At 45.7% G+C, this 144,179-nt stretch overlaps 2 protein-coding genes and 1 long non-coding RNA gene across 3 annotated transcripts; all 3 read left to right on the top strand.

Moving 5' to 3' along the window:
• The first annotated feature begins 29,536 nt into the window (after positions 1 to 29,536).
• LOC144683103 (uncharacterized) lies at positions 29,537 to 143,116 on the top strand. Its single transcript, XR_013577188.1, has 3 exons — positions 29,537 to 29,671; positions 118,120 to 118,203; positions 142,653 to 143,116. It is a non-coding gene; the product is annotated as an uncharacterized LOC144683103 (long non-coding RNA).
• LOC144679664 (interleukin-8-like) lies at positions 81,454 to 85,289 on the top strand. The gene is made up of 4 exons (XM_078540267.1): positions 81,454 to 81,589; positions 82,840 to 82,975; positions 83,106 to 83,189; positions 84,554 to 85,289. The coding sequence occupies exons 1-4, from the start codon at positions 81,526 to 81,528 to the stop codon at positions 84,576 to 84,578; spliced, it is 309 nt and encodes a 102-aa protein (XP_078396393.1). The 5' UTR covers positions 81,454 to 81,525; the 3' UTR covers positions 84,579 to 85,289.
• LOC144679672 (interleukin-8-like) lies at positions 96,224 to 99,915 on the top strand. Its single transcript, XM_078540277.1, has 4 exons — positions 96,224 to 96,399; positions 97,652 to 97,787; positions 97,918 to 98,001; positions 99,188 to 99,915. Exons 1-4 carry the CDS (start codon positions 96,336 to 96,338, stop codon positions 99,210 to 99,212), a joined length of 309 nt encoding a protein of 102 aa, XP_078396403.1. The 5' UTR covers positions 96,224 to 96,335; the 3' UTR covers positions 99,213 to 99,915.
• Positions 143,117 to 144,179: the final 1,063 nt, after the last annotated feature.

The following is a 144,179-nucleotide window of genomic DNA, read 5'->3' as shown; positions in this document are numbered from 1 at the left end:
CTTGTCCCACCCCCAAAACCTAACCAAATTGAACTAGGAGAGGTCAGGGATCATGCTCACCAACCAGGTTTCCTTGACAGTTCGAAATCCAGCCAGGTAAGCCGGTTGCAGTTTTGGGGTACGCTCTTTGTGTCCTCTGGGGCCTACCGTCCCCACGTGGTCCTGGTCTGTGGAATCTGCGAAGGTTCTTCAGTTGGGTGGAGGGCGCGGTTGTGGGTGGTTGATCTTCGTGGAGGGCTGTGGTTGCGGCCTTGTTGTCTTCGGTTGAGCCTGCCACCCCGTGCCCCTCGCCGTGATGTTGCCTGCGGGCCTGCAAACCTCCAGATCTCCTCCCTCCGCTTGGCTCAGCTACCTCTCCCTGCTTAAACTCTGCTTCAACCGCTCCAAAACTGCTCACCCTCCTCCCCTTCATAACTGGTGGCCCAGTTATACTGTTTTTCAAATTTCTTATCGGAATCCAAATCAAAGTTAGTTCTTTATCTGATTTTGGTGGGCTTCTTCCGTTGATTGTTGTCTCGTTGGTTTTAATGGGCTTGCATGATGTTTATCGTTGTCTTCCTGTCCCCGTAACAAGCCTTGAACTGAAAGCCATTGTATATGTGGAGTATTGATAGGTTTGCATAAGTGAATTGATTGCTGCCTTCCTGCCTTAGTAGTTAGTAACGATTATTTATGCAAGATTTTGATGGGCTTTAGTTTCGTGTAAGATGAAGTCTTTCTCTGGGTTGATTGTTTTAAAGGGAAGAATGCGTATTCTGTCTCCTCTTGTTGTCTGGTTTCAGGCAACAATCCACACTGCACTCAACAAGCCCGGGCATGTCCAGTCCTAAGCCTTCATGGGCCTAGCCTCCTGTTTGCAGGGTTCTACACTTAACTCAGCAGTTGGGTCCTTTGCCATAAAAGTCCAAAACTCATATCCTTGTTGATGATATGAAAAATGTGGGAATTTTGAGAACCCTTCAATGTCACATATGTCAGGAAAACCTCAGGCAGTGATTAAGCCTGCACCTTTAATTCCAATTCCAGCATTTGAGGAACCTTTTAACAGGGTCCTAATTGATTGTGTAGGACCCCTCCATAAGACTAAAAGTGGGAATCGGTATTTACTGACAATCATGGATGTGTCACCAAATTTCCAGAATCAATGCCTTTAAGGAAAATTATAGCAAAGGCGATTGTAAAGGGTTTCACAAAATTCTTTGCAAGGTATGGATTAGCAAAAGAAATAAAGTCAGATCAGGGATCGAATTTCATGTCACAGCTGTTTAAGGAAGTAATGAACAGCTTAGGAAAAGCAATTTAGGTCATCAGCCTTTCACCCTGAATCACAAGATTCCTTAGAATGGTGGCATCAGACTTTGAAGACTATGATTAAAGCATATAGTCAAGACTATCCACATGACTGGGTTCAGTCCTTCCTTTATGGTCATGAAGTAGGGGATCCACTCAAACTAATTTAGGAGGGTTTAGTGAGTCAAGATTCTGAAACAACTCTCCTGGAACCTGTGATGAAATTCAGTGAGAGATTAAGTAAGGCATGTGAACTATCTAGAAAACATTTAAAGATATCTCAAGTGATGAAGGCAAAGGTAGACGAAAGGGCAAAGGCTTGTAGTTCTGTGGCTGAGGAAAAGGTGTTAGTATTGTTGCCAGTGTCAGGCGAATCATTGAAGGCAAGGTTTAGTGGACCTTACCAGTTTGAAAAGAGATTGAGTGAAGTAAACCATGTAATAAATGTCCCAGATAAAAGGAAGAGTCAGCCATGTAAGTATGCTTAAAAAATACTTTGACAGAGAGAATAACAGGAAGAGATACTGGTAGTTGTAAGTAAGGAAATGGAAATAGAACTTAAGGATTCTGAAATAGACCTTCCTCTGATTAAATTGGTATTATGGAAGTGTTTAAGAATCTAAATGTAATATTGGATTACCTCCCAGAAAAGTGTCAGTGATTTAAAAGAGCTATTGCAGTCACACAAAGCAATTGCGGAAATAAACTGAGGAAAACGGATTCAGCTATACATGATGTTGATGTGAGGAATTCAGAGTCAATAAGGCAATACCAATATAGATTAAATCCAGTAAAATTAGCTCAAGTGTGGAAAGAAGTTGAATTTATGCTTCAAAATGACCTTATAGAGCCAAGTCACAGTAATTGGAGTTCACCCATTGTAATGGCGCTGAAACCGGATGGATCACAAAGGTGGGTGGGATTTTTCGCACCCGCCCGCCACCACGATCTTCCGGTTCCACCACAAGTCAATGGACTTCTTGCTGGGGTGCCGCCTTGCCTGCAGCGGGTCCCGCCCGCAACAGGGCCGGAAAATCCCGGCCTATGTATTGGTTACCGAAATGTGAGTGCAGCAACATAAGTAGATTCATATCCTATTCCACGATTGGAGAATTGTATCGAGAAAGTGGGACAGTCAATGCTCATCACAAAAATTGCTGCAAGGATATTGGCAAGTACCATTATTGGAAGGGGCAAAAGAGATATCAGCTTTGTGACGCCGGATGGTTTATATCAATGCAAAGTTTAGCCTTTTGATATGAAAAATGTACCAACGACATTTCAGAGGGCAGAATTTTTAGGTCGGCGTGCGGATCTACGCCTGACACATCCAACCAAGAAATTAAGGGCGTTGACGTCGGCCGAGTGTGCCCCGTCAACGCGCACCCTCGCGATATTTCGCTAGACAAGCACGTGATGAAGACGGAGGCGCACCCGCCATTAATTAACTTGCCATTTAAGGCCCTTGAGACACCAGTTGTCCCGGAGTTTATGTGGGCCATGCAGTTTTCAGGCCGTCATATGGGCTAAACGGGCAGGCCACAGTTTCAAAAACCTCATTCCCAGGCAGGATAAGAAGGGTGAGTGGGCTTGTTCATGTGAGTAGTCTCCACTTTAGCTTATAACTTGCTGCTGCTTGCTTGTGTGAACAGGGCATCTTCATTTCACCCCAGAGCTGCTTTGACAGAAATAACAGGCTTCGGTTCAGGACACAGTGTTGTTTTCCAGGCCCCCAGAGGATCCATATCACTTGGGGCCTTCCAGGTATCAGACAGCTTTCCCTTACCCTGAGAATGGGGATTGTGTTCTCCGCCGGAGGCACTTCCTCTGAGGAGGAAGAGAGGGCCAGAAGGTGGAGGAGGCCAGGTGTCCCTATGCAGACTCCAGGGGAGCGACAGGCACAGGCACAAGGGGCACAGGGCCAACAGGAAGTTCAAGGCGGAAGGGGCTGCAGAAAACGCCACTATCCTGCTGCCAGGGTTTACAGATGGCGATGCAGCTACCTCAATATGTCTGAGGTGCAATGCCGAAGGAGGCTCTGCCTCTCAAGGGAGACAGTGACCTCCAATTATCGGAGGATTGGGCCTGAGATCAGTTCTGACAGTGCCGGTGGACACCCCATGCCAGTGGCTCTGAAGGTCACAGCTGCCCTCAACATCTATGCCTCCGGCTCTTTCCAGGGGTCGGTGGGTGATCTTTGCGGTGTCTCCCAATCAGCTGTCCACAGTTGCGTCAAGCTGGTGATAGACGCTCTGTTCAGATGTGCATTGACTTTCATCCACTATCACTGGGACGAGGACAGCCAGGCTGAGCAAGCCAGAAGCTTCTCAGCGATTGCTGGGTTCCCTCACATCCAGGGTGCAATCAACTGCACACATGTGGCCATCAAGGCACCAGTGGTTAAGCCTGGTGCCTTCGTCAACAGGAAGGGCTTCCACTCCATGAACTCCATTCCATTCCACTCCATGATAGTGTGTGACCACAGGATGCAGATTCTGCAAGTCTGTGCAAGGTACCCAGGCAGCTCCCATGACTCTTACATCCTGAGACACTCCCAGGTGCCGAGGCTCTTCAGTGCTCCAGCCCGGCTGGATGGATGGCTGCTGGGTGACAAGGGCTATCCCCTCAAAAGGTGGCTCATGACACTCTCCGCCATCCAAGAACAGAGGCTGAGCAGCAGTACAATAGGAGCCATGCCTCCACAACGGCTGTGGTAGAGAGAGCCATCGGTCTTCTCAAGATGTGCTTCGGATGCCTGGACCATTCAGGAGGCACTGCAATACCCCCCATATCCTGTGTCACAGATAGTGGTTGCATGCTGCACTCTTCACAATCTGGCACTGGAAAGGGGGACACAGTGGAGGAAGAAGATCTTGAAGCAGCTGCTCAGGCAACAGACGGTGAGTCCAGTGGTGAGTCCGAGGACCAGCACAGTCAGGAGAGTGCTGAGGGGATAGACACTGACCTGAGCAACCTCCAGGGAGGCAGGGACACTTTGATCCAATGCTCCTTCAGCTAGCCTACCAAATAAGAACCACCACCACATGCCAGGGCTGCAGGCTCCATATTCAATACCTGACAGGGACATTTGCTTGGTGAACAACATGCACTATGTGCCATTTCAATAAAGTTCAATGACAAACAAGTCAATCATAACATCATGGGTTACCCTGCACCTGCAGAACTATTGAAATACCCAGAGGCTTGTTGTACAAAAACACATTTAATGATATAGTGCCTGCCATAAAGTTAACAAATGAAATTCTGAGGTGTTCTCCATCACACCAATTAAGATTTAAATTAAAAGTGGGGAAAACAAATATCACCCGTGCTCTGGCCATGTTGTGATTAAGGTGCTTTAGGTTTGCACTTGTGGATGCTATGTCTAGGTGCTCCCCCCTCGCATTGGAGACAGCCTGCTCAATCTGCTGTCTTATTGGCCTTGACGACCTTGGTGGGCATCCTCTGGCCTGTGGAGCCTGTGCTGGCCCCGCCTGGGTGGCATCTCCCCAGTCATTGCAGCCTCATTAGATGCCACGGTCACTGGCAGAGGGGCGGAGGAGCTGCTGCCGTCATCCGGAGCGCCCTGAGAGGAGTCCGCAGAGATGACAGGCAGCTCGTGCACCAACGAGAGGTCACTCTGGACCTCCCTGCTCGCCATTGATGGATGGGCACCCAGCTGGGATACCGGATGCCTAATCTATCTCCCACACTGACACTGACCAGCTGAGGTTATTGCTGGTGTGAGGGCTTACAGGTCCAAGCACATCCCCAGGAAGTCCTGATTCAGCTCCTGGAGGAGCCTCTCCATAAGAGTCACTACTGTCTCCATGGAGGAGGCATTGTGCTCGGCCATGAGGGTCATTGCATTGCTCACGCTTCGCAAGGACTCCTCCACAATGGAGACCATGGCACACATTCCCTGATGGATCTCTGGCAGATCTTCCCACACACCCTGCTGCATGTCCAGCATCTGCTGCCTCATGGATGACTCCAGAGGCTCATCATCAGCCACAAACTGAGCATGTTCCTGGTCCCCAGCAGTCCTCCGACTGCCGTCGCCCTGGGCACACTCTGCTTCTGCCTGCACCTCAAGGAAGTGTGAAATGCCCTACCAATGTGCTCTGAGATACTAGACAGTGATCTAATGCTCACCGAGGTGCTGGTATCTGCGCTGGTGCCTGATTGGCAAAGAGGGTGTGACGCAGGTGCATTCTGTTGGCTGCTGTCCTCTGGGGTCAGGGGTGGGCCTTCAGGCTCCTCACCCCGATGGGCTGCTGGTGAGCCTGAAAGGAAGGACAAGGACATATCATTAGTTGAAGTCATTACACTGTTACTGTGCATGCCTGGCGCCTGGATGAGACAGAGATATGCATCCGGGTGACCTCATCTTTCCATTATCAATGGGGGTTCCAGGTTTGAGGCTCACATCAATATAGAGACTACTGCGGAATGGTTACTATGACAGGCATTCTGACCTCAGCACACTGCACTCTTACCTCCCTGTGGCACCCCAACCTCACTGCGGCTGGTTGACCTCTGGTGTGGTGCCTCTCCAGCTCCAGGGCCTCCTGCTCATATCGGGTCAAGATGAATAGGTGGGGTGGTCCCCTGCCAGTCCGCAACCTCTCGACATTGTTATGGGATGTTTTCTCCTGAAAGGACAGGGAGCATTGATTAGTCCACCCTGTACCTGCATTACTATTGCAGCCAGGGCCAACCCCACCTGAGGAACACCTCGCAAGGCTCAGCCAATTCGTGACCCTGGAGTCGCAAGACCAAGATTCTCATTCCAAGCAGCCAGGGCTCACCCCCTTGGCCAGATCCTGCCTCATTGACATTTGCCTCTCACACTGTAAGACCTGTGGGGGGGGATGGGCAGCTCTTAACTGCTGTTCTAAGTGACCCATGCCAAAATGGTACTCACCATTCCCGATTGCAGGGAGATAATTGAAGCACTTCCGGCATTGCACCCATGTGCATCTTACCACATCAAGGCTGCTGACCCTGGATGCCACCTCTTCCCAGGCCCTTTTGGTGAGATTGGGTGGACCTCCTCCTCCCGTCCCTGGGGACAAGGATTTCTCACTGTGCTGCCACCTCCTCCAGGCACTCGTCAGAGAAATGCGGGGCCGAGTGCCCCGCCAATCTGCCCGCCATGCCCACCAGCAACTGGGTCCATCATGGCGACTTCGCGTCCCTTCGTGGCAACCTTCCGAAGACTGCCTGGGCCACTTTTGAATCGGCCGCTGGTTCGCCATTGAACCCGGCGGACATTGAGCTCCCGCCCCTGCCCACCCCTTCTCGCTGTTGCCGCTGCTGGGCCTTACAATGGGCCTTAATTAGCCCGCCTGCATAAAATCGCGGTGCAGAGGGCAGGATCCTGACCGTCCCCTCCTGTCCCCACTGAGCCTGCCCGACGAGCCAAAAAGTTCTGGCCAGAAACTAACAAACAAAGTGACTGAAGGACTGAGCAATTGTGCTGTTTATATTGATGACTTAATAGTATTCAGTCAAACATGGGAGGAGCATTTACAACACTTAAAGGAACTATTTGATCAACTGCAGGAAGCCAATTTGGTTGTGAATTTGGCTAAAAATGAATTTGCGAAAGCGCAAGTTCCATATTTAGACCACACTGTTGGACATGGTCAAGTGGTCCCATGAGATGCAAAAGTAAAAGCTATTGTGGAATTCCCAGTGCCTACAGCAAAATGGGAAGTTTTGAGATTTCTAGGCATGAGTGGATTTTATCGGAAATTCGTGCCAAACTTCAGCGGTGTAGTTGCTCCACTGTCTGGATTATAAAAAAAGAACGGAAATTTCCAATGGACACAAGAGCGTCAGAATGCATTTCACAGCTTGAAAGCTGTACTAACAACTACACCTGTCCTACCAACACCTGATTATACAAAGCAGTTTAAGTTGGTCATTGATGTTGGTGTTGGTGCCTTATTGCTACAAGATGAAATAGGAATTTAAAAGCTGGTAGGATACTTCTCATTGAATGTATATCTGAAGAAATATTCAACTATAGAGAAAGAGACTTTAAGTTTAGTGTTTGCATTGCAGCATTTTGAAGTATAAAGTCAGTTATATATACTGACCACTATCCTTTGAAGTTTCTGGAAAGTTTTGGAACAGATCGTTTTGGTGGAATTTATTATTACAACCATTCAATTTTCAAATTATACATGTGGCTGGATGAGAAAATTTAGAGCAGATACAAGAGTTTAAAATTCAGAAGAACTTGGATATTGGCAAATGGGAAATGAACTGGAATAAACTCTATTTATACAGAAGACTTGTGTATATATTTTCATGGTTAATGCATGTAAACTATAGTGTAATAGTTTGTTTGCATAGCTAAATGTAGTAAGAAATAAAAAAAGGGTTGAAATATGAAACCATTTTTTTGGAATTAAGATAGTTCTTTTTCTGTTAAGAAGAGAGATGTGGCTTTTAAAAAATATTTTGGGGAATATTGTGTTATTCGGTAAAGAAGGAAGTGTGTGTGTGTGAGATTTAATTAAGCTAAGCAGTGTTTGATAGGAGTCAGGTTGTCTGGGGGGTTGGAAACATGAAGCCAATAGAAGTATTAAGTTTGAAGTACAAGTAAATAGGCTAAATCTAACATTTGCATTTTAAGAGAAGTTGAGAGTTTGTCTGAATATCAAAGTCAGAGTTGCAAGAAACATGTCTGCATCTAGCAGGAGTTCCATTGGTAAACATTAGTGGGGATATTATACTGACCCAAAAGCAAAGACAAGATGGAAACATGAAAAATCTTACATTTGGAAGGGTTTGAGTTTCAAAGAGGTTTGAAAAGCCTGCAAATTTACGAGCACTTTAGTGGACTGCAGAGCAGTTGGACTGCACACGTTGTACAATCTCCTCGCTAAAGCAGTCCATGGAGCAGTCACTGATGGAGGTGCTCACAGCCCCTTGCAATGGCATCATTCCGGTTTGGACCTGTCTCTCTCATGGCTAACAGTGCAGCCTTGCAGCACGAATTAGGAGAATGCCTGTGCCTGAGCTGAGAGCACAGCATGCAGTCCAGTGGGCAAAGCTGCTGCCAATCGGTCAGGTGGGGTGGCGCGGAGGTGGGTAGGGGTTTCCGGCAGCCATGCAGTGCACTAGACTCTGGCCATCCAAGTGGTGGCCAGCACTCTCCAGAAAGCGTTAAGGGGCTGTCACACATAACCAGGATAGGTTCTTAGTACAAAAATAAAAACAAAAAACTGTGGATGCTGGAAACCCAAAACAAAAACAGAATTACCTGGAAAAACTCAGCAGGTCTGGCAGCGTCGGCGGAGAAGAAAAGAGTTGACGTTTCGAGTCCTCGTGACCCTTCAACAGAACTGAGTAATATTAGCAGAGGGGTGATGTATAAGCTGGTTTAAGGTGGGGGGGTGGGGGAGAGAAGTTGGGTGGGGGGGGTGGTGGTTGTAGGGACAAGCAAGCAGCGATAGGAGCAGATAATCAAAAGATGTCACGGACAAAGGAACAAAGAGGTGTTGAAGGTGGTGATATTATCTGAACGAATGTGTTAATTAAGAATGGATGGCAGGACACTCAAGGTACAGCTCTAGTGGGGGTGGGGTGGAAAGACTAACAGGGCTTTAAAGGTATAGATTTAAAAATAATGGAAATAGGTGGGAAAAGAAAAATCTATATAAATTATTGGAAAAAACAAAAGGGAGGAGGAAGAAACGGAAAGGGGGTGGGGATGGAGGAGGGAGTTCAAGATCTAAAGTTGTTGAATTCAATATTCAGTCCGGAAGGCTGTAAAGTGCCTAGTCGGAAGATGAGGTGCTGTTCCTCCAGTTTGCGTTGGGCTTCACTGGAACAATGCAGCAAGCCAAGGACAGACATGTGGGTAAGAGAGCAGGGTGGAGTGTTAAAATGGCAAGCGACAGGGAGGTTTGGGTCTTTCTTGCGGTCAGACCGCAGGTGTTCTGCAAAGCTGTCACCCAGTTTACGTTTGGTCTCTCCAATGTAGAGGAGACCGCATTGGGAGCAACGAATGCAGTAGACTAAATTGAGGGAAGTGCAAGTGAAATGCTGCTTCACTTGAAAGGAGTGTTTGGGCCCTTGGACGGTGAGGAGAGGGGAAGTAAAGGGGCAGGTGTTGCACCTCCTGCGGTTGCATGGGAAGGCACCGTGGGAGGGGGTTGAGGTGTAGGGGGTGATGGAGGAGTGGACCAGGGTGTCCCGGAGGGAACGATTCCTATGGAATGCCGCCGGGGGGGTGAAGGGAAGATGTGTTTGGTGGTGGCATCATGCTGGAGTTGGCTGAAATGGCTGAGGATGATCCTTTGAATGCGGAGGCTGGTGGGGTGATAAATGAGGACAAAGGGGACCCTATCATGTTTCTTGGAGGGAGGAGAAGGCGTGAGGGCGGATGCGTGGGAGATGGGCCGGATACGGTTGAGGGCCCTGTCAACGACCGTGGGTGGAAAACCTCGGTTAAGGAAGAAGGAGGACATGTCAGAGAAACTGTTTTTGAAGGTAGCTTCATCAATACAGATGCGACGGAGGCGAAGGAACTGAGAGAATGGGATGGAGTCCTTACAGGAAGTGGGGTGTGAGGAGCTGTAGTCGAGGTAGCTGTGGGAGTTGGTAGGCTTGTAATGGATATTGGTGGACAGTCTATCACCAGAAATTGAGACAGAGAGGTCAAGGAAGGGAAGGAAAGTGTCAGAGATGGACCATGTGAAAATGATGGAGGGGTGGAGATTGGAAGCAAAATTAATAAATTTTTCCAGGTCCCGACGAGAGCATGAAGCAGCACCGAAGTAATCATCGATGTACCGGAGAAAGAGTTGTGGGAGGGGGCCGGAGTAGGACTGGAACAAGGAATGTTCCACATACCCCATAAAGAGACAGGCATAGCTGGGGCCCATGTGGGTACCCATAGCCACACCTTTTATTTGGAGGAAGTGAGAGGAGTTAAAGGAGAAATTGGTCAGTGTGAGAACAAGTTCAGCCAGACGGAGGAGAGTAGTGGTGGATGGGGATTGTTCAGGCCTCTGTTCAAGGAAGAAGCTAAGGGCCCTCAGACCATCCTGGTGGGGGATGGAGGTGTGGAGGGATTGGACGTCCATGGTGAAGAGGAAGCGGTTGGGGCCAGGGAACTGGAAATTGTTGATGTGACGTAAGGTGTCAGAGGAATCACGGATGTAAGTGGGAAGGGACTGGACAAGGGGAGAGAGAAGGGAGTCAAGATAATGAGAAATGAGTTCCGTGGGGCAGGAACAGGCTGACATGATCGGTCTGCTGGGACAGTTCTGTTTGTGGATTTTGGGTAGGAGGTAGAAGCCGGCCGTCCGAGGTTGGGCAACTATCAGGTTGAAAGCTGTGGGAGGAAGATCTCCAGAGGAGATCAATCATTAAGGAGGTTATAGCTGGGCACTTAGAAGAGCTCAAGACAATTAGGAAGAGTCAGTATGGTTTTGTGAAAGGAAAAACATGTTTAACCAAATTATTGGAGTTTTTTTGAAGGAGTAACATATGCAGTGGATAAAGGGGAGCCTGTAGACATACTGTGCATGGATTTCCAGAAGGCATTTGATAAGGTGCCATATCAAAGATTATTACGGAAAATAAAAGCACATGGTGTAGGGGTAAAAATTAGCATGGATAGGAGATTGGCTGGCTGGCAGAACGCATGCATAAATGGGCCTTTTTCTGATTGGGAGGATGTGACGAGTAGAGTCTCACAGGGGTCTGTACTGGGGCTTCAACTCTTTATGATTCACATCAATGACTTCGATGAGGGGAGTGAAGACATGGTAGCTAAATTTTCAGATGACACAAAGATAGGTAGGAAAGTATGTTGTGAAGAGGACATGAGGAGGTTGCAGATGGATATAGATAGGTTGAGTGAGTGGGCAAAGGTCTGGCAAATGGAGTTTAATGTGGGAAAATATGAAGTTGTTCACCTTGGCAGGAAGAACAAAAAAGCAGAGTATTGCTTAAATGGAGAACAACTGCATAATTCTGAGGCGCAGAGAGATCTAGGTGTTCTAGTACATGAGTCACAAGAAGTTAGAATGCAGATACAGCAAGTAATTAAGAAGGCTAATGGAATGATATCCTTTATTACGAGAGGGATTGAACATAAAAGTAAGGATGTTATGCTTCAGTTATATTGGGCATTGGTGAGACTGCACCTCAAATACTGTGCGCCGTTTTGGTTTCCTTATTCAAGGAAGGATGTAAATGCATTGGAGGCATTTCAGAGGAGGTTCACTAGATTGATACCTGGAATGAGTGGGGTGTCTTACGAGGAAAGGTTGGACAGAATGGGCTTGTTTCCACTGGAGCTTAGAAGAGACCATAAGACCATAAGACATAGGAGCAGAAATTAGGCCCTTCGGCCCATCGAGTCTGCTCCGCCATTCAATCATGGCTGATAAGTTTCTCAACCCCATTCTCCCACCTTCTCCCTGTAACCTTTGATCCCCTTACCAATCAAGAACCTATCTATCTCGGTCTTAAATACACTCAATGACCTGGCCTCCACAGCCTTCTGTGGCAATGAATTCCATAGATTCACCACTCTCTGGCTAAAGAAGTTTCTCCTCATCTCTGTTCTAAAAGGTCTTCCCGTTACTCTCAGGCTGTGCCCTCAGGTCCTAGTCTCTCCTACTAATGGAAACATCTTCCCCACATCCACTCTATCCAGGCCTTTCAGTATTCTGTAAGTTTCAATCAGATCCGCCCTCATCCTTCTAAACTCCATCGAGTATAGACCCAGAGACCTCAAACGTTCTTCACATGTTAAGCCTTTCATTCCTGGGATCGTTCTCATGAACCTCCTCTGGACCCTCTCCAGGGCCAGAACATCCTTCCTGAGATACGGGGCCCAAAATTGTTCACAATATTCTAAATGCGGTCTGACCAGAGCCTTATAAAGCCTCAGCAGCACATCCCTGCTTTTATATTCTAGTCCTCTCGAAATAAATGCCAACATTGCATTTGCCTTCCTAACTACCGACTCAACCTGCAAGTTAACCTTAAGAGAATCCTGGACTAGGATTCCTAAGTCCCTTTGCACTCCAGATTTCTGAATTCTCTCCCCATTTAGAAAATAGTCTATGCCTCTATTCTTCCTACCAAAGTGCATGACCTCACACTTCCCCATGTTGTATTCCATCTGCCACTTCTTTGCCCATTCTCCTAACCTGTCCAAATCCTTCTGCAGCCTCCCCACATCCTCAATACTATCTGTCCCTCCACCTATCTTTGTATCATCTGCAAACTTAGCCAGGATGCTCTCAGTTCCTTCATCTATATCATTAACGTATAAAGTGAAAAGTTGTGTACCAACACTGACCCCTGCGAAACTCCACTAGTCACCGGCTGCCATCCTGAGTAGGACCCCTTATACCCACTCTCTGCCTCCTGCCAGACAGCCAATCTTCTATCCATGCAAGTACCTTGCCTCTAACACCATGGGCTCTTATCTTACTGAGCAGCCTCCTGTGCGGCACCTTGTCAAAGGCCTTCTGGAAGTTCAAGTAGATAACATCCATTGGCTCTCCTTTGTCTAACCTACTCGTTACCTCCTCAAAGAATTCTAACAGATTTGTCAGGCATGACCTCCCCTTGATGAAACCATGCTGACTTTGCTCTATTTTATCATGCACTTCCAAGTATTCTGAATTCTCATCCTTAATAATGGACTCTAAAAGCTTACCAACGACCGAGGTCAGGCTAATCGACCTGTAATTTCCTGTGTTTTGCCTCACTCCCTTCTTAAACAGGGGGGTTACATTAGCAATTTTCCAGTCCTCTGGGACCCTCCCCGACTCCAGTGATTCCTGAAAGATCACCACTAACACCTCCACTATCTCTTCAGCTATCTCCTTCAGAACTCTGGGGTGTAATCCATCTGGTCCAGGTGATTTATCCACCTTCAGACCTTCCAGTTTTCCTAGCACCTTCTCCTTGGTAATGACCACCATACTCACCTCTGCTCCCTGACTCTCTTGAACTTTGGGGATGTTACTCGTGTCTTCCACCGTGAAGGCTGATGCAAAGTACCTATTCAGTTCCTCCGCCATTTCTTTGTTCCCCACTACTACCTCTCCAGTGTCATTTTCCAGTGGCCCAATGTCCACTTTTGCCTCTCTCTTTCCCTTTATATACCTAAAAAAACTCTTGCAATCTTCTCTTATATTACTGGCTAGTTTACCCTCATATTTAATCTTCTCCCTCCTTATTTCTTTTTTAGTTGTCCTCTGTTGGTCTTTGTCGGCTTCCCAATCCCCTGGTTTCCCACTGCTCTTCACTGCATTGTATGCTTTCTCTTTAGCTTTTATGCTGTCCCTGACTTCCCTTGTCAGCCATGGTTGCCTCGTCTTCCCTTTAGTATGCTTCTTCTTCCTCGGGATGAATTTTTGCTGTGTCTCCCAAATTACTCCCAGAAACTCCTGCCATTGCTGTTCCACTGTCTTTCCTGCTAGGCTCATCTCCCAGTCAATTCTGGCCAGCTCCTCCCTCATGCCTCTGTAGTTGCCTTTATTCAACTGTAATACCGTTACATCTGATTCCAGCTTTTTCCTCTCAAATTGCAGGGTAAATTCTATCATATTATGGTCACTTCCTCCTAAGGGTTCCTTCACCTTAAGCTCCCTTATCAAATCTGCCTCATTACACATCACTAAATCTAGAATTGCCTGTTCCCCAGTGGGCTCCACCACAAGCTGTTCCAAAAAGCCATCTCGTAGACATTCCACAAATTCCTTTTCTTGGGATCCACTACCAACCTGATTTTCCCAGTCTACTTGCATATTGAAATCCCCCATGATCACTGTAACCTTGCCTTTCTTACACGCCTTTTCTATCTCCTGGTGTATCTTGTGCCCCACATCCTGACTACTGTTCGGAGGCCTGTACATAACTCCCATTATGGTTTTTTTACCTTTGCGGTTCCTCAACTCTACCCACACAGATTCTACATCATCTGACGCTACATCATTTCTTGCTATCGATTTAATTTCATTTTTTACTAACAAAGCAACCCCACCCCCTCTGTCAACATGCCTATCTTTTCGATGTATATGTATATCCTTGGATATTTCGCTCCCAGTCCTGATCCCCTTGCAGCCATGACTCCATGATGCCCACCACATCATACCTGCCAATTTCAATCTGTGCCACAAGCTCATTTACCTTATTTCATATACTGCGTGCATTCAGATACAACACCTTCAGTCCTGTATTTCCCATCGCCTTACTCATTGTCGTCCCTTTATCTGATGTGCTTGAAGTTAGACTCCTAGCCCTTTCTAAACACTCTGTCCTATTTTGTGTTCTGGGGATTTTAATAGCCTCTCCTGGGCTCTTCTTTCTTTTCAGTTTTTTCATAATTTTCCATGAAGTTGAATCCACCCCCCAACACGCTAACCTGCTGCTTTGTTTCCCATTAGTCACACTTCTTGGAGTTTTACCCTTCCCGCCCCCCCACTTTCTAGTTTAAAGTCCTGTTGACCACCCTATTTACCCTTTTCGCTAGAACATTGGTCCTAGATCGGTTCAGGTGGAGACTGTCCCAACGGTACAGATCCCTCCTGTACCAATACTGATGCCAGTGCCCCACGAAATGGAACCCCTCTTTCCCACACCACTCCTTTAGCCATGTGTTTACTTCCCTTATTCTCGAGTCCCTATGCCAATTTGCACGAGGCTCGGGTAGTAATCCGGAGATTATAACCCTTGAGGACCTGTTCTTTAATTTAGTTCCTAGTTCCTGATAATCCCTAAACAGGTCCTCTTTCCTAGTATTACCTATGTTATTTGTCCCAACATGGACCACACAATTGGATCCTCCCCCTCCCTCTCCAATATCGTTTCAAGCCGGTCAGAGATGTCCCTCACTCTGGCACCAGGCCGGCAACATACCATGCGGGACTCTCGATCCTGCTTACAAAGGATGCTATCAATTCCCCTAATTATAGAATCCCCTACAACTACCACTTGTCTTTTTGCTCCCCCCTCTTGAATGGCCTCCTGTGCCACGGTACCATGGTCAGCTGGCTCATCCTCCCTACAGCCCTGTTCCTCATCCACACAGGGAGCAAGTACCTCGTACCTGTTGGACAAGGTCAAGAGCTGAGGCTCCTCTGTTCCTGAACACATGATCCCTCTACCTGCCTCACTTGCAGTCACACCCTGCTGACCCTGACCACCGACCGAACTTGAGGTACTTAATCTACCGGGTGTGACCGCCTCCTGAAATAAAGTGTCCAGGTAACTCTTCCCCTCCTGGATGTGCCGCAGCTTCCGGAGCTCGGACTTCAGCTCATCAATTCTGAGCCAGAATTGCTCCAGCAACCAACACTTGCTGCAGATGTGGTCACTGCGGCTCGCAATGGGATCTGCCAGCTCCCACATCATACAGCTACAGCACATCACCTGCCCAGCCATCTCGACTTAGATAATTAATTTATTAATTAGCTTTGCAGTGTTTATTTTTCCAAATTTGGTGCAGATTTCCTACCAACCAATCAGGTCACAGCTTTCCTGTGGTGTCACTTTTTCAGTTTTGGCTTCAGTTACTCTGTGCCCCGAGGTCACTGCTCCGGTGCTCCTCCCTCTGAGTCTGCTCCCAGGATTTACTCACCAATCAGCTGCTTTTTCTTTAAAATCCACTTTCAGAAGAGTGTCCCTTGCAAGTCTAGTGCACTCCTGAAGGCACTGCCTCTTCCTCTCTCTCTTTTTTTTAAGTTTGAGGAGGAGGGAGGGATGGAAACACTACAGAAATGTAATGTTTGGGGCTATTCCATTCTTTGGCAGTGGGTCCTCCTCAATTCCCTCCTGAGTTGCGGTGTCTGCGGTGACTTCTCCCAGCATGCTTCAGTTACTTCTCACCAGCGCCCTCTGCTGGATGCTCTTCGTCCTGTTGAGTGCAAGAGTCCTTCTCCTCGATTCCCTCCTGAGTCACGGTGGCTGCGGTGACTTGTCCCAGAATGCTTCAGTCACTTCTCACCAGCGTCCTTTGTTGGATTACTGTTCTGGAAGCTTAATCTGTTGTCTTGGCATCTTACTACCAGATTCAATAATTAGCCCAACTCTGAATCTTGAACTGTCAAGATTCAAGGGCTTGAGATTTCGCCTTCAGCCCACAACAGCATGAAAGGAAGCTGACATTTTCGTATGAAAGCAAAATACTGTGAATGCTGGAAATCGCTCTCGATCTCATTGCCTTTTTTGGCTGTCGCAGTGTTTCCCATCCTTTGGAAGACACTGAGGGGACTCTGTAGTTGAGGCTTTGTCCTGTGTTGGCTGTGGCCTGGGCCTGACTTTTGAGCTGCTTTCTTGTCCCCTCACTCCTCCTCCTCCTCCTCCTCCTCCTCCTCCACCACCACCTCCACCCCCCTTCCTCCCTCTCTCCTCAGGCAGAGTCAAAAACACACACACACACGCACACACACTCCGGGAGGAGGCGCCGCTCCGGCTGACACAGAGAGACAGAGGGATTTATCTCTTCTTTCGCTCGTTAATTATTCAAATCCCTCTCGGCATTTGTTGGGTGTTATTTCTGAAGTACCCCCTACCTCCTCCACCTCCTCCTCCACTGTCTCTTGGTCTCTCTGGCGGCGGCAACGGCCACTTCAGCACCCGACAACTCAACTTAATAACGGAAATGACGAACAGACCAGTGCGCACACACACTTGCTGGCTGCTCTTGCAGGGAGAGTGTGCGTGCCCAGCAAGAGTGAAGGGTGATTTGATTGAAGTATACAAGATCCTGAACAGCCTTGACAAGGTGGATGTCGAAAGGATATTTCCTCTTGTGGGTGAGTCCAGAACTAGGGGACACTATTTTAAAATTAGGGGTCGCCCTTTTAGGACAGAAATTAGGAGAAATTTTTTCTCTCAGAGGGTTGTGCGATTTTGGAATTCTCTACCTCAGAAGGTGATGGAGGCGGGGTCATTGAATATTTTTAAGGCAGAGGTAGATAGATTCTTGTTGGGTAACGGAATCAAAGGTTATCGGGGTTAGATGAGAATGTGGAAATTGAAACACAAGAAGATCAGCCATGATCTTATTGAATGGCGGAGCAGGTTCGAGGGGCCGAATGGCCTACTCCTGTTCCTATTTCTTATGATCTTATGTGTTTCCCGGGAATGCATGATTAATGAAGCAGGATTGGGATGACACAGCATGAAAAGCCACCATGCGGCAGATGGATAAAACATCCTTTTTCCCGCCCTCTACCACACTTAGTGCAAACCTGGGGCAAATCTGCCCCATATCCTGTGAGTGTAAATTAGAAAAAGAGTTGAGAACATTACTGATGGTTTGCATGTGACCATCAGGGAGTTGCATCATGTCCTGAATACGCACATAAAGAGGAAAACTTGCCAAACTTCAATTGTTAAGATCTGTCTCAACACAAAGATATCATCTCACATGCCAATGCAGGCTTTCCACTGCTTTCAACAACTGCAGCAGTTCACACCCCTCTCGTTATTTGAAGGAGGCAGCATCATGTCTTCTTTGAAGAATGGAGCAATCACCTCCATGGCTCATTCCACCAATTTGGAACTCCCAGATTGCAGTGGAGAACAAAAACAGAATTACCTGGAAAAACTCAGCAGGTCTGGCAGCATCGGCGGAGAAGAAATCAGTTAACGTTTCTGATTTCTTCTCCACCGATGCTGCCAGACCTGCTGAGTTTTTCCAGGTAATTCTGTTTTTGTTTTGGATTTCCAGCATCCGCAGTAGCTTTTAGCTTTTTGTTTTTATTGCAGTGGAGAGATGATATAACGAAGCCAATATCACCACTTGAGTTACAGTGGAACAGATCACAGGAATGATAATACATGCTGTAAAAATATCACTGAGCTCTTGGAATATATTGTTATTAATTCATAAAAATAACAGCATTTTGTGGGAAAAGAGATGCTGAGAGTTGCGAATTGCCACAACTTGCTGCAAAAGTTCCATCATTGCTCACATGGACCAGAGCTCACTATCAACTTCTGCATGAGTATCAAGAAATTACTGCATATGCGCTGTAAAAATAAATTAAATATGCTGCTGGCAGAACATGACTTCACTCAATGGACCAAAGTTTTTTTTGAATGGACCTGCAGGCTGAGAACCCTTGACCCCTGTCCCCGAGCATGGGAAGGAAGATAAGCCACTTTCTTACCCCAGGGGTCCTACTGTGAAAAGATAGCTGCCAGCCGAACATCAGAGATGTGCCCCTTGCTTCCTCGCGGATGTGTGCAGTGGCTAGGATAGCTGTGAACTTTAATGCTTTTCTTTCTCATATAATCGGGGAAGGATTCTCATCAATGTGGTGAATCCAGAAGTGAGTTCCAGCTTCAGGAAAGTATACTTTGGATGATTGGGCAAATTGATGGCAATCAGTTTCTAAACTATCCAGGGCTAACAAGGTCTTGAATGTACTTGCTGGACTTTAAGGATATAAGTGCTGCCATCAAAGCACCCAGCGTTCCTGAGAAAAAAGCACCACACAAGGCTTATTCTAGTGTGCTGCAGTTATTCATATCTTAGCAGCATTATATATCATATTCATATCTTATCAGCTCTGCGACTGCCCCCACCCCCTCCCACCGAGCCTGCCGCCAACTGAAAAATTCTGCCCCTGGGATTCCACGTGGAAAAATCGTTGAAGGTGGCAAGACAAGTTAAGAAAGCGGTTAATTGGATATTATGAATAAAGGCATAGAATACAAAGCAAAGAAGTTATGCTGAACCTTTATAAGACTTTTCTTCAGCCCCATTTGGAATATTGATTGGGAGGAATCATCCTTGCACAAAGTGCGGTACCGGGCGGGAAAAAGAAAGTTTTACCTGCCGGCTGCAATAGCAGCTTTTCACGTCGTATCATCGCAATCCCACCCATTAATCATGCATTCCCAGGAAACATGCCGTTTCAATGGTGGGCAGGCTCTCATTCGCCCGCCACACCATCACCTTGCCGCTTCCTCATGTTGGGCGCCATATTTTAAGTGCAGCCGTGCACACACCACTCAGTGCTTCCAGTCCAGGACTGCTGCACAGAAGACATGGCCCCAAAAGGCAAAAAGACTTCAGCCCGTCCCCCCTCCCCCTCCCTGATTCAGTGATGCATCCCTGGAATGCCTTTGGATGCTGTGGAGACCTGCCATGATGTCCTTCATCCCCATTCTGGCTGCAGGAAGTCCAACAACCTTACTACTCTGGCTTGGTAGGCAATGGCAGTGGTGATCAGTGCCAATGCTACACAGAGAAGGTTGGCTATCCAATGCAGAAAGAGGATGAATGATTTAAGCAGTGCCACCAGGGTAAGGGAACCATCTCATCACTCTAAACTCACTCAATCCCATCACACATTCACTGGCATCTCAGTCACTGCCAGCTCAAGGGACATCACCACTCACTCTCTCACACACACACCCTCACATCTCCATCTGGCCTCATCTCTTCTGAAGACTGCCTCCTCAGTCCTCACCATCTTGAGGCCATTTGCACAGATCAACATGTGCTCCCACACACACCCTGGGATATCCTCCTTCCCCAGTACAGCCCTCGTCCTGCAGCCTCTTCCCTTGCCTGAGGCGACCTCTCCCCCTTCCCCAAGCAAGTCCTAGCCCTGCGGCCTTTGAAAAGCCACCCCCACCTTATGGCTGGTCTGGTAGGTAGAGACCTGCCCTTGAGCCTCCCTAAAAGTGATGTGGTGCTGCCTGCCAAAGCCTGGTGTTGCTGACCACGAGTGTTGCCCAAAGCAAGGTAGGCAAACAAACCTCAAAGTCCTGAACGAAGTGCAGCTCGCCAGGTGCATGTTGCTTATGTACAGTCATGAAACAGGCATGTTCGGATGATCCAGCATGGGGAGGATGATTCTGATGAGCTGGGCTTATAGTGATGTATAGATGTATTACCATGAAGTTCCCGATGTCTAACGGCCATTGATAGGCAGAGCAGACAATTCCAAACAGGTTTCACGATGTCGTGACACTGATGTTTGGCCTTCTCACCATATTGTCCACTCATGCTTCCAAACAGACCAGCTGCCAACGGGCATGGAAAATTCTGCCCATTGTGTCTAGTTCTGGATACCACTCTTTAGTAAAGATGTAAAGACTTTAGAGATGGTTCAAGATTTATGACAATGGTTCCGGGGATGAGGAACTTCAGTTACATGGATAGATTGGAGAAGCTGGTGTGGTTCTCCTTAGAGAAGAGAAAGTTGTGAGGAGATTTGATGGAAATGCTCAAAACAGAGTAGATATGAAGAAACTGTTCCCCATTGGTGGAAGGGTCGGAAAACATTAGGCAACTGATTTAATGTGTTTGGGAAAACCAACAGCAACGTAAAAAAAAAATTTACACAGCAAATGGTTAGGATCTGAAATGCACTGCCTGAGTGTGTGGTGGAGACAGACACAATTGGAACTTTGAAAAATAAACTGGATAAAGAACCGAAAAGAGAAGATTTGCAGGGCTGCGGCCAGGGAAAGGCCTGGGGAGTTGCTCTTGCTTGGACTCAACAGGTCAAATGAAGAGTCATACAGACTCGAAACGTTAACTCGGTCTCTCTCTCCACAGATGCTGCCAGATCTGCTGAGTGTTTCCCGCAATTTTTGTTTTTGTTTCAGATTTCCAGCATCCGCAGTATTTTGCTTTTATCTTAGACCTAATGGCTTTTTTCTGTGTTGCAACCATTCTATAATTGCATGTTGCAAAAGCAAAGCACTGCAGATCCTATTACATATTTTGAGATAGCATCTAATAGAGCTATAGTTGTGGTTTAGCTTTGGTTGAGATTTGTCATGATCTGTTGGATACAAAGATGAATTGTTGATGTAGGGGGATTGTCGTAATCAGGTTGTTGTAGTAGGGTGGAACAGTGATGTGAGGTAAAATGTGACAAAGGCTGAATCATTTAACAGAGCAGATGTTCCGAAATCGTTCTCTTGCAGATATTGCTTGTGAATCTATAAACTCCTTTTCTCAACCCTGATCTTGGTTATGTCCAATTTCCTTATTTGATTCTCCGTCCTCCTCAGGAACTTTGCACTCCAGGCCTTTCTGGGAAGCAAAATTGTGCAGGCACAGCAGGTGACCAGAGTATTAAAAACTGTGCTTGGTGCCTACTGCAGGCCATATCGCTAATGCTTCCAGGCATCTAAAACAATCGCTTCATCATCCCAATGCACATCCTATTCTTATTGAAACATCATTGTATCTCTCCTCTGCAGCGGTGGTGTTCATACAAAGTGAGGCCTTAAGTCATGGGAGGAACAGCTTGTCCTTGTCATCCAGGAGCTGTCCTGTGATTTCCCCTTGCAGTTGGAATAGAGCTAGGATACTCAAGTACTGCAGAATGAATGCTCTGTGGGAACTCCAAATGGCCAAGACTCAATGTTGAAGATTGTATATTAATGCTGTTATGCAATTGTAATTCCCTCCCATTCATGTAATTGGCATGTGGGGCATGGATTGCCACATGTGTGCAACCAATGCAAAATCCTGCAACTTTACAAAAGTTTATCACTTTTTCACCAATCACCTATCAAGATCCAGGCTCAAGCTGAATGAAATATGCAACCCTGAAAAAATTGGTAGTGGTAATTTACTCAATTAAAAACATGCAGGGTAAATTGTCTGATGCTGCAGAAATCTCAAGGGAGACAAGTACCTGGTGTATGTACACCCGCTCCAAAACTGAAATATTACAGAAAATCTGTGCAGGCACTGATCCCACTGAATTTCTAGAGTACATTTTAAAGTATCTGAGACATGCATTTGCATATATTAATCAGGGGCCTAACATTCTGAATGTGTGAAAATTAACTACACTGATGTAAATTATATCTTGCTTGCAACAAACAACTCAAAATAATTGATTTATCTTTGTGTGGCTACAGTGATCAGCAGTAAATGAACATTCTGTCAAAGACAAAGCTGTTTTTTTGTATATTCCTGACATATTTATATATTTATCAGGAATGGTAACATAGTGATTATCTTACTGACTACTGGCAACATGTCTGGTAAGATGAGTTCAAATCCCACTGTGGCAGCTAGGGAATTTAAAACCAGTTGATTAAATAATTTTTAGAATTTAAAATAAACAACTCGTATCAGTAATGTTGACCATTTAACTATTGGATTGTCATATTAAGCCATTTGATTCACCACTGTCCTTTAAGAAAGGAAATCTACAGTACTTGCCCAGCCTGGCCTACAGGTGACACTTGTAAAATGGCCCATCAAGCCATTCAGTTGTGTTCAAGAAGGTGGCTTACCATTACCTCCTCAAGTGCAGTTAGGGATAGGCAGTAAATGCTCACCTTGTCAGCAATAGCCAGGTTCTGTGAATGAATAAAAAAACTTCATTTCAGGATCTATTTGTGGTGTGGTCAACCTCCTAACTAATATTTAAGATTAGGAATTGGAATGGGTTTCAAATATGAACACAACAATGAGCAATTTGGTAGTGGGGAGGTCCAATCTACACAGTCGCTCAGGACACAGCTACATTTTCGTAGTTGCACCCCAGGACCCCTCCTTGCTATGCACCCCCCACCCCACCCCCCACCCCATTCGCTGCCACCCCACTCTGCAACTTACATTTGGGCAATTCTGGCCTGATCTCTAAGCTTCAAACAGGTGAGCCACATAACACAGGCAACAGGCCCCTTACAACTATGACTGAAGAACTTCATTCCTGTTTTAAATTGGTCGGTGATGAAACTGTGTAGAAACTGTGCCTGCTCTGCCCAGGATTCTTCAATTGAGCCTGCAGCTGCCAACAAAAAATAAGTTTAATTTTGCTTGAAAATGTTCAGGAATTGTTGCTGTGTTTGGGCCCCCTTAGTTGGGGAATGTGCTATCAGCACACTGTTGTTCTTTCACTTGAGATTTTTTTTCATTCATTCATGGGCATTACTAGCTAGGTCAGCATTTATTGCCCATCCCTAATTGCCCTTGAGAAGGTGGTGGTGAGCTGCCTTCTTGAACCGCTGCAGTCCATGTGGTGTAGATACATCCACAATGCTGTTAGGGAGGGAGTTCCAGGATTTTGATCCAGTGACAGTGAAGGAACGGCAATATATTTCCAAGTCAGGATGGTGAGTGGCTTGAAGTGGAACCTCCATAGTGATGGTGTTCCCATCTATTTGCTGCCCTTGTCCTTCTACATGGTAGTGGTCGTGGGTTTGGAAGGTACTGTTTAAGGAGGCTTGGTGAGTTCCTGCATACCAATAGATGGTACACACTGCTGCCAATGTGTGTTGGTGGTGAAGGGAGTGAATGTTTGTGGATGTGGTGCCAATCAAGCGGGCTGCTTTGTCCTGGATGGTGTCAAGCTTCTTGAGTGTTGTGGGAGCTGCACTCACCCAGGCAAGTGGGGAGTATTCCATCACACTCCTGACTTGTGCCTTGTAGATGGTGGACAGGCTTTGGGGAGTCAAGAGGTGAGTTAGTCATCACATGATTCCTAGCCCCTGACCTGCTCTTATAGCCACGCGTGATTTAATGGCCAGGGTTTTCCCCTCAGTGATTTGGGGGTGGGGCCCACACACCAATGGGAAAATGACGCGGGATGACATCCAAGCTTAAGGTTGGCGGGCAGGCCAGGAGCCCCAGCGGGCTCCAGAATATTCATGAAACTGGCGGGCTGAGTTCAGTTTCTGGTCAATGGTAACCCCCAGGATGTTGATAGTAAGGGATTCAACTATGGTAATGCCATTGAATGTGCTGGCAAAACCAGTTTCTACCTCTTAGCATTTAAATCAAAAACGAGATCAGTTTCTGCAGAAAGCTGTTATCACTGATCTTTAGTGATCCTTACCAGTTATAAGTTGCCTTTGCAATTTCAATGTATGAACTCTACCTAATTTGACTGCAAGTTAGAACATTTCACAACTAAAAGAGTTTTATGCAAGGATGCCAATGATCACATTCAATTGATGAGTAATCGTTCCACTAACTTACACATAATGTTTCCTAATATTTTTTTCAAAGTGAATGCTCAAATTGTGTGTGGTTTTTACAAGATGAAAGGGACAGATAACATTAATTAAACTTCTTGCCTATTCCATCAGGTAGTCTGCATCAGTTATTTCATTTCCTGTGTTGTAAGTCTTGATTGCACAGAGATTGGTTCGTATTCAAAATGATTAGGTGCGTCATCTGAGAAAAGAGACATGCAAGCAACAAAATAAAAGCAGGAAGTTACAAAACGCGTGATTTAATGGCCAGGGTTTTCCCCTCAGTGATTTGGGGGTGGGGCCCACACACCAATGGGAAAATGACGCGGGATGACATCCAAGCTTAAGGTTGGCGGGCAGGCCAGGAGCCCCAGCGGGCTCCAGAATATTCATGAAACTGGCGGGCTGAGTTTTCATGTCCGTTTTTTAAAAGTTTCATAAAGTTTATGTGTTTCTTATTATCATGTCCCATCTTGTGTGACATTGTCACATGAGGGGGATATGTTAATAATTTTAATATTTTTCTATTTTTGGAGTTTTTTTACCTGTCAGTGATCTCCCTGAGACAGCATTTGGTCTCATGGGAGCAGATGGGGAATCCCTACCCCCCCCGCACAGGAAGCGCATGGCGCTTCCTGTCGGGCAGGCCGCTGGGTGGGCCTTAATTGGCCCGCCCACTCAAAATGGCGGTGGGTCCCGTTTCAGCAGCTGAGTTCGGCTGCCTGGCCACCATCGAGCCGGTGGGGCCCGCCCACCAAAGGCAAAATTCTGCCCAATGTGTTTTTCCTCAGAAAGGTGATGGGTGGAAGAGGGATAAAGTCAGACACAACAAGTATTATATAGTGAACCATTGTACATCAATAAAGGCAGAAAGATAAAATAATACTTACATGATTAAGAGCTTGACTTTCATAGAGTAATTATGGCACATGTTGGCAACATCTTGCATCCGCTCAGCTGTGACTGGTAACAGTATGGTGGCATGTTTTGGTGTTCAATTGGCCTCGATGTTGCAGAAGGTTTCCTCTGGTCAGTCAGAGCCCTTCTAGCTGGAGGAAATAAAACAAGTAGAACCCCAAAATGGTGGACAATGACCCACCACCATATTGCTGCTGTCACCGTGACCATAGCAATGTTCACCAGGGTGTCCCCCAGAGCCAGGCACTTATAGACAAATTTACAATGTAAAACAGGGCGCTATGACATCAATAGAACCCCGATTTGTCACTTCAAAACTGAACTAGCATGTGCTTTGGTCATGGCCAGTTGGGGGGTGGTGGGGGAGGGGTCAGCTGAAGTGAATCCTAAAGGTGAGTTTATCTTCAGTATTGTGGGACTAGGAGGAACAGGAGTAGATCTTCCAGATTCACAAACCCAGCCTGGGCCCCTCAGTCCGTAATACAATGTTTGACTGAAGCCCACCTGAAAATGGATCTCCTAGTAGGAACAATATGCAGCGGGCACTAGTGGAATATTCAAACTGAATATAAGAACATAAGAACTAGGAGCAGGAGTAGGCAATTCAGCCCCTTGATTCCCGCCATTCAATACGAACATGGCTGATCTCATTTTGGCCTCAACTCCAATTTCCCGCCCTCTCCCCATAACCTTTCAACCCATTACTAATTAAAAATCTGTCTATTTCCTCCTTAAATTTATTCTGCGGCCCAGCATCCACTGCACTCTGAGGTAGTGAATTCCACAGATTCACGACCCTTTGAGAAAAGTAATTCCTCCTCATCTTTGATTTAAATCTACCACCCCTTAGCCTAAAACTATGGCCTCTCATTCTAGAATGCCCCACAAGGGGAAACATCCGCTCCACATCTACTTTGTCTATCCCCTTTAGCATCTTATATAGCTCAATTAGATCTCCTCTCATCCTTCTAAACTATAGCGAGTATAGGCCTAAACTGCTCAATCTCTCCTCATAAGACAAGCCCTGCATCTCTGGAATCAATCTAGTGAACCTCCTCTGAACCGCCTCCAGTGCAACTACATCCTTCCTCAAGTAAGGGGACCAAAACTGTGCACAGTACTCCAGGTGCAGTCTCACCAATGCCTTGTACAGTTGCAACAACACTTCCCTATTTTGTTCCCTATTTTCCCTGGTGTTACGCCAGCCATCACTCAGATACCACTCTGGGAAATATGTCTGATGTTTGCTATTTCCAGCACAGTTGGAAATGACACACTTAAACATTTTCCAAAAAGACAGATAATAGGTAAGGAATGCTCAAAGGAAATATTCTCCCAATGTGATTATTTGATCAGGCCTGGGCTGAACTGTGTAAATGCCAACCATTATGTTCATACAGCTTATGAGTATCCATTAGGATAAGCAGAGCAGCAACTTCACAACTGCTTAAAACAGTTAAGGAGGTTTAGAAATTTCTGGTGAACAATTTCCCTGAATCACAGAAACCAGTCATTACAATTATTTTCAAAAGTTCAATCAATTTCGAACCATTTTGGAAGTATTTTATTACTTGATTTTGTTCAAAGCACTATCTACTTTTCTAACTTAAGTAATATTTTTGACACTTAGTTTATATTATTATCCATAAGACAAATGATAATTATCTTCAGTACAACAGGTATAATGCATTTAAATTGTTTCACATTTTGCATGTAAAAAAATTCGAAAAAAAATCAGATTGCCATCTATTTTACATATAATATCATTCATATATTTTATATGGTGATTACTTGTATTAAATGTGCATCATTTCCTTCTCAGCAAGTTCCAACTCACAGGTTCACTCAAATGTCAGATTTTTAGCTGACACAGTAAAAAAAAGAAAGAAAACTTTTGCATTTGTATAGCGCCTTTCATATCTTCAGGAAGTCCCAAAGTGCTCCATAGCCAGTGGCGTGCTATTGAAATATTTTCACTAGGGCTGTGAAAAGATTAAATAATGAATCATGATTAATCTTTTAATTAAACAAAAATCTTTGTTTTGCTCGGTTTTAATTGCATATTTAATTGACATTGTTGCTGCAGCCATGGACAAAGTATTTTTACTCTTTGTCTAAGCCAAAACAACTGTTGCTGGGGGAGTGGACATGGTCTTGGCTGTTAAACTGATTAGCAGCCCACCTCTGGGTTTCCCAACCAATGAGGGGGAGCAGGCAGGATCACATGCCAGACCTGTCCATAAAGGTTCTCGATTTAAAGGGACCCTGGCAGGGGGCTAAATGGCTGCAGGAAGTTTTGTTGGTGAAGCATCTAGAAAGCTTCAGATTTGAAGGAAAACAGGGGAAGGCTGCCCCCCCTCCCTGCCCCCACCAGCCCCCACAGTCTCAGATGCTTCCCTGGAGGATATGATGGAGGTGGTGAGGGCTAAGGAGAAGTCCTCTTCCTTGATGATGGGAGGACAAGACCAACCAGCCTAACAAAGCAGGCATCGCTGGAGACAGCAGCAGGGGTAGGGTGACCTGGACCTGTATACACGATGTGTGGCAGATGTTGATTGGTGAAGGATGAAGGAGTCATGGCAGCTCCCTCAATATCTGGTGGTGATTGACTTGCTGTGGTCATACATTAGCTGGACATTAAGGGAATGGAAAGCTTGCCAATTCATAAGGATATCCGATTGATCAGAAGATTCCTTGATTGCTGCACAGATACAATCAAACAGGCCCTGCACCTATGGAAATATAGCTGACAGCCCCCAGAGTTTGAGTGGTCTCATCTAAGGCAAAGTCAGTATATTGGTGGCCTTGGCAAACATAGCATCAGTGACCTGGGTAATGGACTTGTGGGCAGCAGTCTGTAGATGTCCTGGAAATATCACTGGCAGACACCTGGAAGGAAGGGGAGGTTAACAAGGCTGTGTTAACCTTGATGGCCAAAGGCAAGGTATACCCACTTGGTCATCTTGGGAGGATGGCTGTTTCCAGGATCCTGCAGATAGATGTCTGCCATGCCTTGCCTCGAGAGCCTGAGCCAACTCAGGCACTGTTGCCCTATCGTGTTCAGGAAGCTCACCCGCTGCCTATATACCCTGTACTGGGGGTATTGCTGGAGTTCTTTCTCTATCCTCTCTGTCCTGTGGAGCAGGTATGTGGAGAAGGCAGCTGCATCTGGTGGTGCTCCTGATGCCGCTGCTGTGGGTAATCCTGTTGCTGCTCCTCAGGTCATCTAGTGATGCATATGTTGCTCTGATGCTACAGCGAAGACTAACAGCAAGAAAGTTGAGATGTAATGAGCATAAACCAAGGCACTGGGAAGTAATATCAAAAAGTTGTTATTGACTCCTAAAGTGGTGATTTCAGGTTGACAGAAGTAAACCTGTAAGTACAAGCTAAGTTACACTGTGGCTAACCACAAACTTGTCAATTTCAGTCTCTATAGCCTTCCCAGTTAGGCAATTTCAAAAAGCCAACCTGGTGAGATGCAGAGAGATTGTGGAACCTGCGCACAGGCTGTTGAAACCAGAATGCAGGGTTAAAATCACACTTAATGAGCTCTTTGAATATTTTTATTAGTTTCCTGACAGCTGCGTGAGTGTTCCCTGCTCACCTCAGAACAGGCCCCAGGTAAAATTCACAAATGAGTAGGATAATGTCAGCTTCCTAAACCAATGCCACCTTTTGGGGATTTCATCACAGCTGCACCCACGCCTGACTCCCCTTGACTGTTGATCTCCCCACACACATCTACCAAGCTTGTTTCATTGCTTTTGGTATTAATATTCCAGAGTTATACAGAGATACTCAAACTGAACTGTTTAATGTGAAGAGTGCTTCTGTGAAACTGGCTCTGCATTTGACAGTAGATAGAAGTAATCATCTTTCTATACATTGAACCATCCAGTTTAACAAAAACAAACTTAACACACACAAGTCTTTCATTCTTAGCGCTTCACCCCATAATGCTCTTCTTTACCTTTGCTTTTTTTCCTCTTTCTGTTGACAGTGTTACTTTCCAAATTTATTTTCAGTGATCTTCCCTTTATTTTAATAATGGTTTTACATAATATAAGGTTTTGGAAATCCGGCTCTCACTCCCACAAAAGGATACCGAGATCAATTGAAATTTTCAAGACTGAGGTTGATAGAGTTCTGTTGGGTAGTGGTATCAAGGGGATGTGGATCAAATGTGGAAAAATTGAGGTGCTATAGATCTGCCATGATCCAATTGAGCTGCAGAACAGGATTCTTGGGCTGAATGGCTTACTTCTGACTCTTCCCTGCTCTGTCATCCAACCTCTCTGCTCCAACCAAGACAACCTGATATCTTTCAGTCTAACCAATCAATTTGGGTGAATGACACCCCCAGATATCTAACATCAATTGTTAGCAATTAGCTCCTTACTGACAACCTTTTTTTATTTCTTATCAATTCCCAGCACTAAGGGCAAGATTGCTGGAAAGCAGCGAGAAGGGCAGGCACCAGAGAAATCATCGTCAGGTAAGCGAAAAGGATTTTATATCTTCATTTCAAAACTCAAGAGCAAGGCTGTAAAATAAGGCTGTAACTGGTGTGATTAATGCATTTTTTTTAAAGAACCTTTCCCTTTTGCCAATGAGTACAGTTTAAAAACAGAGATAGAACAAACAATCAGCCAGATTTTTAAACAGAAAGCTGCAATGGTAAGCTTTGACCAAACTCAGTGGGAGAATGTAGCTGGTTAGATGCTGTGACTTTGTTTAAGTCAAACAAGACAACTAAAAGGGGAAGTATAATTGTATCAGGCATGAAGATGAGTCATACTGATTGAATTAAGTGTGCCTGATTAGAATAATTTCTTGTATGTTTCCTTGCTGTGAAATAAAGCATCTTCATATCCATGATATATATTTAACCTCTTGTCTCACCTTTTCTTTTCCTAATCTGCACTTGAAAAGATTGAATTCACATGTGGTACATATGTTAAAAACACAAATATCTCATTCAGATGACAAAGCGGTCCTATTATTACACTTCTGTGTTACATTATCTTATATGGTAGATTTTAGCCAATATAAGTCTACTCCAGCAAATAAGGGATTTGAGATCCACTTTCAAGTGGCACTGATGTTACTGAATGAGAAAGGCACCCTGGTAGACCCAAAATTTGTAAAACTGACTTATAAAGTAGGATAGGTGTTTGTGTTTTTCAGATTTTTACTGCATGTGAATTCAATCTTTTCAAATGCAGATTAAGAAAACAAAAGCTAGGACAAGGTTAAGTATAAATCATGGATAAGTAGGATAGATGCTGGAACTCCCAGTACTAACAAAGCCTGGAAATTTCATTGGAGGTTGTGGCCACAAAGAAAGCAGCAATATTCAGGGCCAAGGGTCATTTAAGTAAAGGATTAAATAATATTATCACATGGCTACAAATTACTAATATCATAACTTATAACAAATTCCCAAACTAATCTCCATTATGGCAACAGCAACCCATAGACGTAACCAAACACCAGGCAAAGCATTTTCACCTTATGAATTAAAAATGAGATTCTTTCACTTTGGTTCCTGTGGAGACAGTTGGAGGGTTGCAGCTGCCTTTTGATCTTATATTGCCTCTGCTCTGCACACCCGAAAACTGCTAAAGTTAAACCTACCACCACTGATTGAATTCGAATTCTCCTTGTCTCATCAGTCTCTTTGAACTTCACCTTTTAACAATGAAACCCCTTTCATAGTATCAATTTTATTAGTAATATAAACATATTGCTCGGTATCTGCTAGATAGATGTCAAGTTTTCACCCCACTTCTTGAATACTCTATTCAAAAAATGCAAATGCACGCTATCTCTCTTAAATATCAAAACTAGTACACATCAAAGCACCCAGACTAGCTGTCTTTAACCCAATTAAAACACACCACAGACTAAAACCTCTATTTTAAAAGAAAAATATTTTCCAAAATATTATATACATTAATAGCTTCATGACATCCCCCTCCTTATCAGAAAATGAACTGTCATAATTCTAAAAGATGGCTTCATTTTAATAACCCATCTCACACTATCTGCTATACTCATTACACTATTACATTACCAGATGCATGCATTGACATAACAATATATATACACATGTCCTTGGTATCAACAGAAATCACTCCAGCTCAGTGTCCAGGTTTTTTTTTTAAATGTCCTATTTTCCTTTAAGCTTCAAACTCTTGATAATGCATCTGTGAACAGATTTTCTCTTCCTGCAATATGTCTAATATGTAGATTAAACAGTTGTAATTATAGACTCCATCTGAAAAGCCTTGCACTTTTGTCTCAAAATTTGTCCAAAAACTTCAAAGGATTATGGTCTGTGTAAACGATTGTTTCTGATGAATTGTTTGCAACATAAATTTCAATATGCTGCAATGCTAACACCAAACTCAAAGTCTCTTTTTCGATCATTGAATATTTTATCTGCTGTACATTCAGCTTCTATGAAAAATACACTATCGGTTTTTCAATTCCAGTGTCACCTTCTTGTAACAGTACAGCCCCAATGCTTATATTGCTTGCTTCTATGGCCAACTTGAATTGCTTGGCATAATTGGGGACAGCCAACACTGATGTTGTAGTTAATACAGTTTCCAAACTATCGAATGACTTTTGACACTCCAGTGTCCATTGAAACTTTTTGTTCTTTTTTAATAGTTCAGTCAGTGGAGCAACCACTTTGCTAAAATTTGGTACAAATTTCCAGTAAAATGCACTCATGCTCAGAAATCTCAAAACTTCTCGTTTATTTGTAGGCACTGGGAAATCCACGATAGCCTTGAATTTCGCTTCTCTCGGAGCCACCTTACCATGTCCAATGGTATGTAACTTGCAAATTCACTTTTAGCCAAGCTCATCACCAAATTAGCATCTTGTGGTTGAGTAAATAATTCTTCCAGATGCTGTAAATGCTCCTCCCACGTCTGACTGAAAACAATTAGATCATCAATATAAACAGCACAATTGCTTAAACCTGCAATTACTTTGTTTGCCAGTCTTTGAAATATTGCAGGTGCATTCTTCATATCAAATGGCATGACTTTAACTGATATAGTCCACTTGGCATTAGGAAAACTGATATCTCCTTTGCCCTCTCCGGCAATGATACCTGCCAATATCCTTTTAGCAAGTCAATCTTTGTGATAAATTTCGATTGTCCCACTTTCTCAATGCAATCCTTCAACCATGGTGTGGGATATGATTCCGCTTTTGTCACCGCATTCAGCTTTCGATAGTCCACACACAGTCTCTGTGTTCTATCTGGTTGCGGTACCAGTGCAACAGGCAAACTTCAGTTACTGCAACTAGACAATGATATCATTTTGAAGCATGAAATCAAATTATTTTTATATTTGTGATAACTTTGCTGGATTTAATCTATAAGGCTGTTGCCTTATTAAAGATGAATTTCTATACATACATCATGTAAAGCTGAATGTGTCTTTCCCAACTTATTTCCACAAAGAGATTTACGTCACTGCAATAGCATTTCCAAATCACTTTGACACTTGCTTGGAAGGTAACTCAATATTTCATTTAAATTTTCAAGCACCCCCGCATTGTAAGACCATAAGACATAGGAGCAGAAATTAGGCCCTTCGGCCCATCGAGTCTGCTCCGCCATTCAATCATGGCTGATAAGTTTCTCAACCCCATTCTCCCGCCTTCTCCCCGTAACCTTTGATCCCCTTACCAATCAAGAACCTATCTATCTCGGTCTTAAATACACTCAATGACCTGGCCTCCACAGCCTTCTGTGGCATTGAATTCCATAGATTCACCACTCTCTGGCTAAAGAAGTTTCTCCTCATCTCTGTTCTAAAAGGTCTTCCCTTTACTCTCAGGCTGTGCCCTCGGGTCCTAGTCTCTCCTACTAATAGAAACATCTTCCCCACGTCCACTCTATCCAGGCCTTTCAGTATTCTGTAAGTTTCAATCAGATCCCCCCTCATCCTTCTAAACTCCATCGAGTATAGACCCAGAATCCTCAAACGTTCCTCATATGTTAAGCCTTTCATTCCTGGGATCGTTCTCGTGAACCTCCTCTGGACCCTCTCCAGGGCCAGAACATCCTTCCTGAGATACGGGGCCCAAAATTGCTCACAATATTTTAAATGTGGTCTGACCAGAGCCTTATAAAGCCTCAGCAGCACATCCCTGCTTTTATATTCTAGTCCTCTCGAAATAAATGCCAACATTGCATTTGCCTTCCTAACTACTGACTCAACCTGCAAGTTAACCTTAAGAGAATCCTGGACTAGGACTCCCAAGTCCCTTTGCACTCCAGGTTTCTGAATTCTCTCCCCAATTAGAAAATAGTCTATGCCTCTATTCTTCCTACCAAAGTGCATGATCTCACACTTCCCCACGTTGTATTCCATCTGCCACTTCTTTGCCCATTCTCCTAACCTGTCCAAATCCTTCTGCAGCCTCCCCGCCTCCTCAATACTACCTGTCCCTCCACCTATCTTTGTATCATCTGCAAACTTAGCCAGGATGCCCTCAGTTCCTTCATCTAGATCTAATGTATAAAGTGAAAAGTTGTGGTCCCAACACTGACCCCTGCGGAACTCCACTAGTCACCGGCCGCCATCCTGAGAAGGACCCCCTTATCCCCACTCTCTGCCTCCTGCCAGACAGCCAATCTTCTATCCATGCTAGTACCTTGCCTCTAACACCATGGGCTCTTATCTATTATCCAATTAGATTAGAGGAAAATCAATTTCAGAGTCCTGCACTTTTACCTCTTTCTCATCATCCACAATCACTAATACCTCTTTCTGTTCCTCTTCCCTGTCAGAGTACTTTTTAAGCATATTTACATGACACACCCTCTGCTTCTTTCTTCTATCTGGAGTATTTATTAAATAATTTACTTCATTCAATTTTTTTCAGTCGTGTAAGGCCCACTAAATCCTGCATTTAATGAATCACCTAGTACTGGCAACAAAACTAGTACTTGTTCTCCAGAAACAAAACTGCAGATGTTAGCCTTCTTACCTGCTTTCACTTTCATCACTTGCTGTGAGATCTTTAAATGTTCCCTTGCCAACTCACATGCTCTGTTCAATCTTTCCAGGAGAGTAGTTTCTGAATTTTTACCCACCCAATTCTTCTGAATCAATTTCAGTGGTCCCGTTACCTCATGACCATAAACTAGTTCAAAAGGGCTAAAACCAGTTAATGCATTAAGAGCGTCTCTAATAGCAAATAACAAAAATGGAATTCCTGCATCCCAATCCTGTGCATAATCCTGACAGTATGCTCTTATCATAGTTTTTAAAGTTTGATGCCATCTTTTCAAAGCTCCTTGTGACTCCGGATGATAAGTTGTTGAATTAAACTGCTTTATCCCCAAACTGTTCATTACTTCCTTAAATAGCTTTGACATGAAATTTGACCCCTGACCTGATTGCATTTCTTTAGGTAAACCATATCTTGTAAAAAAAATTTAATTAGCTCCTCCACAATCTTCTTAGTTGCAATATTTCTTAAAGGCATTGCTTCAGGAAACTTGGTAGATACATCCATTGTTGTCAATAAATATTGGTTTCCACTTTTAGTCTTAGGGATGGGTCCTAACGCGATCAATCATGACCCTGGTAAAAGGTTCTTCAAATGATGTTATTGGGATTAAAGATACTGTCTTAATCACTGCTTGTGGTTTTCCTGTTACTTTACATATATGACAGATTCTACAGAATTTGGCTACATCCCTATGAAATCCTGGCCAAAAAAAACTTCTGTATCTTTTCCTGTGTTTTCCTAATTCCTAAATGTCATCCCATTGGAATTTCATGAGCAATCCTCAGAGTCACATTTCTGTACCCTTTTGGGATAACAATCTGATGTACCTCCAGCTTTCATTTGCTGAGACATGATCTGACTGCCACTTTCTCATTAAAATACCTTTCCAAAGATAATAATATACTGGAATACATTTTACTTTGGTTTTTGAATAAGGTTTCTGACATAAATGTTTTAATTGCAAATCATTTTTTGTAACTCCACCAACCTCTTTGAGTTAAACACTTCAACTGAACTATCCTGCATTCCTTCCTCCTGAACAATGTTATCAAACACAGTGCCAGCTAATTGGATTTTGACAACTTCTTCTTGCCTTTGAACTGCCTGCTCACCTTATTTATTTTGTTCTTCCCTATGGGCCTTTGATCTCATTATAACACAATCAGGAAACAATCCAGGATGTTCCTTCTGTAGCACTTCTGTTGAAAAGACTTTATAGGCTGCTCAACTACCACAGGCATCACCCACAATTGCAATCCAGCTATATCATTACCCAGAATAAATTGAACCCCTGCAATGGGCAATTTTTCCACCTCTCCAACTATAACTTCACCTGTCTTCCACCTGTTCTTTAAATCTACCTTCCACAATGGAATCGATTTAGCATCTCCATGAACCCCACTTATTATTACCACTCCCTCTGAACAACAAATATCACTATCCCACAACATTAAGAATTGACTAGCCCCTGTTTCTCTTAAAATTTTAACATCTTTACCTACTCCACCCTATACAGATGGAAAGACTTTCCCTTCACATACAAAGTCTTTAAATATTTCTGCAACCTGTTCTTCAGAATTCTCTTGAGTAAACTGTGAACACAAACCCACTTCTTTACCTTTCACTGATTCTCCCTGTTTCACCTGTACACAAACCACTGGTTTCTCCTGTGCCTGAACCTCAGAACCCACAGTACTTTTACTTCCAGAGCTTTTCTGTACCCCAATAATTCCAACAGATTTTTCCTGCAGACTCCAACACACTGACTTTGTGTGCCTCACTTTATTACAATGAAAACACCTCAATTTTTGAATGTCACTTCTACCTTCAGCACCTTCCTTTTTGTTCTGAGAAAAAAACTCCCTGGGAACTTCCAGCTACTCCTTCTCTTCCCTGACTACCTGCCTTCCTTTCACCTTCCCACTTTTTATCCTTTTCCAATTTGAAAGGGTGATGGAAAAAAGGTTTATCTCTATGAACTAACTCATAATCATCAGCTATCTCTGCTGCTTGTCTTACAGAATCAATCCTCTGTTCCTCCACATGAGTTCTCACTACCGAAGGGATTGAATCTTTAAATTCTTCCAAAAGAATGACTTCCCTAAGAGCTAAACAGGTTGTCTCTATTTTTAATGCCCATATCCACCAGTCAAAATTATTTTGTTTTACTCTTTCAAACTCAATATAAATTTGCCCAGGCTGTTTTCTCATCTTCCTAAATGTTTGCCTGTATTCTTCCAGAACCAACTCATATGCACTCAAAATAGCTTTCTTCACCACATCATAATTCACCAGCATTTCTTAGGAAAGCATAGCATATACCTCATGTGCCCTACCTAACAACTTAGACTGTAATAATAATATCCAGTTTTCCTGTGGCCATTTCATCTGTTTAGCTAGCTTTGCAAATGAAATATAGAATGCTTCAATATTTTTTCCCTCAAACTTTGGGAGAGCTTGTAAAAATTTAAACATCTCCCCACTGGGTTCTACTCTAGAGATAAATCCTTCCTCATCCACTGACATCTCTTTTCTAACTGACAACATTATCAGTTGGAATTCTCTTTCTCGCTCTCTTTCTCTTTCCTCCTTATCCATCCTGACAATTGCTAATTCCCTTGCTTATTCAAATTCAAGCTTCTTCAGTTCCTTTGCTTGTTCAAATTCAAGCTCCTTCATTTGTAACTGGATTCTCACTACCTCCAGCTGTGACTCATTAGTGTCAGGTTTCACTTGCAACTATAGATGCTGTGTTATATTTTTAACCAAATCTGATTTCCTAGCTCCTGCAGGTAACCCCAATTTTAACTTATCTGTCAACTCTGTTAACTTGCTTTTGGTTATTTTCTCCAACCCAATCAGAGTTATTTCTTCTACTCCCAGACAAGTCTTAGCAATTGCCAAAGCCAGCTTGCAGTCTCACCACTTCTAAAATACCTCAGCAACTCCTGAATTCAAAGTGCCTCTCATACTCGTAAGCTTTACGATTCACCAATTCCTAACCAATCGCGGAATTAGAAATATAGTTTATCCCGACACAGCCCCCAATTGTTATGACTGAAGCAGTTGGTAAGGAGGAGTCATTTAAAAATCCCAGAGGGAAACTTTAAACAACTGTCATAACCTATAATTTTAAGTGTTATGTTTGAGATGCAAATCTAAATTCAGGAATCAGACCAGAAGTTTTACATTAAACTAAATGAAACATTGTATTAATTTACAAAGGTTAAAGACATGGCTACAAATTACTATTATCATAAATTTTAACAAATTCCCAAGCTATTCTCCATTAAGGCAACAGCAACCCTAAGACTTAACCAAACACCAGGCAAAGCATTTCCACCTTATAAATTCAAAATGCGGCTCTTTCACTTTGGTTGCTGGTGAGACAGTTGGAGGCTTATAGCTGCCCTTTGATTTCACATTTCCTTTGCTCTGCACACCCAAAAACTGCTGAAGTTATACCAACCACCACTGATTGAATTCAAATTCTCATTGTCTAACCAGCCTCTTTGAACTTCACCTTTTAACAAGAAACCCCTTTCATTGTACCAATTTTATCAGTAATATAAACATACTGCTTGGTAGCTGCTAGACAGGCATCAAGTGTTCACCCCACTTCTTGAATGCTCTATTCAAAAAATGCAAATACACACTGTCTCTCTTACATATCAAAACTAGTACACATCAAAGCACCCAGACTTGCTGACTTTAATCCAATTCAGACACACCCACAGGCTAAACCTCTATTTTAAAATAAAAATATTTTCCAAAATACTATATACATTAATAGTTTCATGACACAGAAGCAGAGAGAGAGCGGGATCAGAGATAGCAGAAGCAGGAGCAGAGAGAGAGCAGGGGCAGAGAGAGAGAGAGAGAGCAGAGAGATAGAGCAGGAGCAGAAAGAATGAGAGCAGAGAGGGCAGGAGCAGAGATAGAGAGAGCAATAGCAGAGAGAGCAAGAACAGAGAGGGCAGGAGCAGAGAGAGAGAGCAGGAGCAGAGAGAGAGAGAGCGGGATCAGAGAGAATAAAAGCAGAGAGGACAGGAGCAGAGATAGAGAGAGCAGTAGCAGAGAGAGCAAGAACAGAGAGGGCAGGAGCAGAGAGAGAGAGAGCTGGAGCAGAGAGAAAGAGAGCAGGAGCATAGAGAGAGGGCAGGACCTCAGAGAGAGAACAGGAGCTCGGAGACAGCAAGAGCCCAGAGAGAGTGGGAGCGCAGAGCAAGAGCAGGAGCAGAGAGAGCTGAAGCAGAGAGAGAGAGAGAGAGAGCAGGAGCAGAGAGAGATGGAGCAGGAAAAGAGAGAGAGCAGGAATCCAGAGAGAGAGAAAAGGAGCCCAGAGAGGAAGCAGGATACAGAGAGATAGAGCAGGAGCAGAGAGGGTAGGACCCTGGAAAGTACTGAAGATCAAAGGGACCTTGGTGTGCATATCCACAGATCCCGGAAGGTAGCAGGGCAGGTAGATAAGGTAGTTAAGAAGGCAAAATCAAAAATACCTGGGAAAACTCAGCATTCTGACAATATCTGCGGAGAGGGATACAGTTGATGTTTTGAGTCCGTATGATCCTTCATCAGAACTAAATTTCTATATTTTTTAGTTCTGATGAAGCGTCACACAGACTCTAAACGTCAACTGTATCCCTCTCCGCAGATGCTGTCAGACCTGTTGAGTTTTTCCAGGTATTTTTGTTTTTGTTCTAGATTTCCAGCATCTGCAATATTTTGCTTCTATCTTAGTTAAGAAGGTATAAATGCCTTTATTAGCTGAGGCATTGATCAGAAGAGCAGGGAGGTTATGCTGGAACTATATAAAACGCTGGGTAGGCCGCAAATGGAGTACTGCGTGCAGTTCTGGTCACCACATTATGGAAAGGATGTGATTACACTGGAGAGGGTGCAGAGGAGATTTACCAGGTTGCTGCCTGGGCTGAAGGGTCTGATCCACAAGGAAAGAGTAGATAGGCTTGGATTGTTTTCCTTGGAGCAGCGAAGATTGAGAGTGGACCTGATAGAGATGTATAAGATTATATGGGGCATAAATAGGGTGGATAGGAAGGCACTTTTTCCATTAGAAGAGGGGTCAATAATTAGGGAGCATGGATTTAAGGCAAGAGGTAGAAGGCTAAGAGAGGCGTTGAGAAGAAATGTTTTCACCCAGAGGGTGGTGGGACTCTGGAACTCACTGCCTGAAGGGTTGGTTGAGTCAGAAACTCTCATAACATTAAAGTGCATTTAGATATTCATTTGCATAGCCATAGCCTCCAGGGTTATGGGTCAAGCGCTGGAAAATTGGATTTGTATAATCAAGTCTATGTTGGCCGGCGTGGACATGATGGGCTGAATGGCCACCTTCTGTGCTGTAAACGTCTATGAGTCTATGAGAGAGAGATAGAGCTGGAGCAAAGAGAGAGAGCCGGAACACAGACAGAGAGCAGGAGCAGAAAGGGAGAGAGCAGGAGCAGAGAGACAGAGCTGAAGCAGAGGGAGAGAGAGGCAGCAAGAGCACAGAGTAAGAGCAGGAGCAGAGAGAGAGAGAGAGCAGGATCAGAGAAAGAGCAGGAGCAGAGGGAGAGAGAGCAGAGGCAGAGAGAGAGAGAGGGCAGAAGCAGAGATAGAGAGCAGGAGCACAGAGTGAGTGGCAGGAGGGAGAGAAAGTAGGAGCAGAGAGAGCAGGACCACAGAGACAGAGCTGGAGCAGAGGGAGAGAGAGAGAGCAAGAGCATAGAGTGAGAGCAGTATGTTATGACCAATACAGAGAGAGAGAGAGCAGGACCACAGAGAGAGAGGGAGCAGGAGCACAGAGAGAAAGAGCAAGACATAAAAACATAAGAAATAGGAGCAGGAGTAAACCACTCAGCCCCTCAAGCCTGCCTCCCTCCCCCAGCATTCAATAAGATAATGGTGATCTGTCCCAGGCCTCAACTCCCCTTTCATGCCACCTCCTCATAGCCCTCAACTCCCCAATATTTTGGGGAGGAGGAGAGAGAGAGCGCAACTGCAGAGAGAGAGAGAGAGCAGGAGCCCAGAGAGAGAGAGCAGGGGCCAAGTGAGAGGGGGAACAGAGAGAGAGCAGGAGCACAGAGAGAGCAGGAGCCCGGAGAGAGAGCAAGATCCGAGAAGCACTAGGAGAGCAAAAGAAGATCAGGAGAACTGTGGAAGCACAGCACAGAGAAATTAGGAACATGGACAGAGCAATATTGAGAAAGCATGGTCATGGAGAGAACAGAAGCCCAGAAAGAGCAGAGCAAAGATAGAGAGGGGAAGGCTGGAGAGAACAGGAACATGCAGAGAAAAGGAACCTGGAGAGAGCACAAGAGGAGTAGAGGAGCAGCAAGGCCAATGTGGGAGTCAAGCAGAACAAGAACAGGAACATGGGGTGAATAGATTATGCAGAGAGCAGCAGCTTTTGAAAACAGCAATTTAAAAAGAGTAGAGGGAGAGAGAGCAAGGGCACAGAGAGAGCAGAACCACAACAGGAGCAAGAGCATGGAGGGAGTGGGAGGTCGGAGGCAGCTGGAAGCAGGAGACCCCAGAAGGGGGAAACAGTTCAGACCAGTTCAAGCCTGAACGAGCCTGAACTGACACGATCTGGCGTGGAACACATGGATTTTACTGGAAGCGACCGATGAACTGGCAAATCTACTGGGTTCATCTGAAATCCAGTGGGGGCTCCCAGTTCCTGAGCAGGCACCAGAACTTCTCAGTTGACTGAAGCTGGAACCATATGGCACCTGCTGTCAATTTTACTGAACCAAACACCAGTGAATGCCTTTCTCTCATCTCTCACTGATTATGTCATGATTTCAAATAATGGCTGTGTTATTCATTTTAAGTCCATTAATCTTCAGCTCTGGGTTTACCCTTGTGCCCACCAGCTGAATTTCCCCAAGTTGCACGCAGCCTTGCCAGCCAGACGCTGCAATTTCCTCACTCCCCCATGTACAAACTGGATGCTACCACAGCATCCGCCCCCATCCCCCCACAGAGTGGAAACTGGCACAGTTTCTCCCTCTCTGTCCCCTAGCTCCAACTCTCTCTCCGCAACCTGCCCACCTGCTATGTGTCTCTTCCTCAGTCACCCCCTTCCCAGTCTTTACACTCCAAACTCCCGCACCTCCCAAGCATTATGTAGCCTCGTGTATTTGGGTGTGTTGTCTTAATGAAGTTCTACCCAAGGAGTGTGTTGACACTCCTTTTTTTAGATTTTCATTGCAGAAGGAAAATTGCAAAAAATACCAAAGTGCCAATTTCAATGGAGCTTTTCATGTGTGAAAATATATTTGTACATTCACCCCTTATTTACCTTTGTACATAAAAATGCAGATTCGGTATTTATGTGAAGTGATGTACTCTTACTTTAATGGCATAATTCCATCACACGGACAGTAAACAGATTACTTCATGACTTCAATCACATACTTTGTTTTTATTCCATTACTATTTCTTGGGATTGAATTCACCCTTGCACCCACCAGGCACTTTGCGAATATAGGGTTGGAGAAATTGGCCATCCGATTAACACATTTCCCTCCCACTATTATAAATGTGAAATGCTGGCCCCAAAATGGCTGAACAACTAAGTCACAGTTCCAAAGTGTTCAAATGAGCAGGGGTCTAGTTCAGAGCCAGGTAATTTAGAAACTATGCAACATAGCATATATCACTGAACTCCATTTTAACACAGGTGCCACTGCTACTTCAGCTGGCTCTGCTTGGATGTCAGGAGAAATAACTGTGCAGATCTTCAGGTGTGTAATGCATCCTGTTTCCCAGTCCTGGAATAGGCCAGTGTTTTGGATTAATAGTTCTTCGATATTCATAAGGCAATGGCCTTAAAATGCCAAGATGATTTGTAGCTGTCCAATTTATTGATTGCCAAATAAAACAAAGAAGCTATTTCTTTGCATAGCTTCAGCTCTACACCGCGGTATACAAAAGAACACCCCATCCTTGCATATTCGATGCTATCCATGAGGCATTTCATCCCCAGCAATGGTACAGCCCTTTCTAGCTGTTACTTCTTGAAGATTGAAGGCCTGAATATCGCCTTTGCCAAAAAGGTCAATGCCTCCGAGGGTTTCATGGGCACTGTCCTCTCGCTCCTTTGTGCTTAGCATTGTACAACAGAATCTTCTAATTAATGGTGAGCTTGCAAAATCACCCATCATGAGTGGCAGATTTTGCATAAGGAGAAATTTAAGCTCCACTTGGGAGATACTTCCCCTCTCCACTTTCAGTTGTTGCTTCCCCCCGTAATTGCATGTCTCAAAGGGAAAGCATGAATGAGTCCACAAGGGGCCGGCCACATGACTCTACACTTTTTGGAAGATGTGACAGCAACTGCACATTGAAGGTCACAGCAGCATCACCGGACAGAATTAACACCCTGCCAACAAATGAATACATCAATGCATCACGTTTGCTGACCTCATTGAGAGAAATTGATTTTTGTAACAGGGGGGAAGAGACCTGCACGAGCACAGCTCAGCGATATAAATAAATACCTTGAAAGTATCCCGCTTAAACGTAGCAAGCTGCAGAACACTAGCCACATGTACCATTTGGAGGCCTTCCAGGATTTCCGTTCATCTAAATGTCTCAGGGACCATGCTAGAAAACTTGGCAGCCTAATGGAATACAGGCATTCATCCAGCACAGCTATACTTTGGGAACACTCATTGTAAAATTATTTGTTTGCTGGTGAGGAGAGCCACAATTCAGTTAACTGTTTGACAGCTCCCAGTAGAAGGAAATGCATAAAGCCTCGGTAAATTCCCAAGATAATGCAAAATGTGTCAAGTTCACAAAAGCATTAGGGCCCTTATCACCTCTAACTCCTTCCTTCGTCCTTGACATGTCATAAAGTATTTCATCATCCATCCCGTCTGCATACTCACAGACATTTATTGGGTATTTCACAACCCGGTCTACTGCCTTACCAGGAAGATAGAACAGGCCACTTCTATTAAAAATTTAAATACCGAGCCGATCTCCCTGAGGCAGCACTTAGCCTCAGGGAGATCTGTGCGCACTTCCATGCGCTTGCGCGAATGAGCGTACTCCCGTCTTAGGGAATCCTGCTCCGCCCCCACAGATGCGCATAGTGCTTCCTGGTGGATGTCACGCTGGGCGAGCCAATTAAGGCCCGCCCACAAAAAATGATGGCGCGCCCCAACCGGGGGTGACAATCAGAAGCGCGCCCACCTGCACCCGATACCGCACTTCCCCCCTCAACAGGGGGGGAGAAATTTTTACCACAGGCATAGATTCCTCTAAATTACTTATATCTGTGGCACCTTTAAAAAAATGTGTTAAGTCCGCTGGTGAATCATAGAGGGCAGGGCACATGAATTTCCTGTGATGCTCATTTGCATTCCCAAAGGTGTAACATTGATGTGAGGAGCTGATCTACTTTGTAACTTCTGTATAGGTTTTAAAAATGCAGCGGATGAATTTCCTCAACCTTTCGTGAATTCTATCTGGGTCAGGACCTTTGTTTAGTAATGAAATTTGGTTGGAAGCTGTTCCTGCTACTTGTATGCCTTTGCAACAACAACTTGCATTTATATAACACCTTTAATGTAGTAAAAGGTCCCAACGCACTTCACAACAGCAAAGAGTTGACATAGAGACACATAAGGAGATAGTAGGGAGATGGCCAAATGTTTTGTCACAAAGGTGCGTTTTAAGAAGAGAAAGATGGAGAAGTTGAGGTAAGCAGCTCCAGAGGTTAGGACCTATGGCCATCAATAATGGAGAGTCTAGAACAAGATCAGCCATTTAGTACTGAGAGGAGGAAATTTCTTCACTCAAAGGATTGTGAATTTTTGGAATTTCCTACCCCAGAAAGCTGTGGATGCTCAATCATTGACTGTCATATGAATATGAGCAAGACAAGAGGTTGACAGATTTTTTGGCCACTGAGGGGATTAAGAGGTAAGAGGATAATACAGGAAGGTGGAGTTGAGGCTGAAGGTATCTGGCATAAGTAGGGGAAGCAGTACAGTCATACATATGAAAAATAAAAATAAAAATACCTGGAAAATCTCAACAGGTCTGGCAGCATCTGCAGAGAGGAACACAGTTAACGTTTTGAGACTGAATGACTCTTCAATAGCACTAAGGAAAAATAGAAGAGAGGTGAAATATAAGCTGGTTTAAGGGGTGGGGGGTAGAGCTGGATAGAGGGCCAGTGATAGGTGGAGATATCCAAAAGATGTCACAGACCAAGGACAAAGAGGTGTTGAAGGTGGTGATATTATCTAAGAAATGTGCTAATTAAGGGTAGAAAGCAGGATGAGCAAGGTACAGATAGCCCTCGTGGGGGTGGAGTGGGGTGAAGGAATCCAAATAGGCTAAAAGGTGGAGATAAAACAATGGATGGAAATACATTTAAAAATAATGGAAATAGGTGGGAAAAGAAAAATCTATATAAAGTATTGGAAAAAAAAGGGGGGATCGGAAAGGGGGTGGGGATGGAGGAGAGAGTTCATGATCTAAAATTGTTGAACTCAATATTCAGTCCGGAAAGCTGTAAAGTGCCTAGTCGGAAGATGAGGTACTGTCGCTCCAGTTTGCATTGAACTTCACTGGAACAATGCAGCAGGCCAAGGACAGACATGTGGGCATGAGAGCAGGGTGAAGTGTTGAAATGGCAAGCGACAGGGAGGTCTGGGTAATGCTTGCGGACAGACCGAAGGTGTTCTGCAAAGCGGTCACCCAGTCTGCGTTTGGTCTCGCCAATGTAGAGGAAACCGCATTGGGAGCAACGAATGCAGTAGACTAAATTGAGGGGAGTGCAAGTGAAATGCTGCTTCACTTGAAAGGACTGTTTGGGCCCTTGGACGGTGAGGAGAGGGGAAGTAAAGGGGCAGGTGTTGCACCTCCTGCGGTTGCATGGGAAGGTGCCATGGGAGGGGGTTGAGGTGTAGGGGGTGATGGAGGAGTTGACCAGGGTGTCCCAGTGGGAACTATCCCTGCAGAATGCCATACATATGCCAGGTCATTGATTCCTTTTACAACGGACCAGTAGAGAAGCATTTTATGGGGTTTTCCACTTCCTCAAGCTCTAGGACACCATTGATAGCACACAAGTCACATTGAAGGCAACACACAGCACCATCTTATCTATGTGAACAGGAAGGGATTCCACTTCACGAATATGCAGATAGTTTTTGACTGCACTCAGGGGCTCCTACATGTCAACACTCGATATCCAAGGCACCTCCATCCTTTGGCATTTGTCTCTTCCTGATCTCTTCAAGGAAGTAGACCATGGCCTGTAACTTCAGAGTTCCAGGGGGTTGTAACTGGGGGTACTCCAAAGATGTGCTGGGGAATTCACGCCCGCACCCACCCCAAAAATTTCCCAGGTAGGGATTGCATGGCAATTTCCCGGGAAGTTCATAACTTCTGATGGGCAATTGCCCTGCAATGGGAACCATCCGATAATGCAATTTAAATCGCAAACTTCAGATGGTTCTGATTGTGTTACATCAATAGTTACCCAGGAGAAGCATAAAAACCAATTCTGGGTAACTATTATACTGACCTTCCCCAACCTCGCATGGGTCAGCCGGCTACCCCCATACCCCCACTACAACCCCTGAACCCACCCGACATCCCATGGCGTCCTGAGACCTCCACCCTATCTCCCCATGGGACCCTCAACCCAGTATGGGATACCCCCAACTGCACCCCACCCCTCCCCAAATAACCCCCTATCTCCCAATACCTCCCTGACTCACATGACCCTCCTGATTGGCATCCCCTCTACTGACCCGCCCAAGTGACCCCCCTGACCAACCCCACACTACTGAACTCCCCCCACTACCTAAAACCCCCCCCCACTTCGTCGACGTTGCCCCTCTGCACTGACCGGCCCCGAACTACTTATCTTCTACGCTTACCTTCTCCCGGGGTTGGACCTTTAAGTTTACCTGGTTTACAGCGGCTAGTGCCATAAAAAAGGGGGAATGGCTTATTTACCTTTGACTGAGCTGCTCTTGATGGTGGGTCCCCGGAGCCTGCTGCACTTTGCAGATTTCACCCAGCCTGAGTCGGAAGGTCTGGCAAGATAGGATCACCTGGATTTGAAGGTAAGGAATTACGAGCGGAGTGGCAATCCGACTCGATCGCCACAGCATCGGAAGTTATGGCCCCATACAAACAGATAGCTACAGCAGGACAAAGCCTAGCCTCTGCTGCCATGCTGATTATCCCAATTGAATTACCTAAATAGAAGCATAGGAGTGATACAACCTGGCCAATGAAGTTACCAGGCTGGTGGTTGAGAGGATCATCAGAATGATGAAAGCTTGCTTTTGCTGCCTGAGCAGGTTAAGCAAGGATCTGTAGTACGCTCCAGATAAGGGATCCAGAATTGTGAAGCTGTTGTGTTCTTCACAATTCTGCCATTCAAAAAGTTTAACATAGTGAAGACGAGGTGTTGTTTATGGAGCAACCTGACATCCAGAAAGCAGAACATCAGGACAACAATTACTCTGAGGAATCCTCACTGACTCCTGCAAGGGGCATTGGAGAGCAGACACTCTTAGAAGCCTCCTCTTCATAACTGAATCTTTGGGGCTGGTGATGGGGGTGGTGAGGGGGGGTGGTGGTGAGGGGGTGGTGAGAGGGTGGTGGTGAGAGGGTGGTGGTGAGGGGCGGTGGTGATGGGGGTAGTGAGGGGGGGTGGTGGTGAGGGGGGTGGTGAGGGGTTGTGGTGAGGGGTGGTGGTGAGAGGGTGGTGGTGAAGGGTGGTGGTGAGGGGGGTGGTGGTGGGGGCGTGGTGCTGAGGGGGGGTTGATGAGGGGTGGTGGTGAGGGGGATGGTGAGGGGTGTGATGGTGAGGGATGGTGGTGAGGGGGGTGGTGGTGGGGCGTGGTGGTGAGGGGGTGGTGGTGGGGGCATGGTGGTGAGGGGGGGTGGTGAGGGGTGGTGAGGGGGTGGTGGGGGGGGTTGGTGAGGGGTGGTGGTTAGGGGTGGTAAGGGGGTGGTGGTGATGGATGGTGGTGAGGGGGTGTGGTGAGGGGTGGTGGTGAGGGGGATGGTGAGGGGGGTGGTGGTGAGGGATGGTGATGAGCGATGGTGGTGGGGGGGTGATGGTGCGAGGTGGTGGTGAGGGGCGGTGGTGAGGGGTGGTGGTAGGGGCGTGGTGTTGAGGGGGGTGGTGGTGGGGCGTGGTGGTGCTGAGGGGTGGTGGTATGGGCGTGATGGTGGGGGGTGGTGGTGAGGGGAGGTGTTGAGGGGGATGGTGAGGGGTGGTGGTGAGCGGTGGTGGTGGGGGGGGGATCGTGAGGCGTGGTGGTGTGGTGGTGAGAGTGGTGGTGAGGGTGGTTGGTGAGGGGTGGTGGTGGGGGTGTGGTGGTGAGAGGGGTGGTGAGGGGGGTTGGTGAGGGGTGGAGTTGTACGGCCTCCCAGCCGGCATATTTATCACATACACCTTCACATATCCATCTGCCTCATATCCTCTGCAGTTTGCACCCTCATCCCGTCAATGACTGCACTCTGCACCCACAAAGGGCAGGTATCCTTATCATCTGCCCTGGCATACACCCTACTCACACTCTCCATCTGTCTTTATGCAGGACAAGCTCACACACAATCGAAGGGAGATGTCTCAGACTGGGGGGGCATGGAGTGTCCGAAATCAAAGTACGAAGGTCCTCATTCTCTATAAGAATCAAGCCATCGAGCTGGCCAGAGTGGATGTGGACTGTGCCTGCACTGACAGTGAGGTATGCGCCATACACCCAAGTGAAGATCCTGCAACAGCTCATCCCTCAGACAACCACACTGTGAGTGCTTTTTCTGCTTTAGAGTCACCTACCATGCACTCATTATCTCTCCTTTCTTTCAGGGGCACCTTGGGAAAGTCCCCAAGGATAGGCCCCACAACACAGGCCTCCAGCTCCAGCCCCATTGACACCTCGGATGAGGAACCAGAGGACAGCACCATAGACTACCCATCACTGCGCTCACCGACACCCTCCAGCATCGCAAAGACACACACCTCAGTGGGATCTCGTTCTAGAGTAGCCTCGGGGTCACAGTCTGGTGAGCACAGCGCACCATCTGGTCCACAGCAGGCGGAGGCAGGGACAGCTGAGATTGGCAGCATTCGGAGAACAGCTGGAGGCCACGATTCTGCTGACTCCAAGGCAGATAACAAGCCTCCCAGACTCAGTCCTAAATCAGTTGGTGGAGCTGCAAAGGCAAGCGCGGGAACATCAAGAAGGGGTGTCAGCTGCACTCCTCAGATTGTAAAGGACAATGGAGGTACCCATCTGCTTTCAGCCTGAGATGATAGCGCCAGCATGCCAACGCACTGAGGTCAGCACTGGCAGGATGGTGGCCGCCATGGAGGCCTTGGTCCAGGAAATTGGTCCTGCACTGCTGCATGAGCTGCACTCCATCGCTGTAGCCATTGGTGGCATCCATCAGTGTACATTTGCTGTACATTCAATATCAACATTGAGCATCTCCCAGCCTGTAATTGTCTGTATTGCAGCCCAAAGCTTTGGTCACAATGTTGGGATGCGGCGCTGTGCATCCCATCACCTAAACACTCAATGGGACGAGTGTTGCTAATTGAAAATGGTCATATTTGGTGGTCAATAGAGTCTTTGAGCATGCTCTGGAAGTGCACATCGTAGCTTTAAACAACGTTGAGGGGAGCAGTGGGATAGGAGTGAGGATGTACTGAAGCTGAAGTGTGCTCTTTATTAGCAAGGACTTGTGACCTTGAGGGCCTCATGGTGTCTGAGAATTTTGGAGTTCACAACGGCCAGGGCTGGCCGTGACTGCACAATTTGTTTCTCAAAGAGAAGGCATTTTAATGTCTGGCAAGCAAGTTGAACATAGTCATCTTCATGTGGTCCACATGCATAGTAAGGTGAGGATAAACGCAGGCCAGCATCTCTAACTGAGAACGCCGGATGTTAATGTAATAGAGAAGGTGGCACAGAGGATTGAGTCATCTCAGAATAGATGCACACCTGCAGAATGTCCTTGGCTAACTTGGCCCAAGCATCACCTATCAGCTTTACCATCAACGTTACATAGAATTCAATGTCCTGTTCCCAGAGATGGATCTCCTTGAGGAGCATTGTCAGATTGAAGGCATACAGCAATGATTCCACTGAGGATAGTGGAACAGCTCCTGGCTCTTGTAGACTGCCAATGTGACAGAGATGCTGGAGGTACACTCGAAGAGGCAGTACCTTCTGACGTCTGATGCCAGGGCATCCTCCTTCAGTAAGCACCTCATCTCAGCAAGGACACATGCTCCTGAGGAAAGGTTGGACAGGCTCAGCTGGTATCCGCTGGAGTTGAGAAGAGTAAGAGGTGACTTGATTGAAATGTATAAAATCCTGAGGGGTCTTGATAGGGTGGACATGGAAAGGATGTTTCCCCTTGTGGGAGAATCAAGAACTAGGGGTCAGTGAGTCAAAATAAGGGGTCACCCATTTAAGACAAAGATGAGAAGAAACGTTTTCTCTCAGAGGGCCGTGAGACTTTGGAACTCTCTCCCTCAGAAGGCAGCGGCGGAAGCAGAGTAGTTGAATATTTTTAAGGCTGAGCTAGATAGATTCTTGATAAGCAAGGGGTGAAAGGTTAATGGGGGTCGGTGGGAATATGGAGTTGAGGTTACAATCAGATCAGCCATGATCTTATGAAATGGTGGAGCAGGCTCAAGGGGCCGAGTGGCCTACCTCTTCTCCTAATTCGTATGTTCATATGCACTAAAATATAAGGTCTTAATTATATGTGAATTCTACCTATTATCTCTATTCCACCTAATCACATTTTACCTAATTGATCTATATTTCATCACAAGAGTGCTACCAACCAAGCCACAGCTGACACCAATTATACCACCCATTATATAGATAACTCAACTGGAGTATTATGGACAATTCCTTAGGAAGGATGTCAAAGCTTAGAGAGGGTGCACGAAGATGATTCATAGAACGGTTCCAGGCATGTGGGACTTCAGTTATATGGAGAGACTAGAGATGCCTTTGTTGTTCTTCCTTGAGCAGAGAAGGTTAAAGGGAGATTTGATAGAGGTGTTCAAAATCATGAAGGGTTTTGATACAGTAAATAAGGAAAAGATGTTTTCAGAGGCAGAAAGATCAGTAAACACAGGACACAGATTTTAAATTAATTGATCCAAGAAATGTTTTTATGTAGTAATTTGTAATGATCTGAAATGCACTGCCTGAAAGGATGGTGGGAGCAGATTCAATAATAACTTTCAAAAGAGAAATGGGTAAATACTTAAATATTGGTGAGACGTGACTGAAGCATTCTGGGAGAAGTCACCGCAGCCACCGTGACTCAGGAGGGAATCGAGGAAAAGGACTCTTGCATTCAACAGCAGGAAGAGCATCCAACATAGGGCGCTGGTGAGAAGTGACTGAAGCATTCTGGGAGTAGTCACCGCAGCCACCGCGACGCAGGAGGGAATCGAGGAGGACCCACTGTCAAAGAACAAAATAGCCCCAAACATTACATTGCTGTAGTGTTTCCATCCCTCCCTCCTCCTCAAACCTAAAAAGAGAGGAAGAGGCAGTGCCTTCAGGAGTGCACCAGACCTGTGAGGGACACTCTTCTGAAAGTGGATTTTAAAGAAAAAGCGACTGATTGGTGAGTAAATCCTGGTAGTAGGCTCAGAGGGAGGAGCACCGGAGCGGTCAGTATAAATCTACCTTACCTCGGGGACTCGCGGCCTTGCTCCAGGGAGCAGAATCGGAAGGAGGAGCACCAGAGCGGTGAGTATAAATGTAGCTTACCTCAGGGATTCGCGGCCTTGTCTCCAGGGAGCAGACTCAGAGGGAGGAGCACTGGAGCGGTGACCTCGGGGCACAGAGTAACTGAAGCCAAAACTGAAAAAGTGACATCACAGGAACGCTGTGACCTGATTGGTTGGTAGGAAGTCTGCACCAAATTTGGAAAAGAAAACACTGCAAAGCTAATTAATAAATTAATTATCTAAGTCGAGATGGCTGGGCAGGTGATGTGCTGTAGCTGTATGATGTGGGAGCTAGCAGATCCCATTGTGAGCCGCAGTGACCACATCTGCAGCAAGTGTTGGTTGCTGGAGGAACTCCAGCTCAGAATTGATGAGCTGGATTCCGAGCTCCGGACGCTGCGGCACATCCGGGAGGTGGAGAGTTACCTGGATGCTTTGTTTCAGGAGGCGGTCACACCCGGTAGATTAAGTACCTCAAGTTCGGTCGGTGGTCAGGGTCAGCAGAGTGTGACTGCAAGTGAGGCAGGTAGAGGGATCCCGTGTTCAGGAACAGAGGAGCCTCAGCTCTTGACCTTGTCCAACAGGTACGAGGTACTTGCTCCCTGTGTGGATGAGGAACAGGGCTGTAGGGAGGATGAGCCAGCTGACCACGGCACTGTGGCACAGGAGGCCATTCAAGAGGGGGGAGCAAAAAGACAAGTGGTAGTTGTAGGGGATTCTATAATTGGGGGAATTGATAGCATCCTTTGTAAGCAGGATCGAGAGTCCCGCATGGTATGCTGCCTGCCCGGTGCCAGGATGAGGGACATCTCTGACCGGCTTGAAACGATATTGGAGAGGGAGGGGGAGGATCCAGTTGTTGTGGTCCACGTCGGGACAAATAACATAGGTAATACTAGGAAAGAGGGCCTGTTTGGGGATTATCAGGAACTAGGAACTAAATTAAAGAACAGGTCCTCAAGGGTTATAATCTCCGGATTACTACCCGAGCCACGTGCAAATTGGCATAGGGACTCTAGAATAAGGGAAGTAAACACATGGCTAAAGGAGTGGTGCGGGAAAGAGGGGTTCCATTTCGTGGAGCACTGGCATCAGTATTGGAACAGGAGTGATCTCTACCGTTGGGACAGTCTCCACCTGAACCGATCTAGGACCAATGTTCTAGCGAAAAGGGTAAATAGGGTGGTCAGCAGGACTTTAAACTAGAAAGTGGGAGGGGAGGGAAGGGTAAAATTCCAAGAAGTATAACTAATGGGAAACAAAGCAGCAGGTTAGCGTGTGGGAGGGTGGATTCAACTCCATGGAAAATTATGAAAAAACTGAAAAGAAAGGAGAGCCCAGGAGAGACTATTAAAGTCCCCAGAACACAAAATAGGACAGAGTGCTTAGAAAGGGCTAGGAATCTAACTTCAAGCACATCAGATAAAGGGATGACAATGAGAAAGGGGACAGGAAATACAGGACTGAAGGTGTTGTATCTGAACGCACGCAGTATACGAAATAAGGTAAATGAGCTTGTGGCGCAGATTGAAATTGGCAGGTATGATGTGGGGGCATCACGGAGACATGGCTGCAAGGGGATCAGGACTGGGAGCTAAATATCCAAGGATATACATCCTATCGAAAAGATAGGCAGGCTGGCAGAGGGGGTGGGGTTGTTTGTTAGTAAGAAATTAAATTAAATCGATAGCAAGAAACGACGTAGGGTCAGATGATGTAGAATCTGTGTGGGTAGAGTTGAGGAACCGCAAAGGTCAAAAAACCAAAATGGGAGTTATGTACAGGCCTCCGAACAGTAGTCAGGATGTGGGGCACAAGATACACCAGGAGATAGAAAAGGCGTGTAAGAAAGGCAAGGTTACAGTGGTCATGGGGGATTTCAATATGCAGGTAGACTGGGAAAATCAGGTTGGTAGTGGATCCCAAGAAAAGGAATTTGTGGAATGTCTATGAGATGACTTTTTGGAGCAGCTTGTGTTGGAGCCCACTAGGGAACAGGCAATTCTAGATTTAGTGATGTGTAATGAGGCAGATTTGATAAGGGAGCTTAAGGTGAAGGAACTCTTAGGAGGAAGTGACCATAATATGATAGAATTTACCCTGCAATTTGAGAGGAAAAAGCTGGAATCAGATGTAACGGTATTACAGTTGAATAAAGGCAACTACAGAGGCATGAGGGAGGAGCTGGCCAGAATTGACTGGGAGATGAGCCTCGCAGGAAAGACAGTGGAACAGCAATGGCAGGAGTTTCTGGGAGTAATTTGGGAGACACAGCAAAAATTCATCCCGAGGAAGAAGAAGCATACTAAAGGGAAGACAAGGCAACCATGGCTGACAAGGGAAGTCAGGGACAGCATAAAAGCTAAAGAGAAAGCAAACAATGGGGCGAAGAGCTGTGGGAAACCAGGGGATTGGGAAGCCTATAAAGACCAACAGAGGACAACTAAGAAAGAAATAAGGAGGGAGAAGATTAAATATGAGGTTAAACTAGCCAGTAATATAAAAGAAGATTGCAAGAGTTTTTTTAGATATATAAAGGGTAAGAGAGAGGCAGAAGTGTACATTGGGCTGCTGGAAAATTATGCTGGAGAAGTAGTAGTGGGGAACAAAGAAATGGCGGAGGAACTGAATAGGTACTTTGCGTCAGTCTTCACGGTGGAAGACACGAGTAACATCCCCAAAGTTCAAGATAGTCGGGGGGCAGAGGTGAGTATGGTGGTCATTACCAAGGAGAAGGTGCTAGGAAAACTGAAAGGTCTGAAGGTGGATATATCACCTGGACCAGATGGATTACATCCCAGAGTTCTGAAGGAGATAGCTGAAGAGATAGTGGAGGTGTTAGTGGTGATCTTTCAGGAATCACTGGAGTCAGGGAGGGTCCCAGAGGACTGGAAAATCGCTAATGTAACCCCCCTGTTTAAGAAGGGAGTGAGGCAAAAGACGGGAAATTACAGGTCGATTAGCCTGACCTCGGTCGTTGGTAAGATTTTAGAATCCATTATGAAGAATGAGATTTAAGAATACTTGGAAGTGCATGGTAAAATAGGGCAAAGTCAGCATGGTTTCATCAAGGGGAGGTCATGCCTAACAAATCTGTTAGAATTCTTTGAGGAGGTAACGAGTAGGTTAGACAAAGGAGAGCCAATGAATGTTATCTACTTGGACTTCCAGAAGGCCTTTGACAAGATGCCGCACAGAAAGATGTCAGAGGCATGGTACTAGCATGGATAGAAGATTGGCTGTCTGGCAGGAGGCAGAGAGTGGGGATAAGGGGGTCCTACTCAGGATGGCGGCCAGTGACTAGTGGAGTTCCGCAGGGGTCAGTGTTGGAACCATAATTTTTTACTTTATACGTTAATGATCTAGATAAAGGAACTGAGGGCATCCTGGCTAAGTTTGCAGATGATACAAAGATAGGTGGAGGGACAGGTAGTATTGAGGAGGCAGGGAGGCTGCAGAAGGATTTGGACAGGTTAGGAGAATGAGCAAAGAAGTGGCAGATGGAATACAACATGGGGAAGTGTGAGGTCATGCACTTTGGTAGGAAGAATAGAGGCATGGACTATTTTCTAAATGGGGAGAGAATTCAGAAATCTGGAGTACAAAGGGACTTAGGAATCCTAGTCCAGGATTCTCTTAAGGTTAACTTGCAGGTTGAGTCGGTAGTTAGTCAGGCAAATGCAATGTTGGCATTTATTTCGAGAGGACTAGAATATAAAAGCAGGGATGTGCTGCTGAGGCTTTATAAGGCTCTGGTCAGACCGCATTTAGAATATTGTGAACAATTTTGGGCCCCGTATCTCAGGAAGGATGTTCTGGCCCTGGAGAGGGTCCAGAGGAGGTTCATGAGAACGATCCCAGGAATGAAAGGCTTAACATGTGAGGAACGTTTGAGGTCTCTGGGTCTATACTCGATGGAGTTTAGAAGGATGAGGGCGGATCTGATTGAAACTTACAGAATACTGAAAGGCCTGGATAGAGTGGACGTGGGGAAGATGTTTCCCTTAGTAGGAGAGACTAGGACCCGAGGGCACAGCCTCAGAGTAAAGGGAAGACTTTTTAGAACAGAGATGAGAAGAAACTTCTTCAGCCAGAGAGTGGTGAATCTATGATATTCATTGCCACAGAAGGCTATGGAGGCCAGGTCATTGAGTGTATTTAAGACCGAGATAGATAGGTTCTTGATTGGTAAGGGGATCAAAGGTTACGGAGAGAAGGCGGGAGAATGGGGTTGAGAAACTTAACAGCCATGATTGAATGGCGTAGCAGACTCGATGGGCTGAATGGCCTAATTTCTGCTCCTATGTCTTATGGTCTTATGGTCTTAAATGGAAATATTTACAGGGCAATGTGGAGGATTAGCACATGTTGGCCTGATTGTCCTTTTCTATCTCTCTATGATTCTATGATACATGGCTCAGTGCATGCACTCAGAAATCTGAAACCTATGTAGGCTACATCGGGCTGTCAAATGTATTCCTGGAAGTATCATCACATGACTTTCCCCCATGATGCAGCTATTCGTTGGTCAGCATATCCATCCTTGTGATGCACTGCCTTCCTCCGTCAACTGGAAAGCAAAACGACTCAATATGCAATTGGATGATACTTGACTGTCAGCCAAACAGCCTATTTTTTTCACCATTTTCAGCGCTTTTATATCTGGTGAAGAGAAATGTTCAAAGAAAATGATGAAAAAAAATATTTTTTTAATGCTCCAGGTTGTACACAGCAGTGTCCTGGAGATTGATCTTCAATTCCTGGGGACTCCAGGCCAATCCAGGCAGGTTGGCAACCCTAGGGCTTCATAAAATACAGTTCAGGGTTTGCATCCATGAAGTTCCTATCTATTGCTACTCTCTGTGTATTCCTTTTAGTGATGTCTGTCTCAGAATATAAGAATCAATCTGTTGTGGTGAGCTCAACGTTCATTCTATAGCATGCCTTAACGGGCATGGTCACCTGAATGTTGATTCACGAGCTACCACATTTGGTATTCTAAAAATTTATGGAGGCCATGCCTAGAGATTGCATCCGCCTCGTAAAAATCATTGCAATTAAGAATTGTAATGTAAATTGGTCACATGATAACTTCCATGATTTTTTTTTCCCTCACCCACCTAGCGCTTCTTGCTATGGTTAAATCTGCTGTTTTGTTTCTATTGTGGTTTTAAGAGTTTGGGGGTAGAAATTGACACGCAATGCTCTATTTGTCAAAGTGTAAAATAGGTGCATCAATGACAAATTTCATACAGGGGTGGCCTGCTGTGAGCTGTACATCCTAAGGCTAAATTTGCGGGCCCCTCTTCTTAGGCATCTTTGTCAAAACCGGCATGAAGTGTTTTCCATGATGAAGAATGCCAAATTATGCTGGCCTGAGCACATACCAGTTTTCTTGGCATGGGCACACATTTACATTTTCTCATCGCATTGCATCTCAAAGTCAGAAAATTAGCACTAGGGGAAAGGCAGAGTGGGGTTTTAAAACATGAGGTTTCAAAACATCATACAATGATGAAAAAGATTCCTGATACGTATCTTATATATATATTTAACAATATTACCTTTTGTCTTACTTCGTCACTTCCAAAAATGCATCATTGCTGGCAATACTCACAAGACAGGAAATGCTGCAAATAAATAGATGAGGAAATGCCCATGTACGTCTGTCTGTTTGGTTTAGTTGACAGTGCTGAGTCAGACGTTTGTGGGCTAGAGACCAACCACAGGCTTAAGAACGTGCTGCCAGAATTGTTGAGGTCCTCATCCTTCACTGTCACATTGTTAGGAGATTGCTGAAAGCCTTCTAGAAATGGTGTAAAATTCTGCAAATTGTTTCTTAAGCAATCCCAGGCATGGTTCCACGACTGTAAATAGTTGAAGGGAATAAACGTACAGGGCTATGGCCAACAAGCAGGGAAGTAGGATTGATTGGATTGCTCTGTGGGGAGCCAGCATAGACTCAATGGGCGAATGGCCTCCTTCAGTGCTGTAATGACTTTATGATTCTTTATTCCACGGGCTGAATTATATGAGGCACTGGATTCCCCGCCTCCCCCGACTTAACGTGGGCCTCTCACACTGCCGGTTACATCCCAGTGGTGATGGGCTCAGGACCTTAAGTGGGAAATAATTGCCCACTTACAGGCCTCAATTGGCCCATGAGTGGGTGGGCTGCCCAATGCCACCCCTGCCACTGGTGTAATTGTGGTGGGGGCAGACCACCCGTTGGATTTAACAAGGCTCCCACCTTCAAACCCGCCAGCTGCATAAAATCCAGCCCCATATGTTGATCAACCTTTGTGTGAAGAATTTCCTAATATCTGTCTTAAAACTGCCCTTCCTTAGCATAAATCAGTGTCCCTTAGTTACTCTTAGCAGTAATTTATTCCAGGCTAGGTTTCTTTATACACTAAACAATTTATATTAAACGTATGGATATCTCCTTTTTGCTTGAAAAGCTGAAGTTTCTTCAGTTAGCTTCATAACATAGACACCTGACACTGGGTAATAACCTAGTGCGCTGCCTTCTGTGCTTGAATGTCTCTCTTGTAGCTAAGCAACCAGAACTGTCTTCAGTATTTACAGTATAGCCTGACGAAATGGGTATGAAATGTGATCTCTGGAGGATTGGGCTGCAGAGAGGGGCAGGTGGGGGGAAGCAAAAGGGTGAATTATGGGGGGTGTATGTGCCTGCTGATGTGCAAGAGGTCCTGCCATGGAGAGATGAGGTAAATTGCTTCTTTCATCATTTCTTGCGGGTCAGGAGAAGCAGGAGTGCTCCCTCAATGCTTCAAAGGTCAACAGGACAACCATGTCCTCAGCTTTGCCGGATTCTTTGGCCTTTCTTGGCCTCCCCTGTTCACTTGCTCACCTTGTTCAACATGTTCTTTTGTTTCTGAGTTTCCTTTTCTAATTCCACTAATTTAGTATCATTTTCTGCTCACCAGTTTCTGGCTGCATTCCACTACCTGCCACAGGCAACTGAGGTCCTAATTAAAAGGCCAGATTCCAAAGACGTCAATAATGCCTCCCCCTACACCACTGCATTTGCATTTAAATTTGTGGATGCTCTTCCCAATCTCGGACCTGCCAGCAAAACGAAATGGGATTGATTCAGAGCTTCTAAGGCTACATAAAATGGGGCTGTCAGCTACAGCTCACAGGATCTTTGGGTGCCTGGGTTACCAGCAGGAAGTCCAGCACTTAAGGTTATGTCAACTAACATCTATTAAAACAGATTTATTTACTCTCACAGCCACTGGTATGCTGTTTATAAATTTAATGTATATTTAAATAACTTGACAGCTTGACGACTCCAACATAACTTGTCCAGCCTTCATGAGCATTTATGTCTCCAGCATAACGTCATGGTGCAAATACTGTGGGTTTAGGTCATTCCTGGAGTGAAAATCTGGTTTGCTTGCCCCATGTACTGAGTTCAAATGGCTTAGCCGATTCATAATTCACAGCCCTGTGCTTCATGCCTCACACCCTTGCCCTTATTGGCAAAAATGGGGTCTGCTGCAAATGGGGATGGGACTTGGGGATCCTGGTCCCCGTCTGCAATTTTTACATGTCTGTGTAGTCTCCCCGACTCTGTGTAAATCCAAGCCACAGAGTCTACAGCTCAAGAGTCACTAACTGGATCCAGCTGTCGGATAGTGCAGGATGGTGCTGCAGTAGCTAGCTTCCCTTGTAGAGTTGCTACCCGCCACCCTCCTGCCTAATTAAATGCACAACCTCTCCACCAACTCACCATGGGGGAGGACATTAAATTCCATCCATGGAAACATAGGGCAAAATCTTGTGCCCTCCCCGATGGTGAGCTTGGTGGTGGGGTAGTGCATTTAATCAGCCAGGAGGGTGGCGCGTGGGGACCCTGTCACCTCTCATCTCCACCCCGCTTGAGTCCATGGCAGGAAGGCCTGTGGATGGCTCGCCTTCCCTGCCACCACTGGTATTAACCCAGGCAGGGGCAGGGGGAGGCTTGCCATGCGGGGAGCATGATAAACAAACCCTGTCAGGGTAGATTGCTGGCTCCCAGGAAGTTTGTGGGGTGGGGCGGTTGGGGTCCCTCATCAAAGGCACTCAGTGTCTGATTGAGGAACCCGGCATTGGGAAGAGGGGAGGCTGCTGAGAACCACCCCCCCCACCCACCCCCCTGCCCTTATTGCCAATTCCCTTCCCTGGCAACTCCTACCCCACAACCACCTCCTACCATCACTCACCCCTGGCCTGGGTTCCAGTGACAATCTGAGGCCTTGGGTGGCTGTTGTACTGGCAGCAGCCACCAAGTGAGCTGTCAGCCTCTGGTTGGCTGGCCGCTTTCGGCAGGCGGGACTTGAGCCTCAGGAGAAGGCCGGCCACTGGCCTGTCAGTGCCTGAACAGAACAAGTTGTCTTCCCGAAATGAGGTGATATGGGGTTCTCACCTGCTCTCCAGCTGGAGCCTGAGGCCCCCGTCACCTCCACAAGATTCTGCCCATAATAAGAAAGAAAACTAATGATATAGAAGGATTCTTTTTGCCCCATCCTGCCTGTGCTGGCTGAAAAAGAGCTTCCCAGTGTGATGGTGTTGAGAAAACAGGTGATGTAAGGAGATGTAATCAACCACGCTGCTCTCATTAAACCTCTTTATACATTGAATCCAGTTGATTCCAAGTCCTGGCGTGAAGCTGCTGGCACAGGCCCCATTGCTGACCTTACTTGACACCGATGAATGTTCCAGCAGATTCTGGGAACAGCAGTTTACTTCTCTCTTGCTCTGCTTGAAACTCCAGGGATGCATCAGGAAATTGGGGGAAAGTGGGGAAAGGCACGAGGAACAGTTCTTTGACTCACCTTTGCAGTCGGCTAACCTTTCAGAGATGTTTAATGTCAAATGGAAATAGGAGACACAATCTTACTTTAAGAAGTGCATCTCTACCTTGAGCAAAGTCAAGGAGAGAGTGTTGGCCTGCTCTGCAGGTCAGATGGATGGGCTACTCGATTCAGCAGACAGCCTATCCTTCAAATGTTCGTGAGGCCTGGGAGCTAAAATAGCTCATGCCTCCCCCGACAACATAATGATAGTATGCCCTCTGCCCCCTACTCCCCCAACATAACCCACTCCCTCAACTATACCTGCCCTGACTGAAAACAAGTACCTGATATTAAGGGTCGAATCGACCAGTTGGCGTCAGGAATCATAGTGGGCGGGGTGGGGGGTGGGGGGGGGTGGGGGAGGCGGTAATCCGGCGAGAAAGCCAAAAATCAGTTTCACGCTGTTGTGAAAACAGTTTGAGATCATCTGCTCCACCTGTCAATGGCAGGCCCTGTCTGCCACCGCTGCACATTGGGAAACTAATCTCAATACTTTAGCAACTAATGATAAGCCCCAACATCAAATTTACCACCCACGTTGGCATGCCTTCAGAATGTGGTGCTTCATGACTGCCTTTGAAAGGCATGTACCTGGCACCTGAATCTCGAAGTGCATTCGGAGGTGAGTGCGCACAGCCTTGCACAGCACTCGCAACCATCGCCCGTAGGGCGTCAAGGAAGGGGCACCCTGCATTCGCAGGGGGCACAGGCAAGTCACTCTTTCCCAGCTGGCTTTCAGTGCGGAGCTGGGGCGAGGGGTCCAGAGCCGGTCAGGCCGAGGTGTTGGGTAGGTGGGGGTGGAGGTGTGGGTGCCAGGGGATTGGGGTGCAAGGCAGCGCAGACTGAAGGAAGCACACAAGCACATGCCGGTGGGGTGGGGGTTGGGGGGTTGGTATGAGAGAAGTGGCCACGCACTTGGAAAAGCTTATCAAAACTGAGCATTCTCCCACAGCTGAGACCGCTCAGCTGCAGCTCCATTGACATGCTTGGAGTCGGGCCTCTGAAGCTTTTCCGCCCACTCAAGCAATACAAAAGCATGAAATTGCCACCAAATGCTCCAGAATCTTTCACCCCTCAGGCACAGACTGCAAATTAATGTGCATTTTAAAGGGTAGCAAAGCAATTGGACCATTGGGCAAGTTGTAGAACCCCCTTTCTAAAGCTGGCCATGGCACAGTCACTGGTGGAGGCACTCACAGCCCCTTGCAATGTCTTTATTAAGGTTTGGACCAGTATCCATTATAGTTCAAGCTAACAGCGCAGCCTTGCAGAGCGGGTTAGGAGAATGCCTGAGCTGAGAGCACAGTCCAGTGGCCCAAGCTGCTGTCAATCAGCCAAGTGCAGTGGGGTGAAGGTGGGTGGGGTTTCGGACAGCCAGTAAGCTTTCTACACACTGGCCATCCAAGTGGTGGCCAGCACTCTCCTGCATGTGTGAAGGGGCCTTCAGACTTAACCACGAGAGGTTCTTAGGACACCAATACTAACCCATGCATCTCTCTTTTTGATCCTGCAGGAGGGGAACATCAGGATCATGGAGCCTGGTGATTTAAAGGTTTGCCTCATGGCTTACAAAGACCAGAGAAGAAGAAGAGGAGAGTGGTGGAGGCACCTGACATGGCAAAGGGAGGAGCACCTTCCTCAAGATAAAGGTGTGGCAGGGTCTGCTGCGCATACAGCTAAAGATCCAAAGTGAGCCGTTGCTCATAGGCGCCTCGCTAGGCCTAGGGTCTACAGGCGGCGCTTGTCGTTCCTCCAGATGACTGTGAACCAGTGTTGCCGAAGACTGTGCATGCTTAGGGAACTGATGGGTCACAGATGACACCCGCTGCAGCATTTTGCGCCATGGAGACTTGGAGAGATGCACTGTCAGTGGCCATGAAAGTGACTGCTGCGCTCAATTTTTACACCAGTGGCTCCTTTCAGGACTCCGCAGGTGACCTGTGAGGGATCTTGCAAGCCTCCGTGCATCAGGTATATCCAGGAGGTCACGGACACCATCTTTGTGAAGGCACAGAGCTTTGTACATATTGCCCGGGATCAGGAAAGCCAGGAAACAAGTGCGCTGGGATTTGCGCAGATCTCTGGCTTCCCATAGGTGCAGGGTGCCATCGACTGCATCATGTGGCACTCAGATCTCCATGGCAACAAGCAGGCAACTACATCAACCACAAGGGATTCCACTCGCTGAATGTTCGACTGGTGTGCGACACCACAAATGCATCCTACAGGTCTGCTCACGATTCCCAGGGACCGTCCACCACTCCTGCATCCCTAGCAGGTCTCAGATCTCCGACATCTTCCGAGGTCCACAGAGGCTGCAGAGATGGCTCCTCGGGGGCAAGGGCTACCCACAGAGGACGAGGCTGATGACAGCCGTGCGGCAGCCTCAGACTGCAGCAGAGAGACGGTATAACCAGGCTCACGCCGTAGCCCTGACATTGGTGAAGCAAATGGCAGGCATTTTGAAAAGGGGGCTCCAGTGTCTCGACAGGTCTGGTGGAGCACTGGATGTCGCACATCATCATCGCTTGCTGCCTGCTCCACAATCTGGTGCTGCAACAGGGGGGTGAGCACCTGGCTGAGGGGGAGATGGAAGAGCTGCACATCTCCTCCGATAAGGAGGACATCGAAGGGGATGATGCTGATGAGGTCCTTGAAGGGCAGGATGCTGGCAATGAGGCTATCATGCTGGCCAGGTGAGGCAGGCGCGCTCTGGAGGCCCTCATATACGCAAGATTCATGGAGGATGATGACGAGATGTAGTGAGGACAGTCCTGACATCCGCACCTTGCATCTGTGAATGTCTGACTCCTGTCTGGCTGGGGGCAGCTTGCTTGCGCTCTGTGAGCAGGGTCATATCATGAAGATGCAGCTGTGAAATTTTAAATGCACCTGATCCTTTGACCACCTTCAGCACCCGACCTTTTCAGGAGCACAGGGTCACCGGTCACAGATGAAGAAATGGTGGTCCAGCCCATCTTAAAAAGGTGCTGAGAGCACACAGAGAAAATGACGATATCCTGGCAGCAATGACAAGCACCGTCGAGGTGTAGGCATCAGTAATGTGTCCAATGATTGTGAAGCCGGACCATCGCTTTGTTTTGAAGGTTACACACTGCACAGGGAAGGGGCCCTGGACTGAGACACCTGCCTTTATCTTGTGCAGAAAGGTTTCACGTCTGAGTGAAATGAACACTGCTCATCAGAACAAGGAGCCAGAGGCAGGGAGACATTCTTGGGAGTTAATTTACAATAGTGAACATTATGTCCATTAAATTCCATCTGCTATTTGTCTGCCCATTCTGCTAGTTTTACTTGAAGTAGATTGCTTGAAAGAAAAATGGCAGGGATATGGGGAAGGAGCAGTGGAATGGGACTAACTGGCTTGATGGGCTGAATGGCCTCCTTCTGAGCTATAATGATCTATTGTTCTATGATTCTAAGTCATATCTTCATGTGATGGTGAATTACAATGCACGGAGCATCAAGGCAACTTCTGTCCCCATGAAAATAATTTGTGTATGTGCCTGTCTGAATGCTGTAAGAAGGAGGGTAAAGAGGGATTGGAAAAGTGAGGCAGAAGAACAGAAAAGGAGAGAAAACATAAGGAAAACCAAATGTAAACAAAAGCAACAAATGACAGAAAAAAGTTTTATAAAAAGCATGAATTGCAAAGTGAATAATCAGTAATGATGAAAACATAGAACAGTACAGCACAGAAAGAGACCATTGAGTCTGCTGGCTTTTTCAATGTACAATCCAGTTAGTCCTGTTCTCCATATCCCTCCAATTTTCTCACTTTCAAATATTTATCCAATTCCATTTCGAAGTTATGAATGAATCTGTTTCTGCCACCCTATCAGGCAGTGCATTCGAAATCCAATCATTACTGAATAAAAAAAGCAAAGCTGTTCCTCAAATCACCTTGATTAGCTCATTAAATTTCTAACGCCATTGTATTCGCTGCGTGCCTCCACACCTGCTGCTGACCTCCACAGCAACTTTCAAACGGAGATTCTTGTTTCCTGCTTCAGGCTCCTTCCTACTGTTGGCAGGGAGCAGAATCTTCCTGTGGGCTCTACAACCCATAGCACCATCTCTAGAGAGGCACTGGCGAAGCATGGAGCTGCTTTGCAATGTTCTGTATCCGACACTGAACACCTCAAGCAATGCTTTAAGTCTCGTCTTAGCTGGGTCTCTTTAGCACTCCCTGACACTCCAGGCTTATGCCTAACGTACAGATACATGGCCTCACCCTCACACACCTACCAATGCTTCAAGCTTCACACCCATCTCTCGCTGCCTCCACATACTTCCAGCTACTCAGCTATGGCAGGCACATCACCCTATCACACACACTGTGACACAATCACTGACATTTTTCCCTCTCTCTTACAGGACGTGGTGACACACATTAGAAGAGAACAGAATGGAATTGGCAGGGGAGAGAATGCCTGTGTCTTCTGTGCCCTCTGGACGAGATGGTGTTTCACACCATGGGGCCAGCTGTGACAGAGCCCGTGACATCCGACATCGTTGAAGACATTAAGGGTGACAGCATCTTCTCACCTTATGCCCCTTCTCAACTTCCAGCTCACCCTCATCCTCCCATCTGGCACGATGAGCAAGCTGCTGATGGTGTGACCATCGACATCTTGCCACCTCTCGGGGAAATGGTGGCATAGTGGCAACGTCAGTGCACTACCAATCCAGTAATGCTCTGAGGGCACGGGTTCAAATCCCACCATGGCAGCTGGTGGCATTTAAAGTCAATTAATGTAAAACCTGAAATATTAAGTTAGTGTCAATAATTGTGACCATGAAACTATCATTGATTGTAGTAAAGATCCATCCGATTCGCTCATGCCCTTTAGGGAAATAAATCTGATGCCCTTACCTGGTCTAGCCTACATGTGACTCCAGACATACTGACATGAGCTTCAGTTCAAGAGCAATTAGGGATGGGCAGCAAATGCTGGCCTTGCCAGTGATGCCCACATCCTGTGAAAGAATGAAAAAAACACATCATACACTTCATTCGCATCAACTGTCCCCTTCCATTTTTCTGCTTTCGGACACTTGGGAACTGCAGGCTGCTGAGTCACAGCAGCCTCAGGAGGGAGAGAATCAACAGGGGCAGAGCACTGGTGAAGGGACCCCATCACTTGATCTGAGACTCACAGCTACCAGCTCAGATGCTGGTACCTTGGAGGTCATTATAAAGCTGGGATCAGCACATGGTGAGTCACAGAGCATGAGTGGAACACGCCCAATCCTGGGTTAAAGGATAGTTCATTTGGAAGGTGAGGTTGCAGATGAGTTCTGCTACAGGGATCACAGATATAGTGACATACAGAAAAACAATGACAGGCATACTCAACCAGGAGTCAGTGTAGGATAATGAGCTTAGGGGTGAAGGGTGAACAGGATTTGGTGCGAGTAAGGATACAAGAAGGAGAGTATTGGATGAGCCTAAGTTTATGTAGGGTGGAAGATTGGATGGTGGCCTGGAGTCTGTTGGAACAGACAAATCTCGAGGTAACAGGCATGGTTAGGTACCTCCGCAGCAGTCGATCCACAGCACATGGAAAATTGAATGTTGAAATTCTTCCAAGTGGTTCGGTGTTCACAGGTAAAAATCACGTCAGTGTTAGAAACAAACCCTGCACATAATCATATTATTTTTCAAATATTGTTCGTTATATATTCGGTTGAGTGGAGCAGAAGGACAAATAACTTTGTAATTCTTCACTTCTTTCACTGTCACTCATAAAGGCATTCATCTGTCGGAATCCTCATAGAATCATAGACTCAGACATTTACAGCACAGAAGATGGCCATTCGGCCCATCATGGCCACACCGGTCAACAAAGATCTGACTACACTAATCCCATATTCCAGCGCTTGGCCCATAGCCGTGGAGGCTATGGCAATGCAAGTGAATATCTAAATACTTCTTAAATATAACAAGAGTTTCTGACTCAACTACCCTTTCAGGCAGTGAGTTCAAGACTCCCACCAGCCTCTGGGTGAAAACAATTCTCCTCAACTCCCCTCTTATCCTTCTACCTCTTACTTTAAATCTATGCCCCCTGGTTATTGACTCCACTGCTAATGGAATAAGTGCCTTCATATCCACCCTATCTATGCCCCTCATAATTTTATACACCTCTATCAGGTCCCCTCTCAACCTTCGTTGCTCCAAGGAAAACAACCCCAGCCTATCCAATCTTTCCTCATAGCTCAGACTCTCCAGCCCAGACAGCATCCTGCTAGATCTCCTCTGCACCCTCTCCAGTGCAATCATATCCTTCCTATAATTTCGTAACGCACAGTACTCCAGTTGTGGCCTAACCAGCGTTTTATACAGTTCCAGCATGACCTCCCTGCTCTTGTATTCTGTGCCTCGGCTAATAAAGCAAGTAATCCATATGCTTTCTTACCCACCTTATCTACCTGCCCTGCTACCTTCAGGGATCAGTAGATATGCACACCAAGGTCCCTCTGATCTTCAGTACTTTCCAGGGTCCTACCATACATAGCGTTATCCCTTGCCTTGATAGCCCTCCCCAAGTGCATTACCTCACATATTTCTGGCTTGAATACCATTTGCCACTGCTATGCCCACCTGACCAGTTCATTGATATCCTCCTGCAGTTTACGGCTATCCTTCTCACTATTTACCACCCTACCAATTTTCGTGTCATCTGCGAACTTCTTGATCATACCCCCTACATTTAAGTCCAAATCATTTATGTACACCACAAACAGCAAGGGTCCCAGCACCGAGCCCTGTGGAACCTCACTGGAAACAGACTTCCAGTCACAGAAACATCCCTCTACCATCACCCTCTGCTTCCTACCTCTCAGCAAATTTTGGATCCTAATGCCTCTTGGGTGAGGAAGATTACTAACAGGATGATAACTATGAACATTTCCATTGTTGTGTACAGCAGAACACAAAAATATCAGAGAGACACATACAAACACAAAGAATATTATTGCTATTATTTGTTTTGCATTTCTATTTGATATTATTATCAATCCCTCCTTAGTCAAATATAATATATGTCAAAGATGATGTGTGGCCTACCCTAAAATACTTGAAAATATACCAGGGCTCAAATTCTACAGTTTATCTTGTGTGCCATATTTTCATTCTTTACGCTGTCTTATCTTGAGGCTGTGCTGGAGGAGATTGTATTCAGTCCTTATTACTGTCATGATAATGAAGGAAAAACACCAAATTGCATTCAGAAATATCAGACTTTAAAAATAAGACCTGAGTTTTTAAAAATGCACAAAAGCCACTGGCTGGAATGTTGCAGAGTGACTCCCTAAGAGGTAATGGAACCCCACTCTGTTGCCAGACAAGGTACTTCTAAAGACATTAAGAAACTAATTGCTCCCTCTGGTACAGACAATGGACTTAATGAGAGATGAGAATCATCTCTATTGCTGGAAAATGGGATTAGAATAGTAGGCACTTGTTTGCCCTGTACAGACTTGATGAGCTGAAGGGCCTTTTTCTGTGCTGTAGACCTCTATTACTAAAGCTCAAGAAATCCTGTGAGCAATACTCAGAAAGATTTGCGAATTTGCTTCCCACTTGGAATATACAAAGAAAGGGTTAAAAGCGAGATGAAAAGCTTCCCCGGTAATCTGTCTATTGGTGGGTGTTCTGAGAGAGAGCAAGTGCTGGAAGTTTGACTCAAAAGTAACAGCCACACACCAGTACCCATGCAAATCACCATTTTGCAGGTATTACTATGTCTCTCCCTCTCTACTGAATTTAACACTACTGGAATCTCGAAACCGACTCCATCTGCTGGAGTCAATTCTATTGGAACCTCGAATCGTAACGGCCGCAATGTTCAATCACCTACTCCCCACGAGTCAAGGACTGTTCTGTATACCTTCGGGGTGGCTGAATAAAGACAGGGAGCCAGTTCATCCCTCCTCACCTGGAGCATAACAATTTGGGGGTGTCCCAGCCAGACAGTGGCAAATTGAGGGGTCTCACCTGGACCAACAACTTTGGGGAACATCACCTGGGGGTGGGCCGTAGCATTACCTTACAGGTATAGGAAACATTTTGCCCAGTAATAAAGGTTAAAATACTCAAATTAAGCAGCAGTTCATCAGTATCTGAAAGACAAACATATTTAACATTTCACATCCTAATTGTGACTGGAAAGTCTGTGGGGGCTCCACCCACTGTAGGTTGGGCAGAAGGTCAGGAGAAGCCTCAGGGTCGCTTTCAGATTCTTCTGCCGTTTTTCTGGTAGTTCTGCTGAACGTAGGAAAACAGGAACAGGAGAAGGCAATTTCGCCCCTAAAGCCTGTTCAGCCATATAGTTGATCTGCAATCGAACTCCATATATCCACATTTGCCACATATCCCTGAATATCTTTGTTTAACAAAGACTAATATTTAATCTTTAGCAATATGATCCCACATGGATTCAAATAATATCTCAGCAATTATCAAAATATTTCCTTATTAAAACATTTGCAGCAAAGAAAACAATTCTCAACCAACTTTGCATTTTCTACAGGCCCAAGAGGATTGATAATCTTCATCTGCTTATTATCAAAGGCTGAATGACATCTATATCAAGGCAACTGTTTTAATTTAGAAACTCATTTCAATATTAATACTGCATCTTGTTCATTTTGCCGCACTATCTGAACTCTCATATACTGTGAAGGGGTTAATGCTACCTTGAATCAGGGAATGCCAGAACACTAGAATCAGGGAATGAATGTAAACACTGAAGGAAAAGAAGTGGGGGAAGCAGTCCCCTACTACAATATTCTGTCTTTTGGAAAGAAAAAGGCAGTGCAGAGCCAGAATTGTTCAAACCCAAAAGTTAAATTTTTCAAACTGAAAATGCACTATTTTAGCAACACACTCCTGTTGCAAGGTCAGCCAGGGTGCACTGACAGAGTTGGGAATTAAGCTGGAAACCAGACACACCAGTTCTCAGGTATATATCTGCAACAGGGCCTTGTGAGGGCCTGGATTTACAGAGTTGTAAGTTAGGTCATTTTCCCCAAATAATTTTTAAAGTATGACTTTATCTATTGGGTCATGATGGCATTGCTTTTTCATTCTGGGAAAGCCCTGCCAACACAACAAAGAACACTGTAAATTGCAACCTCCAGATTGGGTGGAATGTTATGGCCTCATGTTTGGAGGCGGAGAGGGTGTTTAATGCGGCAGGGTGGCCGCGTGCCTAAAGCCCAACACCTTCCCACCTCCACCAGAATTAAGTCAGAATTGAGTCAACACCAGCCATGTTGGGGCCTCTGGGGTGGGGACAGTAGCCCATGATCGAACATCCCGCCCTGCCTCCAAATGAAACCCTTAAGTGGGCAATTAATGACCACTTATGGGCTTTGTGCAGCCACCACTGGTATTTAACCCAGTGGCGGGATGGTCTGTCGAGATGCGGCGTGCACGACAGGTAAAATTGTTTGTGGTCTCCTGGAGGAGGAGGGGTGGCTTCCTTCATTTAAAGGCACTCAGTGCCTGATCAAGGAACACAACATTGGGAAAGAGAGACTTACTGTGAGAAATCCCCCTCCCTTGCTGTCCAACCCCCTGTGGTCTTCTCCTCACAAACCCTCACAAATCCCACCATTACTTATCTGTGGCCTGGCTCACTTCTCAATCCTGGGCCTCCAGTAGGTGTCGTTCCAGCAGCAGCCACAGCCTCCCCTGTGGTGTCGCCATTCAAAAGAGCTGCCAGCCTCTGATTGGCCAGCAGCCCTTGGTAGGCAGGGCTTCCGCCCCTGAGGTCCTTGATCGCAGGAAAGGCCTGCCACTGGCTAATTATGAGCCTGAGTGGCACTTAATACTGGTGAGCCTTCCAGGAGGAGGCAACATGGGTCTCGCGCTGGCTGTCTAGCCAGCAGGCAAGATCCCTGACGCCTTCATAAAATCTAGTCAAGCAGTTGGCTAAGAGCTAGATGCAGGTAATTGCCAATAGTATGCAAAATTGTAACCATAACTTGGGAAAAATCTGTTTGGATAAGTAGAAAATTTTTCTAAGAAGTAGACATGAATTAAATAAAATGAAATGTGCCTACCTTGGATTTGAAAGGGGCTAAATTTGATAGCACCCAAAACCAGGATTGTGATGAGCAATTGATGTCCGTTGATTCCCTTGTGGACAGCATGCAGACTTCTTCCAACCAGTATTAACTGCACCATTGATTGGCTGAATACATCAGCAAGCGGTCAATATTGTGAACAGCTAGAACCAGTTAAAGTAACCAGCACTGCTTAGCTGGAGCAGATGCTGGCAGTTATACTGAAAGTGACTCTGACCTGGGAAACAGTGAAGAAAGCCACAATATGAGAGATTGGGCTCTGAGGTTTTCAGACACGACACCGGAGGCACACATTGAGAAGATTGCTGTGGACTTCAATGCCAGGAGTCTAGACCCAGCTGCTGCAAGAAGCTCAACGACCTCACACTGGAGGTCAAGGTCAGTGACTGCATCTTCAATTGCAATATCCAACTGCAGAAACCTCAGTCACTCCTCAATTTGCCACAACACAATCAATTACCAACCAATAATCTCACTCAGGGCACATACCTGACATTCATATGCTATTCATACACTTTCCAGACCCAGAGCTACTTGAGATCGCCCTTTAAGGCGTTCTGCAGTCTTCTCCACTAAAAGCCAGCAGCCTACCAGCAGCCATGTTGCAGCTACTGGAGTAGAACTGTGTGGGGGCAGGAGGACAAGTAAAGGCAAATGGAGGACAGGCACTAAGGGAAAAGCACAGGGATAATTAGTTAATTTTAGTATGTAATCTAGCATGATTTGATTTATAAAGTTGGTTTGAAATGTTTATTTTGTGGTGGCTTTTATTTTTGCATTGTGACAGTCAGTCAGAGAGGAAAAGGAAAGTGCCAGTTTTTGATTGGCCACCTCCATTCCAACACAATCTGGCCAGTGAAATCCAACCCTAGGGGTTCTTTTGGTTGCAATATAGGCCACCTGCAAAATCAAGTACATGCATGGTGCCCTGCACCAATGGGAAGTCCGCTTGCTCACCCAGCCTGCTTCTCCCTGGTAAAAGGGAATGGAATATATTTAACTCTCATTGAGTAGAGAGCCTCAGTGACATCCATTACACAACAGAGGATGGCAAACTGCAAGAAGTTGCAAATGTCTCCAGCTCTAGCTTAGGAGTTGGATGCATAAATGTCCATTGCCACAGTCACCTCTGCAACCATTGGAAATGCAGCCCTTGCTCTACCACGAGCTTGCATTTGTGGTTGCAATGGCTGGCAGATTTCAGTAAGGACATATTGCTGAAGCACAGACATCTGACACAGTGTTCCCCACTGAGATCCAGGTAGAATGTGCTCTCTGAACACACTGAATGGTTATAGCCTCCTGCCAAAAGCATTTCTCCTCCTCCTCCTCCTTCATAGAGCTGTTTTTCCAACTCTGTGTGACCTCTGTTCATTTTCCAAGTCATGCTGCATTCCAATGCACACATGATTGGGAGCAACTGGTTTGTGGAGAAGCCTTGAAGTCAGCAAAAATTCCTTCAGTACCTGCCATATCAATTCTTGTAGACTACTGTAACCTTAAACAGTTATTCAAAGCACCAATCACTTGTACAGTTAACCAACAGCCAGAAGAAATCAATCAGCAATTACCCTGTAGGTACTTAATAATCCCTTTGCAAAGGACTGTTAGACGCGAACGGATCCTTTCTCCTGTTGAACATGTGTTTAGCTGTGCAGCATTAAGAGAGAACAGGGGTGGGGGAGGGGGTGATGGTGTAGTGGTATTGTCGCTGGACTAGTGATCCAGAGACCCAGGGTAATGCTTTAGGGACCCAGGTTTGAATCCTGCCATAGCATGTGGTGGAATTTAAAATTCAATAAAAATCTGGAATTTAAAAAAAATGAATTACAATGTCTAAATGATGACCATGAAACCATTGCTGATTGTTGTAAAAACCAATCTGGTTCACTAATGTCCTTTAGAGAAGGAAATCTGCCATTCTTACCTGGTCTGATCTGGCCCTACAGGCCTACATGTGCCTCCAGACCCACAGCAATGTGATTGACTCTTAAATGCCCTCTAAACAAGGGCAATTAGGGATGGGCAATAAATGCTGGCCTAGCCGGTGACACCCACATCCCATGCATGAATAAAGAAAAAGTAGCTGGAGCACTGACAATGTGTTGTCTGTGGATTAACGTTATGACCTGAATGCTCTGCATATGTCCCATGGATATTCACTGCGCACATGCTAACATCCTCACCAATATGGCAGCATGATTCACCCCAAAAGCGTGTATGTGTGTCGCAAATGCCCTTTTAGTGCTCTAAGATCATTCTTAATGGCCAATAAATGATGCAATTGATCCCAATTTCCCACCTTCAGAGTCCTCACTCTTGTGTACAAAGGGAGCTCTATTAAGCATTAGCAGATGTACCAAACATTTTTTCACTAATTGACTGCAACAAGAGAGGACAATGTAATCAAGATTAGGAAATAGATATCTTGTCCAGGCATTGCAATAGTAAACATCGCAATCAGCACATTTACTCAGTCAAAAAAATGCATCTTCATCAGACATGCTTGTTCATGGTATATTGTCGATTTAACTATTCATTTAAACTTGACGCAAGTTAGACCACAGCATCATCACACATCATGAAGGAGTGCAATGTTATGAAATGGTCAATGTGTAACTCATGTGAATGGGATATTCAATGACAACAGAATTGTAATATTCATTATAAAGGAAGTGACAGGAAATTGTTGCATAATGACTCATTGTCGGAAGTTTTTACATGAGTAAAAGTTGAAGTGATTCGGGGCTGGTTGGGGGTCGTTAAATGGGCAAAATTGGAAGCATAATGTGATAGAATGTTACATTATGTTTGAAAGTGAGGTACTTCAATCTAAATTTGAACAAAGGAAATTAAAAAGGTATAAGAGGAAAATTGGCAGAGGTGGATTGGGAAAATACATAGGCAATGGATAGTCTTTAAAGAATTATTACATAGTTTACGGCAACTATACGTTCCTTCAAGTCACAAAAGAACCAAAAAAATCATTCAACCGTGGATAACAAAAGAAGTTAAGAATTGTATAAGATTAAAAGAAAAGGCCGATAAGTTGCCAGAAATAGTAGTAAACCTGAGGATTGGGACCAATTTAGAATACAGCAAAGGAGGACCAAGAAGCTGATAAAGAAAGGGAGAATAGAATATGAATGTAAACTGGCAATAAACATAAAACCAGGCTAAAAGCTTCTATAGGTATGTAAAAAAGAAACCTTTGGCTAAGACAAATGTGGATCCATTACAGGCAGAGACATGAGAATTTATAATGGGGAATAGAGAAATGGCAGAGAAGCTAAATAATTATATTGTGTCTGTCTTCACTGCGAAAGAGACAAGAAATCTCCTGGCATTAAAGATCCAAGGTGTTACGGCACAACGGATGGTAAATGCTGAGATGCTCAAATCCCAGAGGGAAACTTGAAACAGCTGCCACAACTATTTTGCAATTTGTATTTTTATTTCAAGATGTGTGCCTTGAATTCAGTAGTAATAAGTCTACTGAGCCTCAGCGGTTCTTTTTACAGAGCTAAATTAAACATTTATTAATAAAAAATGATTTTAAGCACATACATAGGTCTACAAATTACTACTATGATAACTCCTAGCTCCTCTAATTATTCTGAATCCCAGTTACACCTCCGTTAAGGCAACAGTAAAACAAGACAGATTTCAACAGACCCAGCCGAGTACACAATACCCTGGACAGTGATATTCAAAGTGAATTCTCTTAGCTTCAGTCCCTGGAGACAGCAGCTTGGTACATAGAAGCTGGGGGCTTTTTCACACTTGTTAGATCTTAGAATTCCTTCTGCTTACACATAACCTCAGCTCCGTTATACATGTTTCTCCCTTTTTAATGTAAATCCCATTGTTCCAATATGTCTTTGCAACTTTACTTTTTTCCATAACATAAATCTCTCACAGTACTCATATCATTTGGGGAAAAATTAACACACTGTTTGGCTTAGCCTCTGTTGGCTAGGTGTAACACCTTACCATCTCTTTGAAATTCAAAATAATCTAATTTGTCTAAAAACGTAAATGTTCTTCACACCTCCCATTCTAAAACTTCAACCATGATTACATATTTAGCATTTCAAACCTAGCTTCTCTTCTGATACATCAAAGCACCCAGATCAGCTGTCTTCAATTCAATTAAATCCCCCAAACACACATACACACAGAGAAACTAATCCAAACCCCACTATTAACCTACCTTTACAATAAATCACAATAATATTATGGACATTATTATATTTTCATGACAAAGGGACTATGGAGAAAGAGAAATTTAAGGAAATTACTATTTGTAAAGAGGTTGCATTGGAGAAATTAATGGGACTGAGGATTGATAAGTCCCCGGGACCTGATATTCTACATCTCAGAGTGTTGAACGAGGTAGCTATGGAGATAATGGGTGCATTGGTGATCATCTTCCAAAATGTTATAGATTCTGGAATGGTATTTCCATAAATTCCGCAAATTGGAAGGTAGCAAATGTCACCCCGCTATTTAAGAAGGGGGGGAGAGAGAAAACAGGGAAGTATAGACCTGTTAGCCTTATATCAGGAGTAGGGAAAATGCTGAAATCTATTATAAAGGATGTGATAAATGGATACTTGGATAATAATGATCTGATTGGGCATAGTCAACCTGGATGTTTGAATGAGAAATCATGTTTGACGAACCATTTGGAGTTTTTTGTGGATATTACTAACAGAATTGATAAAGGGGAGTCGGTGGATGCAGTATACTTGGATTTTCTGCAGGCTTTTGACAAAGTCCCCCAGAGGAGGTTGGTTAACAAAATTAAAGCACATAGGATAGGAGGTATGGATTAAGGATTGGCTAACAAGCAGAAAACAGAGAGTAGGAATAAACGGGTCATTCTCACATTGGCAGATGTTGACTAGTGGGGTACCGTAGGGATCAGTACTTGGGGCCCAGCTGTTCACAATATATATCAATGATTTGAATGTGGGGACCAAATGTAATATTTCCAAGTTCACGGATGACACAAAGCTAGGTGGGAATGTGTCTTGTGAGGAAGATGCAAAGCAGCTTCAAGGGGATTTGGTTAGACTTAATGAGTGGGCAAGAACATGGCAGATGGGATATAATGTGGAAAAATGTGAGGTTATCCACATTGGCAGGAGGAATATATGTGCAGAGTATTTCTTATGTGATAAGAGATTAGGAAGTGTAGATATACAAAGGGACTTGGGTGTCCTCATCAATAAGTCATTGAAAGCTAAGATGCAGATCCAGCAAGCAATTAGGAAGACTAATGGTATGTTAGCTTTTATTGCAAGAGGATTTGAGTACAGGAGTAGCAAAGTCTTGCTTCAATTGTGTGGAGCTTTTGTTAGACTGCACCTGGAGTAATGTGTGCAGTTTTGGTCCCCTATGGATATTATTGCCATAGAGAGAGTGCAATGAAGGTTCATCAGGCTTGTTCCTGGGCTGGGGGAACTGTCCTATGAGCAGAGATTGGGGAAACTGGGCCTGTATTCTCTAGAGTTTTGACGAATGAGAGGTGATCTCATTGAAACCTACAAAATACTTAAAGGGATAGACAGGGTAGATGCAGCTAAGATGTTTCTCCTGGTTGGGGAGTCTAGAACCGGGGGCACAATTTCAAAATAAGGGGGAAGCCACTTAGGACGGAGATAAGGAGAAACTTTTTTACTCAGAGGGTTGTGAATCTTTGGAATCCTCTATCCCAGAGGGCTGTGGAAGCTCAGTCATGGAGTCTGTTTCAAGTAGAGATTGACAGATTTCTAAATACCAATGACATGAAGGGATATGGGATAGTGTGGGATAGAGGCACTGAAGTGGATGATCAGCCATGATAGTATTGAATGGTGGAACGGGCTCGACAGCTTCAATGGCCTACTCCTGTTTCTACGTTAATTTCAGGAAGCCGATTCCAACCCGCCAACTTCCAAGTTTTGATCAGGCGGGACGAGAAGGCGCAACCAACCGTTCCTAGGAGATGGGTTGACATTTTAAATATGTAAATGAGACTGGAAGCTTCAGATTTAACCTGCTTTGCAAGTTTAGCTCTGGCAGCAACAACTTTGGGGAGAAGGCATCTGCTTTCACAGCACCCTTTGTGGCAGCCTCAAGCTCTCCCTCCATCAGACTCCAACTTCCCATATAAACCCCTCCACCCCAAAAACTCATGCCAATCACCCCAAGTAGGGTCGAGGGTTGCCCCACCGTCCCCGCACCTCCCCACTGCCCTGCCTTGGAATCAGACTCCCGCCAGGCCAGGGATTGCACTCCCTTTGTGATTGGTTTCCCCCCAGACTCCTTCACGTCAAGTCAGGGATCCAACCCCTCCTGGAATTGAACTCCTCCCCATTGGTTTGGGGATCGGACTCGCTTTGAGATCATAGCTCCCCCACTGGGGGTACAGGGATCACACCCAGCTGGTCCTATAATCTCCTCCACCACATTCCCTTTCTAACTGGATCCTGAGGATGCCATTCAAGATTCCTTCTGAGTTGGGAACATGGCAGTGGCTAAAGACACAAGATGTGGAGTTAAATCTCCAGGCTATGGAAGGAAAGCCAGACTTCTGATCCCCTGACTCCTGATCCCTAGAGCCCCTGCTCTCAATTTAACAGAATGTTCAAACTATCCCCTTTGTGTAAACAACTCTGAATAATTAGTGAAATATGAAATATAATCGACAAAATAACTATTAAAAAAATCAACTTAACATAGCTTCAAAATGGACTAAAGAGCCCCAATTAAAATAATTTTTGAAGAGAAGAGATGTCATTAATGACAGTCCCAATATTTTAATTATAAAACAAATCAATTAGTCACTATGGTAAAATTGACAAGTGCCCAGGCACTGAGTTCAATGACAGAGTTGTTAGGCTGTATTCAGGAACAGTGTACATTGGAATGCACCAAAACTAATACATAATTACTTGGCAAGTCAGGAGGTGCCTGTAATAAAGTTGATGAACTAACTCAATATATATTTGATTAAAGTAAAAACAGAAGTTGTTGGAAATCCTCAGGAGGTCAGGCAGCATTTGTGGCTAGAAACAGAGATGGACGACCTTTCATCGAAAGAGAGTTTTGTGTCATCAGCAAACCTGAAAATATTACATTTGGTCCCCACATCCAAATCATTGATGTAGATTGTGAATAGCTGGGGCCCAAGCACCGATCCTTGTGGAACCCCAGTAGTTAAAGCCTGCCAACCTGAGAATGATCCATTTGATCCTACTCTCTGTTTTCTGTCCGTTAACCAATTCTCAATCCATGTCAGTACATTACCCCCAATCTCATGTGCTCTAATTTTGCCTACCAACTTCCTGGGCAGAATTTTCCCCCAGTTGCGGGGGAGTTGATGGGTGGGTGCCTGCGGGCGCACTTCTGATCAGCTCCCCGATCGGAGGCGCGGCGCCATTTTACGTGGGTGGGCCAATTAAGGCCAGCCTAGCGCGACGTCTGCAGGGAAGCGCTATGCGCTCCCTGTGCGGGTGGGGGGGGAAATCCAAAATCGAGAGTGCGCTCTTTCACACATGCGCACGAAAGAGTGCACTCATCTCCCTGAGGCTAAGTGCTGCCTCAGGGAGATTGCCTCTACTTTCAAAAATATTAAAAATGGAAGAATAAAAAAATCCCTTTCATGTCCCCTCATGTGACAATGTCAAATGAGTTGGGACATGTTCATAATTTCCAAAACAACTTTATTAAAATTTTTAAAACTCTACATGAAACCCTTTCTTGTTTTTTCTAGTTCCTGCCGGGGCTCCTGGCCTGCCTGCCAACCTTAAGGTTGGACGGGCAGGTCCACTAATTACTTTAATTGATCTGTCAATGGCCTCAATTGGCCATTGACATGTTGGTGGGCGCGCAGCTGATTTTAATGCGCCCCCGCCTTCCTGAAAATTTAAATGGGGCGCGGTGATGTCAGGAGTTCTGTCCGATGTCACCGCGCGTCATTTTACACATCGGCGAGCGGGCCCCACCCCCGCTCGCTGACGGTAAAATCCTGCCCCCTGTGTGGGAACTTTTTGAAAGCCTTCTGAAAATCCAAATACACATCTACTGGTTCCCCTTTAATGTATTCTGCTAGTTATATGCTCACAAAGCTCTAATAGGCTTGTTAAACAAGATTTTGCTTTCATAAATCCATGTTGACGCTGCCCAATCTTACCATTATTTCTAAGAGTCCAGTTACCAAATCCTTTATAATAGATTCTAGCATTTTCCCTGCTACTGATATCAGGCTAACAGGTCCGTAGTTCTCTGTATTCACTCTCCCTCTTTTCTTAAATAGTGGGGTTACATTTGCTACCTTCCAATCTGTAGGCACTGTTCCAGCTGTCTCTTTCAATACTCTGGGATGTAGATCATCAAGTCTAGGGGATTTATCAAATTTCAGTCCATTAATTACTCCAGTACTTATTTTCAATCATACTAATTTCTTTCAGTTATTCATTCTTCACCCTGCGTCATTTTACGTATCAGTGAGCGGGCCCCCCCGCCCCACCCCACGTATCAGTGAGCAGCCCCCCCCCCCCACGTATCAGTGAGCGGGCCCCCCCCCCCCCCCCCACGTATCAGTGAGTGGGCCCCCCCCCACGTATCAGTGAGTGGGCCCCCCCCCACCCCACGTATCAGTGAGCGGGCCCCCCCCCCCCCCCCACGTATCAGTGAGCGGGCCCCCCCCCCCCCCACCCCACGTATCAGTGAGCGGGCCCCCCCCCCCCCCCCCACGTATCAGTGAGCGGGCCCCACCCCCCCGGGCCCCACCCCCCCACTCGCCGACGGTAAAATCTTGCCCATTATTTCAATAAATGTTCTTCTTAACCTGATTGAAATTCCATAGATAGGATAATTAGGAAAGACTCACCAGGCAATCCAACAAACTTTACTACTATTAGTAAACCTTCCTACTACTAAAACAAACTTACAATTACTAAAATTACCCGGTTTTTGAAAGATAAATGAGAAAAATATCAACTACCTGTTTTCCTGTGATGTCACACATTAATTTTATTCAGAACGTGCTCAGTCCGTTCTGGAGCCATAAATTGCAATAGATTGAGTGGCACCTCTAAGTGCTGCTGTCTGTCTCTGAGTCCTCATCTCTCCCGCTCTTTTGGGCCCTGCTGTTTATCCCCAGGTCCTCCTCTCTGCCGCTCCTTTAGGTGATGCTGCCTGTCTCCAGGGCATGAATTTTACGCTTGGTGTGGGAGCACAATTGCCAGGACTTGAAGCAGATGTGAAACCTGCTCTCGCACTCTGTCAACTCCCGACAGTGATTTCACGTTGGCTGGACAATTAATTGCCAGCCAGTGTGAAACGCACTATGCAGTGCCGGATGGGTGGGACATGGTGGGGGAAGGGAGGGTTCTGAGACAAGTGAGGGTGTGAGTGAGTGCACTATCACACCAGCTCCCTGAACGCTGCCTGCTCCTGCACTTCTCCCCCAACAGGGGGAAAATGATGCCACGGAACATTCTGGGGAAATTTTAGGCTCTTGTGCAACAAATAATCGGATTGAAATGTTTAACAATTTGATTACAATCATTGCAATGATTCCATTGTTGATCAAATTGCTAAATCCAATGTGACACATTGGCACAATTGAATCATTTCCTTCAAAATCATTGAACGTTTGACATATATTAGATGCTTAAAAGCCAAATTAAATAAATGCCATTAAATGATTTTGGTTATATAATGATATCTTTAGAGAATATATTTAGAATTATCTGTCACCTTACTGATCAGGACTATATTTGTATAATTTTTAAGCATATAAATAGTATCTTGACTGAAGCTTCAAAATTTTGCCTTTGTTTCATGTAAATCATGTAAGCATTGAATGTAAGCTTTGTAACTCATTTTTAATTTATATTTTTTCATTCCATTTCCAATGCATTCTAAGGGTAGGTCATTATCAACTCCTAACTTACAATTAATAACAATTTGTTTCACTGATATTAACTTGTGAGGGAGATCGAAAGGAGTGGTAATAATGGATGGAAAATCCACTACCATTATTCACGTGTACTACACTGACATCTACTTTTTACTAAAGGTCCCTTGCGTCACACACACCTCTCAAGGAGACAACATGAATGCGTAACACATTCGAGCTACATTGTTATTTGTGGAGGTGGCACAGTCCCACTGGACAAGGCCGAAAGCTGGAGCAGCGACCCAGCTTTGGTGGGGGTGGCTGGACCCTGGATCACATTTTGCCAGTGACTGCTCATTAGGTGCCTGCTGCTGGAGTTGCCATCCTATTAACGACGGAGATCCCACCCCAGGAGCTGCCAGCCTAATCAGATGGCTCGCAGCTCAGCAGGTCCAACGCTAACAGTGGCCCTTGCTGAAGCTGCAGCTGGAGGATGAGGGCACATCGATGGCAGTGTGCCCTCAAAGGGCAGCAAGTGGAGTCTGTGGCTGCTGGGACCTACCTGACTGTACCCCATGGCAGGCGTCACTGAGGGCTGGCAGAATTGTTGCCATTATGGACAGCCATTGCTGTCAGGGGAGGGAGGACCTCCAAGGGCCATGGATGCCCAAAAAGGTGGGAACCAATTGCTGGTGCCTGCTGGGAAGCCAACAGGGTTTATCATAGATGTTCCCCCAAATGCAGTAATAATTATAATAATCCATAAATAAGCCACTGATAAAATGCGAGCAGACGCAGGAAGAGGCCCTTGATTGGCCACTTCATTGACCTCCAAGTGGTTGCTTGTCTGCCACCATTTACGCTACTACAAAATGGCATGGCAGCAGGAAGGTGGCGGGCACTCTGCTCCCAAAGCCTTTCTGCACCATTTGTCCTCTTTCCTGCCTCCCAGCCTGTCGCCAATGGCCCTGGAAAATTTTTGTCATTGAGCCCACATTTGTGGTGGAGCTTTTAACCTAATTAAAATAAATATGTTAACTCGTGGAAAGAGGAATATCATATGAATGTGTCCAGCTTGTGTTGCTGATTTCATTCACAAAAATACCTCAGTAATTTTCCACCACCAGCTGCCAGTGTTTGCTCTCCACTGGGTCTGATGACTAAATTTAGGCAGAAACAAATATCAATAACAATTAAATGTTAATTTATTTGCTTTAAACATAACTTCATTTGAATATAACATTAATGTTTATATCATATAGCCATTGCTTACACTAAAACTTTGTAAAAGATTTTCTATGACAATTCACAGCCACTTTGGCCACTATGGATTAAAATGAAAGCAGCTTTGCAAGAATCCTGGAGGAAATAGATTTCTTCTGCGAATAATTTTCAAAGAATCCATTTAAAGCTCTTTTTCTTAAGTTTTAAAGTGATATAGTTTACATGCATGGGCTCGTTTTAAGCTTTTTAATCCTCAATATTGGTATGTTTGTATTTCGCAACTTCCTGGGAAATTCCTGCTGGCATCATCTCATGTCATGAGTAACAGCACTCTGGTTATAAATAGAGAAACAGGACAACGAGAAGTTAGATACAAACTTCAGCCACGGAGCACAACAACAAGAAGAACATTAAGACCATCACACAAGCAAAAGACAATGAACAGCAAAGTTACTCTCGCCGTCTTGACTCTCTTTGCACTTTATGTGGCTTCCACCCAAGGTAAGAGATAATCTGACTTCATAGTTGCACAGCAATTATACAGAACTGGAATCTGTATGAAAACATTTATATGACTAGTAGAGTTATAGGTAAATGCAAATAATACTGATTAAGATACACATTTGAAATTGTCATTGCCAGTGTGTATTATGAAACAATTAGTTGTTAATAATAGACTGCACAGGCTAACTTTAGGGATCAGTTCTATCATTTGTAACTTCAGAAATGTATTGTAAAGTGTCCAGGGATGGATTTGTGATTTTTTATTGTTACTGAGTGATTCAGCCACAATTGCTCCATTTTGGGAACACCATCATCACAAAAGCTGCAGTGGTTCAAGATTAGCCCAAAACCACCTTTTGAGGAAATTGGTGCTTCCAAATAAATCTTACCCTGCCAGCATCACCTGTTATACATTGTGTTGAGACAATGCTGTTCAGTCTCAAACCATTAGGATGTGGCAGCTTTAGAAAAATTAATTAGCAGCTCTTCTGACCTGGACAGTGGACAAGGAATAGGCGACTGAATGACCCCAAATTACAATGTGCACAAAGATCTAAAGCAGAGGTAAAGTTATGTTGAAGGGCATTTTTAACAAAGGGTGTTGAGTAAGGCAGAAAAGGAAACAATGCTCCTTTAAGAAGGAATATTGCCTTAGGCTTAAATGGTTTCAAGAAAAATAACTCAATTTTAGCCAGTGGTTAGGCAGGATTTTATTTTTATTATTTACCAGGCTGGAGTTAAGTTGAAGTCAACAAGATTTTCTATAGGTATAACTCTGCATTTTTACTGACTTAGAAATAGAGCAGTTTTCTAATTGTATCTTGCTTTCACTCAGTACAATTGCTAATCATTCCAGCTTTTGGACAACTGGAGAAACACATATGTGAGGGTCATGGTATCTAATGTATATAACATGGGAGCCTACACCACCAGATTATGCTATTAGAAATCCAGAGATTAAGAGTGAAATTTAATAATTCATTGTGAGCATCCAGTTATAGGAGAGGTCAAATGTGCAAACCTGTAAGAGCGTCTAATCTAGACCTGAAATTTGCCAAGCGAGTACATATAGCCTGAGAGGTCTAATCTTTGGCTGGCACCCTTGTTTCAGTAGAGAGAAATTTTTAGGGTGTCTGCTATCAGTAGTCAGCTATCGCTTTGTCTAAGACTATCTATGCACCTATACGAAAAGACATTTCAAATTAAAGTTACAAATACTGACTTTCTGTAATCTGTTCTTTCCATAGCTGCATCTCTCAGACAAGCAGGAGTGAGCTTGCGCTGTCAATGCATTAATACAATTTCCAAATTCATCCATCCAAAACACATGGAGAATGTTGAAATTATTCCCAGTGGCCCACACTGTTCAAATGTTGAAATCATGTAAGTTTTAATAACTGATTATGGAAAAACATACCGTGTACGTGAATAATGCTTGCACAATTTTTAATGATATTTTTATTGAAAGTAGGCAGCAGAACTTTAAATAATTGTCATATTTCGCTTCTTTCAGTGCGATCCTGAAAAATGGTTCTCCAGTGTGTCTGAATCCTGAAGCCATTTGGGTGAAGAAGATCATTGACCTGATGACCAAACGGTAAGTTTCAGATGCTAGCTTGCAATAAAACAATAGATCTATCTTAGCTCTCCAAAAAGTAGCAAGGCATGCAATGGGAATAAAGGCACCGAATATGTAAGGTAGGGGTTTATCTTCACTGTCTGTGTAGTAATCCAAAAGAGCAGATTGACTGCCTATTAGAGAACCTACTTGATTTTGGAGAATGAAAATCAGGCGGATTCCGTAAAGAGCTGGTGATCGCTCCACCAGGTACAGTCCATGTGATAAAGATGAAAATCTATATCACTGAGTTGGCAAGCTATTGATAAAATTGTAGTTAACCGTGGGAGGACCTTGGAGCTAAAGAACCTGAAATGGACAAATTGCAGTGCTTACCCATATTCTATTGGGCAAGCTGTAACTTAGTTCAAACTATTATTTCTGCATGGCGTTGAGGGAGAGAAATATCAATGATGACAGGACTTTTCACTTTAAACCCCAGTGAGACCTTCCTCAAGTATTTCATGAACACCTCAAAAAGCAAGACTTAGGTGGCAATGTATACTGTAACTTTAGCAGTATATCTTCTGTGGTATGAATGTAACACTGATCCATTTCTCACACGCCCTTTCCCATTAGGTTATGTACACTGGAGAACTGGTTTAATGCCAAATATTGTTAAAAGCTAGCACAGAGTTTCATTGCGTCTTACGTTGTTTGATTTGAAACAGCAGTAAACCTTTGCAATTGTCACCAGTTGTAAATGTGTTTTGCTGCTCTCACTCAAAGGTTTTAACAGGAGAATGGGAGATATTCTGTCAAAAAAATGACAAACTGGTGAACATTTTGTTCATTGTGCTCTGGCACCTGAGCCCCAAGAGTTTGATTAAGAGAAGAGATTTTAGAAACTGGGCTTGTATTCCCTGAAATAGGGAAGTTCAAGGGTAAATTGATTAAGATGTTGAGGAATTTGAAAGGAATAGATGGAGTAGATAAATGCACTTTTCTTCTCAATTGGGAACTCGACAACAAGGGACGTGATTTAAAATCAGGGCTGAGCCAAGAGAGAAGTTAGGAAACATTTTGTTGCATAGAAGCTGTTATTCTCCTCCTCAAAAAGCAGTAGATGCTAATTCAATTCATGATTACATCTGAAATTGATCTTTTTTGCGAGACAAGAATATAACAGGAGATGAGGTCAGGACCTGCAGTTATAGTTAAGATACAGATAAGTTGCAATCACGTGGAATGGCGGAACTGACTGTTCTTATGTTCTGGTGCAATTGTGTATGAAACAATATTTAAGACATGAGTTTGTGAAATAGATTTCTTTCCTGAATATTTTTATTACACATTCCTGCAAGATTGAGAGTAATTTTTATTTGTTTCTGTATATTTTACAGTTCCAAGACTGATGACGCCCAGTAAGGGGATCTCAATGGCTGAGTGCTGAGAAGGTGACACCTATCCACAATGAGACTTTATACTAACTCCGACATTTACAGATCTTTAACCATCATGTTCAAGCCTGTCGTAAACTTGTAACAGCGCGGGACTGTCTGACTGATATAAAGCAATGTATTTACAATCATATGAGGGGACATGTTTCATTACATTTTTATTATACCCTTAATTGGCCGGCCAGTGTGAAATGGCTTCTAGGCCTGATCGTGGGTGTGGTCGGGTTCCCAAATGCCCCCACTCATCCCCACCGAGCCCGCACACCAAGGGCAAAATTCTTCCATTGCAGTAAAATAACTGGATGTTTTAGACGGTACAACTTTGATGCTGTTTTCAAATTGCCATACATTTGCTGCCAGACTAACATGTCAGAGTGTAGTTATTCACTGGAAATGAAGCTCGCAATTTTGACGTGGCATATTGTCAGTATTGTAATTTTGATTTTTATTGTAATTTATTTGAGTTGCAATTTATTTATTCTCATTGATATTTATGCTGTCCTGAAAAAGTTTAATTCCCTATGTATTTATGTTTTGCCATGAAAGCACTTGGTAATTTTGTTAACACATAAATGTGTGTATGAGGAAATAATTGTAATTTATATTTATTATAAATTGATAAGACATTTTTATTTAAATAAAGCAAGAATTATTTTCTGTATGTGTTTTACAATATCAATTTTTGATCTCCGTTTAAATCATTGAGCTTATCTGAAATGAGTAGACAACGGAATGTTAGTCGGCAATTCTTAGCTCAATGATAGCACTCCCAGCACTGAGTCATGGGCTCAAACCCCATCCTACAAATATGAGCATATTGTGGGGCTGATACTTTGGTGCAGCACTGAGGAAATGTTGCACTGACAGGAGTGCCTTCTTTCTGATAAGATGTTAAACCAGGGCCATGTCTTCCCTCTCATGTGGACATGCAAAATCACATGGCAGTAATCAAGGGAGACCAGAGGAGCTCTCTGGTGCCCTGGCCAGTATAAATCCCTCAATAAGCATCTAAAATAGGGTTGGAATTATACGGCTCTTCTCGCTAGCAGGATCTTCTCGTTCCACCAAAGTCAATGGAGTTTTGAATGTCTCGCCACATGTTCCACCCTTCCCCCACTGCGCCGTGTCCATAAAATTCCAACCAAGGTGTTTGGTCATATGTCACATCTCTATTCGTGGGAATATGGGTACATTCTGGCTGCCACATATCCCTACATTGCAACACAGACTATACCTGAAAAGTAATTCTTGAATAGTTCTGCACAAATGCAAGCTCACAGTATGTTAGCCGAACTCACATGTATTATCCTTCTAACTTCATCATTTTTTCCAAACTATTCTCCATCCATAAACTTTAAATCCCTAGATTCTGGAAAGGCTCCATCAGACTGGAATGTAGCAAATATAACGCCTCTATTCAAAAAGGGAGGGAGTCAGAGAACAGGAAATAATAGGCCAATTGACGTCTGGAGCAGCATTTTCAGATTGGTGAGTGGGGGCAGGACCCACTCTCCGATGAGTAAAATGACGCGGGGTGACGTGGGGCGTACATCGTGGTGTCACCCCATGTCTGTTAGATTTTCAGTTCGTCGGACACACAGCCAAGTCAGCTGCACACCCACCGCACTGTCAACGGCCTATTATGGACATTTGCAAATTAATTACTGAATTTAATGGACCAGGCGAGAAGGCCAGGTGGCCTTTAGATAATGCATGAAACCTTATCCACGGGCGGGATGAGGTTTCATGTAAGATTTAAAATTTCACAAACAATTTTTAATAAATGTAATGGACATGTCCCAGCTCATGTGACAGCTTCACATGAGGGGACACGTCCTTAAATGTTTTTCCCTCTTTAATTAGGTTTTTAAAAATGACACTGATCTCCCCGAGGCAGCACATTTCCTCAGGGAGATCGCTGCGCTCTTTCACGCACATGTACGAAATAGCGCACTCCCTGCTCAGGGAGCACCCCGCCCGCAGAGGGAGCGCACAGCGCTTCTGGGTGGATGTCACGCTGGGTTGGCCCTAATTGGCCAGCCCACATAAAATGGCGGCGCCCACCCCCAACCGCTTGCCCGCTTGCGCCCGTTCCCGCACAAACCCCCAACGGAAGGAACATCCGGCCCTTATTGTGGGAGTGCTGTTGGATTGATCATCAAAGAGCTTATAGCTGGGCACTTAGAAAATCTTAAGGTAGGCAGGAAGAGTCAGTATGGTTTTGTGAAAGGAAAATCATGTTTAACAAATGTATTAGAGTTCTTTGAAGGAGTAATATGTGCGGTGTATAAAGTGGAACCTGTTGACGTATGTTTTGTTGTTTTGTTAGCAAGGAGGAGTGGCAGAGAGGATTGAGTCATCAGGTGAAGCAGAGCTCTATATGCAGGTCTTGAGCAGAGGCAGGATTTTTATAGATTCTAAGATCAATTCAGCCACAATTACCAAGGCCACTGGAAATTTATGTGAGTGATTTGAAGGAGGAAGTCTGAAATATTCCTCGTGTACCAGGGTCACAAAGTGTGGAGTGATGATTCTTGAAAAGCTCTGGTGTTGTAATCTGTAAGCTTTAGGCAGGACAGTGATTTGATCAGCTTTGTTAAAGCATTTTATTTCTCTTTGTTTCAAGTGGATGTCAGGGGGAGAAGGAATGCTGGGTGGAGCCTTGCACGGACTGGCAGTAAACCAAAGTTCTTTCTCTGGACTGAGGAACAACATTCCTTCTCCTCCTGCTCTCACAAAATTCAAAGTTTAAAAAAAATCTATTTTATGATAGGCTGTTCAATGCCGATACACATTAACCTCAAAATGGTACTCTTCTATATTCTTTCATGGGCCATCATTTGCTGCCAATCTCTAAATGCCCTTGGACTGTGTGACTTGTTAGGCCATTTTTGAGGGCAGTTAAGGGTCAGCCACATTGCTGTGGGTCTGGAGAATCATGTAGGCCAGACCAGGCAAGGACAGTATATTTCCTTCCTTAAAGGACATTAGTGAAGTGTAGCAGGATCCTCAGCCCCAAAAGTTGTCAATTGGTCACTTAGGATGCCCACCCAAGATGGCAGAGGCTGGTGAAGCCGTGTAAATAGGGTGGTAAGTGACCCAATGCTCTTCTCTACTGTTCTGTTTCCACCACTCACACATTGACTCTTCTGCATTTGTAAAGACCTCATAGGGGTCCAAGGACACCAGGGACTGAGCAACACTGAACCATCCGATGAGTAACCAATGTAAGCAACCTCCCAGTGAGCCATGGTCAAGAGTAAGTGGTGAGCACCGGCTAGGGGCGTGCTCTCTTCCCCACCACATCTCTGTTCTTACTCAATCTGTGTTCCACCTCAATTTGTTTCCTCCATGCTCTGGTCTCTCTGGGGGGTTCCTCCACCCTCACCCTCTCTGTCTGGGCGGCTCCTCCATCTCCCTCCCCACTCTCTTTGTCTGTGGAGGGCTCCTCCTCCCCCGCTCCTCTCTCTTTCTCTCTCTGGGTGCTCCTCCTCCTCCCCTCCTCTCTCTCTCTGGGGGCTCCCCCTCCTCCACCCCCTCTCTCTCTCTGGGGGCTCTTCCTCCTCCTCCTCCCTCTCTCTCGGGGGGGCTCCTCCTCCCCCTCACTCTCTGGTGGGCTCCTCCTCCCCCTCTCTATATGGGGGGCTCCTCCTCCCACTCTCTCTGGGGGACTCCTCCTCTCCCTCTCTGTCTGGTGGGCTCCTCCTCCACCTCTCTCTCCAGTGGGCTCCTCCTCCCCCTCTCTCTCTGGTGGGCTCCTCCTCCCCCTCTCTCTCCGGTGGGCTCCTCCTCCCCCTCTCTCTCAATGGGGCTCCTCCTCTCCCTCTCTCTCTCGGGGGGGCTCCTCCTCTCCCTCTCTCTATTTGGGGCTCCTCCTCCCCCTCTCTCTGGGGGGCTCCTCGTCCACACTCTCTCTGGTGTCCTCCTCCTCGATCTCTGGGCTCCTTCCCTGTCTATTCCTCTGTGAAGACAGACACATAGGCCCAGATTTCCATCCCCAGGTCAGTTGTGCAGGTTCGGGCGATTTCCCGACTCGACGAACTCGACCTTTAATGGCTGCCAGCAGGTGGGGTTATTGGTCGGGGGGCAGGGGGTGGTGAGCTACAACAGGAATCAGGGCAGCTTACTCTGAAACAAACCCTGGGGCTGTCAGGTGCAGCGGCAGGCTGGGAGCAAGGCAGGGTGGGCCTGCATTCGGGGTCCTGCTGTGTGGCAGTAGCACCCTCATTGGCCTGTGGAGCTGGAGCCATGGGGAGAAGAGATTCTCCCAGAGTCACCTGGATGGATGGCCCCGGGGGTTACACCTGCCGATCCTCCTCCCTATGGGTGCTCAAGGGCCCCTTGCTGACTCCTTGAGGAGAAGGGGTAGCTGGAGTGAGATCGAGCTGCCCCACACCCCTCTCGTGTACACACTGTGGGAAGCCAACTATGGAGTCAGCAATGGAGTTCAGACCACGCAGGAGTGACGTCCTGTACCAAGGTCTCCGGGCGGCCGCCATGATACCAGTGTTGATCTCGGTGCGTTGGAATGGTGGTGCTATCACTTGAGCCTGAAGATGGATGGACTCCTCCATCGTGCCTTGCAATCTCGGGAGTCCAGCAGACATCCCTATCTGATGTTCCCGAGCTTGACTTTGCAGCTCCTGCAGCTGTGACATGACCAAGTCCAGAGGCTGATCATCTGACTCAGATTCTGCAGTGTTTTGGCCTCCGGCAGTCCTCGCAGTGTGGGTAACCTGGAAAGTCCCTGCCTCCACCTGCAGTGGATCAGACAGTGTGATGTGCTCACCAGATTGTGATCTCAAGATTACTCTAAGGCTTGGTCTCACCGAGGTGTGTATCTCTGTGCTGGTGGAGGATGTGGGTGAGCGCTGTGACAGGACTTCAATGAGGGTGCCTTCAGATTCCTCTTCAGAGGTTTCTTCAGGGCTTGATTTGAGGCCTTGGGTCATGGACTCCCTCGGCTGTTTCCCAGATGTGCCTGCGAAAGCAAGGGGAGATAATTAGTGCATGGCAGTGGCCTGTGAAACAGGACACATCACTCACAGCATGGTTGTCTGATGGATGTTGCACTGCTGGATCCTCACTTGTTAGATCACCACTGACCTCACCGTCAGCACAGGACCGGTCCAGATCCTCACCGGCCAGCTGGAGCGCTCTGTTTTCAAAGTCCATCAGGACCTTGGTTTCAGGCATTCCTCCACCGGTCTGCGGCCGCTCTCTCTTGTTGTGTGCCAGCTTGTCCTACATGAATAGAGAGGGTGTGTAAGGAGTGATGGGTTTGTGGGTGTTTGAGTTGAGAGTGATGAGAAAAGTGACGTAACCTGGCGGAACAGAGGAGATCATTCATCCCCTTGCAGAACTGAGTGGCTGTCCTCTTTTGCAGAGCGTTGGCTCTGACCACCACTGCCACTGCCTCCCAAGCTAGATTGGTGATGTTACTGCCCATCCTGTAGCCAGAGCGTGGGTAGACGATGTCACAGTGAGGTCCCAATGCATCTAAAGGGTGCTTGAGGGAGGCATCATTGAACAGGGGGGCTGTAATCTTCCTGCCCTTCAGGGCCATGTCTTCTATGCAGCAGCCTGGAAACACTGAGACGTGTTCGCAAGGCTGCGCTTTAAATATGGCGGCCGGTGTGATGAAGCGGCGAGGTGATGATGAAGCGGCGAGGTGACAATGAAGCGGGAAGGTGATAATGAAGCGGCGAGGTGATGATGAAGCGGGGAGGTGATGATGAAGCGGGGAGGTGACAATGAAGCGGGAAGGTGATAATGAAGCGGCGAGGTGATAATGAAGCGGCATGGTGATGATGAAGCGGCGAGGTGATGATGAAGCGGGGAGGTGATGATGAAGCGGCGAGGTGATGATCAAGCGGCGAGGTGATGATGAAGCGGCGAGGTGATGATGAAGCGGGGAGGTGATTATGAAGCGGCGAGATGATGATGAAGCGGGGAGGTGATGATGAAGCGGCGAGGTGATAATGAAGCGGCGAGTTGATAATGAAGCGGCGAGTTGATAATGAAGCGGCGAGGTGATGATGAAGCGGCGAGGTGATGATGAAGCGGGGAGGTGATGATGAAGCGGGGAGGTGATGATGAAGCGGGGAGGTGATAATGAAGCGGCGAGTTGATAATGAAGCGGCGAGGTGATGATGAAGCGGCGAGGTGATGATGAAGCGGCGAGGTGATGATAAAGCGGGGAGGTGATGATGAAGCGGCGAGGTAATGATGAAGCGGGGAGGTGATGATGAAGCGGCGAGGTGATATTGAAGCGGCGAGGTGATAATGAAGCGGCGAGGTGATGATGAAGCGGCGAGGTGATGATGAAGCGGCGAGGTGATGATAAAGCGGGGAGGTGATGATGAAGCGGCGAGGTGATGATGAAGCGGGGAGGTGATGATGAAGCGGGGAGGTGACAATGAAGAGGGAAGGTGATAATGAAGCGGCGAGGTGATAATGAAGCGGCATGGTGATGATGAAGCGGCGAGGTGATGATGAAGCGGGGAGGTGATGATGAAGCGGCGAGGTGATGATCAAGCGGCGAGGTGATGATGAAGCGGCGAGGTGATGATGAAGCGGGGAGGTGATTATGAAGCGGCGAGATGATGATGAAGCGGGGAGGTGATGATGAAGCAGCGAGGTGATAATGAAGTGGCGAGTTGATAATGAAGCGGCGAGTTGATAATGAAGCGGCGAGGTGATGATGAAGCGGCGAGGTGATGATGAAGAGGGGAGGTGATGATGAAGCGGCGAGGTGATGATGAAGTGGGGAGGTGATGATGAAGCGGGGAGGTGGTGATGAAGCGGGGAGGTGATGATGAAGCGGCGAGGTGATGATGAAGCGGCGAGGTGATGATGAAGCGGGGAGGTGATGATGAAGCGGGGAGGTGATGATGAAGCGGCGAGGTGATGATGAAGTGGCGAGGTGATGATGAAGCGGGGAGGTGATGAAGAAGCGGCGAGGTGATGATGAAGCGGCGAGGTGATGATGAAGTGGCGAGGTGATGATGAAGCGGTGAGGTGATAATGAAGCGGCGAGTTGATAATGAAGCGGCGGGTTGATAATGAAGTGGCGAGGTGATAATGAAGCGGGGAGGTGATAATGAAGCGGCGAGGGGATGATGAAGCGGGGAGGTGATAATGAAGCGGCAAGGGGATGATGAAGCGGGGATGTGATAATGAAGCGGGGAGGTGATAATGAAGCGGGGAGGTGATAATGAAGCGGGGAGGTGATAATGAAGCGGCGAGGTGATGATGAAGCGGGGAGGTGATGATGAAGCGGGGAGGTGATGATGAAGCGGGGAGGTGATGATGAAGCGGCGAGGTGATGATGAAGCGGGGAGGTGATGATGAAGCGGGGAGGTGATCATGAAGCGGCGAGGTGATGATGAAGTGGCGAGGTGATGATGAAGCGGCGAGGTGATGATGAAGCGGGGAGGTGATGATGCAGCGGGGAGGTGATGATGAAGCGGCGAGGTGATAATGGAGCGTGGAGGTGATGATGAAGTGGGGAGGTGATGATGAAGCGGGGAGGTGATGATGAAGTGGCGAGGTGATGAAGAAGCGGCGAGGAGATAATGAAGCAGCGAGGTTATGGTGTGGCGGGGAAATGAGAGTCCACCCATCATGGAAACGGCCTGTTTCCCAGAAATGCATAATTAACGCAGCAAGTTTGATACGATACGGCATGAAAAACAACCATTACAGCCAATTGGTAAAACATCGTTTTACCTCCCCATCACTGCACTTAGTATCAATCTGGGATGATTCCTCCCCATGTTGACTGTCTACCATCATACCTTTTAATGTAGGTTCCAAATTCACCACAGCCAATTCACCCTCAAGCCTTCGTAGTTTCCTTTGTGTAGTTTTATGACCCTAGTTTCAGAATGAACTACATCACTTTCAAACGTCATGTAAAATTCTTGCATATTATGGTCACTCTTCCCTCAAGGCCCTGTTCCTTTGAGATTATTTATTAGCCCTTTCTCATTGCACAATACCGGATCTAAAAGAGCCCATTCTCTAGTTGGTTTCTCAACATACTGTTCTGGTAAACCATCTTGCATACGTTCCAGGAATATGTCCTCCACAGCATTAATGCTAATTAGGTTTACCCAGTCTATATGTAGATTGAAGTCCTCCATGATTACTGTATTACTCTTGTTACTCTAATCTTGAACCTCTAATTTCCTGATTTATACCATGCTCTACATCACCACTACAGCTTGTTGGCCTTTAAACAACTCACACCAATCTTTGCTGCCCCTTGCTGTTTCTTAGCTCCATCCAAACTGACCCTACATCTTCATCCTTCAAACTAAGATCCTTTCTCACTAATGTACTGATCTCATTCTTTGTTAATAGCGCATCCCCACTTCCTTTTCCTTTTTGCCTCTCCTTCCTCAATGTTGAATGCCCTTGTACATTCAGTTCCCAGCCTTGATCACCCTGCAGCTTTTCCGAAGAAGAATGATATTGGACTTGAAACATTAACCCTGTTTCTCGCTCCACAAATACTGTCAGAGCTGCTGAGATTTTCCTTTCAGGATTTGCTTTTTAATTTAGCCCCTAGCTGTTCATCTCTCTAAGCAGGCCCTCCTTCCTAGTCCTACCTGTGTCGCTGGTTACTACATGCACTGCAAGAACTGGATTCTCCCCACCACGGTCATTGCACATTCCTGCCCAGCCCAACGAAATATCTCAAGCCCTGGCACTGAGCAGGCAACACAGCCGTCTGTACTCATGCTTTCACCTGCAGAGAACTATGTCTATCCCCCTGAGTATACTGTCCCTTAATAACACTACATTCCTATTAACCGCCCCCACGTGAATGGTTTCCTATACCACGGCACCATTGTCAGTTCACTCATCCACCCTGCAGCCCCCACTTTCATCCATTCAAGGGGCAAGAACCTCAAACCTGTGTTTTTATTATTCATTCTTGGGATGTGGGCTTTGGTGCAATTAATTGCCAGCCAGTGTGAAACGCACTATGCAGTGTCGGATGGGTGGGACATGGTGGGGGAAGGGAGGGTTCTGAGACAAGTGAGGGTTTGAGTGAGTGCACTATCACACCAGCTCCCTGAACGCTGCCAATTGCTGTGAAGATGCCTCAGGGAGCTGCAGAATTGTAGGAGGGATATCAGCTCAGAAAAAATATCCCAAACTATCGATAATGACACAAGGAACAACTGACAGTAATACTCATGAATCATCAAACCTCAAACATATCGGAGCCTTTGATCCTGCCCAGGATCAAGAATGGTGAAGAAATGTGAAATCCGCCTGTGTGATTGGCCCATGCGCCAAATGTAAAAGCGCTCGGGCCATGTAAAATTCGGGACAATTACATATTTAATGGGCTTAATTCCCCTTTTAATGATCCGCGGATGAGCTTCCAACTCCCGCGTGCACCTGCCGACTACATAGCGCGTAAGGGCGCCATGATATCGGGACATTCGCCCAACGCCATCTCGTGCAATTTCATGTGAGTTCAGATTTGGTGCGTGTCTATTCAACCTCCATAAAATTCTGGCCCACGTCCTCCTCTTTCCCGCTCTCTTTGGTGCTACTGTCTGGTTTGGGACCTCCTCTTTCCCGCTCTTTTATGTACTGTTGCCTGGCTGTAGGTCCTCCTCTTTCCCGTTCTTTTAGCTACTACTGTCTGGCTCCGGGTCCTCCTCTTTCCCGCTCTTTTAGCTGCTACTGTCTGTCTCCGGGTCCTCCTCTCCCCCAATTTTTCAATCGATAAGGATATTCCAGCTGCTCTGTCCCTCTGAATGTGTAAGAATATTTTTTAAAAGAATCACAAGGAAAGTCACTATAAAAACTACAGAAAGTGATAGAAATCTGGGTGTTCTTCAGAGTCTGAAACTCCTCAGTTAGGCTGATGGTAGATGACTTTGGTCATGCAGTACTTACATATGTGAGCAAAAATCTAGGCCAGCGCATTACTGGTGTAAATGCAGGAAACCTGAATGAGCTGCTTATTTGCACAGCAGCAAAGTTTTGTTCATGAGTTATGAGCAGAAAGGCCTTTGGCAGAAATATCAAGAAAGAGCTGCAGAAGATCGTGGAAACTTGTGCACACCGATAGTTTAACGTTCATCTGTCAGAAATCGGTGTCAGGTTCCTCACTAAAAATTGACACTCTAGCACTCTCATCCCATTGTTACACCGAACATTCTGGGGAAATTTTAGGCTCTTGTGTAACAAATAATGGGATTGAAATGTTTAACAATTTGATTACAATCATTGCAATGATTCCATTGTTCATCAAATTGCTGAATCCAATGTGACACATTGGCACAATTGAATCATTTCCTTCAAAATCATTGAACTTTTGACATACATTAGATGTTAAAAGCTACACTAAATAAATGTCATTAAATGATTTTGGTTATATAACGACATGCTTATAAAATATATTTAGAATTATCTGTCACATTACTGATCAGGACTATTTTTGTATAATTTTTAAACACTTAAATAATATCTGGACTGATGCTTCAGAATTTTGCCTTTCTTTCATATAAATCATGTAAGCATTGAATATAACTTTAGAACTCTTTTTTAATTTATATTCTTCCATTCAATTTCCAATGCATTCTCAGGGTAGGTCATTATCAACTCCTTACCTACAATTACTAACAATTTGTTTCTCTGATATTAATTTGTGAGGGAGATCCAAAGGAGTGGTAATAATGGATGGCAAATCCACTACCATTATTCATGTGTACTACACTGACATCTACTTTTTACTAAAGGTCCCTTGCATCACATACACCTCTCAAGGAGACAACATGAATGCGTAACACATTCGAGCTACATTGTTATTTGTGGAGGTGGCACAGTCCCACTGGACAAGGCCGAAGTTAATTGACCTCCAGGTGGTTGCTTGTCTGCCACCATTTACGCTACTACAAAATGGCATGGCAGCAGGAAGGTGGCCGGCACTCGGCTCCCAAAGCCTTTCTGCACCATTTGTCCTCTTTCCTGCCTCCCAGCCTGTCGCCAATGGCCCCGGAAAATTTTTGCCTTTGAGCCCACATTTTTGGTGGAGCTTTTAACATAATTAAAATAAATATGTTAACTCGTGGAAAGAGGAATATCATATGAATGTGTCCAGCTTGTGTTGCTGATTTCATTCACAAATATACTTCAGTAATTTTCCACCAACAGCTGCCAGTGTTTGCTCTCCACTGGGTCTGATGACTAAATTTGGCAGAAACAAATATCAATAGCTCAATAACAATTAAATATTAATTTATTTGCTTAAAACATAACTTCATTCGAATATAACACTAATGTTTATATCATATAGCCATTGCTTACACTAAAACTTTGTAAAAGATTTTCTATGACAATTCACAGCCACTTTGGCCACTATGGATTAAAATGAAAGCAGCTTTGCAAGAATCCTGGAGGAAATAGATTTCTTCTGCGAATAATTTTCAAAGAATCCATTTAAAGCACTTTTTCTTAAGTTTTAAAGTGGTATAGTTTACATCCATGGGCTCGTTTTAAGCTTTTTAATCCTCAATATTGGTATGTTTGTATTTCGCAACTTCCTGGGAAATTCCTGCTGGCATCATCTCATGTCATGAGTAACAGTACTCTGGTTATAAATAGAGAAACAGGACAACGAGAAGTTAGATACAAACTTCAGCCACAGAGCACAACAACAAGAAGAACATTAAGACCATCACACAAGCAAAAGACAATGAACAGCAAAGTTACTCTCGCTGTTTTGACTCTCTTTGCACTTTATGTGGCTTCCACCCAAGGTAAGAGATAACCTGACTTCATAATTGCACAGCAATTATACAGAACCTAGAATCTGATTGAAAACATTTATATGACTAGTAGAGTTATAGGTAAATGCAAATTATACTGATTAAGATTCACACTTGAAATTGTCATTGTCAGTGAGTATTATGAAACAATTAGTTGTTAATCATAGACTGCACAGGCTAACTTTAGGGATCAGTTCTATCATTTGTAACATCAGAAATGTATTCTAAAGTGTTCAGGGATGGATTTGTGATTTTTTATTGTTACTGAGTGATTCAGCCACAATTGCTCCACTTTGGAAACACCATCATCACAAAGGCTGCAGTGGTTCAAGATTAGGCCACTACCACCTTTTGAGGAAACTGGTGATTCCAAATAAATCTTGCCCTGCCAGCACCACCTGTTATACATTGTGTTGGGACAATGCTGCTCAGTCTCAAACCATTAGGATGTGGCAGCTTTAGAAAAATTAATTAGCAGCTCTTCTGACCTGGACAGTGGACAAGGAATAGGCGAGTGAATGATCCCAAATTACAATGTGCACCAAGATCAAAAGCAGAGGTAAACTTATGTTGAAGGGCATTTTTAACAAAGGATGTTGAGTAAGGCAGAAAAGGAAACAATGCTCCTTTAAGAAGGAATATTGCCTTAGGCTTAAATGGTTTCAAGAAAAGTAACTCAATTTCAGTCAGTAGTTAGGCAGGATTTTATTTTTATTATTTACCAGGCTGGAGTTCAGTTGAAGTCAACAAGATTTTCTATAGGTGTAACTCTGCATTTTTACTGACTTAGAAATAGAGCAGTTTTCTAATTGTATCTTGCTTTCACTCAATACAATTGCTAATCATTCCAGCTTTTGGACAATTGGAGAAACACATATGTGAGGGTCATGATATCTAATTTATATAACATGGGAGCATACACCACCAGATTATGCTATTAGGAATCCAGAGATTAAGAGTGAAATATAATAATTCATTGTGAGGGTCCACTTACAGGAGAGGTCAAATGTGCTAACCTGTAAGAGTGTCTAATATAGACCTGAAATTTGCCACTTAAGGGCATATAGCCTGAGAGGTCTAATCTTTGGCTGGCACACTTGTTTCAGTAGAGAGAAATTTTTAGGGTGTCTGCTATCAGTAGTCAGCTATCGCTTTGTCTAAGACTATCTATACATCTATACGAAAAAGACATTTCAAATTAAAGTTACAAATACTGACTTTCTGTAATCTGTTCTTTCCATAGCTGCATCTCTCAGACACGCAGGAGTGAGCTTGCGCTGTCAATGCATTAATACAATTTCCAAATTCATCCATCCAAAACACATGGAGAATGTTGAAATTATTCCCAGTGGCCCACACTGTTCAAATGTTGAAATCATGTAAGTTTTAATAACTGATTATGGAAAAACATACCGTGTACGTGAATAATGCTTACACAATTTTTAATGATATTTTTATTGAAAGTAGGCAGCAGAACTTTAAATAATTGTCATATTTCACTTCTTTCAGTGCAATCCTGAAAAATGGTTCTCCAGTGTGTCTGAATCCTGAAGCCATTTGGGTGAAGAAGATCATTGACCTGATGACCAAACGGTAAGTTTCAGATGCTAGCTTGCAATAAAACAATAGATCTACCTTAGCTCTCCAAAAAGTAGCAAGGCATGCAATGGGAATAAAGGCACCGAATATGTAAGGTAGGGGTTTATCTTCACTGTCTGGGTAGTAATCCAGAAGAGCAGATTGACTGCCTATTAGAGAACCTACTTGATTTTGGAGAATAAAAATCAGGCGGATTCCGTAAAGAGCTGATGATCAATCCACCAGGTACAGTCCATGTGGTAAAGATGAAAATCTATATCACTGAGTTGACAAGCTATTGATAAAATTGTAGTTAACCGTGGGAGGACCTTGGATCTAGAGAACCTGAAATGCAATGTATACTGTAACTTTTGCAGTATATCTTCTGTGGTATGAATGTAACACTGATCCATTTCTCACACACCCTGTCCCATTAGGTTATGTACACTGGGGAACTGGTTTAATGCCAGATATTGTTAAAAGCTAGCACAGAGTTTCATTGCATCTTACGTTGTTTGATTTGAAACAGCAGTAAACCTTTGCAATTATCACCAGTTGTAAATGTGTTTTGCTGCTCTCACTCAAAGGTTTTAACAGGAGAAAGGGTGATATTCTTTCAAAAAAATGACAAACTGGTGAACATTTTGTTCATTATGCTCTGGCACCTGATCTCCAAGGGTTTGATTATGAGAAGAGATTACAGAAACTGGGCTTGTATTCCCTGAAATAGTGAAGTTCAACTGTAAATTAATAAAGATTTTTAGGAATTTGAAAGGAATAGATGGAGTAGATAAATAAACTTTTCTTTTCAATTGGGAACTCGACAACAAGGGACGTGGTTTAAAATCAGGGCTGAGCCAGGAGAGAAGTTAGGAAACATTTTGTTGCATAGAAGGTGTTATTCTCTTCCTCAAAAAGCAGTAGATGCTAATTCAATTCATGATTAAATCTGAAATTGATCTTTTCTGCCAGACAAGAATATAACAGGAGATGAGGTCAGGACCTGCAGTTATAGTTAAGACACAGATAAGTCACAATCACGTGGAATGGCGGAACTGACTGTTCTTATGTTCTGGAGCAATTGCGTATGAAACAATATTTAAGACATGAGCTTGTGAAATCGATTGCTTTCCTGAATATTTTTCTCATATATTCCTGCAAGATTGAGAGTAATTTTTATTTGTTTCTGTATATTTTATAGTTCCAAGACTGAAGACGCTCAGTGAGGGGATCTCAATGGCTGAGTGCCGAGAAGGTGACACCTATCCACAATGAGACTCTCCACTAACCCCGACATTTACAGATCTTTAACCATCATGTTCAAGCCTGTCGTAAACTTGTAACAGCGCAGGACTGTCTGACTGATGTAAAGCAATGTATTTACAATCATATGACGGGACATGTTTCATTACATTTTCCATTACATTTTTATTATAACCTTAATTGGCCGGCCAGTGTGAAATGTCTTCTCGGCCTGATCGTGGGTGGGGTCGGCTTCCCAAACGCCCCCACCCGCCCCCACTGAGCCCGCACACCAGGGGCAAAATTCTGCCATTGCAGTAAAATAACTGGATGTTTTAGACGGTACAACTTTGATGCTGTTCTCAAATTGCCATACACTTGCTGCCAGATTAACATGTCAGAGTGTAGTTACTCACTGGAAATGAAGCTCGCAATTTTGAAGTGGCATATTGTCAGTATTGTAATTTTGATTTTTATTGTAATTTATTTGAGTTGTAATTTATTTATTCTCATTGATATTTATGCTGTGCTAAAAAAGTTTAATTCCTTATGTATTTATGTTTTGCTATGAAAGCACTTGGTAATTTTGTTAACACGAAAATGTGTGTATGAGGAAATAATCTGTAATTTATATTTATTATAAATTGATAAGACATTTTTATTTAAATAAAGCAAGAATTATTTTCTGTATGTGTTTTACAATATCAATTTTTGATCTCTGTTTAAATCATTGAGCTTATCTGAAATGAGTAGACAACAGAATGTTAGTCGGCAATTCTTAGCTCAATGGTAGCACTCCCAGCACTGAGTCATGGGCTCAAACCCCATGCTACAAATATGAGCACATTGTGGGCTGATACTTTGGTGCAACACAGAGGAGGTGTTGCACCAAACATTGCAACACAGACTATACCTGAAAAGCAATTCATTGGCTAAAATGTTTTAGGATGTTCTGTAATAATGAAAAGTTCTGCACAAATGCAAGCTCACAGTATGTTAGCCTAACTCACATGAATTATCCTTCTAACTTCATCATTTTTTCCAAACTATTCCCCATCCATAAACTTTAAATCTCGAGATTCTGGAAAGGCTCCATCAGACTTGAATGTAGCAAATATAACGCCTCTATTCAAAAAGGGAGGGAGGCAGAGAACCGGAAACAATAGGCCAATTGACGTCTGGAGCAGCATTTTCAGATTGGCGAGTGGGGATAGGGCCCGCTCGCCGATGAGTAAAATGATGCGGGGTGACTTGGGGCGTGCGTCTTGGCATCACTCCGCGTCTGTTAGATTTTCAGTTCGTTGGACACACAGCCAAGTCAGCTGCGCACCCACCGAACTGTCAACGGCCTATTATGGACATTAGCAAATTAATTACTGAATTTAATGGACCAGGCGAGGAGGCCAGGAGGCCTTTGGATAATGCATGAAACCTTATCCACGGGCGGGATGAGGTTTCATGTGAGATTTAAAATTTCACAAACAATTTTTAATAAATGTAATGGACATGTCCCAGCTCATGTGACAGCTTCACATGAGGGGACACGTCCTTAAATGTTTTTCCCTCTTTAATTAGTTTTTTAAAAGTAACACTGATCTCCCCGAGGCAGCACATTTCCTCATGCACGAAATAGCGCACTCTCTGCTCAGGGAGCACCCCCCGCCCACAGAGGGAGCCTAATTGGCCAGCCCACGTAAAATGGCGCCACCCCCCCCACCGCCGATCCGGGGTACTGATCGGGAATCCGCCCGCTTGCGCCCGCTCCCACACAAACCCCCGACGGAAGGAAAATGCGTTGTGGTGGTGCTGTTGGATTGATCATTATAGAGGTTATAGGTGGGCAGTTAGAAAATCTTTAGGTAGGCAGGAAGAGTCAGTATGGTTTTGTGAAAGGAAAATCATGTTTAACTAATGTATTAGAGTTCTTTGAAGGAGTAACATGTGCGGTGTATAGAGTGGAGCCTGTTGACGTACTGTAATTGGATATACAGAAAGCATTAGATAGTGTGCCACATCAAAGGTTATTGAAGAAAATTAAATTTCATGGTGTAGTGGGTAACATATTAACCTGGATAGGGGATTGGCTGGCTGGCAGAATACAGTATGCAGAAATGGGTCTTTGTCTGATTGGCAGAATGTGCCGAGTGGAATCCCGCAGGGGTCTGTGCTGGGCCCTCAACTTTTTACAATTTACATCAATGGCTTAAATGATGGGAGTGAAGGTACGGCAGCTAAATTTGCAGACGACACAAATATACGTAGGAAAGTTTGAGGGAAGAACACATAAGGAGTTTGTTGATGGAAATTAGTTGAGTGGGCAAAAATCTGGTACATGGAGTATCATGTGGGAAAATGTTGTTCACTTTGGCAGGAAGAATATAAAAACAGAGTATTATTTAAATGGAGAACAACTGCAGGATTCAGAGCTGCAGAGCGATCTAGGTGTTCTTGTGCATGAGTCAGTAAAGGTTAGTGTGCAGGTATAGCATTTAATGAAGACGGCTAATGGGATGCTGTCCTCTATTATGAAGTGAATTGAAAATAAAACAATGGATGTTATGCTTCAGTTAAACAGGGCATCTGTGAAACTGCGTTTCTAATACCGTGTCAAGTTTTGAGCTCCTTATTAAAGGAAGAATGTAAATGCGTTGGTGGCAATTCAGAGCAGGTTCACTAGATTAATACCTGGAATGAGCATCTTGTTTTATGAGGATAGGTTGAATGAGCTGGGCTTGTTTGCACTTGAGTTTAGAAAAGTGATGGGTGACTTGATTGAAGTAAACAAGATCCTGAACAGTCTCGACAAGGTGCACGTGGAAAGGACGTTTCCTCTTGTGGGTGAGTCCAGAACTACTGGGCAGTGTTTTAAAATTCTGGAGGGTGGGGAGTCCGGGGCGCCCTTATAGGACAGAGATGAGGAGAAATCCTTTGTCTCAGAGGGCTGAGGGACTTTGGAAGCAGGGTCACTGAATATTTTTAAGGCAGAGGTAGATAGATTCCTGTTAGGCAAGGGAATCAAAGATTACAGGGGGTGATGAGAAAGTGGAACTCGAAACACTAACAGATAGGCTTTGATCTTATTGAATGGTGGTGCAGGGTCAAGCAGCCGAATGGCCTATTTCTGCTCTTATTTCATATCGTCATATGTCCGTATATATTTAATTCTCAAAAGTTCACTCTCGGATCAATCAAAGATTCCTATTCATATTGTATATAGACCCAGCAACCTAAGATTCACCAAAAGGTTGGGTTAAACTAGACAAGAAGATAAATGTTAAATTCACAGGTGACCTCCTACTTAGAAACAGACTAGAAACAGGGCTTGAATTCTTAGGCCCAACAAATACCATTAAATATATGGGTTGTGCTGAGATTCTTTCATTTCTTGTTGCAATTGAAAACTTTATTGATACAATTAAACCACCAATTGATTTCAGAGTCATGAATTAATTGTTAAAGGTCTACTAGCAAATTAATAATGTGAACTTACATCTCCATAGAACCTTCCATGTCTTCAGGATATCCTAAGACACTTTAGTCAATCAAGCACTTTAGAAATGTGGTCTCGGTTGCAGGAATATGCGGCAGCCCTTTGGAGAGGGAAGATACCCTTTTGGATCTTGTCCCGGGGCACCTTTGGGGGAACTAAGATGCTCTTTGGTTCAAGAAGGAAACACACCACTGCCTTCTCAAGGGCAATTAGGGATGACAATAAATGTTGGCCTAGCCAGCCACGCCCCCATTTCATGAATGAATGGTGAAAAAATAATTGGCTTGGCAGGTATAAAAGCAAAACATTGCCTTCCGTTCGGTCAGTGGGGGGATGGGTTGGCCTGAGTTTGTACTAAGTTGGCATAAGGACTTTAAAGGACCATTGGGGTTGGTTGGAGGGGCATAGGCTAGCATGGAGGGTATGAGGGGTTAAGGGGGAGTTGGTGGGGGGCATGAGATGGCATGTGTTGGCACTGGTAATGCGTGGGGAGTGCGGAGGTGCTGATGGGTGAGAGGGGTGAGGGCTGAAAGCCCTGTTTCATGTTTTAATCTTTATTTTTAAAATTTGGACACAGTGCCAATCCCTGAAGAATACCTTCGGCCAGCCTGCCTCCGCAGTCAGCATCCTCCTCAGTTCTTCCCATGTCACCCACCTTTACATCTAATCCAGTTCGCACTGTCCCCACCAACCCCAACCCCCTCCACTGCACTGAAAATCCGACATGTGGATCACCATTTTTAAAGGTTGGGTTTGCGGAGCCGGGAATTCCCCTGTCTCTGTGCACACGACCCGGGTGCAAAAATCTGAGCCACAGTGAGGGAGGAAACATTAAGGGCTTTAATGTCTTTGAAAGTGGATAGATCCCCAGGCCCAGGTGAAATGTTTCCCAGACAGTCAAGGGAAACAAAGGAAGAAATATGTAAATAGGCAGTCCACATCATCAGTGATGTAAGATCACATAACAACAACGTAAGCAGAGATAGTTCTTTATGAAGCCTCATGCCAAGCCTTGTATTGTACATAGTATAATGTTTAATAAAAGATAAAGTTTATCAACAGCCTTGCCTTCAGCATTATTTATCAATTCTGACCAAATCTAAGAACCACAGTGATGATCACTGACGGATCTTTACTTTCTAATCCTCTTTGGACACGGGTTTGTTGTCAGAAGACTGGAGGATAACTAACATTGAGCTGTTATTTACAAAAGAAAGAAGGGATAGTCCCAAGTAACTATAGGCCAGTCAGCTTAACCTTGGTGGTGGACAAATTATTGGAAAAAATTCTGACAGATGGTTTAAATCCCTTAGAAAGGCACAGATTGATCCGGGATTTGTAAAGGGAATGTCATGCCTGACTAACGTGATTGAATTTTTTGAGGAAGTAACAGGAGGATCAGCAAGGGAAGCATGTTTGATGTCTATTTGAATTTTAGCAAGGGTTTTGACAATGCCCCAGATGGCAGTCTGATCTGTAAATTAAAAGCTCATGGTTACCAAGAACTCCTTCCAAGTGAAACAGCAACTTAATTGTACGTCATTCAGTTGAGTTTTTGCTGCTCACAATGTGGTCTCTGCTACCTGTGGGAGAATTTAAGATCATAACCTTTGCTTCCACCTTGTTCCATATGTATTTTTTTAAGTCAGTCTTGTCTTGTTTTTTTCTTTATCCCATCATCTTACAAATGTATTGTTTCCAGAGGAGCAAATTGACATCATTTCCTCCTCTATCAACGTCAGGCAGTACCAATGTTCCATTTATGTGTGGAATCCTTCCCATAGTGTCATCCACAATCTGTACCTTCAAGGTTTCTGCCAATCTTGTGCCAAACAGTTGAGAGAAACCATGTGCAAACTCACCCTATTGCAAATACTTGGGGTGTGTGAGACTCAGCTGCCTGCAATTGATTTGAATTTTCAACAGGTATAAAACTGGCGACAGCTCAGTGAAAATTCAGCCAGCTGTTTAATGGGTGGGCAATCTACAACACCAAATTTTCCACCCCTCCGTTGGGACAAACCAAATTTCCCCACACGTAGTCAACAATCCTGTTCTGCCCTGCTGAGAAAGTATTTTGAACTTCGCCCTAACTAACATAAGCTGGTTGTCCAACACCTGGAACCCCCATCAGATGCTACAATGGTAATTTTCTACACTATTGAGTGTTTCATTATTCCTTTTGTTTTCAATATTCCAGTGATTGGAAACTCAGGAAAGTTTCACAACTTGAAGCATTCAAACATTCTTCAATAAACAGATCATAGGAAAACTGGAGTAGGTTGTGTCAAGAATAGTGTGAATTTTACCTTCTGTTTGCTGGGGGCGGGCTGGCAGACAATTTTAACTGGGCAAAGATATGGCAAATGGAGTTTAATGTGGGAAAATGTGAAGTTGTTCACTTTGGCCTGAAGAACAAAAAAGCAGAGCATTACTTAAATGGAGAACGGTTTCATAATTCTGAGGTGCAGAGGGATCTAAGCGTTCTAGTACATGAATTACAAAAGGTTGGTATGCAGGTACATCAAGCAATTAAAAAGGATAATGGAATTCTATCCTTTATTACGAGAGGAATTGAACATAAAAGTAAGGATGTTATGCTTCAGTTACACAGGGCATTGGTGAGACCGCACCTCGAATACTGTGTGCAGTTTTGGTCTCCTTATTTAATTGGTAAATGCACAGGAGGTGGTTCAGAGGAGGTTTACGAGACTGATACCTGGAATGAGTGGGTTGTCTTCTGAGGAAAGGTTTGTTTCCACTGGAGTTTACAAGAGTGAGGGGTGATTTGATTGAAGTATACATTCTGATTCTGAACGGCTTTGACAAGGTGGACGTCAAAAAGGTGTTTCCTCTTGTGGATGAGTCCAGAACAAGGGGGCACTGTTTTAAAATTAGGCTCGCCCTTTTAAGACAGAGATGAGGAGAATTTTTTTCTCTCAGAGGGTTGTGCGACTTTGGAACTCTCTGCCTCAGAAGCTGGTGGATGCAGGGTCATTGAATATGTTTAAGGCAAAGGTAGATAGATTCTTGTTAGGCAAGGGAATCAAAGATTATCGAGGTTAGATGGGAATGTGGAAATCAAAACACAAGAAGATCAGCCATGATCTTATTGAATGGCAGAGCAGGCTCGAGGGGCCGAATGGCCTACTCCTGTTCCTATTTCTGATGTTCTTTTGTTGTTTTGTTAGCAAGGAGGAGTGGCAGAGAGGATTAAGTCATCAGGTGAAGCAGAGCTCTATATGCAGGTCTTGAGCAGGTTTTGTGCAGAGGCAGGATTTTTATAGATTCTAAGATCAATTCAGCCACAATTACCAATGCCACTGGAAATTTATGTGAGTGTTTTGAAGGAGGAAGTCTGAAATATTCCTCGTGTACCAGGGTCACAAAGTGTGGAGTGATGATTCTTGAAAAGCTCTGGTGTTGTAATCTATAAGCTTTAGGCAGGACAGTGATTTGATCAGCTTTGTTAAAGCATTTTATTTCTCTTTGTTTCAAGTGGATGTCAGGGGGAGAAGGAATGCTGGGTGGGGCCTTGCACAGACTGGCAGGAAACCAAAGTTCTTTCTCTGGACTGAGGAACAACATTCCTTCTCCTCCTGCTCTCACAAAATTCAAAGTTTAAAAAACTTCTATTTTGTGATAGGCTGTTCAAAGCTGATACACATTAACCTCAAAATTGTATTCTTCTAAATTCTTTCATGGGCCATCGTTTGCTGCCCAACCCTAATTGCCCTTGAACTGAGTGACTTGTTAGGCCATTTTTGAGGGCAGTTAAGTGTTGGCCACATTGCTGTGGGTCTGGAGAATCATGTAGGCCAGACCAGGCAAGGACAGTATATTTCCTTCCTTAAAGGACATTAGTGAAGTGTAGCAGGATCCTCAGCCCCAATAGTTGTCAACTGGTCACTTAGGATGCCCACCCAAGATGGCAGAGGCTGGTGAAGCCGTGTAAATAGGGTGGTAAGTGACCCAATGCCCTTCTCTACTGTTCTGTTTCCACCACTCACACATTGACTCTTCTGCATTTGTAAAGGCCTCATAGGGGTCCAAGGACACCAGGCACTGAGCAACACTGGACCATCCGATGGGTGGCCAATGTAAGCAACCTCCCAGGGAGCCATGGTCAAGAGTAAGTGGTGAGCACCGGCTAGGGGTGTGCTCTCTTCCCCACCACATCTCTGTTGCTACTCAATCTGTGTTCCTCCTCAATTTGTTTCCTCCATGCTCTGGTCTCTCTGGGGGGTTCCTCCACCCTCACCCTCTCTGTCTGGGTGGCTCCTCCATCTCCCTCCCCTCTCTCTCTCTGTGGAGGGGTCCTCCTCCCCCCCCTCCTCTCTCTTTCTCTCTCTGGGGGGCTCCCCCTCCTCCACCCCCTCTCTCTCTCTGGGGCTCCTCCTCCCCCTCTCTCTCTCTCTCTGGGGGCTCCTCCTCCCCCTCTCTCTCTCTCTCTGGGGGGCTCCTCCTCTCCCTCTCTCTGGGGGGCTCCTCCTCCCCCTCTCTCTGGGTGGCTCCTCGTCCACACTCTCTCTGGTGTCCTCCTCCTCGATATCTGGGCTCTTCACCTGTCTATTCCTCTGTGAAGACAGACACATAGGCTCAGATTTCCGTCCCCAGGTCAGTTGTGCAGGTTCGGGCGATTTCCCGACTCGACGAACTCGACCTTTAATGGCCACCAGCAGGTGGGGTTTTTGGTCGGGGGGCAGGGGGTGGCGAGCTACAACAGGAGTCAGGGCAGCTGACTCTGAAACAAACCCTGGGGCTGTCAGATGCAGCGGCAGGCTGGGAGCAAGGCAGGGTGGACCTGCATTCGGGGTCCTGCTGTGTGGCAGTAGCACCCTCATTGGCCTGTGGAGCTGGAGCCATGGGGAGAAGAGATTCTCCCAGAGTCACCTGGATGGATGGTCCCGGGGGTTACACCTGCTGATCGTCCTCCCTATGGGTGCTCAAGGGCCCCTTGCTTACTCTTTGAGGAGAAGGGGTAGCTGGAGTGACATCAAGAGGCCCCACACCCCTCTCGTGTACACACTGTTGGAAGCCAACTATGGAGTCAGCAATGAAGTTCAGACCACACAGGAGTGACGTCTTGTACCAAGGTCTCCATGGCGGCCGCCATGATACCAGTGTTCATCTCAGTGCGTTGGAATGGTGGTGCTATCACTTGAGCCTGAAGGTGGATGGACTCCTCCATCGTGCCTTGCAACCTCGGGAGTCCAGCGGACATCCCTACCTGATGCTCCCGAGCTTGACTTTGCAGCTCCTGCAGCTGTGACATGACCAAGTCCAGAGGCTGATCATCTGACTCAGATTCTGCAGTGTTTTGGCCTCCGGCAGTCCTCGCAGTGTGGGTAACCTGGAAAGTCCCTGCCTCCACCTGCAGTGGATCAGACAGTGTGATGTGCTCACCAGATTGTGATCTCAAGATTACTCTAAGGCTTGGTCTCACCGAGGTGTGTGTCTCTGTGCTGGTAGAGGATGTGGATGAGCGCTGTGACAGGACTTCAATGAGGGTGCCTTCAGATTCCTCTTCAGAGGTTTCTTCAGGGCTTGATTTGAGGCCTTGGGTCATGGACTCCCCCGGCTGTTTCCCAGTTGTGCCTGCGAAAGCAAGGGGAGATAATTAGTGCATGGCAGTGGCCTGTGAAACAGGACACATCACTCACAGCATGGTTGTCTGATGGATGTTGCACTTCTGGATCCTCACTTGGCAGATCACCATTGACCTCACCGTCAGCACAGGACCGGTCCAGATCCTCACCGGCCGGCTGGACGGCTCTGTTTTCAAAGTCCGGAAGGGCCTTGGTTTCAGGCATTCCTCCACCAGTCTGCGGCCTCTCTCTCTTGTGTGCCAGCTTGTCCTACATGAATAGAGAGGGTGTGTAAGGAGTGATGGGTTTGTGGGTGTGTGAGTTGAGAGTGATGAGAAAAGTGACGTAACCTGGCGGAACAGAGGAGATCATTCATCCCCTTGCAGCACTGAGTGGCTGTCCTCTTTTGCAGAGCGTTGGCTCTGACCACCACTGCCACTGCCTCCCAAGCTAGATTGGTGATGTTACTGCCCATCCTGCAGCCAGAGGTGATGATGAAGCAGCGAGGTGACAATGAAGCGGCGAGGTGATAATGAAGCGGCTAGGTGATGATGAAGGGGCGAGGGGATGATGAAGCGGCGAGGTGATGATGAAGCGGCGAGGTGATGATGAAGCGGCGAGGTGATGATGAAGCGGGGAGGTGATGATGAAGCGGCGAGGTGACGATGAAGTGGCACGGTGATGATGAAGCGGCTAGGTGATAATTAAGCGGGGAGGTGATAATGAAGCGGGGAGGTGATGATGAAGCGGCGAGGTGATGATGAAGTGGCGAGGTGATCATGAAGTGGCGAGGTGATCATGAAGTGGCGAGGTGATGATGAAGCGGCGAGGTGATGATGAAGTGGCGAGGTGATCATGAAGTGGCGAGGTGATGATGAAGCGGCGAGGTGATGATGAAGCGGCGAGGTGATGATGAAGCGGGGAGGTGATGATGGAGCGGGGAGGTGATGATGAAGCGGCGAGGTGATGATGAAGCGGCGAGGTGATAATGAAGCGGCGAGGTGATGAAGAAACGGTGAGGTGATGATGAAGCAGTGATGTGATGGTGTGGCGGGGAAATGAGAGTCCACCCACCATGGAAACCGCCTGTTTCCCAGAAATGCATAATTAACGCAGCAGGTTTGATACGATACGGCATGAAAAAAACCATTGCGGCCAACGGGTAAAACATCGTTTTACCTCCCCATCACTGCACTTAGTGTCAATCTGGGATGATTCCTCCCCATGTTGACTGTCTACCATCCTAGCTTTTAATGTAGGTTCCAAATTCACCACAGCCAATTCGCCCTCAAACCTTTGTAGTTTCCTTTGTGCAGTTTTAAGACCCTAATTTCAGAATAAACTTCATCACTTTCAAACTTCATGTAAAATTCTTACATATTAAGGTCAATCTTCCCTCAAGGCCCTGTTCCTTTGAGATTAGTTATTAGCCCTTTCTCATTGCACAATACCAGATCTAAAAGAGCCCATTCTCTTGTTGGTTCCTCAACATACTGTTCTGGAAAACCATCTTGCATACATTCCAGGAATATGTCCTCCACAGCATTAATGCTAATTAGGTTTACCCAGTCTATATGTAGATTGAAGTCCCCCATGATTACTTTATTACTCTTGTTACTCTAATCTTGAACCTCTAATTTCCTGATTTATACCATGCTCTACATCAACACTACAGCTTGTTGGCCTTTAAACAACTCACACCAATCTTTGCTGCCCCTTGCTTTTTCTTAGCTCCACCCAAACTGACCCTACATCTTCATCCTTCAATCTAAGATCCTCTCTCACTAATGTACTGATCTCATTCTTTATTAATAGCGCTACCCCACTTCCTTTTCCTTTTTGCCTCTCCTTCCTCAATGTTGAACACCCTTGTACACTCAGTTCCCAGCCTTGGTCACCCGGCAGCAGTTCCGAAGAAGAATGATATTGGACTTGAAACATCAACCCTGTTTCTCTCTCCACAAATACTGTCAGAGCTGCTGAGTTTTTCCTTTGAGGTTTTGCTTTTTAATTTAGCCCCGAGCTGTTCATCTCTCTAAGCAGGCCCTCCTTCCTAGTCCTACCTGTGTCGCTGGTTACTACATGGACTGCAAGAACTGGATTCTCCCCCCCACCGTCATTGCACATTCCTGCCCAGCCCAACGAAATATCTCAAGCCCTGGCACTGAGCAGGCAACACAGCCGTCTGTACTCATGCTTTCACCTGCAGAGAACTGTGTCTATCCCCCTGACTATACTGTCCCTTAATAACACTACATCAAACCTCAAACATATCGGAGCCTTTGATCCTGCCCTGGATCAAGAATGGTGAAGAAATGTGAAATCTGCCTGTGTGAATGGCCCGTGCGCCAAATGTAAAAGCGCTTGGGCCATGTAAAATTCGGGACAATTACATATTTAATGGGCTTAATTCCCCTTTTAATGATCCGCAGATGAGCTTCCATTTCCCGCGTAGACCGGCCGACTACAAATCGCGTAAGGGCGCCATGATATCAGGACATTCGCCCAACGCCATCTCGTGCAATTACATGTGAGTTCAGATTGGGTGCGTGTCTGTTCAACCTCCATAAAATTCTGGCCCACGTCCTCCTCTTTCCCGCTCTTTTAGGTGCTACTGTCTGTCTCCGGGTCCTCCTCTTTCCCGCTCTTTTAGCTGCTACTGTCAGTCTCTGGTCCGCCTCTGTCCCGCTCTTTTAGCTACTACTGTCTCCGGGTCCTCCTCTTTCCCGCTCTTTTAGCTGCTCCTGTCTGTCTCTGGTCCGCCTCTTTCCTGCTCTTTTAGCTGCTACTGTCTGGCTCCGGGTCCTCCTCTTTCCCGCTCTTTTAGCTGCTACTGTCTGGCTCCGGCTCCTCCTCTTTCCCGCTCTTTTAGCTGCTGCTGTCTGTCTCCGGGTCCTCCTCTTTCCCGCTCTATTAGCTGCTACTGTCTGTCTCCGGGTCCTCCTCTTTCCCGCTCTTTTAGCTGCTACTGTCTGTCTCTGGTCCGCCTCTTTCCCGCTCTTTTAGCTGCTACTTTCTCCGGGTCCTCCTCTTTCCCGCTCTTTTAGCTGCTACTGTCTGTCTCCGGGTCCTCCTCTTTCCGGCTCTTTTAGCTGCTCCTGTCTGTCTCTGGTCCGCCTCTTTCCCGCTCTTTTAGTTGCTACTGTCTGTCTCTGGGTCCTCCTCTTTCCCGCTCTTTTAGCTGCTCCTGTCTGTCTCTGGTCCGCCTCTTTCCCGCTCTTTTAGCTGCTACTGTCTGTCTCTGGTCCACCTCTTTCCCGCTCTTTTAGCTGCTACTTTCTCCGGGTCCTCCTCTTTCCCGCTCTTTTAGCTGCTCCTGTCTGTCTCCGGGTCCTCCTCTTTCCCGCTCTTTTAGCTGCTGCTGTCTGTCTCCGGGTCCTCCTCTTTCCCGCTCTTTTAGCTGCTGCTGTCTGTCTCCGGGTCCTCCTCTTTCCCGCTCTTTTAGCTGCTGATGTCTGTCTCCGGGTCCTCCTCTTTCCCGATCTTTTAGGTGCTCCTGTCTGTCTCCGGGTGCTCCTCTTTCCCACTCTTTTTGGTGCTACTGTCTGTCTCCAGGTCCTCCTCTTTCCCGCTCTTTTAGGTGCTACTGTCTGTCTCCGGGTCCTCTTCTCCCCCAAATTTTCAATCGATAAGGACATTCCAGCTGCTCTGTCCCTCTGAATGTGTCAGAATATTTTTTAAAAGAATCACAAGGAAAGTCACTATAAAAACTACAGAAAGTGATAGAAATCTGGGTGTTCTTCAGAGTCTGAAACTCCTCAGTTAGGCTGATGGTAGATGACTTTGGTCATGCAGTGCTTACATATGTGAACAAAAATTTAGGCCAGTGCTTAACTGGTGTAAATGCAGGAAACCTGGATGAGCTGCTTATTTGCAAAGCAGCAAAGTTTTCCTCATGAGTTATGAGCAGAAAGGCCTTTGGCAGAAATATCAAGAAAGAGCTGCAGAAGATCGAGGAAACTTGTGCATACCGATATTTTAACGTTCGTCTGTCAGAAATCAGTGTCAGGTTCCTCACTAAAAATTGACACTCTAGCACTCTCATCCCATTGTTACACCGAACATTCTGGGGAAATTTTAGGCTCTTGTGTAACAAATAATGGGATTGAAATGTTTAACAATTTGATTGCAATCATTGCAATGATTCCATTGTTCATCAAATTGCTGAATCCAATGTGACACATTGGCACAATTGAATCATTTCCTTCAAAATCATTGAACTTTTGACATATATTAGGCATTAAAAGCTACACTAAATAAATGTCATTAAATGATTTTGGTTATATAACGACATGCTTATAAAATATATTTAGAATTATCTGTCACATTACTGATCAGGACTATTTTTGTATAATTTTTAAGCACTTAAATAATATCTGGACTGATGCTTCAGAATTTTGCCTTTCTTTCATATAAATCATGTAAGCATTGAATATAACTTTAGAACTCATTTTTAATTTATATTCTTCCATTCAATTTCCAATGCATTCTCAGGGTAGGTCATTATCAACTCCTTACCTACACTTACTGGCAATTTGTTTCACTGATATTAACTTGTGAGGGAGATCCAAAGGAGTGGTAATAATGGATGGAAAATCCACTACCATTATTCACGTGTACTACACTGACATCTACTTTTTACTAAAGCTCCCTTGCATCACACACACCTCTCAAGGAGACAACATGAATGCGTAACACATTCAAGCTACATTGTTATTTGTGGAGGTGGCACAGTCCCACTGGACAAGGCCGAAGTTAATTGACCTCCAGTTAGTTGCTTGTCTGCCACCATTTCCGCTACCACAAAATGGCATGGCAGCAGGAAGGTGGCGGGCACTCTGCTCCCAAAGCCTTTCTGCACCATTTGCCCTCTTTCCTGCCTCCCAGCCTGTCGCCAATGGCCCCGGAAAATTTTTGCCATTGAGCCCACATTTTTGGTGGAGCTGTTAACATAATTAAAATAAATATGTTAACTCGTGGAAAGAGGAATATCATATGAATGTGTCCAGCTTGTGTTGCTGATTTCATTCACAAAAATACCTCAGTAATTTTCCACCACCAGCTGCCAGTGTTTGCTCTCCACTGGGTCTGATGACTAAATTTGGCAGAAACAAATATCAATAGTTCAATAACAATTAAATATTAATTTATTTGCTTAAAACATAACTTCATTCGAATATAACATTAATGTTTATATCATATAGCCATTGCTTACACTAAAACTTTGTAAAAGATTTTCTATGACAATTCACAGCCACTTTGGCCACTATGGATTAAAATGAAAGCAGCTTTGCAAGAATCCTGGAGGAAATAGATTTCTTCTGCGAATATGCAGAGGGACAGCAGAAGTGCAGGTAGAGGGCAGGAGCACAGAGAGAAAGAGCAAGACATAAGAACATAAGAAATAGGAGCAGGAGTAAACCACTCAGCCCCTCAAGCCTGCCTCCCTCCCCCAGCATTCAATAAGATAATAAGAGTCCCAGGCCTCAACTCCCCTTTCATGCCACCTCCTCATAGCCCTCAACTCCCCAATATTTTGAGGAGGAGGAGAGAGAGAGAGCAACTGCAGAGAGAGAGAGAGCAGGAGCCCAGAGAGAGAGCAAGATCCGAGAAGCACTAGGAGAGCAAAAGAAGATCAGGAGAACTGGGGAAGCACAGCACAGAGAAATTAGGAACATGGACAGAGCAATATTGAGAAAGCATGGTCATGGAGAGAGCAGAAGCCCAGAAAGAGCAGAGCAAAGATAGAGAGGGGAAGGCTGGAGAGAACAGGAACATGCAGAGAAAAGGAACCTGGAGAGAGCACAAGAGGAGTAGAGGAGCAGCAAGGCCAATGTGGGAGTCAAGCAAAACAAGAACAGGAACATGTGGTGAATAGATTATGCAGAGAGCAGCAGCTTTTGAAAAGAGCAATCTAAAAAGAGTAGAGGGAGAGAGAGCAAGGGCACAGAGAGAGCAGAACCACAACAGGAGCAAGAGCATGGAGGGAGTGGGAGGTCGGAGGCAGCAGGAAGCAGGAGACCCCAGAAGGGGGAAACAGTTCAGACCAGTTCAAGCCTGAACGAGCCTGAACTGACACGATCTGGCGTGGAACACATGGATTTTACTGGAAGCGACCGATGAACTGGCAAATCTACTGGGTTCATCTGAAATCCAGTGGGGGCTCCCAGTTCCTGAGCAGGCACCAGAACTTCTCAGTTGACTGAAGTTGGAACCATATGGCACCTGCTGTCAATTTTACTGAACCAAACACTAGTGAATGCCTTTCTCTCATCTCTCACTGATTATGTCATGATTTCAAATAATGGCTTTGTTATTCATTTTAAACCCATTAATCTTCAGCTCTGGGTTTACCCTTGCGCCCACCAGCTGAATTTCCCCAAGTTGCACGCAGCCTTGCCAGCCAGATGCTGCAATTTCCTCACTCCCCCATGTACAAACTGGATGCTACCACACTGTGGGGGGATGGGGGCGGATGCTGTGGTAGCATCCAGTTTGTACATGGGGGAGTGAGGAAATTGCAGCATCTGGCTGGCAAGGCTGCGTGCAACTTGGGGAAATTCAGCTGGTGGGCGCAAGGGTAAACCCAGAGCTGAAGATTAATGGGTTTAAAATGAATAACAAAGCCATTATTTGAAATCATGACATAATCAGTGAGAGATGAGAGAAAGGCATTCACTAGTGTTTGGTTCAGTAAAATTGACAGCAGGTGCCATATGGTTCCAACTTCAGTCAACTGAGAAGTTCTGGTGCCTGCTCAGGAACTGGGAGCCCCCACTGGATTTCAGATGAACCCAGTAGATTTGCCAGTTCATCGGTCGCTTCCAGTAAAATCCATGTGTTCCACGTTTGACTGCTCCCAGTAGAAGGAAATGCATGAAGTCTCGGTAAATTCCCAAGATAATGCAAAATGTGTCAAGTTCACAAAAGCATTAAGGCCCTTATCACCTCTAACTCCTTCCTTCGTCCTTGAGATGTCATAAAGTATTTCATCATCCATCCTGTCTGCATACTCACAGACATTTATTGGGTATTTCACAACCCGGTCTACTGCCTTACCAGGAAGATAGAACAGGCCACATCCATAATATTGATTAAATTTGAGTGTATTTTGCATTGCAGGGAGAATCCACACAGCAGCAAAGTGGATACAGTCTGCTGGTTACCACCTCCCTCCTCGATTCCATTCAATCCTTTCTTCTGACAGTCTCCTCCCTTCATTGACAAATTTATCCAGGAATCATTCATGTTCAGTTTGCATTTTCCAAATCCAGCTAGAATAACATTATTAGTTTTCTCGGTGGCAGTTTGTTAATCTAGAACAGGAAGCAGGAGAAAGCAAAGAGCAGAAGCAAACAGGAAACAGCAGAGAGCAAGAAAGAGAAGAGAACAGGAACCAACGGAAAGCAGGAAGCAGGAGAGAGCAGGAAGCAGAAGAGAGCAGGAAGCAGGAGAGAGCAGGAAGCAGGAGAGAGCAGGAACTAGAAGAGAGCAGGAACTAGAAGAGAGCAGGAAGCAGGAGAGAGCAGGAAGCAGGAGAGAGCTGCAACCAGGAGAGAGCAGAAACCGGGAGAGGGTAGGAGTATGGGGGATCATGATGATGGAGGAAGCAGCAAAATTGGAGCAGGGGCAGGGCGGGGCTGTGGGGGGCAGAGGGGTTTGTTGCACAGGGCAACAGAGCAAGATTCCAGCTATTCTTCATTTTAAAACTCTTGACCATGGTGCCCTGGTCAGTCGCCCACCCATAAGACTGGCCCAATATCGCAGAGTCCCTGTCATGTCTCTGCGACCACCCCACACCCCCACTCGAGGGTCTGTGAACCTCAGGTTGAGAACCACTGTTGTAGATCAACATTGCAGGAGGTTGGTCCTGCTCCCAGCTCCTCATCCCTGGTGTAAATGAGAAAATTGTTCCCTGGGTAACGGAAAGTGCCAGTGCAGGGAACAGTAGTGCTCAAAATAAAAGGATGGCAGCCTACAATCTGCATTGCAAGGCATTGGCCCCACCGCTCAATCCCACCTGGTACAATTTTCTCCTGAGTGGACTTTGGGTAGGAGATGAGTGGAACCATCAGTCTTCCTGTCTGATGCCTGAGAATGGTTGAGCCTCATCTAAAAACACCTGAAACAGGGGCTTGGGATTCCAACCCTGAGCCTGCCTTACAAAGGATCACACAGGGTATAAGACACAGAAGCAGGCCATTCAGCCCAACCTGGCCATGCCAGTGTTTACACTCCAATTATACCTTCTCCCCCTTTTCTCATCTAAATCTATCATCATAACTCTCTTTTCCCTTCTGCCTCATAGTTTCCCCTTAAATGCATCTATACTATTTGCTTCAACAACTTCCTGTTGTAGCAAGTTCCACATTCTCACCACTCTTTGGGTGAAGAAGTTTCTTCTGAATTCATCTTATACTACACAAACATCTAGGAAAGAACTCAACCTTCACTAGCTGTATCTGTTTTTTAAATTAAATAATTCAGCAAAAAGAAAGTATTAATGTAGGGCTCATTTCTAACTTAATTTTGACTTTAATATCATTTATATTGTATCTGGCGATATTTTCATTACAAGATGCTGTGAAAATCTCCCATTACTTTTTGTTGGAATTCAGAGATTATTTTGGCCACTTGGGCCTGGGAAAGAAACTGATTCTGCAATAGTAAAAATTCTCTTTGAAGTACTCTGATTGACATAATTAACAAACCTGTCTTCCATTTCATTATACTTTACCTTCTTTCATCAATGATTAGCTTTATTATATACCCAAACATCCGGAGAAATTCCAAAATGAGCCAACTCCTCCCAGTGAGTCACAGCATTGTGGCCATAAATGCAGCAGGTGAGCGGCTGCAGTAGCACCACGGCTAGTAGATAAAGATCATCAAATAAGGAAATCAAAATGAACAGCAAAGTTTTTCTTACTGTTCTCACTCTCATTGTACTGTGTGTGTTATCCACACAAGATAAGAAAGATCTAGTTTCACAGTGTTTATACAGTATCTATAATCATATGGGGTAGATTTGGTCCTTATATCACTGACTGGCCCTGCCACATATATATATATATATCTATATCGTAGATGAAAATTAACAGCGAAAGGAATCCTATTTATCGAAATCTGTCAGTATTGTTCAATATTAAAAACTATTTGTTATCATTCTATAGCCAGAGGAGATGGGAGTATATGTAATTAGAATTAATGAGTGAGTGTCAAAATAGTTTGAAAATTGATGGAAATTACGAAAATAATTTTGACATCAGGAAATTCAAAACACTTGATTATATTCTTCAATTAATTTGAGTGTTACAAATTATTACAACAGGAATGCAAGCTCTCCTTGCAATCTGCAATGTTGCTTGCTGAGATTCCCGCTTGACTGCTTGGCATCAGTGAGGTGACTTTCAGGAAATTGATTACAGGGGATAGATAGCAGTTTAGTCGCAGTAGAAAAGGTGGGCATAAGAAAGAAGAGACACTGAGTGCAAATCTGAAAATAAATCTGAAAGCCTGCAATCTGTTTAATTTACAGCTGCATCGATTGGAGGAACAGAAATGAACCTACGCTGTCAATGTATCAAAACAACTTCAAAATTCATCCATCCTAGGCACATAGACAATTTTGAAATTATACCAAGCGGTCCTCACTGTGGGAATGTAGAAATGATGTAAGTGTTTAGTTCCTTTTCAGTTTTCTGTATTGAAGAACAAGAGTGTTTATTCTAGATTCAAATAGGAGTTCAAGCCTCTTTCGGGGGGGTAGGTGGCTAACGATTTGAAATAAATGTCATTCTTCATTTCTTTCAGTGCCACCCTTAAAAACATGGGTCGTGTGTGTCTGTGGCATGAAGCTTTTTGGGTGAAGAAAATCATTGGCAACATGATGAAAGAGTAAGTTTCATTCTGTGTAGGGGTGAGGGGAAGGGGAAGGACACAGTTTCTTCTATCACTACTTTTATTTAGCTTACCACTTTATGTCAGATCACAATATCTAATTCTGTCCAGTTGGGTGTGGTATAAGACAGACATACTGATGGGTTTCTCGACATTTACTCTAACCCGACTTCAGCAAAATACTCATCTTACTTTCTAATAACGTTATTCAGAGTCAAACTGATGAATTGGATAGGCCCCAATGACTCAGTGAACCTATACACCTTGTGATCTGGTACTGACCAGGAAAACTCCAGGGATTATGTTTGGTTTGTTCTGGGTTGGATAACTAGAGCTGGCAGCTCCCAGTGTTGGTTTCATATCCCAAGCCTAGTGAAGGAAAGAAATCTGCATGGTTCCTGCTCCTCGTCACTATCTAGTGACCCCCTGTTACTTCGGGTGATTTTGTCATGTGGTAAAGACAGGTCAAGGTTTGGAAATAATAGCCTCATTGTCAAACAGCTCACAAACACTCCAAGAACGCCCACTCAAAGGAAATGCCAGAGCACATGTAACTTTGGCCCCCACAGAACAAGATTGTAAATGCACTGCCGAGTTGAGTCGGCAGTCAGTGTTTAATACGTTAGAGGGAGAAGACATGTCTCTTCAGGGTGGTCTTTGATCTAAATGTTTAATATTCTGTATCTATTAAATATTTAATATTTCATTCAGCTTCAAGTCAACACTGTAAATACGTTCAACCAACTAAAACAATTTCCTGCACGATATAATGACTTTCAAAGCATTTTGTCTTTCATAAATATCCTTGTTTGGTGTAACACTCACTTAATTTACTCATTCTCGCATTTTCCATAGTTCCAAGATGAGGAATTGACCTCACCAAAGAGAAGCTCAATTCTAGTTGTCAAGAGATTAAAAAACGCTAGTAGAAAGTTGGGAATTAACACCCTCCAGCCTTGCTTGGTGCCGAGTCATCACAGTGAATGTGGTTAAACTGTTGAAAATGTTTCTGCTTATTTAACAATTTTAGCACCTGCAACATTGAAACATGAACATTTCCTTATTTAATGAGCCTACAGCCCAGGTACCAAAGTAACCTGACAATGAGTAAGAAACATCAGATAGCTTGATCCATAGCTCTTTTGGATAATTATTCTTAACTGTTATTCAACCAAACTCTTAACATTTGCTGCCAGGTAGCAATGTTACAGGATGCAGTTACTCAATGGTATATTGTTCAGTATGACAAATTGTCAATAATGTCTTTGTTATTTGAATTCAATGCAATTTCTACTTTATTATCCAGATATCTCTTAATATAGCTGATTTTATTTATTAGTTCCAAGAATTATGTTTTAATAATTAAAATGTCTATATGCAATTGATCTGTAAATGTTGCTCGAATAAGAATTGTTCTGAAACGTTTTTCCTTAATTTATTACTATGTTATTATAATTCTGTGTAGTGGGAAGCTTGTGCCTGATATTGACTTGATTTATATATTAAAATAAATATTAAAATATATTCCAAATTGTTTTGCAAGATGCCAGAATTCTCTGTACTAAATAATGTGGGAATAATGCATTAAGCAACAAAAGATAGCTGCAACAAACATCTATTCACAGGGCAGGATCTTCCGGTTGGCGAGCGGGGGTGGGGCCTGCTCACTGACGCGTAAAATGACGCGGGTTGACATTGGATGGAACTCCCAACGTCACCCCGCGTAATTTCCATTTTCAGGTCGGCGGGGGCATAACCAAGTCAGCTGCATGCCCGCCGACTTGTCAACGGCCTATTGAGGGCATTGAAAAAGTAATTGATATATTTAATGGACCTGCCCGTCGAACCTTAAGGTTGGCAGCCAGGTGGGGAGCTCTGATGGGCTTCTGAAAAAGCATGAAACCTCATCCATGGGCGGGATGAGGTTTCATGAGGGTCTTTAAATTTTAATCAAATCTTTCAATAGAAGTTTTGGACATGTCCCAACTCATGTGACAGTGTTACATGAGGGGACATGTCAGGGAAATTTGTTTATCATTTCTATTAAAAATTTAAATTCCGAGCTGATCTCCCTGAGGCAGCACTTAGCCTCAGGGAGATCTGTGCGCACTTTCATGCGCATGCGCGAAAGAGCGCACTCCCGTCTTAGGGAATCCCCCTCCGCCCCCACAGGGAGCGCAACGGGGGGGGGGGACTTTTTCCCACAGGCACAGATTCCTCTAAATTACTTATATCTGTGGCACCTTTAAAAAAATGTGTTAAGTCCGCTGGTGAATTATAGAGGGCAGGGCACATGAATTTCCTGTGATGCTCATTTGCATTCCCAAAGGTGTAACATTGATGTGAGGAGCTGATCTACTTTGTAACTTCTGTATAGGTTTTAAAAATGCAGTGGATGAATTTCCTCAACCTTTCGTGAATACTATCTGGGTCAGGACCTTTGTTTGGAAAGGAAATTTGGTTGGAAGCTGTTCCTGCTACTTGTATGCCTTTGCAACAACAACTTGCATTTATATAACACCTTTAATGTAGTAAAAGGTCCCAACGCACTTCACAACAGCAAAGAGTTGACATAGAGACACATAAGGAGATAGTAGGGAGATGGCCAAATGTATTGTCACAAAGGTGCATTTTAAGAAGAGAAAGATGGAGAAGTTGAGGTAAGCAGTTCCAGAGGTTAGGACCTATGGCCATCAATAATGGAGAGTCTAGAACAAGATCAGCCATTTAGTACTGAGAGGAGGAAATTTCTTCACTCAAAGGATTGTGAATTTTTGGAATTTCCTACCCCAGAAAGCTGTGGATGCTCAGTCATCGACTGTCATATGAGTATGAGCAAGACAAGAGGTTGACAGATTTTTTGGCCACTGAGGGGATTAAGGGGTAAGAGGATAATACAGGAAGGTGGAGTTGAGGCTGAAGGGATCTGGCATAAGTAGGGGAAGCAGTACAGTCATACATATGAAAAATAAAAATAAAAATACCTGGAAAATCTCAGCAGGTCTGGCAGCATCTGCAGAGAGGAACACAGTTAAAGTTTGGAGTCCGAATGACTCTTCAATAGAACTAAGGAAAAATAGAAGAGAGGTGAAATATAAGCTGGTTTAAGGAGGGGGGGGTGGAGTTGAGCTGGATAGAGGGCCAGTGATAAGTGGAGATATCCAAAAGATGTCACAGACCAAGGACAAAGAGGTGTTGAAGGTGGTGACATTATCTAAGGAATGTGCTAATTAAGGGTAGAAAGCAGGACAAGCAAGGTACAGATAGCCCTAGTGGGGGTGGGGGGAAGGAATCGAAATAGGCTAAAAGGTAGAGATAAAACAATGGATGGAAATACATTTAAAAATAATGGAAATAGGTGGGAAAAGAAAAATCTATATAAATTATTGGAAAAAAGGGGGGGGATCGGAAAGGGGGTGGGGATGGAGGAGAGAGTTCATGATCTAAAGTTGTTGAACTCAACATTCAGCCTGGAAGGCTGTAAAGTGCCTAGTCGGAAGATGAGGTACTGTTGCTCCAGTTTGCGTTGAGCTTCACTGGAGCAATGCAGCAGGCCAAGGACAGACATGTGGGCATGAGAGCAGGGTGGAGTGTTGAAATGGCAAGCGACAGGGAGGTCTGGGTAATGCTTGCGGACAAACCGAAGGTGTTCTGCAAAGCGGTCACCCAGTCTGTGTTTGGTCTCGCCAATGTAGAGGAAACCGCACTGGGAGCAGCGAATGCAATAGACTAAATTGAGGGAAGTGCAAGTGAATTGCTGCTTCACTTGAAAGGAGTGTTTGGGCCCTTGGACGGTGAGGAGAGGGGAAGTAAAGGGGCAGGTGTTGCACCTCCTGCGGTTGCATGGGAAGGTGCCATGGGAGGGGATTGAGGTGTAGGGGGTGATGGAGGAGTGGACCAGGGTGTCCCAGAGGGAACTATCCCTGCGGAATGCCATACATATGCCAGGTCATTGATTCCTTTTACAATGGACCAGATCATTTCATTAACTTTGACATCACACTGAGGCAGTAGAGAAGCATTTTATGGGGTTTTCCACTTCCTCAAGCTCTAGGACACCATTGATAGCACACAAGTCACATTGAAGGCAAGACACAGCACCATCTTATCTATGTGAACAGGAAGGGATTCCACTTCACAAATATGCAGATAGTTTTTGACTGCACTCAGGGGCTCCTACATGTCAACACTCGATATCCAAGGCACCTCCATCCTTTGGCATTTGTCTCTTCCTGATCTCTTCAAGGAAGTAGACCATGGCCTGTAACTTCAGAGTTCCAGGGGGTTGTAACTGGGGGTACTCCAAAGGTGTGCTGGGGAATTCACGCCCGCACCCACCCCAAAAATTTCCCAGGTAGGGATTGCATGGCAATTGCCCGGGAAGTTCATAACTTCTGATGGGCAATTGCCCTGCAATGGGAACCATCCGATAATGTAATTTAAATCGTAAACTTCAGATGGTTCTGATTGTGTTACATCAATAGTTACCCAGGAGAAGCATAAAAACCAATTCTGGGTAACTATTATACTGACCTTCCCCAACCTCGCATGGGTCAGCCGGCTACCCCCATACCCCCACTACAACCCCTGAACCCACCCGACATCCCATGGGGTCCTGACACCTCCACCCCATCTCCCCATGGGAACCCCAACCCAGTATAGGATACCCCCAACTGCCCCCCACCCCTCCCCAACTAACCCCCTACCTCCCAACACCTCCCTGACTCGCATGACCCTCCTGATTGGCATCCCCTCTACTGACCCGCCCAACTGACCCTCCTGACCGACCCCACACTACTGAACTCCCCCCACTACCTAAAACCCCCCCACTCCGTCGACGTTCCCCCTCTGCACTGACCAGCCCCGAACTACTTATCTTCTACGCTTACCTTCTCCCGGGCTTGGACCTTTAAGTTTACCTGGTTTACAGCGGCTAGTGCCATAAAAAAGGGGGAATGGCTTATTTACCTTTGACTGAGCTGCTCTTGATGGTGGGTCCCCGGAGCCTGCTGCACTTTGCAGATTTCACCCAGCCTGAGTCGGGAGGTCTGGCAAGATAGGATCACCTGGATTTGAAGGTAAGGAATTACGAGCGGAGTAGCAATCCGACTCGATTGCCACAGCATCGGAAGTTATGGCCCCATACAAACAGATAGCTACAGCAGGACAAAGCCTAGCCTCTGCTGCCATGCTGATTATCCCAATTGAATTACCTAAACAGAAGCATAGGAGTGATACAACCTGGCCAATGAAGTTACCAGGCTGGTGGTTGAGAGGATCATCAGAATGATGAAAGCTTGCTTTTGCTGCCTGAGCAGGTTAAGCAAGGATCTGTAGTACGCTCCAGATAAGGGATCCAGAATTGTGAAGCTGTTGTGTTCTTCACAATTCTGCCATTCAAAAAGTTTAACATAGTGAAGACGAGGCATTGTTTATGGAGCAACCTGACCTCCAGAAAGCAGAACATCAGGATAACAATTACTTTGAGGAATCCTCACTGGCTCCTGCAAGGGGCATTGGAGAGCAGATACTCTTAGAAGTCACCTCTTCATAACTGATTCTTTGGGGGTGGTGAGGGGTGGTGGTGAGGGGCGGTGGTGAGGGGGTAGTCGTGAGGGGGGTTGGTGAGGGGTGGTGGTGAGGGGTGGTGGTGGGGGGATGGTGTTGAGGAGGGTGGTGAGGAGCGATGGTGGTGAGGGGTGGTGGTGGTGAGGGGTGTTGAGGGGGTGGTGGTGAGGGGTGGTGGTGAGGGGTGGTGGAGGGGGGTGTGGTGGTGTGGGGTGGTGGTGAGGGGTGGTGGTAGGGGCGTGGTGGTGAGGGAGGTTGGTGTGGGGTGGTGGTGAGGGGTGGCGGTGAGGGGTGGTGGTGAGGGGGCTTGGTGAGGGGGGTTGGTGACGGGTGGTGGTGAGGGGGCTGGTGAGGGGGGTGGTGGTGAGGGGTGGTGATGGGGGGGGTGGTGAGAGGGGTGTTGAGGGGGGTGGTGGTGAGGGAAGGTGGTGAGGGGTGGTGATGGGGGTGGTGGTGAGGGGGTTGTTGAGGGTGGCTTTTGGGGGCGTGGTGCTGAGTGGGGGGTGGTGAGGGGGGTGGGGGTGAGGGGGGGTTGGTGATGAGAGGTGGTGGTGAGGGGTGGTGAAGGGGGGTGGTTGTGAGGGGGGTGTTGAGGGTGGCTTTTGGGGGCGTGGTAGTGCGGGGGGTGGTGAGGGGGGTGTTGAGGGTGGCTTCTGGGGGCGTGGTGGTGAGGGGGGGCTGGTGAGGGGGGTGGGGGTGAGGAGGGGTTGGTGAGGGGTGGAGTTGTACGGTCCCCCAGCCGGTATATTTATCACATACACCTTCACATATCCATCTGCCTCATATCCTCTGCAGTTTGCGTCCTCATCCCGTCAATGACTGCACTCTGCACCCACAAAAGGCAACCTGACCTCCAGAAAGCAGAACATCAGGACAACAATTACTTTGCGGAATCCTCACTGACTCCTGCAAGGGGCATTGGAGAGCAGATACTCTTAGAAGTCTCCTCTTCATAGCTGAATCTTTGGGGGTGGTGAGGGGTGGTGGTGAGGGGGTGGTGATGAGGGGGGTTGGTGAGGGGTGGTGGTGAGAGGTGTTAGTGAGGGGTGGTGGGGAGGGGTGGTGGTGGGGCGGTGGTGGTGAGGGCTGTTGGTGAGGGGTGGTGGTGAGGGCTGTTGGTGAGGGCGGTGGTGAGGGGGGTGGGGGTGAGGAGTGGTGGTGGTGAGGGGTGGTGTTGGTGGGGGTTGGTGAGGGGTGGGGGTGAGGAGGGTGGTGAGGGGTGGTAGTGGGGGCGTGGTGATGACGGGGTGGTGTTGAGGGGGTTTGGTGAGGCGGGAGGGGGTGAGGGGTGGTGGTGAGAGGTGTAGTGGTGAGGGGGGGTTGGTGAGGGGTGGTGGTGAGGGGCGGTGGTGAGGGGGGTGGTGAGGGGTTGGTGGTGGGAGCGTGGTGGTGGGGAGGGTTGTGAGGGGGCTGGTGAGGGGGGGGTTGTGAGCGGTGGTGATGGGGGTGGTGGTTAGGGGGGTGGTGAGGGGGGGGTTGGTGATGAGGGATGGTGGTGAGGGGCGGTGAAGGGGGGTGGTGGTGAGGGGGGTGTTGAGGGTGGCTTTTGGGGGCGTGGTAGTGCGGGGGGTGGTGAGGGGGGTGTTGAGGGTGGCTTTTGGGGGCATGGTGGTGAGGGGGGGCTGGTGAGGGGGGTGGGGGTGAGGAGGGGTTGGTGAAGGGTGGAATTGTACGGTCCCCCAGCCGGTATATTTATCATATACACCTTCACATATCCATCTGCCTCATATCCTCTGCAGTTTGCGTCCTCATCCCGTCAATGACTGCACTCTGCACCCACAAAAGGCAGGTATCCTTATCATCTGCCCTGGCATATACCCTACTCACCTCGGTGGGATCTAGTTCCAGAGTAGCCTTGGGGTCACAGTCTGGTGAGCACAGCGCACCATCTGGTCCACAGCAGGCGGAGGCAGGGACAGCTGAGATTGGCAGCATTCAGAGAACAGCTGGAGGCCACGATTCTGCTGACTCCAAGGCAGATAACAAGCCTCCCAGACTCAGTCCTAAATCAGTTGGTGGAGCTGCAAAGGCAAGCGCGGGAACATCAAGAAGGGGTGTCAGCTGCACTCCTCAGATTGCAAAGGACAATGGAGGTGCCCATCTGCTTTCAGCCTGAGATGATAGCGCCAGCATGCCAACGAACTGAGGTCAGCACTGGCAGGATGGTGGCCGCCATGGAGGCCTTGGTCCAGGAAATTGGTCCTGCACTGCTGCATGAGCTGCACTCCATCGCTGTAGCCATTGGTGGCATCCATCAGTGGCTATGTGAGACGGGGCAATGGGGCACCTAGATCACATTCCAGCTGCCCCTTCTGCTCAAGGAATCAGCCAGGGACCCTTGGACACCCATAGGGAGGAGGACCAGCATATGGACACCCCGGGGTCATCCACTCAGGTGACTCCAAGACTGCCTGGCCAATCCCAATCCTCTCTTCCTGTGACCCCCATCACCTCCAGTTCTGCAGGCTGAGGAAGGTACACCTGCCCCACAGCAGGACGTCCAAAGCAGGCCAGAGCCTCCAGATCTTGTCACATACAACAGGGTTTAGCAGACAGCAGGTTGCCTCCACCTCCGCTGTGGATGTTGGGGAATCTAAAAAGATTTAGGAGCACAATGGCGGCATGGGTGTTCACAACATGTATAAAATGTTCACAAATGTAAATAGAATCACACCCATTTCAAATCTCATCATGTGTATGCCCCCTTTTTATGATGATCTGTGTGTTGCTGTCCATCAGGTCTGATACCATGGTCCTCCCCCAACTTATCTCAGATGTCGGTATCATGGGCCTCTCGTCTATGTCGTGTGTTTCCATATCACCACAGTGTGTGAGCCTTTGCCAGGTCATTCTCAACATCAGTGATGCCTTGGCCTGAATGTTAAGTGTGCTCGGGGAATAAATCTCGTTCACACGCTTTGCAGGGTCATGTCATGTTTATTCTTGGTTGTGTAAGATTGAGGTAGAGGTGTTCTGCTACCTCGTCTGCATTCTTGAAAGGTGATGGTACAGTGTACAGGGAAGAATGTGTTTACGCATGGAGAGGCGTCATATCTCGTGCAACTCCATGTGCTCTCTGTCATCCGGCAGGGTTTTCATGCTCTGAGCCTGTACACAGAGCCCATGTGCGCTGCTGTTTGCCAAACACCTTTCCAACTTTCCGAGTGTACATTTGCTGAGCTCACCAATAAGTGGGAGCACTTTGCCACCCCAAGCTGCCTAATCACTGCCCCTCTCAGCCACATTACTGCCACCCCAAGCTGCCAAATCTCTGCCCCTCTCAGCCACATTACTGCCACCCCAAGCTGCCAAATCTCTGCCCCTCTCAGCCACATTATTGCCCTGGTGCTCGAACCGACAACATTGAGCATCTCCCAGCCTGTAATTGTCTGTATTGCAGCCCAAAGCTCTGGTCACAATGTTGGGATGCGGCACTGTGCATCCCATCACCTAAACACTCAATGGGACGAGTGTTGCTAATTGGAAATGGTCATATTTGGTGGTCAATAGAGTCTTTGAGCATGCGCTGGAAGTGCACATCGTAACTTTAAACAACGTTGAGGGGAGCAGTGGGATAGGAGTGAGGATGTACTGAAGCTGAAGTGTGCTCTTTATTAGCAAGGACTTGTGACCTTGAGGGCCTCATGGTGTCTGAGAATTTTGGAGTTCACAAGGGCCAGGGCTGGCCATGACTGCACAATTTGTTTCTCAAAGAGAAGGCATTTTAATGTCTGGCAAGCAAGTTGAACATAGTCATCTTCATGTGGTCCACATGCATAGTAAGGTGAGGATAAATGCAGGCCAGCATCTCTAACTGAGAACGCCGGATGTTAATGTGATAGAGAAGAAGGTGGCACAGAGGATTGAGTCATCTCAGAATAGATGCACACCTGCAGAATGTCCTTGGCTAACTTGGCCCAAGCATCACCTATCAGCTTTACCATCAACGTTACATAGAATTCAATGTCCTGTTCCCTGAGATGGATCTCCTTGAGGAGCATTGTCAGATTGAAGGCATACAGCAATGATTCCACTGAGGATAGTGGTACAGCTCCTGGCTCTTGTAGGCTGCCAATGTGACAGAGATGCTGGTGGTACACTCGAAGCGGCAGCACCTTCTGATGTCTGATGCCAGGGCATCCTCCTTCAGTAAGCACCTCATCTCAGCAAGGACACATGCTCCTGAAGAAAGGTTGGACAGGCTCAGCTGGTATCCGCTGGAGTTGAGAAGAGTAAGAGGTGACTTGATTGAAATGTATAAGATCCTCAGGGGTCTTGACAGGGTGGACATGGAAAGGATGTTTCCCCTTGTGGGAGAATCAAGAACTAGGGGTCAGTGAGTCAAAATAAGTGGTCGCCCATTTAAGTCAAAGATGAGAAGAAACGTCATCTCTCAGCGGGCTGTGGGACTTTGGAACTCTCTCCCTCAAAAGGCAGCGGCGGAAGCAGAGTAGTTGAATATTTTTAAGGCTGAGCTAGATAGATTCTTGATAAGCAAGGGGTGAAAGGTTAATGGGAGTCGGTGGGAATATGGAGTTGAGGTTACAGTCAGATCAGCCATGATCTTATGAAATGGCGGAGCAGGCTCAAGGGGCCGAGTGGCCTACCCCTTCTCCTAATTCGTATGTTCATATGCACTAAAATACAAGGTCTTAATTATATGTGAATTCTACCTATTATCTATATTCCACCTAATCACATTTTACCTAATTGATATACATTTCATCACAAGAGTGCTACCAACCAAGCCACAGCTGACACCAATTATACCACCCGTTATATAGATAACTCAACTGGAGTATTATGGACAATTCCTTAGGAAGGATGTCAAAGCTTAGAGAGGGTGCACGAAGATGATTCATAGAACGGTTCCAGGCATGTGGGACTTCAGTTATATGGAGAGACTAGAGATGCCTTTGTTGTTCTTCCTTGAGCAGAGAAGGTTAAAGGGAGATTTGATAGAGGTGTTCAAATTCATGAAGGGTTTTGATACAGTAAATAAGGAAAAGATGTTTCAGAGGCAGAAAGATCAGTAAACACAGGACACAGATTTTAAATTAATTGATCCAAGAAATGTTTTTATGTAGTAATTTGTAATGATCTGAAATGCACTGCCAGAAAGGGTGGTGGGAGCAGATTCAATAATAACTTTCAAAAGAGAATTGGGTAAATACTTAAATATTTCCAATAGAGGGAGCTGGTGAGACGTGACTGAAGCATTCTGGGAGAAGTCACCGCAGCCACCGCGACTCAGGAGGGAATCGAGGAGAAGGACTCTTGCATTCAACAGGAGGAAGAGCATCCAACAGAGGGCGCTGGTGAGTAGTGACTGAAGCATTCTGGGAGTAGTCACCGCAGCCACCGCGACTCAGGAGGGAATCGAGAAGGACCCACTGTCAAAGAACAGAATAGCCCCAAGCATTACATTTCTGTAGTGTTTCAATCCCTCCCTCCTCCTCAAACCTAAAAAAAAGAGAGGAAGAGGCAGTGCCTTCAGGAGTGCACCAGACCTGTGAGGGACACTCTTCTGAAAGTGGATTTTAAAGAAAATGCAGCTGATTGGTGAGTAAATCCTGGTAGCAGGCTCAGAGGGAGGAGCACCGGAGCGGTCAGTATAAATCTACCTTACCTCGGGGACTCGCGGCCTTGTCTCCAGGGAGCAGAATCGGAGGGAGGAGCACCAGAGCAGTGAGTATAAATGTAGCTTACCTCGGGGATTCGCGGCCTTGTCTCCAGGGAGCAGACTCGGAGGGAGGAGCACTGGAGCGGTGACCTCGGGGCACAGAGTAACTGAAGCCAAAACTGGAAAAGTGACATCACAGGAACGCTGTGACCTGATTGGTTGGTAGGAAGTCTGCACCAAATTTGGAAAAGAAAACACTGCAAAGCTAATTAATAAATTAATTATCTAAGTCGAGATGGCTGGGCAGGTGATGTGCTGTAGCTGTATGATGTGGGAGCTAGCAGATCCCATTGTGAGCCGCAGTGACCACATCTGCAGCAAGTGTTGGTTGCTGGAGGAACTCCAGCTCAGAATTGATGAGCTGGATTCCGAGCTCCGGACGCTGCGGCACATCCGGGAGGGGGAGAGTTACCTGGATGCTTTGTTTCAGGAGGCGGTCACACCCGGTAGATTAAGTACCTCAAGTTCGGTCGGTGGTCAGGGTCAGCAGAGTGTCACTGCAAGTGAGGCAGGTAGAGGGATCCTGTGTTCAGGAACAGAGGAGCCTCAGCTCTTGACCTTGTCCAACAGGTACGAGGTACTTGCTCCCTGTGTGGATGAGGAACAGGGCTGTAGGGAGGATGAGCCAGCTGACCATGGCACTGTGGCACAGGAGGCCATTCAAGAGGGGGGAGCAAAAAGACAAGTGGTAGTTGTAGGGGATTCTATAATTGGGGGTATTGATAGCATCCTTTGTAAGCAGGATCGAGAGTCCCGCATGGTATGTTGCCTGCCCGGTGCTAGGGTGAGGGACATCTCTGACCGGCTTGAAAGGATATTGGAGAGGGACGGGGAGGAACCAGTTGTTGTGGTCCACGTCGGGACAAATAACATAGGTAATACTAGGAAAGAGGGCCTGTTTGGGGATTATCAGGAACTAGGAACTAAATTAAAGAACAGGTCCTCAAGGGTTATAATCTCCAGATTACTACCCGAGCCACGTGCAAATTGGCATAGGGACTCGAGAATAAGGGAAGTAAACACATGGCTAAAGGAGTGGTGCGGGAAAGAGGGGTTCCATTTCGTGGGGCACTGGCATCAGTATTGGAACAGGAGGGATCTGTACCGTTGGGACGGTCTCCACCTGAACCGATCTGGGACCAATGTTCCAGTGAAAAGGGTAAATAGGGTGGTCAACAGGACTTTAAACTAGAAAGTGGGAGGGGAGGGAAGGGTAAAATTCCAAGAAGTATAACTAATGGGAAACAAAGCAGCAGGTTAGCGTGTGGGGGGGTGGATTCAACTCCATGGAAAATTATGAAAAAACTGAAAAGAAAGGAGAGCCCAGGAGAGACTATTAAAGTCCCCAGAACACAAAGTAGGACAGAGTGTTTAGAAAGGGCTAGGAGTCTAACTTCAAGCACATCAGATAAAGGGATGACAATGAGAAAGGGGACAGGAAATACAGGACTGAAGGTGTTGTATCTGAACACACGCAGTATACGAAATAAGGTAAATGAGCTTGTGGCGCAGATTGAAATTGGCAGGTATGATGTGGGGGCATCACGGAGACATGGCTGCAAGGGGATCAGGACTGGGAGATAAATATCCAAGGATATACATCCTATCGAAAAGATAGGCAGGCTAGCAGAGGGGGTGGGGTTGTTTGTTAGTAAGAAATGAAATTAAATCGATAGCAAGAAACGACGTAGGGTCAGACGATGTAGAATCTGTGTGGGTAGAGTTGAGGAACCGCAAAGGTAAAAAAACCAGAATAGGAGTTATGGACAGGCCTCCGAACAGTAGTCAGGATGTGGGGCACAAGATACACCAGGAGATAGAAAAGGCGTGTAAGAAAGGCAAGGTTACAGTGATCATGGGGGATTTCAATATGCAGGTAGACTGGGAAAATCAGGTTGGTAGTGGATCCCAAGAAAAGGAATTTGTGGAATGTCTACGAGATGGCTTTTTGGAGCAGCTTGTGGTGGAGCCCACTAGGGAACAGGCAATTCTAGATTTAGTGATGTGTAATGAGGCAGATTTGATAAGGGAGCTTAAGGTGAAGGAACCCTTAGGAGGAAGTGACCATAATATGATAGAATTTACCCTGCAATTTGAGAGGAAAAAGCTGGAATCAGATGTAACAGTATTAAAGTTGAATAAAGGCAACTACAGAGGCATGAGGGAGGAGCTGGCCAGAATTGACTGGGACATGAGCCTCACAGGAAAGACAGTGGAACAGCAATGGCAGGAGTTTCTGGGAGTAATTTGGGAGACACAGCAAAAATTCATCCCTAGGAAGAAGAAGCATACTAAAGGGAGGACAAGGCAACCATGGCTGACAAGGGAAGTCAGGGACAGCATAAAAGCTAAAGAGAAAGCACACAATGGGACGAAGAGCTGTGGGAAACCAGGGGATTGGGAAGCCTACAAAGACCAACAGAGGACAACTAAAAAAGAAATAAGGAGGGAGAAGATTAAATATGAGGTTAAACTAGCCAGTAATATAAAAGAAGATTGCAAGAGTTTTTTTTAGATATATAAAGGGTAAGAGAGAGACAAAAGTGTACATTGGGCTGCTGGAAAATTATGCTGGAGAAGTAGTGGTGGGGAACAAAGAAATGGCGGAGGAACTGAATAGGTACTTTGCGTCAGTCTTCACGGTGGAAGACACGAGTAACATCCCCAAAGTTCAAGATAGTCGGGGGGCAGAGGTGAGTATGGTGGCCATTACCAAGGAGAAGGTGCTAGGAAAACTGGAAGGTCTGAAGGTGGATAAATTACCTGGACCAGATGGATAACACCCCAGAGTTCTGAAAGAGATAGCTGAAGAGATAGTGGAGGTGTTAGTGGTGATCTTTCAGGAATCACTGGAGTCAGGGAGGGTCCCAGAGGACTGGAAAATTGCTAATGTAACCCCCCCTGTTTAAGAAGGGAGTGAGGCAAAAGACGGGAAATTACAGGCCGATTAGCCTGACCTCGGTCGTTGGTAAGATTTTAGATTCCATTATTAAGAATGAGATTTAAGAATACTTGGAAGTGCATGGTAAAATAGGGCAAAGTCAGCATGGTTTCATCAAGGGGAGGTCATGCCTAACAAAACTGTTAGAATTCTTTGAGGAGGTAACGAGTAGGTTAGACAAAGGAGAGCCAATGAATGTTATCTACTTGGACTTCCAGAAGGCCTTTGACAAGGTGCCGCACAGAAAGATGTTAGAGGCATGGTACTAGCATGGATAGAAGATTGGCTGTCTGGCAGGAGGCAGAGAGTGGGGATAAAGGTGTCCTACTCAAGATGACCGCAGGTGACTAGTGGAGTTCCGCAGGGGTCAGTGTTGGAACCACAACTTTTTACTTTATACATTAATGATCTAGATGAAGGAACTGAGGGCATCCTGGCTAAGTTTGCAGATGATACAAAGATAGGTGGAGGGACAGGTAGTATTGAGGAGGCGGGGAGGCTGGAGAAGGATTTGGACATGTTAGGAGAATGAGCAAAGAAGTGGCAGATGGAATACAACATGGGGAAGTGTGAGGTCATGCACTTTGGTAGGAAGAATAGAGGCATGGACTATTTTCTAAATGGGGAGAGAATTCAGAAATCTGGAGTGCAAAGAGACTTAGGAATCCTAGTCCAGGATTCTCTTAAGGTTAACTTGCAGGCTGAGTCGGTAGTTAGGAAGGCAAATGCAATGTTGGCATTTATTTCGAGAGGACTAGAATATAAAAGCAGGGATGTGCTGCTGAGGCTTTATAAGGCTCTGGTCAGACCGCATTTAGAATATTGTGAACAATTTTGGGCCCCGTATCTCAGGAAGGATGTTCTGGCCCTGGAGAGGGTCCAGAGGAGGTTCACGAGAACGATCCCAGGAATGAAAGGCTTAACATATGAGGAACGTTTGAGGACTCTGGGTCTATACTCGATGGAGTTTAGAAGGATGAGGGGGGATCTGATTGAAACTTACAGAATATTGAAAGGCCTGGATAGAGTGGACGTGGGGAAGATGTTTCCATTAGTAGGAGAGACTAGGGCCCAAGGGCCACATCCTGAGAGTAAAGGGAAGACCTTTTAGAACAGAGATGAGGAGAAACTTCTTCAGCCAGAGAGTGGTGAATCTATGGTATTCATTGCCACAGAAGGCTGTGGAGGCCAGGTCATTGAGTGTATTTAAGACTGAGATAGATAGGTTCTTGATTGGTAAGGGGATCAAAGGTTACGGAGAGAAGGCGGGAGAATGGGGTTGAGAATCTTAATAGCCATGATTGAATGGCGTAGCAGACTTGATGGGCTGAATGGCCTAATTTCTGCTCCTATGTCTTATGGTATTATGGTGTTAAATGGAAATATTTACAGGGCAATATGGAGGATTAGCACATGTTGGCCTGATTGTCCTTTTCTATCTCTCTATGATTCTATGATACATGGCTCAGTGCATGCACTCAGAAATCTGAAACCTATGTAGGCTACATCAGGCTGCCAACTGTGATCAAATGTATTCCTGGAAGTATCATCACATGACTTTCCCCCATGGTGCAGCTATTCGTTGGTCAGCATATCCATCCTTGTGATGCACTGCCTTCCTCCGTCAACTGGAAAGCAAAATGACTCAATATGCAATTGGATGATACTTGACTGTCAGCCAAACAGCCTATTTTTTTCACCATTTTCAGCACTTTTAATGCTCCAGGTTGTACACAGCAGTGTCCTGGAGATTGATCTTCAATTCCTGGGGACTCTAGGCCAATCCAGGCAGGTTGGCAACCCTAGGGCTTCATAAAATACAGTTCAGGGTTTGCATCCATGAAGTTCCTATCTATTGCTACTCTCTGTGTATTCCTTTTAGTGATATCTGTCTCAGAATATAAGAATCAATCTGTTGTGGTGAGCTCAACGTTCATTCTATAGCATGCCTTAACGGGCATGGTCACCTGAATGTTGATTCACGAGCTACCACATTTGGTATTCTAAAAATTTATGGAGGCCAGGCCTAGAGATTGCATCCGCCTCGTAAAAATCATTGCAATTAAGAATTGTAATGTAAATTGGTCACATGATAACTTCCATGATTTTTTTTCCCTCACCCACCTAGCGCTTCTTGCTATGGTTAAATCTGCTGTTTTGTTTCTATTGTGGTTTTAAGAGTTTGGGGGTAGAAATTGACACGCAATGCTCTATTTGTCAAAGTGTAAAATAGGTGCATCAATGACAAATTTCATACAGGGGTGGCCTGCTGTGAGCTGTACATCCTAAGGCTAAATTTGCGGGCCCCTCTTCTTAGGCATCTTTGTCAAAACCAGCATGAAGTGTTTTCCATGATGAAGAATGCCCCTGTTAGGACTCCTCTGCCAAATTATGCTGGCCTGAGCACATACCAGTTTTCTTGGCATGGGCACACATTTACATTTTTTCATCGCATTACACCTCAAAGTCAGAAAATAAGCACTAGGGGAAAGGCAGAGTGGGGTTTTAAAACATGAGGTTTCAAAACATCATAGAATGATGAAAAAGATTCCTGATACTTATTATATATATATATTTAACAATATTACCTTTTGTCTTACTTCGTCACTTCCAAAAATGCATCATTGCTGGCAATACTCACAAGACAGGAAATGCTGCAAATAAATAGATGAGGAAATGCCCATGTACGTCTGTCTGTTTGGTTTATTTGATAGTGCTGAGTCAGACGTTTGTGGGCTAGAGACCAACCACAGGCTTAAGAACGTGCTGCCGGAATTGTTGTGGTCCTCATCCTTCACTGTCACATTGTTAGGAGATTGCTGAAAGCCTTCTAGAAATGGTGTAACATTCTGCAAATTGTTTCTTAAGCAATCCCAGGCATGGTTCCACGACTGTAAATAGTTGAAGGGAATAAACGTACAGGGCTATGGCCAACAAGCAGGGAAGTAGGATTGATTGGATTGCTCTGTGGGGAGCCAGCATAGACTCAATGGGCGAATGGCCTCCTTCTGTGCTGTAATGACTTTATGATTCTTTATTCCACGGGCTGAATTATATGAGGCACTGGATTCCCCGCCTCCCCCGACTTAACGTGGGCCTCTCACACTGCCGGTTACATCCCAGTGGTGATGGGCTCAGGACCTTAAGTGGGAAATAATTGCCCACTTACAGGCCTCAATTGGCCCATGAGTGGGTGGGCTGCCCAATGCCACCCCCGCCACTGGTGTAATTGTGGTGGGGGCAGACCACCCGTTGGATTTAACAAGGCTCCCACCTTCAAACCCGCCAGCTGCATAAAATCCAGCCCCATATGTTGATCAACCTTTGTGTGAAGAATTTCCTAATATCTGTCTTAAAACTGCCCTTCCTTAGCATAAATCAGTGTCCCTTAGTTACTCTTAGCAGTAACTTATTCCAGGCTAGGTTTCTTTATACACTAAACAATTTATATTAAACGTATGGATATCTCCTTTTTGCTTGAAAAGCTGAATTTTCTTCAGTTAGCTTCATAACATAGACACCTGACACTGGGTAATAACCTAGTGCGCTGCCTTCTGTGCTTGAATGTCTCTCTTGTAGCTAAGCAACCAGAACTGTCTTCAGTATTTACAGTATAGCCTGACGAAATGGGTATGAAATGTGATCTCTGGAGGATTGGGCTGCAGAGAGGGGCAGGTGGGGGGAAGCAAAAGGGTGAATTATGGGGGGTGTATGTGCCTGCTGATGTGCAAGAGGTCCTGCCATGGAGAGATGAGGTAAATTGCTTCTTTCATCATTTCTTGCGGGTCAGGAGAAGCAGGAGTGCTCCCTCAATGCCTCAAAGGTCAACAGGACAACCATGTCCTCAGCCTTGCCGGATTCTTTGGCCTTTCTTGGCCTCCCCTGTTCACTTGCTCACCTTGTTCAACATGTTCTTTTGTTTCTGAGTTGCCTTTTCTAATTCCACTAATTTAGTATCATTTTCTGCTCACCAGTTTCTGGCTGCATTCCACTACCTGCCACAGGCAACTGAGGTCCTAATTAAAAGGCCAGATTCCAAAGACGTCAATAATGCCTCCCCCTACACCACTGCATTTGCATTTAAATTTGTGGATGCTCTTCCCAATCTCGGACCTGCCAGCAAAACGGAATGGGATTGATTCAGAGCTTCTAAGGCTACATAAAATGGGGCTGTCAGCTACAGCTCACAGGATCTTTGGGTGCCTGGGTTACCAGCAGGAAGTCCAGCACTTAAGGTTATGTCAACTAACATCTAGTAAAACAGATTTATTTACTCTCACAGCCACTGGTATGCAGTTTATAAATTTAATGTATATTTAAATAACTTGACAGCTTGACGACTCCAACATAACTTGTCCAGCCTTCATGAGCATTTATGTCTCCAGCATAACGTCATGGTGCAAATACTGTGGGTTTAGGTCATTCCTGGAGTGAAAATCTGGTTTGCTTGCCCCATGTACTGAGTTCAAATGGCTTAGCCGATTCATAATTCACAGCCCTGTGCTTCATGCCTCACACCCTTGCCCTTATTGGCAAAAATGGGGTCTGCTGCAAATGGGGATGGGACTTGGGGATCCTGGTCCCCGTCTGCAATTTTTACATGTCTGTGTAGTCTCCCCGACTCTGTGTAAATCCAAGCCACAGAGTCTACAGCTCAAGAGTCACTAACTGGATCCAGCTGTCGGATAGTGCAGGATGGTGCTGCAGTAGCTAGCTTCCCTTGTAGAGTTGCTACCCGCCACCCTCCTGCCTAATTAAATGCACAACCTCTCCACCAACTCACCATGGGGGAGGACATTAAATTCCATCCATGGAAACATAGGGCAAAATCTTGTGCCCTCCCCGATGGTGAGCTTGGTGGTGGGGTAGTGCATTTAATCAGCCAGGAGGGTGGCGCGTGGGGACCCTGTCACCTCTCATCTCCACCCCGCTTGAGTCCATGGCAGGAAGGCCTGTGGATGGCTCGCCTTCCCTGCCACCACTGGTATTAACCCAGGCAGGGGCAGGGGGAGGCTTGCCATGCGGGGAGCATGATAAACAAACCCTGTCAGGGTAGATTGCTGGCTCCCAGGAAGTTTGTGGGGTGGGGCGGTTGGGGTCCCTCATCAAAGGCACTCAGTGTCTGATTGAGGAACCCGGCATTGGGAAGAGGGGAGGCTGCTGAGAACCACCCCCCCCACCCACCCCCCTGCCCTTGTTGCCAATTCCCTTCCCTGGCAACTCCTACCCCACAACCACCTCCTACCATCACTCACCCCTGGCCTGGGTTCCAGTGACAATCCGAGGCCTTGGGTGGCTGTTGTACTGGCAGCAGCCACCAAGTGAGCTGTCAGCCTCTGGTTGGCTGGCCGCTTTCGGCAGGCGGGACTTGAGCCTCAGGAGAAGGCCGGCCACTGGCCTGTCAGTGCCTGAACAGAACAAGTTGCCTTCCCGAAATGAGGTGATATGGGGTTCTCACCTGCTCTCCAGCTGGAGCCTGAGGCCCCCGTCACCTCCACAAGATTCTGCCCATAATAAGAAAGAAAACTAATGGTATAGAAGGATTCTTTTTGCCCCATCCTGCCTGTGCTGGCTGAAAAAGAGCTTCCCAGTGTGATGGTGTTGAGAAAACAGGTGATGTAAGGAGATGTAATCAACCACGCTGCTCTCATTAAACCTCTTTATACATTGAATCCAGTTGATTCCAAGTCCTGGCGTGAAGCTGCTGGCACAGGCCCCATCGCTGACCTTACTTGACACTGATGAATGTTCCAGCAGATTCTGGGAACAGCAGTTTACTTCTCTCTTGCTCTGCTTGAAACTCCAGGGATGCATCAGGAAATTGGGGGAAAGTGGGGAAAGGCACAAGGAACAGTTCTTTGACTCACCTTTGCAGTCGGCTAACCTTTCAGAGATGTTTAATGTCAAATGGAAATAGGAGACACAATCTTACTTTAAGAAGTGCATCTCTACCTTGAGCAAAATCAAGGAGAGAGTGTTGGCCTGCTCTGCAGGTCAGATGGATGGGCTACTCGATTCAGCAGACAGCCTATCCTTCAAATGTTCGTGAGGCCTGGGAGCTAAAATAGCTCATGCCTCCCCCGACAACATAATGATAGTATGCCCTCTGCCCCCTACTCCCCCAACATAACCCACTCCCTCAACTATACCTGCCCTGACTGAAAACAAGTACCTGATATTAAGGGTCGAATCGACCAGTTGGCGTCAGGAATCATAGTGGGCGGGGCAGGGGGTGGGGGGTGGGGGGGGGGGGGGGGGTGGGGGAGGCGGTAATCCGGCGAGAAAGCCAAAAATCAGTTTCACGCTGTTGTGAAAACAGTTTGAGATCATCTGCTCCACCTGTCAATGGCAGGCCCTGTCTGCCACCGCTGCACATTGGGAAACTAATCTCAATACTTTAGCAACTAATGATAAGCCCCAACATCAAATTTACCACCCACGTTGGCATGCCTTCAGAATGTGGTGCTTCATGACTGCCTTTGAAAGGCATGTACCTGGCACCTGAATCTCGAAGTGCATTCGGAGGTGAGTGCACACAGCCTTGCACAGCACTCGCAACCATCGCCCGTAGGGCGTCAAGGAAGGGGCACCCTGCATTCGCAGGGGGCACAGGCAAGTCACTCTTTCCCAGCTGGCTTTCAGTGCGGAGCTGGGGCGAGGGGTCCAGAGCCGGTCAGGCCGAGGTGTTGGGTAGGTGGGGGTGGAGGTGTGGGTGCCAGGGGATTGGGGTGCAAGGCAGCGCAGACTGAAGGAAGCACACAAGCACATGCCGGTGGGGTGGGGGTTGGGGGGTTGGTATGAGAGAAGTGGCCACTGAGCATTCTCCCACAGCTGAGACCGCTCAGCTGCAGCTCCATTGACATGCTTGGAGTCGGGCCTCTGAAGCTTTTCCGCCCACTCAAGCAATACAAAAGCATGAAATTGCCACCAAATGCTCCAGAATCTTTCACCCCTCAGGCACAGACTGCAAATTAATGTGCATTTTAAAGGGTAGCAAAGCAATTGGACCATTGGGCAAGTTGTAGAACCCCCTTTCTAAAGCTGGCCATGGCACAGTCACTGGTGGAGGCACTCACAGCCCCTTGCAATGTCTTTATTAAGGTTTGGACCAGTATCCATTATAGTTCAAGCTAACAGCGCAGCCTTGCAGAGCGGGTTAGGAGAATGCCTGAGCTGAGAGCACAGTCCAGTGGCCCAAGCTGCTGTCAATCAGCCAAGTGCAGTGGGGTGAAGGTGGGTGGGGTTTCGGACAGCCAGTAAGCTTTCTACACACTGGCCATCCAAGTGGTGGCCAGCACTCTCCTGCATGTGTGAAGGGGCCTTCAGACTTAACCACGAGAGGTTCTTAGGACACCAATACTAACCCATGCATCTCTCTTTTTGATCCTGCAGGAGGGGAACATCAGGATCATGGAGCCTGGTGATTTAAAGGTTTGCCTCATGGCTTACAAAGACCAGAGAAGAAGAAGAGGAGAGTGGTGGAGGCACCTGACATGGCAAAGGGAGGAGCACCTTCCTCAAGATAAAGGTGCGGCAGGGTCTGCTGCGCATACAGCTAAAGATCCAAAGTGAGCCGTTGCTCATAGGCGCCTCGCTAGGCCTAGGGTCTACAGGCGGCGCTTGTCGTTCCTCCAGATAACTGTGAACCAGTGTTGCCGAAGACTGTGCATGCTTAGGGAACTGATGGGTCACAGATGACACCCGCTGCAGCATTTTGCGCCATGGAGACTTGGAGAGATGCACTGTCAGTGGCCATGAAAGTGACTGCTGCGCTCAATTTTTACACCAGTGGCTCCTTTCAGGACTCCGCAGGTGACCTGTGAGGGATCTTGCAAGCCTCCGTGCATCAGGTATATCCAGGAGGTCACGGACACCATCTTTGTGAAGGCACAGAGCTTTGTACATATTGCCCGGGATCAGGAAAGCCAGGAAACAAGTGCGCTGGGATTTGCGCAGATCTCTGGCTTCCCATAGGTGCAGGGTGCCATCGACTGCATCATGTGGCACTCAGATCTCCATGGCAACAAGCAGGCAACTACATCAACCACAAGGGATTCCACTCGCTGAATGTTTGACTGGTGTGCGACACCACAAATGCATCCTACAGGTCTGCTCACGATTCCCAGGGACCGTCCACCACTCCTGCATCCCTAGCAGGTCTCAGATCCCCGACATCTTCCGAGGTCCACAGAGGCTGCAGAGATGGCTCCTCGGGGGCAAGGGCTACCCACAGAGGACGAGGCTGATGACAGCCGTGCGGCAGCCTCAGACTGCAGCAGAGAGACGGTATAACCAGGCTCACGCCGTAGCCCAGACATTGGTGAAGCAAATGGCAGGCATTTTGAAAAGGGGGCTCCAGTGTCTCGACAGGTCTGGTGGAGCACTGGATGTCGCACATCATCATCGCTTGCTGCCTGCTCCACAATCTGGTGCTGCAACAGGGGGGTGAGCACCTGGCTGAGGGGGAGATGGAAGAGCTGCATCGAAGGGGATGATGCTGATGAGGTCCTTGAAGGGCAGGATGCTGGCAATGAGGCTATCATGCTGGCCAGGTGAGGCAGGCGCGCTCTGGAGGCCCTCATATACGCAAGATTCATGGAGGATGATGACGAGATGTAGTGAGGACAGTCCTGACATCCGCACCTTGCATCTGTGAATGTCTGACTCCTGTCTGGCTGGGGGCAGCTTGCTTGCGCTCTGTGAGCAGGGTCATATCATGAAGATGCAGCCGTGAAATTTTAAATGCACCTGATCCTTTGACCACCTTCAGCACCCGACCTTTTCAGGAGCACAGGGTCACCGGTCACAGATGAAGAAATGGTGGTCCAGCCCATCTTAAAAAGGTGCTGAGAGCACACAGAGAAAATGACGATATCCTGGCAGCAATGACAAGCACCGTCGAGGTGTAGGCATCAGTAATGTGTCCAATGATTGTGAAGCCGGACCATCGCTTTGTTTTGAAGGTTACACACTGCACAGGGAAGGGGCCCTGGACTGAGACACCTGCCTTTATCTTGTGCAGAAAGGTTTCACGTCTGAGTGAAATGAACACTGCTCATCAGAACAAGGAGCCAGAGGCAGGGAGACATTCTTGGGAGTTAATTTACAATAGTGAACATTATGTCCATTAAATTCCATCTGCTATTTGTCTGCCCATTCTGCTAGTTTTACTTGAAGTAGATTGCTTGAAAGAAAAATGGCAGGGATATGGGGAAGGAGCAGTGGAATGGGACTAACTGGCTTGATGGGCTGAATGGCCTCCTTCTGAGCTATAATGATCTATTGTTCTATGATTCTAAGTCATATCTTCATGTGATGGTGAATTACAATGCACGGAGCATCAAGGCAACTTCTGTCCCCATGAAAATAATTTGTGTATGTGCCTGTCTGAATGCTGTAAGAAGGAGGGTAAAGAGGGATTGGAAAAGTGAGGCAGAAGAACAGAAAAGGAGAGAAAACATAAGGAAAACCAAATGTAAACAAAAGCAACAAATGACAGAAAAAAGTTTTATAAAAAGCATGAATTGCAAAGTGAATAATCAGTAATGATGAAAACATAGAACAGTACAGCACAGAAAGAGACCATTGAGTCTGCTGGCTTTTTCAATGTACAATCCAGTTAGTCCTGTTCTCCATATCCCTCCAATTTTCTCACTTTCAAATATTTATCCAATTCCATTTCGAAGTTATGAATGAATCTGTTTCTGCCACCCTATCAGGCAGTGCATTCGAAATCCAATCATTACTGAATAAAAAAAGCAAAGCTGTTCCTCAAATCACCTTGATTAGCTCATTAAATTTCTAACGCCATTGTATTCGCTGCGTGCCTCCACACCTGCTGCTGACCTCCACAGCAACTTTCAAACGGAGATTCTTGTTTCCTGCTTCAGGCTCCTTCCTACTGTTGGCAGGGAGCAGAATCTTCCTGTGGGCTCTACAACCCATAGCACCATCTCTAGAGAGGCACTGGCGAAGCATGGAGCTGCTTTGCAATGTTCTGCATCCGACACTGAACACCTCAAGCAATGCTTTAAGTCTCGTCTTAGCTGGGTCTCTTTAGCACTCCCTGACACTCCAGGCTTATGCCTAACGTACAGATACATGGCCTCACCCTCACACACCTACCAATGCTTCAAGCTTCACACCCATCTCTCGCTGCCTCCACATACTTCCAGCTACTCAGCTATGGCAGGCACATCACCCTATCACACACACTGTGACACAATCACTGACATTTTTCCCTCTCTCTTACAGGACGTGGTGACACACATTAGAAGAGAACAGAATGGAATTGGCAGGGGAGAGAATGCCTGTGTCTCCTGTGCCCTCTGGACGAGATGGTGTTTCACACCATGGGGCCAGCTGTGACAGAGCCTGTGACATCTGACATCGTTGAAGACATTAAGGGTGACAGCATCTTCTCACCTTATGCCCCTTCTCAACTTCCAGCTCACCCTCATCCTCCCATCTGGCACGATGAGCAAGCTGCTGATGGTGTGACCATCGACATCTTGCCACCTCTCGGGGAAATGGTGGCATAGTGGCAACGTCAGTGCACTACCAATCCAGTAATGCTCTGAGGGCACGGGTTCAAATCCCACCATGGCAGCTGGTGGCATTTAAAGTCAATTAATGTAAAACCTGAAATATTAAGTTAGTGTCAATAATTGTGACCATGAAACTATCATTGATTGTAGTAAAGATCCATCCGATTCGCTCATGCCCTTTAGGGAAATAAATCTGATGCCCTTACCTGGTCTAGCCTACATGTGACTCCAGACATACTGACATGAGCTTCAGTTCAAGAGCAATTAGGGATGGGCAGCAAATGCTGGCCTTGCCAGTGATGCCCACATCCTGTGAAAGAATGAAAAAAACACATCATACACTTCATTCGCATCAACTGTCCCCTTCCATTTTTCTGCTTTCGGACACTTGGGAACTGCAGGCTGCTGAGTCACAGCAGCCTCAGGAGGGAGAGAATCAACAGGGGCAGAGCACTGGTGAAGGGACCCCATCACTTGATCTGAGACTCACAGCTACCAGCTCAGATGCTGGTACCTTGGAGGTCATTATAAAGCTGGGATCAGCACATGGTGAGTCACAGAGCATGAGTGGAACACGCCCAATCCTGGGTTAAAGGATAGTTCATTTGGAAGGTGAGGTTGCAGATGAGTTCTGCTACAGGGATCACAGATATAGTGACATACAGAAAAACAATGACAGGCATACTCAACCAGGAGTCAGTGTAGGATAATGAGCTTAGGGGTGAAGGGTGAACAGGATTTGGTGCGAGTAAGGATACAAGAAGGAGAGTATTGGATGAGCCTAAGTTTATGTAGGGTGGAAGATTGGATGGTGGCCTGGAGTCTGTTGGAACAGACAAATCTCGAGGTAACAGGCATGGTTAGGTACCTCCGCAGCAGTCGATCCACAGCACATGGAAAATTGAATGTTGAAATTCTTCCAAGTGGTTCGGTGTTCACAGGTAAAAATCACGTCAGTGTTAGAAACAAACCCTGCACATAATCATATTATTTTTCAAATATTGTTCGTTATATATTCGGTTGAGTGGAGCAGAAGGACAAATAACTTTGTAATTCTTCACTTCTTTCACTGTCACTCATAAAGGCATTCATCTGTCGGAATCCTCATAGAATCATAGACTCAGACATTTACAGCACAGAAGATGGCCATTCGGCCCATCATGGCCACACCGGTCAACAAAGATCTGACTACACTAATCCCATATTCCAGCGCTTGGCCCATAGCCGTGGAGGC

Source organism: Cetorhinus maximus, chromosome 1, assembly GCF_964194155.1.
Source record: "Cetorhinus maximus chromosome 1, sCetMax3.hap1.1, whole genome shotgun sequence".
NCBI lineage: Eukaryota > Metazoa > Chordata > Chondrichthyes > Lamniformes > Cetorhinidae > Cetorhinus > Cetorhinus maximus.
Note: the sequence above shows the minus strand (reverse complement) of the source record. Positions and strands in the feature narration are given on the sequence as shown.

Bases quoted from the DNA above. Each gene is read 5' to 3' on its own strand.
- LOC144679664 (XM_078540267.1), top strand. From the start codon at position 81,526: ATGAACAGCAAAGTTACTCTCGCCGTCTTGACTCTCTTTGCACTTTAT. The intron at 81,590-82,839 runs GTAAGAGATAAT...TTCTTTCCATAG, and splicing joins TTATGTGGCTTCCACCCAAG to CTGCATCTCTCAGACAAGCA. The intron at 83,190-84,553 runs GTAAGTTTCAGA...TATATTTTACAG, and splicing joins ATTGACCTGATGACCAAACG to TTCCAAGACTGATGACGCCC.
- LOC144679672 (XM_078540277.1), top strand. From the start codon at position 96,336: ATGAACAGCAAAGTTACTCTCGCTGTTTTGACTCTCTTTGCACTTTAT. The intron at 97,788-97,917 runs GTAAGTTTTAAT...CACTTCTTTCAG, and splicing joins TGTTCAAATGTTGAAATCAT to TGCAATCCTGAAAAATGGTT. The intron at 98,002-99,187 runs GTAAGTTTCAGA...TATATTTTATAG, and splicing joins ATTGACCTGATGACCAAACG to TTCCAAGACTGAAGACGCTC.